We start from the raw sequence: 121,109 nt of genomic DNA, 5'->3' as shown, positions 1-121,109 counted from the left end.
GCGGCAAGGACTGGGAGACTAGTCAGGATCGAGGGAAAGATGAACAGAGGAAAGTACAGAGAGATCCTTGATGAAAACCTGCTCCAGAGCACTCAGGACCTCAGACTTGGGCGAAGGTTAACCATCCAAAGTGTCTGAATACTTATTTATTTGCTTTGACATTATGGGGTATTGTGTGTAGATTGATGAGGGCCAGAAAAATATTTAATCAGTTTTAGTAAATAAGGTTGTAACATAACAAAAAAGAAAAAAGTCAAGGGGTCTGAATTCTTTCCGAATGCACTGTATGTTTTTCCATCAGCAGACTATGAACGATAAGGTCAAAAGCCACACTGAAGTCTAACAAAACAGCTCCCACAATCTTTTAAACGATCAATTTCTCTCAGCCAATCGTCAGTCATTTGTGTAATTGCTGTGCTTGTTGAATGTCTTTCCCTATAAGCGTGCTGTAAGTCTGTTAATTTGTTTACAGTAAAATAGCATTGTATCTGATCAAACAAAAAAAAATCTAAAGTTTACTAAGGGTTGGTAACAGGCTGATTGGTTGGCTATTTGAGCCAGTAAAGGGGGCTTTATAATATTCTTGGGTAGCGTAATTACTTTTGATTCCCTCCAGGCCTGAGGGCACACACTTTCTAGTAGGCTTAGATTGAATATATGGCAAATAGGATTGTCAATTTCATCCGCTATTATCTTCAGTAATTTTTCATCCAAGTTGTCAGACCCCGGTGGCTTGTCATTGTTGATAGACAACAATAATTTTTTCACCTCTTCCACACTCACTTTACAGAATTCAAAATTACAATGCTTGTCTTTCATAATTTGATCAGTTATACTTTGATATGTAGTGTCAGCGTTTGTTGCTGGCATGTCATGCCTAAATTTGCTAATCTGGCCAATGAAAAAATAATTTAACAAATTGGCAATATCAGTGGGTTTTGTGATGAATGAGTCATGTGATTCAACGAAGGATGGAGTTGAGTTGCCTTTTTGCCCAAAATGTAATTTAATGTGCTCCGAAGCTTTTTTACTATCATTCCTTATATAATTTATCTTTGTTTCATAGTATAGTATGCCAATCGGTTGTGCAGCCAGACTTATTTGCCATTCCTTTTGTCTCATCCCTCTCAACCATACCATTTTTCAATTCCTTATGAATCCACTGAGATTTAACAGTTTTTAACAGTCATTTTTTTAATGGGTGCATGCTTATTAGTAACTGGAATAAGCCATTTCATAAATGTGTTAAGTACAGTGTCTGGTTGCCTCTATTTACACACCACAGACCAACAAATATTATTTACATAAACAACATGACCTCTTATACACTATGTTAGGCCCAGCCTTTGGAACTGGTTTTCCTAGATATGCCTACTATATTGTGATCACTACATCCGATGGATTTGGATACTGCTTTAAAGCATATTTCTGCAGCATTAGTAAAGATGTGATCAAGCCTATTCCCCCTCAGGAAACTAAAAAGATTTGGCATGTGTCCTGAGATCCTCAAAAGGTTCTACAGCTGCGACATCGAGAGCATCCTGACTGGTTGCATCACTGCCTGGTACGGCAACTGCTCGGCCTCTGACCGCAAGGCGCTACAGAGGGTAGTGCGTACGGCCCAGTACATCACTGGGACTAAGCTGCCTGCCATCCAGGACCTCTATACCAGGCAGTGTCAGAGGAAGGCCCTAAAAATGGTCAAACACTCCAGTCATAGACTGTTCTCTCTACTACCGCATGGCAAGCGGTACCGGAGTGCCAAGTATAGGACAAAAAGGCTTCTCAACAGTTTTTACCCCCAAGCCATACGACTCCTGAAAAGATAATCAAATGGCTACCCGGACTATTTGCATTGTGTGCCCCCACCCCACCCCTCTTTTTACGCTGCTTTTACTCTCTGTTTATCATATATGCATAGTCACTTTGACTATACGTTCATGTACGTACTACCTCAATTGGGCCGACCAACCAGTGCTCCCGCACATTGGCTAACCGGGCTATCTGCATTGTGTCCCGCCACCCACCACCCACCAACCCCTCTTTTACGCTACTGCTACTCTCTGTTCATCATATATGCATAGTCACTTTAACCATATCTACATGTACATACTACCTCAATCGGCCTGACTAACCGGTGTCTGTATGTAGCCTCGCTACTGTATATAGCCTCGCTACTGTATATAGCCTGTCTTTTTACTGTTGTTTTATTTCTTTACTTACCTATTGTTCACCTAATAGCTTTTTTGCACTATTGGTTAGAGCCTGTAAGTAAGCATTTAACTGTAAGGTCTACACCTGTTGTATTCGGCACACGTGACAAATAAACTTTGATTTGATGATTTCATTCCTGTGATGTTTGTAAATACCCTGGTAGGTTGACAGATAACCTGAACCAGGTTGCAGGCACTAGTTACAGTTTGAAGCTTTTTCTTGAGTGGGCAACTTGATGAAAGCCAATTAATATTTAAATCACCCAGAAAATATACCTTTCTATTGATATCACATACATTATCAAGCATTTCACACACGTTATCCAGATACTGACTGTTAGCAGTTGGTGGTCTATAGCAGCCTCTATAAAACTTGCCGCCATTGGACTCTGGAGCAGTGGAAACGCATTCTCTGGAGTGATGAATCATGCTTCACCATCTGGCAGTCCGACGGATGAATCTGGGTTTGGTGGATGGCAAAGGAACACTACCTGCCTGAATGCATAGTGCCAACTGTAAAGTTAGGTGAATCAGAAATAATGGTCTGGGGCAGTTTTTCATGGTTCGGGCTATGCCCCTTAGCTCCAGTGAAGGGAAATCTTAACGCTACAGCATAAAATGACATTCTAGACGATTCTGTGCTTCCAACTTTGTGGAAACAGTTGGGGGAAGGGCCTTTCCTGTTTCAGCATGACACTGCCCCTGTGCACAAAGCGAGGTCCATACAGAAATGGTTTGTCGAGATCGGTCTGGAAGAACTTGTCTGGTCTGCACATAGCCCTGATCTCAACCCCATCAAACATCTTTGGGATGAATTGGAACGCCGACTGCGAACCAGGGCTAATCACCCAACACCAGTGTCCGACCTCACTAATGCTCTTGTGGCTGAGTAGAAGCAAGTCAAAACAGCAATGTTCCAACATCTAGTGGAAAGCCTTCCCAGAAGAGTGGAGGCTGTTCTAGCAGCAAAGGGCAGACCAACTTAATGCCCATGATTTTGGAATGAGATGTTCGACGAGCAGGTGTTCACGTACTTTTGATCCTGTAGTGCATCTTTATCTACACCAGCACGGTTTCCACTAGATAACACAGTCACAAAGTCAGATTCCACAGCCACATTGTCAAAATAGGTGCTTGTTGTTCTAAATTTAAGGTTTGGGTTAGGCATAAGGTTAGCAGTGTGGTTATAGTTAGGGTTAGGTTTGAAATCAGATTTTAAGAAGAGAAATTATAGAAATGGGCAGGGTTTAGACATAATTATGACTTTATGGCTGTGATAACTAGTGACGACGCTACAGCACACTTTGGCTACAGGCAAACGTGGCTTTACCAAAGACAACACGGAGTGAAGTGCAATGAATTAAACTAAAGTTGACACAATGCTGAATCCAAAATATACGGATTGTTTAATACACAGCAAAGTAATAACAACAATAAACAGTTCAAGAATACATAGAAAAAATATTCTTATTTTTCTCCTTTGCTCATATATGTTTGACGGTTTATTTATTTTTATTGTCAAGCGACAAATCACATGTACAGTAGCTGATGTGTGTACATATCTGATCACATGTACAGTAGCTGACGTGTGTACATATCTGATCACATGTACAGTAGCTGACGTGTGTACATATCTGATCACATGTACAGTAGCTGACGTGTGTACATATCTGATCACATGTACAGTAGCTGACGTGTGTACATATCTGATCACATGTACAGTAGCTGACGTGTGTACATATCTGATCACATGTACAGTAGCTGACGTGTGTACATATCTGATCACATGTACAGTAGCTGACGTGTGTACATATCTGATCACATGTACAATAGCTGACGTGTGTACATATCTGATCACATGTACAGTAGCTGACGTGTGTACATATCTGATCACATGTACAGTAGCTGACGTGTGTACATATCTGATCACATGTACAGTAGCTGACGTGTGTACATATCAGATCACATGTGCAGTAGCTGACGTGTGTACATATCTGATCACATGTGCAGTAGCTGACGTGTGTACATATCTGATCACATGTACAGTAGCTGACGTGTGTACATATCTGATCACATGTACAGTAGCTGACGTGTGTACATATCAGATCACATGTACAGTAGCTGATGTGTGTACATATCTGATCACATGTACAGTAGCTGACATGTGTACATATCTGATCACATGTACAGTAGCTGACGTGTGTACATATCTGATCACATGTACAGTAGCTGACGTGTGTACATATCTGATCACATGTACAATAGCTGACGTGTGTACATATCTGATCACATGTACAGTAGCTGACGTGTGTACATATCTGATCACATATACAGTAGCTGACGTGTGTACATATCAGATCACATGTACAGTAGCTGACGTGTGTACATATCTGATCACATGTACAGTAGCTGACGTGTGTACATATCTGATCACATGTACAATAGCTGACGTGTGTACATATCTGATCACATGTACAGTAGCTGACGTGTGTACATATCTGATCACATGTACAATAGCTGACGTGTGTACATATCTGATATGAAACAATTTAGCTCCATTGTTATGCTCACAGATACTTTTGAACATTATCCTTTGTGTTACAAATACTTTTACAGTTAACATTACAGTACCACAGCAATACACACAGACATTTAGCCAGGAGAATATATAATGAAGAGACCGATTTAAGCACTAATACAAAAATACTGGCTGCCATGTTGGAGGGCTGCACCTCTACTCTGTGAATGGTTCTAACTGATGGGAAGTGCATGATGGCAATGTACAAACAAGATCTCATGTGGTAATCATATTGAGAATATCCCTGCACAAAATAGCTAAATTGAAGGCAAAACAAATACAAAAAAACATCCTGAAGCAATATGCAAAAGAGTGTTTGTTTTTAAAAGGGTACATTCACTAAGTGAACAATTAAATGTATTCAAACGTATTGATTATAATGTTAATTACCTGAACATAGGAAAGTGCTTTTAGAGACTGAGACACAGAAATACTGTGTTGTGCAATTATTGTAGTGTGAGTATATTTTCAGTATGAGTCACCTGGTGATTTCAGGAATAGAAATAATGATTTAGAAGCATGATTTTGAAATACTGACTAATTGTTGGTTTAGCTTTCATACAAATACAAGTGAACATATTGTCAAAATGTTGCACACTGAGTGAAAGGGAAAGGAACAGACACATGGTGGATTACTTGTTTTCTATGAGAGTCTGCACTTTGAGGACCAAGTCTCGAGCCATCGTTAGGACCTGCGGGACGTTGTGATGCTCGGCCATTTCTGAAGAGGGAAATCAAATCAAACACACTGTGTTACAAGAACCTAAATGGTTGTGTTGATTTACATATGAGTGCAGCCTATGGAGTTGTGCTTTTTGATGTTGTTAGCAAGCAGAATAAAAGCAGTTGCTACATTCAAAACATACATTCAGCAAGCAAAAAGAAAGTGGCAATGAAATTAAATAACTGAATTGTCAAGTATTCCATTCCATAACAACATCTAAAGTCATCGTTTAGCCTCACCGTTGAAGAACTTGATGATGTCAGTGAAGTCCATGTTGTTCTCCAGGATGATGTCTCGGTACATCTCCACCAGTGCCAGAGCGATGAAGAGGACAAAATGAGTGGAGGAGGTATACGTGGCCGCCCAGATGGTCTCCCACACGGAGAACACATCATCATACACCATCTCTGGAGGGAAGAATGGCACAGCAGGTTATACACCAAAGAAGACTGTGATATGACCTGCCTGCAGAACAGTCATGTTACAGAAATAAAATGTTAGAAAAAACTAGCTAAAAATCTGTATAGGTCCTTCATATTGTATAACTTGAACAAGATTAATTTAGGTTTAAACATCACCAGCATGGCCCTTTCATAGTGTGTGCGATGTAACACATGCCCATGCAGATGTCAGCACCTCGTTTGAAGTCTAGCAGGAACCAGCGGTAGCAGAAGTAGAAGTGAGTGTAGTCTCCATTCATCTGCATCACTTCAAAGAGCTCTGCATCAAGGATCTAGCAGAAAAGATGACGAGAGTGCCTATCTGGTACTACAAAGTAATATCACTGTACTTATAATAATGTGCATGTGTGACTGTGTATATATGTGCGTGTGTGTGTGAGCATACGTGTTTATGGTACCTGGATGAGGGAGCGCATGTTGGCAAAGTGTGAGTCCATGGCCCCTCCATGGGGGAAGTTGTGATTCATCCTTTTCATCAACTCAGAGAAGCAGCTGAAAGCTATGACCTCTGAGTAACACACAGACACAAATAAACAGCAAATGATTCATGTTATCTTACTCATGTCTGTAAATGATGCAGTAATATTATGCAATATAAGAGAGCTATTGTTAATGCAGACTGACCATCATCCAGAATGACCAGTAAAGGAGCCAGCAGATCACACATGCCCTGGACATAGCCAATCTCCAGATGCTGCCACACATAACTGCACATTATGTTGCGTAGTTTCTCCAGGTTAGCAGGAGTGAAGTACCAGTAGGATCTGTCACAGCGTCTCACGTCTTTATCAATGCGATGCAGGTTGAGCAAGTACAAATCCAGCTGCTCTTGCTGCACAGAGTGACAAAAGTGACTAAGATTAGTTAAATTTGTTCAACTTCAAATGGCTATTGTTTCGTCATTCATACCAGCATTGTGTCAGCTCTGTAGCCAGTTGGTTACTGTATGTTAAACCAACAGTTAGCCAATCAACCTCAAAAGCTGTGACATTCATTACAGTACACATACAGTAGGTAACTCATTTGGAGTACTTACAGAATAGGTAGTCCCTGCTGGGGACACTGCCACTGGTGAGACCTCAGGTTTGAGTTCCTCTGTCTCAACCACAGAGTCAGACTGAGTGTAGAGACTCTCCATCTCAGGCTCCTCCTCAGACAGGGCTGGCTCTGTTCCATCAGGACTGGTGTTGGAGGGTGCATCCAGGACAGGCCCCCCTGAGCCAACTCTCCCCAGGGCCAAGGGGGCAGGTGGGGGAGCCATCAGGCCAGACAGAGGTCTAGCCCAGGCCGTGGGAATATCCTCCATCTCTAAGGCGGAGGGCGAGTCATCAGAATCTAGTGTATCAGGAGATCGCCTAGAGTGGGATGAAACTGTAACACTGGCCCTGGCCTCAGGCAGGGGTGGATTCAGTACTGGCAATGCAGGTGCATGTTTCTCTGAATCTATGGCAACTGTCATTTCTGCAGCTTTGTTATTGTAATTCTCAGGGAAATTGGCCTCCACAGAGTCTAATGGTTTGGTTACAAATACATCTGCAACCTTTTCTTTAGTACTATCCATGTCTTTCTCACAAACACAAGCCTTGCTGGTTTGAGGGGTTTGCATTTTTTGAAATTCAGATTCTGTGATTTCTTCCATTTCAGAGGAGGTTGTGTCCTCTTTTTCAGCAATACCAGCCTCCCTTATCGTTGTTGAATCTTTGTTTCCTTCTGTTACAGATGGCTCTCTGGGACAGAAGCGCTCTATCGCTGGGGCTTTGCTCTCTTGTGTTTTAGTAACTGTGGCCTCGCCTAGTGGCGGAGCTGGAATATATACATTAGAAACCTCAATTTCTAGTTTGAGAATATCAGTATTCTCAGTTGCAAACGCTGCTCTCACAAGGAGCTTTGTGTCTTCTGTGGTGGAAACTTCAGACAACCCATCTCCTATAACGTTGTTTTCTTCCATTTCAACATTTCCTAAGGACTTTGCATATTTTTTGTCAGAACGCTCTTCAACTTTCTCTGAGGTTTTCATGATTTCTACCAATCTAGAGCTTTCAACCACTTCACGCTCTGGGGCCTTGAACTCTCCGGCTGATGCAGCCTTGTCGTCAACTGTTATCGGCAGCTTTAGTTCTTCAGATCCAACTTCAGTTCCCAAGACAGTGAAAGGACTCTCTATTAGGGGTGGCTCAGCCTTGGCCACTGGGCTAGATGCAGCTCCTTGGACTGCTGATGGCTCTGGTGATGGCTGAGTGGCTGCTGGTCTGACTGGTGAGTCAGATACAGGACTGTTGTTGTTGTTTGTGCTTTGAGGCTGTTCTGGAAGACCTGAGTCAATAGACAAGCTGTAGAAGGATCGGTCCCCAGAGTCTGAGGTACCATTTGGGATGGCTACATCTCGGAGGTCTTTCAGTGTGGTTTTGGACCGCTCTTTGCTTTTCTCTCGCTTCGTCTCAGATTCAATCAGTTCCACTTCCTCGACAAACCAAAATGCCTGCAACAGCAGACCATAGGAGAGTGAATACCAAGTATTATCAAGATATTCTATTAAAATCCTTCAGTATAAACATACTGTACCTGTGTGCTACTTCTGGAGTCACTCTGTGAGTGGGCAATCTGTTTGTCTGAACCAATGCTCTGTGAGGACTGGTGTAGGAGGATGAGACAAATGCCAACCAGGAAGAGACCAGAACAGCATGGGGAGAGACATATGTAAGTGGGTTAACCATATGAGTCACAAATTCTGTCATGTGTTGCCCTCATCAAATGGGACTGGTATGGCCCACTTACATCAGTGCTGATGGTGGAGTCTCTCTGCACTGGTCCTGGTCTGTCCACACTGGCCACAGAGTTGCACTTGGCTATGGCTTCAGCATGCTTCTGCCCCTCATTCTGCTTTACGATGTCCTCACAGCCCAGCCACTCTTTCATAGTCTGCTCATAGCAGGCTCGCACCTGCTCATCCACCTATACACAGATTATAAACACACAGGGTCACTAGTGTGTAATGGTATTACATTTGACCCTCCTTCCTACTTTGATTCCTGAGTTCTGTAATTTTACCACATGACAATATAACAATACCCACCTCTATCCTACATTTCTGGGTCATATCGAAGTGGTAGTGTCCCAGCAGGAATGGCCAGACCTCCTTGCGTATTGTAGGAGCCACACCACCATAGTACACCAGACGCAGAAGCTCATGCTCATCATATGCCTGCAGGAGAAAAGATTGTGAATGTGATTACATACAGACTCAATACAGTACTGTCATCAGTTGCTGTGTGATTCTGTACGCCTCTCAGTGGGATGTTGATGAAGCAGGTACATTCACACTGTGAGCAGTTATCTAAGCCTTGAAGAACATACACAATCACTGCATGTTGTAGTTGTGTGTACAGTGTGTTGAGAATGATGAGCAGATGGTACAGTAGATCTTACAGAGCGGTCCTGGAGGAAGCTGCTCCAGACATCCACAGTGAGTCCTTCCTGGGCATCATGAGGCACGTCAGGGTCGACGATGGTGGGGTTGACCAGGGCAGAGAGGTGGATACGAACAGTGGACAGGTGACGGCAGTAGGCAAGCCCTTCAATGAAGAAGTGAAGAAACGTGCATGGTTATCAATCCAACCATAACATGAAGACACTGGCCTACAACACATTCCCGCAAGACGCCCCCGCCTCGAAGCTGCAGTATGTCACTGCATGAAGATTATAGCATTTGAATTGGTCTTTCCTAAATGAATTTATGATGCATGTACTCACAGCCATAGAAAGCACGGGAAATGATCTGGTACTTCATGGTGTCACAGAGGAGTTTCAGGGGAGCCCTATCCTGGTTGCAGCCGTTGGGTAGTGAGCCAACACGGGATCCGTTGAGAGCGCAGGAGAAACAGGAGGACTTCCTGGGGGTGGGGTGCCACATGTTCAACGCCTGGTCCATCAGCTCTGGAGCCACTGGACAGCAAACAACAGGCTCAATGTTATCATCAGCATGAACATCGTCGTTATTGTTATTGTCATTAGCAACAGCTACAAGATCTTCTAGAACTGATGGAGGATTTGGGTGACTTTCTTTCATAATAAACATGGAAACATTGACAAACCAATACAGAAGATGGAGGTGTGACAAAGACAACTTGATGCCCATGTATGGTCTCAAATCCAGGGTAACTAATGGAGGGTGTTCGCAGGTTCACAGGACTACAGATACAGGCAGAGACACATGGTCTGGACAGAGAGGGGCTGAGGGAAGGCACACGGGACAATGGTCAACAAATCAATGAGAGAGAGCGAAAAAAATGAATGAAAAAGTTTATTCTGAACATATTTGAACAGAAAATCGATACAGAATAAGAAGATCACAAGTGACATACCAAAGTCTGATGGAGTACCAGGAAGCAGGATCCGAAAGACATAGTCAGTGGCCTCGTCCTCTTCTTTATCCGACACAGACTCCACAGAGCCCTGCGGACTCCTCTTCCGCAATTTAGGGAAAACCTTTCCCTGTAGGCAAAGGAATGTACTGCACTCAGTATAAGACAAATGGATGTACTGCACTCATTATAAGACAAAGGGATGTTCTGCACTCAGTATAAGACAAAGGAATGTACTGCAATCAGTATAAGACAAATGGATGTACTGCACTCATTATAAGACAAAGGAATGTACTGCACTCAGTATAAGACAAAGGAATGTTCTGCACTCATTATAAGACAAAGGGATGTACTGCACTCATTATAAGACAAAGGGATGTACTGCACTCATTATAAGACAAAGGAATGTACTGCACTCAGTATAAGACAAAGGAATGTACTGCACTCAGTATAAGACAAAGGAATGTACTGCACTCAGTATAAGATGAAAAGGGATGTACTGCACTCAGTATAAGATGAAAAGGGATGTACTGCACTCAGTATAAGACAAAGGAATGTACTGCACTCAGTATAAGACAAAGGAATGTACTGCACTCAGTATAAGATGAAAAGGAATGTACTGCACTCAGTATAAGATGAAAAGGGATGTTCTGCACTCAGTATAAGACAAAGGAATGTACTGCACTCAGTATAAGACAAAGGAATGTACTGCACTCAGTATAAGACAAAGGAATGTACTGCACTCAGTATAAGACAAAGGAATGTACTGCACTCAGTATAAGACAAAGGAATGTACTGCACTCAGTATAAGATGAAAAGGGATGTACTGCACTCAGTATAAGATGAAAAGGGATGTTCTGCACTCAGTATAAGACAAAGGAATGTACTGCACTCAGTATAAGATGAAAAGGAATGTACTGCACTCAGTATAAGATGAAAAGGGATGTTCTGCACTCAGTATAAGACAAAGGAATGTACTGCACTCAGTATAAGACAAAGGCATATACTGCACTCAGTATAAGACAAAGGAATGTACTGCACTCAGTATAAGACAAAGGAATGTACTGCACTCAGTATAAGATGAAAAGGGATGTACTGCACTCAGTATAAGACAAAGGAATATACTGCACTCAGTATAAGACAAAGGAATGTACTGCACTCAGTATAAGACAAAGGAATGTACTGCACTCAGTATAAGACAAAGGAATGTACTGCACTCAGTATAAGACAAAGGGATGTTATGATGATGATTTGCGAGAGTGATTAAAGTTTTATTTTATCTTACTCTCAAACTATCGTTTAATTGTGACGCACGACTAGGCTAGATACAATTAATGATCCAGCCTGAGAAGGCCAGTCTCAGTCCTTGTCCTTGGTCTCGCAAATGTCCTTCATGTGACCTCCCGGGTGGCGCAGTGGTCTAGGGCACTGCATCGCAGTGCTAGCTGCGCCACCAGCGTCTCTGGGTTCGCGCCCAGGCTGGGCTGGGTTCGCGCCCAGGCTCTGTCGCAGCCGGCCGCAACCGGGAGGTCCGTGGGGCGACGCACAATTGGCATAGCGTCGTCCGGGTTAGGGAGGGTTTGGCCGGTAGGGATATCCTTGTCTCAGTATGTAAAATGTAGTAAAATGTATGCACTCTACTGTAAGTCGCTCTGGATAAGAGCGTCTGCTAAATGACTAAAATGTAAATGTAATGTTATCCAGAGGATGTATTAAGACCCCACTCACACTTAAATTCCTAGGTTTTATATTCTTTCACTGCCCCGCTGGTAATATACCACAACCCTTACAAAGCTATCTTCTATTGCAGCCTGTGAATTATATTCCCAGCTCTGCTATCACTACCACTTTCATCACAACCCATATAAAAAACCTTCACATGGTGTTCCCTTTGCTTTGACAGGTCAATGTTATTTTCTACTTGGAGGCTAAATTGGTGGATAAGATCAATATCAGTGTAAAAGTATTCCTCTGGCAGCAGTGTACTAACACAGAGATCAGAGTTATCCTCAGTCAAACAACATAAATTATGCTATAGATGACCCTGTTTTAATGTTACAAGAAACAACTAGCTAAATCATACCATCAGGCTTAATTTAGTGGATGTGGACATAATGGCTACAGTAAACATGAATTGAGATCGGAATAATGCAGACCTTTCCCCTCTGGGACCAGAGCGGGGGATCCAGTTGTCCGTGTGGCAGCAGGCCCGTCTCCAGGCAGGTCAGGAACTGGAGCAGGTGTCCTCCCCGGGGGAACCGCAGTGGAGGCCTCTGGATCCCATCCTGACTCACCAGAACCACTGTCCCACCACTGTCCACTGGGAAAAACATGATCACAAGGTCAATAACACACAAACAAACAAATGTGTACAAAGCTATAGGCCTACATAATTAAGAGAGGTTCCTGTACCTTGCTGATGGCAGTGCAGATAAACAATCTCCGCCAGGCGAATAGTCATGGCAAAGTCCCAGTAAACACTGTAGGAAAATAAATGTTTGAACAAATCATATATAATTTGGCATGCTCAGTGGACAAATATGAATGTCAGAATATGTTTCTATTACTGTGATTTGATATTACATTACCTTTTTTCAGTATCATCTGCCACAGTGCCATTCATGAGCTGGTTGGGGGTCCATTTCAGGGTCATGAGATCTGCAGTCTGGTGGAGAGACAGGTACCCTGGAATAGCCTCCATGTCATCCCTCTGTTGACCGAGACACGATATTTGTTACAAAGCATTCTCTGCTGTTTAAACAGTGATAAAAAGCTATGTCAGATCCTTTAAATCACACACATGCACACACACACACACACCGGCTGCACCAGGACGTTGTTCTTGCCAAACAGCAGTGTAGCCCTGTTGTTCTGATGGAGGGACTCAACATAGTCCCTAGCCCACAGGATGGGCCGGTCCTCCATACTGCCACTGGACTGCCTCTTCTGGATCTAATAGAAAAGACCATTTGACCATTTTTTATACATCATATACTTCACACACATCATTCATTTACAAACACATCATCCACACACTGACCAGGGCAGGTCGCCTAGAGGGGGAATCCTGGCGACAGTGGCCACTGTGGATGCGGTGTCTCTGGACTAGCTCATCAGCAGATGGGTCTGTCCAGAAGTGGTCGGCTGTCTTCACCTTAGTGTACTCCAGAGCACAGGGGCCGACTGCAAGAGTAAAAGCAACAAAACACTGAGATCCACACCAGTTTGGGCGTGGAAAAGTGAAATCACTATTTCTAGCCCCTAAAGAACTGTACTAAAACATCATCATACAGAGTGAAATAATGAGGTACCAGCAATGTCATTGTTACGCTCACAGGAAGAGGTAAATGCACTTGTCTGTTATAAGTGTGAGTGTAAAGTCAATTTGGAGTTAGTAACCAGTATATTTATCTTCTAAACCACAGAGCTATGTCCTTATCTGGAATAAGGTAATATCCACTGTTAAGCACTAGTCTCCAACGGTTGAAGTCGGAAGTTTAAATACACTTATGTTGGAGTCATTAAAACTTGTTTTTCAACCACTCCATAAATTTCTTGTTAAAAAACTATAGTTTTGGCAAGTCGGTTAGGACATCTACTTTGTGCATGACACAAGTAATTTCTCCAACAATTGCTAACAGACATATTATTTCACTTATAATTCACTGTATCACAATTCCAATGGGTCAGAAGTTTACATACACTAAGTTGACTGTGCCTTTAAACAGCTTGGAAAATTCGAGAAAAGGATGTCATGGCTTTAGAAGCTTCTGATAGGCTAATTGACATCATTTGAATCAATTGGAGGTGTACCTATGTATGTATTTCAAGGCCTGCCTTCAAACTCAGTGCCTCATTGCTTGACATCATGGGAAAATCAAAAGAAATAAGCCAAGACCTCAGGAAAAAAATGGTAGACCTCCACAAGTCTGGTTCATCCTTGGGAGCAATTTCCAAATGCCTGAAGGTACCACATTCATCTGTACAAACAATAGTACGCAAGTATAAACACCATGGGACCACGCAGCCATCATACCGCTCAGGAAGGAGACGCGTTCTGTCTCCTAGAGATGAACGTACTTCGGTGCAAAAAGTGCAAATCAATCCCAGAACAGCAGCATAGGACCTTGTGAAGATGCTGGAGGAAACAGGTGCAAAAGTATCTTTATCCACAGTAAAACAAGTCCTATATCGACATAACCTGAAAGGCCGCTCAGCAAGGAAGAAGCCACTGCTCCAAAACCGCCATAAAAAAGGCCAGACTATGGTTTGCAACTGCACATGGGGACAAAGATCGTACTTTTTGGAGAAATGTCCTCTGGTCTGATGAAACAAAAATAGAACTGTTTGGCCATAATGATCATCGTTATGTTTGGAGGAAAAAGGGGGAGGCTTGCAAGCCGAAGAACACCATCCCAACCGTGAAGCATGGGGGTGGCAGCATCATGTTGTGGGGTTGCCTTGCTGCAGGAGGGAGTGGTGCACTTCACAAAATAGATGGCATCATGAGGCAGGAAAATTATGTGGATATATTGAAGCAACATCTCAAGACATCAGTCAGGAAGTTAAAACTTGGTCGCAAATGGGTCTTCCAAATAGACAATGACCCCAAGCATACTTCCAAAGTTGTGGCAAAATGGCTTAAGGACAACAAAGTCAAGATATTGGAGTGTCCATCACAAAGCCCTGACCTCAATCCTATAGAAAATGTGTGGACAGAACTGAAAAGGTGTGTGCGAGCAAGGAGGCCTACAATCCTGACTCAGTTACACCAGCCCTGTCAGGACGAATGGGCCAAAATTCACCCAACTTATTGTGGGAAGCTTGTGGAAGGCTACCCGAAACATTTGACTCAAGTTAAACAATTTAAAGGCAATGCTACCAAATACTAATTTAGTGTATGTAAACTTCTGACCCACTGGGAATGTGATGATAGAAATAAAAGCTGAAATAAATCATTCTCTTGTAACGCACGTCGTTGGGAGAAGGAGAAGAGGACCAAGGTGCAGCGTGGTAAGTGTTCATATTTTTTTATAAAATACGCAACACTTGACAAAACAACAAACACGACAAACGAACAGTCCTGAAAGGTGAAACAAACACTAAACAGGAAACAACCACCCACAAACACAGGTGGGAACAGGCTACCTAAGTATGATTCTCAATCAGAGACAGCTGTCTATCATTGTCTCTGATTGAGAATCATACTTAGGTAGCCTGTTCCCACCTGTGTTTGTGGGTGGTTGTCTGTTTAGTGTATCTCACCTTGCAGAACTGTTTCGTTTATTGTTTTTGTTGTTTAGTTCTAGTATTCGTATTCATTAAAAGGAATTATGAATACTTACCACGCTGCACCTTGGTCTTTTCCTTCTCCTCTATATGACGATCGTTACATCTCTTTAATATAATTCTGACATTTCACATTCTTAAAATAAAGTGGTGATCCTAACTGACCTAAGACAGGGAATTTTTACTAGGATTACATTTCAGGGATTGTGAAACACTGAATTTAAATGTATTTGGCTAAGGTGTATGTAAACTTCCGACTTCAACTGTATGTCATGTTGTATCTATAGGTTATCTTAGAGGGAGTCACAGTCACTGTAATGTGCCATTCAATGTGCTATTTCTTATCTTATCAGATCTGTCTGGCCACATCCTGGCAATAGAAGCTATAAGAAGAGGTCCATTAATACCTAACAGAGAGGCAAGGATTGGTCCATCCACAGCATCCATTAGAATGGCCTCCCTGTCATAGAAAGTACTGGAAGAGAGAATTCTGGCAGGTCAGTGACAAGTGGTAATAGTAATGTGCAGATGTGGGTGGGCGTTTATTTGAATAAATCCATTGAATATACACCATCAAAAATAAATATATTATTCAATTGTTTAGGCAAGTCCTACGAAACATAAGACTAATAAGAGTAATTTTCAAAACAATAAAATTACATATTTTGAGTTTAATTATGTTACGTCCAAATGAATGAAATCTATTTTGTTCATTAAACAGTCAAGACACACCTACTCCGATCACAGTCCACACCCATATATTTTGTAGTAAGAATATAATAGAATATAAACAGAGTAAAATACTAATAATATTGTTCCCACACAACTTGTGTCAAGGGAATGTGTGGAACAGCTGTCATATAAAAAAAGTGATAGTCTATTATCGCTAAATGTTTCTGATCAGCGATACTGTAGATAACCAAACGAACAGATGAGCTATACCACCTCCATTTGCCCAGCCTGAAACCAATTAACCAAATAGTCCATACAGATAGAGATCCAATTAAACAAAATCACATTGATTGAGACAAGTCAGTGAAGTCACAGGGTTTTAGTCGGGAGTAGTCCTAGGCTACTAAGCGTCTGCGAGTGAAGAGCAAAATAATATACTATTTAAACTACATAACATGCTGGCAAAATGTTCTAAATAATGAGGCAACTAGACAAGATGATCATGAGCAGCACTCACCTCAACTTAGCTAACATTTCCCTAGCCAAATTGTAGAACTGGCAGGAGGATGGTTTACTGCCGCTGCCTAGCAACCATCAAGAGTTTACGAGAGTAGTGCGTGCCAATGCCGGCTCAGCATTACGGCTACGTTTCATACTGAGCCGTAGGCAGAACTTTACCGAAATAATTACTAGGTCGTTAGGCGGAAATAAAAGTTTTAGCTTTGATTCCGGCAATAGTTGGTGGTATGGTAGTTAGTAGAAAAATGACTTGGTGTGAAAGGGATATGAGTCGTAGGCTATACATTGAACAGCAACTGTTGGTATTTGTAAGATCAAACACAATATCAGCCAGAAGCTGATCAGTTGATTGATTGCTACCTGCTGTTCTCCACTAGGTACATGACAATCTTGTCCAGAAGCTTCTCCATGAGAGCAGTGCGGATCCACAGGTTCCTCAAGCCCTGGGGGGGGAGGTTGGTCACCCTGGGTTGTTTCGGAACACTGACATTATTTAGTTGAGCCTGTCTGCTGGAGGAGAGGAGAGGAGAGTTTGATACAAATGTTGTATACTTTTGACATCTCTGTGTGTGGAGGGGGGGGGGGGGGGGGGGGTGATGGGAATTACTATCCAAGATCATTGTCTTACTTGGTCTCGATGAGCTGCTCTAGTTCTTGGACCTTTTGACACAGTTCCTCCACCGGGGTGAAGCTCTTCCCCACCTTCATGAAGAGTGCTGCTACCTTATTACTGCACAGGAGGCCCGCTGCTCGCCTCTTCAGCCCATGGAGCACACATGCCTCCACTACAGCTGTAGACACACATAGTACAGAATATACAGACACAAACAGTAAACACAGAGTTTGGTTTTCCCCAAAGCGATATTCACAAAGCTATGATTGCATACACTGTAAACAACAAGTAAACCACATACTGTTTATGGATTTCCCTAGCAGAGTTTGATATTTTTCAGGAGCACCCGGTGAAAATGAAGTGAGAAACCCTTGGACATTGAGTGCTACTGCAGAGAGGCAGGGATGGGTTGGAGGGCAGGTGCAGGTGGCTCTCAGCAGGACCAGAAATAGACTGAAAACCGACAAATGCTGTTTACTGTTGCCACACTCTTAGAAAAAAGGTGCCAATTAGAACCATACAGGGTTCTTTGGTTTGTCCCCATAGGGGAACCCTTTTTGGTGCAGGGTAGAGCCCTTTGCAGAGGGTTTTATCTAGAACCCTCTATGTAGGATTCTTCAAAGAACCCCCTGTATATGGTTCTTCCTAGAACCTCTATGAAGGGTTCTACTAGGCTTATTAGCCTTTAAAATTGTATTATTTATGAAATACATATACATCAAGCCTTTCTTTGAGGGCCTAGCTATACCCTAACACAGTGGTGTTAGGAGTTTCCTGGTGTACAGGCCACATCCGGCCTGCAAGTCACATTATGCTGGCTAAGTGATTTGTAATTCCTATTGGAATCCAGACAGAGTTAGGATATCCAACAAGTAGAATTGTTAATCACCCGCAACCTGCATCCAAAATGACTGCCAGGGTAGGGAAGAATACTGAGACTACCTCAATCATCTAAACTGGAACAAATATCTCAGTAACAGGAGCAATAAATCCAACAGATTGGATTAGTTTAGATGTATGTTATTTATCTTTGTGTAGCATAAAATGTATCAACCAATCAATGTACATGCAAAAACACAGATATTACAGTCAAACTGGGAAATATTATATATGTTTCTACTTATAAACCCTTCTTGCCTTCCAAAGAATCGTTCTTGCCTTACAAAGAGTTATCAAAGAACCCTTTCTTCCAAAAAATGGTTCTTAAAATGTTAACGGTTCTTCTAGGTAGAACCCTTTGTCTTACAAAGAACCCTTGTCTTACAAAAATAGTTATTCTGATCAAAAGGTTGTTGGTAGAACCTTATCCTTCCCCAAAGAACCCTTTTGGAACCCTTTTTTCAAAGAGTGTAGGGTATCCATGGATGTGTGGAGGTGTAGTATCAACACCTTTGAGTAGTGTAACGAATTCCCGCTGTTGGGGTGGCGAAAAAGGGTGGCTTGACCTGCCCTACCTGCTGACTCTTTACAAATAGTGTCTGCTGACAGTTCATTTGAACACAGATAGACCTACATTTGCAGAGCAAAGTGACATCAGGCATCATCCCTGTGGGAGTGGAAATGTCAAGCCCTGTCAAGCCCTGCCACCTCCTACTACCCCAATCTGTGTACGGTCACATTCTCAACCAACACAGCTTGATTTTAGGCGGGCACTGGCCACAGCCATAGTAAAGAATAAGAGACAGCCTAAAATCAAGCTGTGTTGGTTGAGAATGTGACCGTACACAGATTGGGGTAGTAGGAGGTGGCAGGACTTGACATGGCTTGACATTTCAACTCCATAGGATGATGCCTGATGTCACTTTGCTCTGTAAATGTCAATGTAGTCATGAGTAAATGTCTGACCATGCAATCAGTTCAGATTTTTTATGTGAAATGAACTGTATGTCTTTGGCAGGAGTCATCAACTAGATCCAGCCGCGGGACGTTTTTGTCTTGAGCGGATGGTCAGGGGGCCGGAACATAATTACAAGTCATTTATTGACTGACAATAAGCCCAAACAGATATAATATTTGACTTAACATAATAATTTTAAACATTGCTTACATTTGTATACGATCACATATACAGTATCTCTCTATTATGCATGGGAATAGTTTGGAACAGATTTACAAAATTAAAATCACTTGGAGCTGACATGTCCAAAAAAAAAAAATGTTGTTGAAAAGAACATAAATAAATATATAAATACAATTTTTGCTTATAGAATTTGGGGGACCAAATAATAATCCCCATGCTTTGCTCTCCAGAATCTTACTACTGAGCTGTTAATGAAACAATAATCCTATGTGTCATATCACAAGTGTGTGAGGCTGTGTCACCAGAGGGATGGGGGTGGAGGTTACAAAGCACTAGTTCAAACCAACAGTGATTCTTCAGTTTATAGAGAATAGCAGCACTGCATGGGTCTTTGATAAGAGAAAAAAAGGTGCTCTTTGGAGATAAAGTTACTCATCTCACGAAACATGTGAGTTTCTTACTTACCACAACCTCTTGCTTCTATCCACTCCTCTCTTGCTCTCATTACAATCGTAATGGTGTTTGGACCAAGATGATAAACCAAGCACTTGTGCATCTGTTACACATAAGCTAAGCAGTCATTGAATCGACACTTAGATGCACCCAAACCAGCTATGCAGCTAGGCCTGCCCATCAACCACGGCACCCTCCCTCCCATCAAATTACTGGAGCACTGCCATATGGCACTGAAGTCCTTCAGTGGGCTTGTAGATTTTGCTCCCTCCCTAATGATTTTGTGTACAACACCAAAAAAAACATTTAATAAACAGTTACTGTAGATCAGTTTAATGAATCCATCTCTAATCTATCTGCATAAACTTTAACTGGGGGATAGCAAACCAGCAAAAAAGATATAGGCAAGTCAAAACTCCAATGAGCAATACGAACTGTCAGTACTTCTGTTCACAAACAAATTGGCCTTGACAAACGGTAAAATCTGCAACACTGATTAAATAAGTAATACACTACTTCATGAACACACTCACCACAGAAGGATATTATATGGCTGCTGTCTGCATGCACAAACTTCCGAGTCACTGCCTCTTCCATGATCTGTTTCACCTGGGAAGAAAAGAGCCAGATAAATGTGACGTTGGCTTTAATTTAAAAGGCAGATAAAGAGATAGGTTCTGACATGAGGAAACAGAAAGAAAACCAAAGTGTAGAAGGAGGGAAGGTTGGGGAGTGATTACGCAACAATAGATAATCACAGGTAGGCAGAGGGAGGGTGGCGAGGGAATGCAAGCGAGCATGCAGATATGTATCACTTCAGACAAGACAGATCTTGACCAGTGTAAAAAACACGCACTAGTGAAATATATTGTGACCAATTCCCAGATTATGGAATTATACAGTACAGAGAAATTGTGAACATTGCGAGATAGAAATCCAATCAAATCTACTCGAAAAACTGGGAAAAACCTGTCAGAGTTTGAGATACAGTATATTTAGTATCACCAACTAAGACCCTCTTCCTTGCTGCACGACCTGGTGCCAGTCATGTCCCCAGTGTGATGAGGCCTCCACAGGCATGGTGAAGCTGAACGTGGAAGTCTCCAACCCACACACTACTGAATAAAACATCCTGTTTACCCCCCAGCGGGCACCAGAGCCAATGATTGCCTTCACAAGACTCACAATAAGAATTGCTGCCATGAATAACTTGTCAGAATAAGGGTATTTTGTCTTGCATGTGCCTGTGTGCGTGTGTGTGTGTGTGTGTGCGTGCGTGTGTGTGTGCGTGCGTGATGGTGCATGTTGTGTGTGTAGTAAGTTATCTATAGATAACATTCTAAGATGTATCACCAATGAAAGTCATCCATTTATTTATTCAGCTCTGTCAAAGATCAAGCTCTCATAATTACAAACAATGAAAGTGAATAGCCAATCACTTGGTCTGTTGTCCAGACCATTATTTTCCTCTTCTAAAAATGGCACAAAGATGAACAGTGCCAGTGATTTAGTGATAAAAAAACTTGTGTAAACTTTGAAAGCTGGTTGTGGGGAAAAAAGGCAGCTTTCCTATACTTTCCATGCATTTTTCTGCAAAATCGGAGTAAACTGTGTTCACTTGCGTTTACCCTACACTACACCACTGGTCAGTGCTATCCATACAAATGAGTACACTATACAGTCTGCTGCTAATAATGTACTTTTTTTTCTAAAACAACAAAGTGCAACTCTTAAATGGACAGAGGACACACCAGCATGCAGCTACAAAGAAAAGGAGCCAGACAGGGAGGTAGTCTTCTCTCTCCCTTTCAGGTTCCCCAAATCTGCAGCCCAACTATACCATCAGCCAATTTTCCTTTGAATAAGTATGATATAGCTGTAGTTAAGAGATGGGGGTCTCTTGCAGAGGTGGTGGGGTCAGATAACGGTGAGGAGTCGCCAAATAATAAACTGTAACATCATGGAACAACAGCAACATCCTAAGAATTTATGAAAATTACCATATCTAAGTGCTCGTATGTCAAAAATGTTTCAAAAAAGTGTAATATTCTTTCTGGGGGTGTATATGAACAGATTTGAATAAGATTTAATGTTGCTAAAATGCTGTTAGTTACACTTTAACTTTCTAAACACTGGATGAAGCAAGACAATCTTATCAATTTATTGTGTTTTATATAAAAGAGAGAGGGGCACTAGGCTATCTGAGATATTAGCGCCCAGTGAATTGAATTGCCCTCCATTACAGCACGAGCATTAACATGAAAGACATCTCAGTAAAAGCAGTTATCAATAATCCTAGAAATGATTATGCTCATTGGCTCTGCCCTGTGACATACACACGTATTCACATGCAGATAACGGATCCATACCTTAACTAACCGTTACATTGATCTTGGCGTTATTGCCTAGGCTACCTACTGAGACCAAATTATGATTATGATTTCTCTGCATAGGCTATAATCCAAGTATTTCAATCCAAGTCGTCACTGAATGCATGAGCGCACCGTTTATAATTAAATAACGATCCAAAAAAGCATATTAGGCTATATTCTCACAAGTAGGCAACATTTTATTGAAACATATCAATTCGATTAGACCTCCCTATTTTACAATCTCATTTTGGCAATCCCAATAAAACAGAACTGCTGCCAGCGATCCATGACCAAGGTTGGTTCTAATAATTAGTTGTTAAAAACATTGCAAATATATAGGTACCCACCTCTTTCTTCACATTGCGCAGCAATTTATGGCGCGTCTCGGCCTCTGGAATAAGAAAATAACAGTATCATTCGAAAGCTGCCGAGGCATTCAAGCCTATGTCGATTTGTCCCCCTTATTAAAATAGAAAAACGAAATGATTGAAACATCTTACCTCCCATTGCGCCCCACTGTTTCTGTTGGTTCAATTACACAAATACAGCTATTTGCTTCAAATGAGCCTCTCTTCAGTTTACACTCTGGCCGATTGTGAATATGCGGCCGAACGCCCCCTTTAAAGCAACACACGCCACACGGTGCAATACACAGTCAATCTTGATGATATGGCCTGTATTTACAGTCTATGGTTGATAAAGGATGCAAGGAAGCACGCAGGTAGGCTACACACGAAGGCAGGTACAAGCGCGCGCGCCCTCTCTCTCTCGCTCACTCACTGTATATACACACACAGGCGCACACACAATAAGGGGTTAAATGCGTGGGTTGAAAGGTATTCCACTGTCTTATTTAGCTAGGCAATCTGTGATGATCTCCACCTCATATAGACTATATATGATTATTGACAGTAATAATAACTAATTTGCAGTAGTCAGCTAACCAATATTGTCTAGATAACAGCTAATAAATAAGATCGCCATAGCAGTCAATGTGAAAAGCAGGCTATCACGTCCCGTATCAAAATTAATTAGTATTAGGCCTAACACAATTTCATGTAAATATGTATAGAATTTTGAGTATGCGTTTTCAATGGCACAACTCCAGATGCTTCTCGCTTTCCGTCGCTGATGTCAGACATAGCTGGGAGGGAGGGCTCTTTGGGGAGGGTATCTTGATGATAGTGATGTACAGCGGCGATTTTAACATGTACATCTTGGTGAGGCAAACTCAAAAAATATTTTGGGATGCATGCCAGCAAAGCCACTACACAACACAACACTAAACAATACATTAATTGCACTTTAACGGTGACAAACGGTTCCCACAAACTGTTAGGGCCTACATAACGCTGTCCGAGCAGCAGAGCTTTCTTTCCGCACCATGGAGTGAATCCTTACCACTGCTCCACCTGTCTATCAGCGGGGCCTTGTCTGGCAGCAAAACAGTTAATTCAGCCTCATTTACTGCATTTAAAAAAAACATAACTGATATGGTTGACTTGCCTAAACAAATGTGGTTTCTACTGACAATTGAGATGTACAAACTATGGCATAAGGGGAAGACGCGCGGATAAGAGGCAATCTGTAATTTCAACGAGCAGATAAAATGCAATCCATAATTTCGATTAAAACATTAATGAGCAAGCTGGACGAAGTAGTCAAGGTAACAACTATTTGTCAGCACTTTTAAAATGTACAGTGACAGAATTCAGAACATGTGCCGTTCTTATAGTATTCTCCCTGTACACCAAGTCAGAACTGCAGGATAAATAAAGGGGGCATATAAGCAATGAAAGTTCTTACAATATTCAATGATTACATTTCTCCAAAACAGGCTATAGGCTACATGTGCACCACCAAGTCAGAACAGTAGGCTAAGTTAAGAGAAGGAAAGGGACCAAATTATTGAGTGAGGCACATGGGCAACTAACAGCTTACTATACAACATACACTTGGTATCACTTTCTTAGCTAAAGTATACATATCTCCCTGACATATTACATAATTTATGCAGCAGCATACAATACATTTATGCAAATGTTGTTATCAAAGTCTTGTATTCTCTGAATATATGGTGCTTTCAAGACAACTGGGAACTTGGAAAAAACAAGGTTGAATCATGACGTCAGTGATCTTCAGGTCGGAGATCTAGAAAGAGGCCCGAGAAGGATGACTGTTCAAAACGTATTTTCCCAGTTGGAGCTTGTTTTTTTCAGAGTGCCCAGTTGTCTTGAACTCACTGAAGTTAGAGATTTCCCAGTTCCAAGTTTCCAGTTGTTTTGAACATGGCAGATTGATAGCATGGCCAATGTATTCAACCTTTTCTGGCCCATGGTATTGAATGTTTATCCTTTAAAGGTTGGAAAAGAGACCCTTAAACCCAGACTTGGACCACACACCCACTCCACTGAATAGCAGGTTAGTTATTGCTTTGCAACGCTTGCAGTTAGCCACTGATTCCTACCAAACCACCCATTGTTGAATTTGCATTTTCTAACTTGTTGTGTAATGTATATGTCCGATGGCCGAAGAGCACCATATGACATATGACATGGTTTGAAAAGGATTTGCCAGTAGATTGTCGACGTGATTCATGATGATGACTGCTTGTCTAGCTTGCTAGCTAAGATGTCGACATGATCAGTCCAATCAAAGCTATGGTAGATATAATGTGAATTGACGTAATTTTATCTGTGGCCAATGACCTTGAGCCTTATTGGATGGGCACTTCTAATGTAACTCTATGGCAACACCTAAGGGGCTAGAATTTTCAAGCTCTCCCCATAGATTTTGCGGTGATGTAGTGTCCCCATGAGTGACAGAAAACTGAGCCAATCATAGCACAACTAGAGAACATTACCAACCCCTATGTGGCGTATGTTCCAGTGGCTGCCACAGAAAGCACTGAGCTAAGCTGAAACACCCGCATTTTGGAGTTGCCTTACTCAAGAAAGCAAAAAAGAGACCATGTTTGTATGCAGCTTTATTAACTCAATTATATTTATATATTTTTACAATGTTTTCAAACTGATTAATGTCAAAATAACCTGCAAAACAGGCAACAACAACAAAACATATATATATACTCTACATATTATTATTTGTTATTTATTTTTACCTAAACAGGTGGGGCTCAATGCCCTGAATGACGGGTCACCACGTGCCCTGAATGAGGTAGCTAACGTTAGTAACATGCCAGGAGTGGTAGATGCATGTCACTTGAATCGAATGATAAATGGAAAGAAGGAGCTACGCCTATCGATGTTGCTGTCGTTTGATGAAGTGGTTCTCCTAACTTATATAAAACTTTGGTATGTGAGATATGCGGTGAGACCGTATGTACAGAAGCCGTTGCAGTCTTGCAATTGTAAAAAGTTTGGACACGTGGCAAGTGTTTGTCAAAGCAATAAATATGTTGTAGTTGAAGAGTCAGATGAGGCATGATGTTGTAATTGGGATGGGAATCACGTTCCCGAGATCCCGGAGTGCCCTGTACGGATGGAGGTCACAGTAGCTAGGTTAAGGGCAATTCAGCAGGTCTCCTATGTGTAGGCAGTGAAAATAGCTGAAGGAGTCAGTAGAAAGGAGATGGTAGTGGTTGTCCCACAGTCTACAGTGAATGCCATGCAGGAGAAGGTTCCCGACACACTAATAGTGAAGAAGGTGGACTTTGTTGCGTTTATAGCGCAAGTGCCAAATTGCACTAGTCAAACTAATAACAAATCAAAGAAGCTAGACATCATTTTGAAGGCGGCAAATAAATGTCTGGATCCCCAGGACTTTACAGACAAAATGTTACAGGGAGTACTGAATGAAGAGGTTCCCACCTCCCAGGTTCCTGAGCCTGTGTAGGGATCTGAATAGACATTTAAATTGACTGAAGGAATACAGTTTTTTGTTTTTGTTTGAAATTCAGGGTAGTACAGTAGCATGAATTTGGTTAGTGTTTTTATTTTTGGTAATTAGTATGAATTTACTCATCCAAAATATATTTAGTTTTTTGGGGTATTTTTTACTATCCCGTACAGTAGGTGGCGGCAATACACCTTATGAGTGTAGTCTGCCAATAAACCTCAAAGAAGAAGAAGCTAAATAAGCTAACGTTAGACAGTTAGCATTTTCCTCATCAAATTTTCTGACCTCGTCGTTGTACAGTAGTATAAACTGTCTCATGAGTGCCTGTCTAAAACGGAGTGTTTAAAGGACTTTCTGTATACAAACAACTAGTTTGCTACCTAAAGTAAAAAGGGATGTCAAAGCGGCTGCGGAGCAGAGAGGTCTGCGCTGATTGTAGCTCCCAGGGTAAGCTAAACGATTGCTGGCTAGCCTTATGAATTTAGGTAGCATGATAGCTAGTTTATGTTAGCAGTTGTATGTAATGGTAACCCAAGCTATTTTAATATTTGCTTGCTTGATTTTCACTTTCAAAGGGATTCATATTCTGTTTGATTGCTTGTAGTTCCAGCAACGCATAGCTTTGCTTGCAAGCTAAACTAGCTGCTAGTATGACAATGTCCAAGAAGAATGGGGAAGTCAGCTAACCTTAGCTGTCTGTTGCTAGTTAGTAGCTGGTAGCCCTCAACTTTGTTATTGTTGCTAGTTAGTTAGTTTATGGCCAACTAGACTTTACAATAGTCTTTGTTTTATAACTTTAGCTTGCAAACTAGTTGGGGTATATCTCGTTTGTAGCTGTGTGAAAGTAAAATTATGACATTTGTGGTTCGGGAGCTGCCTGAAATCATGAAAAAGAATGCATGCAGAATGATGTGACTCTTTTAGTCTAAATGGTTTGTGTGGACTCGGAGCCTTTGTGGTAATATTGAGTCTAAAGGTTGCGTGTGTGTGTCCCAGGCCCGTGCTGGGCCTCAGTGAACAGGGGTGTGCTGATCTGTGATGAGTGCTGCAGCGTCCACCGGGGTCTGGGCCGACACAGTTCCCAAGTCCGACACCTGACCCATACACCATGGCCACCCTCCCAGCTGCAGGTGAGCACCTCACACAAGCAGCTATACTGACGCTCAAGAACAGTCAACTTCTTCAGTTGTTGTTTTCCCTTACCAATTGGTTGTGTTGTTTGCTTCCTTTGTAGATGGTTCAGAAATTGTACAGCAATGGGGCCAACTCCATCTGGGAGCACAGCCTTCTGGACCCCTCGTCTATCACGAGTGGGAAACGCAAGGCCAACCCTCAGGACAGAGTCCAGTGAGTGGGGCACATTTCAAACTTTTAGTTGAAGGTTAAACAATATAATTTTAAACCAATGTGATGACAAATCTGGGCATCTCATCTCACCATGATCTATCACTCTCACATTGTTGGACTCTGTTGTATTAAAGTGCCATTGGGGTCAGGTTTGCCTGGACAGTCTGAGGTTTGTAAGTGTGATTTTCTGTTCCCTTCAGTCCCCATAAAACTGAATTCATCAAGGCCAAATATCAGATGCTGGCGTATGTCCATCGAATGCCCTGTCGAGAGGATGACAGTGTCACCACAAAGGACCTCAGTAAGGTGAGAGATTGCAGCCAGACCACGCCCTGAATTGCAGGCTTCATTGCCATTGAGCTCATTAATTTACCAATTTATCAACTGTTTTTTATTATCTGTTAGCTAACCAAACCTCCTTTGGCCTACACTCTAGCAACTCCACTCCAGTGTTCGGACTGGGAACCTGGAGACGTGCCTGAGACTGTTGTCTTTGGGAGCCCAGGCCAACTTTTTCCACCCGGTATGTAAAAAATATAAAATTGTCTGTAAATCAAATCAAATTTTATTGGTCACATACACATGGTTAGCAGATGTTAATGCGAGAGTAGCGAAATGCTTGTGCTTCTAGTTCCGACCGTGCAGTAATATCTAACAAGTAATCTAACAATTTCACAACACTACCTTATGCACACAAGTGTAAAGGAATGAATAAGGATATGTGCATACAAACACATATGCATACAAATATGGATGAGCGAAGGCCGTGCAGCATAGGCAAGATGCAGTAGATGGTGTAGAGTACAGTATATACATATGAGATGAGTAATGTAGGGTATGTAAACATTATATAAAGTGGCATTGTTTAAAGTGACTAGTGATACATTTATTACATCCAATTTTTAATTATTAAAGTGGCTAGAGATTTGAGTTAGTATGTTGGCAGCAGCCACTCAATGTTAGTGATGGCTGTTGAACAGTCTGATGGCCTTGAGATCGAAGCTGTCCCAGCTTTGATGCACCTGTACTGACCTCGCCTTCTGGATGATAGCGGGGTGAACAGGCAGTGGCTCGGGTGGTTGTTGTTCTTGATGATCTTTTTGGCCTTCCTGTGACATCGGGTGGTGTAGGTGTCCTGGAGGGCAGGTAGTTTGCCCCCGGTGATGCATTGTGCAGACCTCACTACCCTTTGGAGAGCCTTACGGTTGTGGGCGGAGCAGTTGCCGTACCAGGCGGTGATACAGCCCGACAGGATGCTCTCGATTGTGCATCTGTAAAAGTTTGAGTGTTTTCGGTGACAAGCCAAATTTCTTCAGCCTCCTGAGGTTGAAGAGGCCTTGTTGCGCCTTCTTCACCACACTGTCTGTGTGGGTGAACCATTTCAGTTAGTCCGTGATGTGTACGCCGAGGAACTTAAAACTTTCCACCTTCTCCACTACTGTCCCTTCGATGTGGATAGGGTGGTGCTCTCTCTGCTGTTTCCTGAAGTCTACAATCATCTCCTTTGTTTTGTTGACGTTGAGTGTCAGGTTATTTTCCTGACACCACACTCTGAGGGCCCTGTAGGCCGTCTCGTCGTTGTTGGTAATCACTGTTGTGTCGTCTGCAAACTTGATGATTGAGTTGGAGGCGTGCATGGCCATGCAGTCATGGGTGAACAAGGAGTACAGGAGAGGGCTGAGAACGCACCCTTGTGGGGCCCCAATGTTGAGGTTCAGCGGGGTGGAGATGTTTCCTACCCTCACCACCTGCGGGCGGCCCGTCAAAGTCCAGGACCCAGTTGCACAGGGTGGGGTCGGGACCCAGGTTCTCGAGCTTAATGACGAGTTTGGAGGGTACTATGGTGTTAAATGCTGAGCTGTAATCGATGAACAGCATTCTTACAGAGGTATTCCTCTTATCCAGTTGGGTTAGGGCAGTGTGATTGCGATTGCATCGTCTGTGGACCTATTGGGGCGGTAAGCAAATTGGAGTGGGTCTAGTGTCAGGTAGGGTGGAGGTGATATGATCCTTGACTAGTCTCTCAAAGCACTTCATGATGACGGAAGTGAGTGCTATGGGGCGATAGTCGTTTAGCTCCGTTACCTTAGCTTTCTTGGGAGCAGGTACAATGGTGGCCCTCTTGAAGCATGTGGGAACAGCAGACTGGGATAGGGATTGATTGAATATGTCCGTAAACACACCAGCCAGCTGGTCTGCGCATGCTCTGAGGACGCAGCTAGGGATGCCGGCAGCCTTGTGAGAGTTAACACGTTCAAATGTTTTACTCACTTTGGCTGTGGTGAAGGAGGTGGCACTGTATTGTCCTCAAAGCGAATAAAGAAGTTGTTCAGTTTGTCTGGGAGCAAGACGTCAGTGTCCGCGACGGGGCTGGTTTTCTTTTTGTAATCCGTGATTGACTGTTTACCCTGCCACATACGTCTCGTGTCTGAGCCTTTGAATTGCGACTCTACTTTGTCTCTATACTGACACTTAGCTTGTTTGATTGCCTTGCGGAGGGAATAGCTACACTGTTTGTATTCGGTCATGTTTCCGGTCGCCTTGCCATGATTAAAAGCAGTGGTTCACGCTTTCAGTTTTGCGCGAATGCTGCCGTCAATCCACGGTTTCTGGTTGGGGAAGGTTTTAAGTCACCATGGGTACAACATCACCAATGCACTTGTTAATACTAACTCGCTCACCGAATCAGCGTATACGTCAATGTTGTTGTCTGAGGCTATCCGGAACATATCCCAGTCCACGTGATCAAAGCAATCTTGAAGCGTGGAATCAGATTGGTCGGACCAGCGTTGAACAGACCTGAGCACGGGCGTTTCCTGTTTTAGTTTGTCTATAGGCTGGGAGCAACAACATGGAGTCATATTTGCCGAAAGCACGGCGAGGGAGGGCTTTGTATGCGTCGCGGAAGTTAGAGTAGCAATGATCGAGAATGCTGCCAGCCCCGGTTGCGCATTCGATATGCTGATAAAATTTAGGGAGCCTTGTTTTCAGATTAGCTTTGATAAAATCCCCAGCTACAATAAATGCAGCCTCAGGATATGTGGTTTCCAGTTTACATAGAGTCCAATGAAGTTCTTCAGGGCCGTCGAGGTGTCTGCTTAGGGGGGATATACACGGCTGTGATTTATAATCAAAGAAAATTATCTTGGTAGATAATGCGGTCGGCATTTGGTTGTTAAGGAATTCTAGTTCAGGTGAACAAAAGGACTTGAGTTCCTGTATGTTGTTATGATCACACCACGACTCGTTAATCATAAGGCATACACCCCCGCCCTTCTTCTTACCAGAGAGATGTTTGTTTCTGACGGCGCGATGCCTGAAGAAATCAGGTGGCTTTACCGACTGATAACGTATCCCGAGTGAGCCATGTTTCCGTGAAACAGAGAATGTTACGATCTCTGATGTCTCTCTGGAAGGCAACCCTTGCTCGAATTTCATCTACCTTGTTGTCAAGAGACTGGACATTGGCGAGTAGTATACTCGGGAGCGGTGAGTGATGTGCCCGTCTACGGAGTCTGACCAGATGACCACTCCGTCTGCCCCATCTGCGCCGCTGTTGTTTTGGGTCGCCTACTGGGATCCGATCCATTGTCCTGGGTGGTGGACCAAACAGAGGATCCGCTTTGGGAAAGTCGTATTACTGGTCGTAATGTTGGTAAGTTGACGTTGCTCTTATATCCAATAGTTCTTCCCGACTGTATGTAATAAGACTTAAGATTTCCTGGGGTAACAATGTAAGAAATAATACATTAAAAAAAAAAAAAATACTGCAGTTTCCTAAGAACACGAAGCGAGGCGACCATCTCTGTCGGCGCCATCAGGTGTGGCCTGTCCAGTGTCTCATTGTATTGAGGTGGTGTGGCCTGTTCAGTGTCTCATTGTATTGGGGATGGTGTGGCCTGTCCAGTGTCTCATTGGATTGAGGTGGTGTGGCCTGTCCAGTGTCTCATTGTATTGAGGTGGTGTGGCCTGTCCAGTGTCTCATTGTATTGGGGGTGGTGTGGCCTGTCCAGTGTCTCATTGTATTGGGGGTGGTGTGGCCTGTCCAGTGTCTCATTGTATTGAGGTGGTGTGGCCTGTCCAGTGTCTCATTGTATTGGGGGTGGTGTGGCCTGTCCAGTGTCTCATTGTATTGGGGGTGGTGTGGCCTGTCCAGTGTCTCATTGTATTGGGCTGGTGTGTCCTGTCTGTCCTTCAGGAAAAAGGAAACAGTCCACTGCATGTAGCAGCTAAGGCATGCCAGGTGTCACAGGCAGAGCTGCTGGCTGTGTATGGGGCGGATCCTGGTGCCCTAGACACAGGGGGTAAGACCCCTGTTGACTACGCAAGGTAAAGCAGTCTTCATACTATTTTGTACTGCACTAGAGCAATCCATTACCGCTGATGGTGTGACAACTCTTTCCCAGAAAACGGTTTATGAGACTGCCTAGTACTTACATTTATTAGAAGAATGATGTAAATGATTACAGATACTGAATAAACTGCAACTTTACCACCTTTGGGTTTTATTGTAAAGAGGTCTAAAAATACAGTGCTATGGTTGGCATTTACAGTAAACATAAAGAGACCTCACCGTCACTTATATTGTTGTGGAAAAGACTCATGACCTTTTATTCATGTTCCAATCAGACAAGCGGGCCACCAGGAGCTGGCAGACAGACTGGTAGAGATCCAGTATGAACTCACAGACCGCCTGGCATTTTACCTCTGTGGGAGAAGGCCAGGTAAGAGTGGAGAAGACGCATTGACAGGGACATAGTGAATAATTGAACCCTGATATGGGCTGCAGGTAGCCTAGCGGTTAAGAGCGTTGGGCCAGTAACTGAAAGGGCGCTGGTTTGAATCCCTGAGCCAACTAGGTGAAAAAAATCTGATGTTTTCCCCATGAGCAAGGCACTTAACTGTAATTCCTCCAGTAAGTCACTCTGGATAAGAGTGTCTGCTAAATCAGGGTTTCCCAAACTCGGTCCTGGGGCCCCCCCCCTGGGTGCACGTTTTGGTTTTTGCCCTAACACTACACAGCTGATTCAAATAATCAAAGCCTGTTGATGAGTTGGTTATTTGAATAAGCTGTGTAGTGCTAGGCCAAAAAAAACTAAATGTGCACCGGGGGGGGGGCTCTGCTAAATTATTAAAATTAAAATGTCCTTTGTTTTAATCTGACTGTTTGTCTACTAGATCATAGGAATGGACAACACTTCATAATCCCACAAATGGCTGACAGGTAAGAACTGAGCCCAACATGATGGCATGCTTATGGGGAATGGGAATGGAATGCTGTTCAGACATGTTGGTGTTTCAGTGGCATTTTACAAAAACCTCTTCTCAAAGACCTGATAAGGCAGCTGTGTGTATCTATCCTATGGTTTAGTAACTGACGTTAAAACGTAATGCATTTATCAAACCATCCTTGTTTATCTCTTTCCTACCATATCTTGATGGAAAAGAAATTTGTAAGTATGTCAACTGTTGTCTATAGTTATTTGTCTTGAATGTACTATATAAACTGACATCCAACTGGCCTCACAACCGCAGAATGCATGTAACCACGCCAGCCCAGGACCTTCTTCACCTGCGGGATTGTCTGAGAGGGGAGGGGTGCTGAGGAGTATCTCTTTCTGTAATAAAAGCCCTTTGGTGGGGAAAAACACATTCTGATTGGCTGGGCCTGACTCCCTAGTGTGCGTGTGTGTGTGTCAAAAGTACCAGTCAAAAGTTTGGACACACCTAATCATTCCAGGGTTTTTCTTTTCTTTTTACTATTTTCTACATTTGTAGAATAATAGTGAAAACATAACTATGAAATAACACATGTAGTAACCAAAAGGTGTTAAACAAATCAAAATATATTTGAGATTCTTCAAAGTAATCACCCTTTGCCTTAACAGCTTTGCACACTTGTCGTTCTCTCAACCAGCTTCATGAGGTACTACCTGGAATTAATTTCAATGAACATATGTACCTTGTTAATTTGTGGAATGTCTTTCCTCAATGTATTTGAGCTAATCAGTTGTGTTGTGACAAGGTAGGGGTGGTATACAGCAGATAGACCTATTTGGTTAAAGAAAAAAAAAGTCCATATTATGGCAAGAACAGTTCATATAAGCAGAGAAACTAGAGTCCATCATTACTTTAAGACATGAAGGTCAAGTCAATCCGGAAAATTTGAAGAACTTTGAAAGTTCCTTCAAGTGCAGTCACAAAAACCATCAAGCGCTATGATGAAACTGGTTCTCACGAGGACCGCCACAGGAAAGGAAGACCCAGAGTTACCTCTGCTGCAGAGGATATGTTTATTAGAGTTACCAGCCTCAGAAATTGGCAATTAACTGCACCTCAGATTGCAGCCCAAATAAAATCTTTATTTCAAGAGTTCAAGTAACAGACTCATCTCAACATCAACTGTTCAGAGGAGACTGCATGAATCAGGCCTTCATGGTCAAATTGCTGCAAAGAAACCACTACTAAATGACACCAATAAGAAGAGACTTGCTTGGGCCAAGAAACACGAGCAATGGACATTAGACCGGTGGAAATCTGTCCTTTGGTCTGATGAGTCCAAATTTGAGATTTTTGGTTCCAACCGCCGTGTCTTTGTGAGACGCAGAGTAGGTGAACAAATGATCTCCGCATGTGTGGTTCCCACCGTGAAGCATGGAGGTGGTGGTGTGGGGGTGCTTTGCTGGTGACCCTGTCTGTGATTTATTTAGAATTCATGGCACACTTAACCAGCATGGCTACCACAGGATTCTGCAGTGATACGCCATCCCATCAGGTTTGCGCTTAGTGGGACTATCATTTGTTTTTCAACAGGGCAATGACCCAAAACACACCTCCAGGCTGTGTAAGGGCTATTTGACCAAGAATTAGAGTGATGGAAAAGTGCTCAGCATATGTGGTAACTCCTTCAAGCATTCCAGGTGACTACCTCATGAAGTTGGTTGAGAGAATGCCAAGAGTATGCAAAGCTGTCATCAAGGCAAAGTGTGGCTACTTTGAAGAATGTAAAATATGAAAGATATTTTATTTTAGTAAAAAGAAAGAAAAAACGTTGAATGAGTAGGTGTGTCCAAACCTTTGACTAGGGGTGTATGTAATTGTGATTTCTTATTTTTTTTTATATATATAAATTAGCAATTTCTAAAAACCTGTTTTTGCTTTGTCATTATGGGATATTGTGTGTAGATTGATGAGGGGAAAAACACATTTTAGGATAAGGCTGTAACCTAACAGAATGTAGTTAAAGTCAAGGGGTCTGAATACTTTCTGCAGGCACTGTATATATTTGTATTTTATTTTTATGTCTACAGCAGTCTGGATTTGTCAGAATTTGCAAAAGCTGCAAAGAAAAAACTCCAGTCTGTGAGTGACCGTATATATTTTTTCCAAACATGGTTTTATTATGGTTCTTTTAGACATACCAGTGATGTGATTTTACTGTGGCTTGTGATTTCAGCTCACTAACCATCAGTTTGAAGAGCTTGCCATGGACGTTTATGATGAAGTGGACAGAAGAGAAACTGATGCAGGTTGATCTGACATTTGATGTGTTTGTAGTGTTTGATAAAGGTATCATTAGGTGTTTTAATAGATTATTAGTGTGATTTTAACAAAACAATTTTTTTTTCTTTTTTCTGTTCTGTCTTTGCTGTATCAGTGTGGCTCGTGACTCAGAACCACAGCACTCTGGTAACAGATACAACTTTGGTGCCTTTCCTCCCTGTCAACCCTGAATACTCATCCACCAGGAACCAGGCAAGTCACCTAAAAATGTCTTTCAACGTTATATTAAATTTGGTTGGTCTCTTTCCCAAGCCTTTAGTTAAATGTTATGCATTTGATTGAAGACCCTACACTTTCAGCACTGCTGCTTCATAATGTTGTGTCTTGTGATCGTTTGTTTTGCAGGGCAGACAAAAGCTAGCAAGGTTCAATGCACATGAATTTGCAACACTCGTCATTGATATTTTAACTGATGCCAAACGTCGGCAACGGGGGAACTCCTGTGAAAGTCCCAGAGGTATAGTACAGTAATCTGAAGCTACATTTATTCAAATGGGGGTATTTATGATTTGATCCAGCACCTGATTAGAACAAAGCTCATTACTGTACCCACTAGGGCATGGTTGTTGCGTCGTCCACTCACCTGACTATTGCTCTCTCTCCTCAGAGGACATAGAGCTCATCCTGAAGGGAATCGGCAGCCGTCATGGGAGTGATAACCAGGATAATGAAGACCAACCAGATTATGACAGTGTGGCGTCAGATGAAGATCCAGAGCGGGAACCCGCCTCTGGGAAGAATGGGAAAGATGACAGGACCAAGGTAACACCGTATTTGTAGTTTCTTAATATAGTTTTTCATTACCTTTTAACATTGGATCGGCATAGCCATTCAACTCTCCGTTCCATCCTGCTTTCCCATGCTTCAGAGCTCAGAGTCGTCTGACCTGTCTGATGGACCCATCACAGTACAGGAGTTCATGGAGGTGAAGAGCGCCCTCACAGCCTCTGAGGCCAAGATACAGCAGCTGCTCAAGGTCAACTGTCACCTGAGTGAGGAGATCCGGATGATGCAGAGCAAGGTATGTTTATGACTTGAGCATTATAACAACTAACTGTTCCCACAGTAAGTCTAGTGGCTTCACTATTATTCTACAATATAGAAAATAGTCAAAATAAAGAAAAACCCTGGAATGAGTAGGTGTCCAAACTTTTGGCTGGTACTTATATATATATATATAATATGCGATTGCTCGACTAAAAAAAATCTTGGTCGACGAACAGCCTATCAACCAACCAATCGACCAGTCTACTAAATGGAGTCGGTACTAACTTCCACTGTGTTTTCACCTTTCTGTTAATAGCCCTGATCTGGTCATGAAGGACACCCCCAGACTATTGTTCTCAACTTCTCATGAGAAATCAACAAACCAGCTGCTTCCTTGAATGAGCTAAATGTTCACGTCATGTATGGATTACAATCTGAATTTGTCCCCACCCAAGCAAATCCAGTTCCAAAATCCTGTAAAACAGGCTATTCGTTGAGCAATCGTGCATGTATACAGTTGAAGTCGGAAGTTTACATACACCTTAGCCAAATACATTGAAACTCTGTTTTTCACAATTCCTGACATTTAATCCAAGTACAAATTCCCTGTCTTAGGTCAGTTAGGACCACCACTTTATTTTAAGAATGTGAAATGTCAGAATAATAGTAGAGAGAATTATTTATTTCAGCTTTTATTTCTTTCATCACATTCCCAGTGGGTCAGAAGTTTACATACACTCAATTAGTATTTGGTAGCATTGCCTTTCAGTTGTTTAACTTGGGTCAAATGTTTCGGGTAGCTTCCCACAATAAGTTGGGTGAATTTTGGCCCATTCCTCCTGACAGACCTGGTGTAACTGAGTCAAGTTTGTAGGCCTCCTTGCTCGCACATGTTTTTTCAGATCTGCCCACACATTTTCTATGGGATTGAGGTCAGGGCTTTGTGATGGCCACTCCAATACCTTGACCTTGTTGTCCTTAAGCCATTTTGCCACAATTTTGGAAGTATGCTTGGGGTCATTGTCCATTTGGAAGACCCATTTGCAACCAAGCTTTAACTTCCTGACTGATGTCTTGAGATGTTGCTTCAATAATTTTCCCTCCTGCAGCAAAGCACCCCCAGAACATGATGCTGCCACCCCCGTGCTTCACGGTTGGGATGGTGTTCTTCGGCTTGCAAGCGTCCCCCTTTTTCCTCCAAACATAACGATGGTCATTATGGCCAAACAGTTCTATTTTTGTTTCATCAGACCAGAGGACATTTCTCCAAAAAGTATGATCTTTGTCCCCATGTGCAGTTGCAAACCGTAGTCTGGCTTTTTTATGGCGGTTTTTGAGCAGTGGCTTCTTCCTCGCTGAGCGGCCTTTCAGGTTATGTCGATATAGGACTCGTTTTACTGTGGATAAAGATACTTTTGCACCTGTTTCCTCCAGCATCTTCACAAGGTCCTATGCTGCTGTTCAGGGATTGATTTGCACTTTTTGAACCAAAGTACGTTCATCTCTAGAAGACAGAACGCGTCTCCTTCCTGAGCGGTATGACGGCTGCGTGGTCCCATGGTGTTTATACTTGCGTACTATTGTTTGTACAGATGAACGTGGTACCTTCAGGCATTTGGAAATTGCTCCCAAGGATGAACCAAACTTGTGGAGGTCTACCATTTTTTTTTCTGAGGTCTTGGCTGATTTCTTTTGATTTTCCCATGATGTCAAGCAAAGAGGCACTGAGTTTGAAGGCAGGCCTTGAGAAATACATCCACATGTACACCTCCAATTGACTCAAATGATGTCAATTAGCCTATCAGAAGCTTCTAAAGCCATTACATAATTTTCTGGAATTTTCCAAGCTGTTTAAAGGCACAGTCAACTAGTGTATGTAAATTTCTGACCCACTGGAATTGTGATACAGTGAAATAATCTGTCTGTAAACAATTGTTGGAGAAATTACTTGTGTCATGCACAAAGTAATGTCCTAACCGACTTGCCAAAACTATAGTTTATTAACAAGAAAGTTGTGGAGAGGTTGAAAAACAAGTTTTAATGACTACAACCTAAGTGTATGTAAACTTCCGACTTCAACTGTATATATATACACACTACCGTTCAAAAGTTTGGGGTCACTTAGAAATGTCCTTGTTTTTGAAAGAAAAGCAAATTTTTTGGTCCATTAAAACTTCTTATGGCTGCGGATCGATATGACAACAGCCAGTGAAAGTGCAGGGCGCCAAATTCAAACAACAGAAATCTCAGAATTAATATTCCTCAAACATACAAGTATCTAATACCATTTTAAAGGTAATCTTGTTGTTAATCCCACCACAGTGTCCGATTTCAAAAAGGCTTTACAGCGAAAGCACCACAAACGATTATGTTAGGTCACTGCCAAATCACAGAAAACACAGCCATTTTTCCAGCCAAAGACAGGAGTCACAAAAAGCGGAAATAGAGATAAAATTAATCACTAACCTTTGATGATCTTCATCAGATGACACTCATAGGACTTCATGTTACACAATACATGTATGTTTTGTTCGGTAAAGTTCATATTTATATCAGAAAATCTCAGTATACATTGGCGCGTTATGTTCAGTAGTTCCAAAAACATCCGGTGATTTTGCAGAGAGCCACATCAATTTCCAGAAATACTCATAATAAACGTTGATCAAAGACATAAGTGTTATACATGGAATTTTAGATCCACTTCTCCTTAATGCAACTGCTATGTCAGATTTCAAAAAAGCTTTCAGAGTGTTTTCTATCCAAATATACTAATAATATGCATATATTAGCAACTGGGACTGAGGAGCAGGCAGTTTACTCTGGGCACCTCTGGGCACCTTATTCATCCAAGCTACTCAATACTGCCCCCAGCCATAAGAAGTAAAAATAACATCAAATTGATCAGAAATACAGTGTAGGCATTGTTAATGTTGTAAATTACTATTGTAGCTGGGAATGTCTGTTTTTTAATGGAATATCTACATAGGCCCATTATCAGCAACCACAATGGTACGTTGTGTTAGCTAATCCAAGTTTATCATTTTAAAAGGCTAATTGATCATTAGAAAACCCTTTTGCAATTATGTTAGCACAGCTGAAAACTGTTGTGCTGATTTAAAGGAGCAATAAAACTGGCCGCCTTTAGACTAGTTGAGTATCTGGAGCATCCGCATTTGTGGGTTTGATTACAGGCTCAAAATGGCCAGAAGCAAAGAACTTTCTTCTGAAACTTGTCAGTCTATTCTTGTTCTGAGAAATGAAGGCTATTCCATGCGAGAAATTGCCAAGAAACTGAAGATATCGTACAACGCTGTGTACTGCTTCCTTCACAGAACAGCGCAAACTGGCTCTAACCAGAATAGCCCTTACACAGCCTGGTGGTGTGTGTTGGGTCATTGTCCTGTTGAAAAGGAGAGTGGTGGATTGCTGCATCAGATGACCTGGCCTCCACAATCACCCGACCTCAACCCAATTGAGATGATTTGGGATGAGTTGGACCGCAGAGTGAAGGAAAAGCAGCCAACAAGAATGCCAAGCTTGTGTAAAGCTGTCATCAAGGCAAAGGGTGGCAACTTTGAAGAATGTAAAATATATTTTGATTTGTTTAAAACCTTTTTGGTTACTACATGATTCCATATGAGTTATTTAATAGTTGTGATGTCTTCACTATTATTCTACAATGTAGAAAATAGTAAAAATAAAGGAAAACCCTTGAATGAGTAGGGTGTGTCAACTTTTAATATTTTTATTGAAGCTTTATTTAACTAGGCAAGTCAGTTAGGAACATTCTTATTTACAATGACGGCCAAACCTTAACCCGGACGACGCTGGGCCAATTGTGTGCCGCCCTATGTGCCTCCCAATCACGGCCGGTTGTGATACAGCCTGGAATCTGTAGTGACGCCTCTAGCACTGAGATGCAGTGCCTTAGACGGTGCGCCACTCGGGAGCCCCCTGACTTTTGACTGGCACTGTATATATATTATGGCACAAGAGACACCTGTCAGATTCACGCCTGTCTCAGTGGACTAATCCATTGTGGAGGCCGCGGGGATGGCTCACCAGTAGTACATTTACCATTTAATTCCCATAATTTCTCATCTACAATGTTTGTTTGGTTACAGTATTTTTTTTTAATGCATTCAATATTATTATTATAACAGTCTTTTACCGTTCTCATTGTCGGAGTGGACACGTTGTTTGCGGACCGCTCAAGCTAGGCTACACTTGTGTGGAACAAGTTTTGGTTAATTTCATTCCATTTACGTGTTGTCAAGTTATTAATTGTCTTTTGTTTGTAGCGCTCTTGTCAATGTTGAGTAACACGGAACCCAAACCGGCTGCGTGCGTGCGCCATCGTGCATAAATGTATTTTGCCCCCCCACACCAAACGCGATCACGACACGCAGGTTAAAATATCAAAACAAACTCTGAACCAATGACATTAATTTGGGGATAGGTCTAAAGCATTAAACATGTATGGCAATTTAGCTAGTTAGCTTGCACTTGCTAGCTAATGTTAATTTGTCCTATTTAGCTAGCTTGCTGTTGCTAGCTAATTTGTCCTTGGATATAAACATTGAGTTGTTATTTTACCTGAAATGCACAAGAACCTCTACTCCGACAATTAATCCACACATAAAACGGCCAACCGAATCGTTTCTAGTCATCTCTCCTCCTTCCAGGCTTTTTCATAGTTTAATTTATATGGTGATCGCATCTAAACTTTCATTGTATTACCACGACAACCGGCAAGGTTACCTGCTTCTATAAACCAATAAGGAGATGGGAGAGGCAGGACTTTCAGCGCGAGCTGTGTCAGAAATAGGAATGACTTCTATTTTAGCCCTTGGCGTCGCAGACGCTCGTTGGTGCGCGCAATAATTGAAAAACATGGATTTCTAAATGTATTTTGCGACGATTCCGCTCTGGTCAGCATGTAAGGACGCGCACCTGATTATGCATAGGAGTAGCATAGGCTACCTAACCTGCGCGCAAATGTAGGCCTATAAATGTGCCCATTTGCAGATCTGATTGTCTTAACTCACCACCACTGTGGAGCTTCTCTAAGTAATTTTTTTCCCCCCTCAAACAGCAAGTAAATTAAGTCTATTTTGTACATCCATTGAGAATGACAATAGTTACTCAACATAGCCTATTTGAACAACGTTTCCAACTCTCTTTCGATAACCACTCGGCGTGAAAGGGGAAAAACATGTCATGCTCTGATCCCGTGGAAACGTCATAAAATAGGCCTAACTGATTACTTGTTATCCCTTGCGCAAATAGCCTTCAGCTATGTCTGACCGGCACTCACTGGTGTGGGAAACTCTAAGGACAATGTTGCTCGTGCTAGCTTCAGGCCAGACCCAAGTTAATAGTTGATACACTGTTTTTATTTGTTTGCTTCATGGAGGGTATTTTTACATAGTTGGCAATGGCAATACAAGTTCAAAATCAAATTGTATTAGTCACATGCGCTGAATACAACAGGTGTAGGTAGACCTTACAGTGAAACACTTACTTACGAGCCCCTAACCAACAATGCAGTTAAAAAAAAATAAGGATAAGAATAAGAAATAAAAGTAACAAGTAATTAAAGAGCAGCAGTTTTTAATTTTTTAAATTTTTATTTCACCTTTATTTAACCAGGTAGGCTAGTTGAGAACAAGTTCTCATTTACAACTGCGACCTGGCCAAGATAAAGCAAAGCAGTGTGACACAGACAACAACACAGAGTTATACATGGAGTAAACAATAAACAAGCCAATAACACAATGAACAAGTCAATGACACAGTAGAGGGAAAAAAAGAAAGTCTACATACAGTGTGTGCAAAAGGCATGAGGAGGTAGGCAATAAATAGGCCATAGGAGCGAATAATTACAATTTAGCGGATTAACACTGGAGTGATAAATGAGCAGATGATGATGTGCAAGTAGAGATACTGGTGTGCAAAAGAGCAGAAAGTAAATAAAATAAAAACAGTATGGGGATGAGGTAGGTAGATTGGGTGGGCTATTTACAGATGGACTATGTACAGCTGCAGCGATCGGTTAGCTGCTCAGATAGCTGATGTTTAAAGTTTGTGAGGGAAATAAAAGTCTCCAACTTCAGCGATTTTTGCAATTCGTTCCAGTCACTGGCAGCAGAGAACTGGAAGGAAAGGCGGCCAAATTAGGTGTTGGCTTTGGGGATGATCAGTGAGATATACCTGCTGGAACGTGTGCTACGGGTGGGTGTTGTTATCGTGACCAGTGAACTGAGATAAGGCGGAGCTTTACCTAGCATAGACTTATAGATGACCTGGAGCCAGTGGGTCTGGCGACGAATATGTAGCGAGGGCCAGCCGACTAGGGCATACAGATCGCAGTGGTGGGTGGTATAAGGCGATTTGGTAACAAAACGGATGGCACTGTGATAGACTATATCCAGTTTGCTGAGTAGAATATTGGAAGCTATTTTGTAGATGACATCGCCGAAGTCGAGGATCCGTAGGATAGTCAGTTTTACTAGGGTAAGTTTGGCGGCGTGAGTGAAGGAGGCTTTGTTGCAAAATAGAAAGCCGATTCTAGATTTGATTTTAGATTGGAGATGTTTAAAACGAGTCTGGAAGGAGAGTTTACAGTCTAACCAGACACCTAGGTATTTATAGTTGTCCACATATTCTAGGTCGGAACCGTCCAGGGTGGTGATGCTAGTCGGGCGGGCGGGTGCGGGCAGCGAACGGTTGAAAAGCATGCATTTGGTTTTACTAGCGTTTAAGAGCAGTTGGAGGCCATGGAAGGAGTGTTGTATGGCATTGAAGCTCGTTTGGAGGTTAGATAGCACAGTGTCCAAGGAAGGGCCAGAAGTATACAGAATGGTGTCGTCTGCGTAGAGGTGGATCTGGGAATCGCCCTCAGCAAGAGCGACATCATTGATACAGTGGGGCAAAAAAGTATTTAGTCAGCCACCAATTGTGCAAGTTCTCCCACTTAAAAAGATGAGAGAAGCCTAAAATTTTCATCATAGGTACACTTCAACTATGACAGACAAAATGAGAAAAAAAAATCCAGAAAATCACATTGTAGGATTTTTAATGAATTTATTTGCAAATTATGGTGGAAAATAAGTATTTGGTCAATAACAAAAGTTTATCTCAATACTTTGTTATATACCCAGACCTATACCCAGGATGGATGGGGTTGGAGTAGCCAGGAGGAAGGCATGGCCAGCCGTTGAGAAATGCTTATTGAAATTTTTGATTATCATGGATTTATCGGTGGTGACTGTGTTATCTAGCCTCAGTGCAGTGGGCAGCTGGGAGGAGGTGCTCTTGTTCTCCATGGACTTTAGTGTCCCAAAACCTTTTGAAGTAAGAGCTACAGGATGCAAATTTCTGCTTGAAAAAGCTAGCCGTTGCTTTCCTGACTGACTGCGTGTATTGGTTCCTGACTTCCCTGAACAGTTGTATATCGCGGGGACTATTCGATGCTATTGCAGTCCGCCACAGGATGTTTTTTTGCTGGTCAAGGGCAGTCAGGTCTGGAGTGAACCAAGGGCTGTATCTGTTCTTAGTTCTGCATTTTTTTGAATGGGGCATTCTTATCCAAGATGGTGAGGAACTTACTTTTAAAGATTGACCAGGCATCCTCGACTGACTAGATGAGGTCAATATCCTTCCAGCATACCCGGGCCAGTAAAATAACAATAGCGAGACTATATACAGGGGGGTACCGTGACTTTTAGAATTTTGATTAACCACATAATGATTTTGAGATATGAAGACTTTATTAAAAATTAAAATAAACTGTTCCACGAAAATGTGCATATGAAAATCATTACTGGCATGCAGATTGGTAGAAACGGGAAGATAAATTGGCACTCCAAATGGACAACCTCTGGTGTGTAGCCTATTATCTACTGGCAACTTCAGGAGCTTAATGGCAGAATCTGCGAAGGCCAGCAGCAGCTGGAGGATGGTCTGGCTCTCTTTAGTCATTTGTGTCTTAATTATTTAATCACAGTGTGGTTAAAGCATTAGAAAAGCTCAGTAGCCTACATATAGTTGATTTTATTAAAACACGTGGTGGGTGTGTCTTTATAAGGAAAAGGTTCATCCAATCGATTGGTTGAAAGAACAGACAAATCTAGGTCGACCAAGATTTTTTTCTAGTTGGGGGCAGCACTAGTGGAAGTGCAGCTGTGCTTTCTGGCCATGGGATCCGTTTTTCTACAGAGATGGGTTCCCTTTTTCTACAGAGATGGGTTCTGTTTTTTACAGTCTGGATGGAGAGATTTGTCTCTATCTAAACCTGCACTGATACTATCACATCCTCCATGTTATGGTCACCCTAGGTTTCACCCATAGGCCCTTATTTAAGTTATTACACAGAAATAAAGCTGATGTTCTGAACTGTTGTCCCCTCCAGCTGAACTCCCTGCAGACTGAGAACTCATCCCTGCAATGGCAGGCCCCCAGGGGCTCGCAGCACCCTCCGGACCCCTCTGGCCACCCCCCTGTCCACGGAGGCCGCCCCATGTCCATGTACGAGACAGGCTCGGGCATGAGGCAGTACCCCCACAGGGATGACCCTCCTCGCCGTGATGACGGCCTCACCATACAGCCCCTCCCTACAAACGTAAGTACAGAGACCACTGTCACCACTCCCTCCTGGACTGTTCTATGACAGTCACAGTGGACCGGTGCTGTCAGCAGTTTTGGTCTGCGGTAATTCAGTTTTTGTTTGTGAATTTATCTCCTCCCCCGTCCTCCTCTAGAATATAGTCAACTCCCTTTATGTGTAAACTTGATTTGACCCCTTTCTAGATTGGGAGGGGTCCTTTGGGGACCGCCTCATCCTCCCTCCCTACCTTCCCCTCCTCCCTGTCCTGGTCGCGGGATGAAAGAGCTCGAAGGGTTAAGTACTGCATCTCCCCTCAAGAGAGGGTGGGGGCAGCAGCCCCAGGGGAAGGGGTGGACTATCCCCTCTGCTTGTCCACTACTGTTCCTGTCCTCCTTTACCTCCTCCTTACCTCTGTCCTTTAACTGCTCCTGTACCTCACTGCATCTCCTCTCAGCATCGCCTGGCTGTCTGGCTGCATACACCACCGTGTTGCTGCTACTGTTCTTTATTGACCCTTGTTCCCCCAGCCAGCACTGCTGTGTAGAGTACCTGAAAAACGTAATTTTTTTATATGCCAGCACTAAACATGGGTGTTTGCCATCAGTGTGTTTTCAAAGGCCCCAAAGCACTACATGTACGGTATGATGTTTCCGAAACATGCATCCTGTCAGAAGGCTACAGTGGTGTTGAAACAGACAAGGAATACAAATTGATATATAGTTCATGGTAGTGTGAACAGTTATTTACCAGCCATACTGGTAGAGAACCATCTGTACTGAAGCCTTTACCCATACAGCAGAATGTCTTGATCTTAAGCTTGCACTAACAGCACCCACTGCTGTACCTACTGCTTAATGCCACACGGAGCTGGTCCCTGGTTTCAAACTTCCTACCTCTTTTTACTTTCTGCTTTGAAACCAATTGAGGTCTGTTTAATATGAAATGGCTTTTTAGGTTCAGAGAGCATGATTCTGACACGTATGCTTCATCAAGCACGTTCAGACCTCCGTACTGCTGTTCAGATGCTCTCTCCAGATTCAACGGTTGTCTGGAAGCTTACTGTATCATTCCTCCCATTGTAGGGTTGCAGCCTAGAGGGACAGAGCATGATGGAGAGTGACTATGACAACACACCAAACCACTCTGGACTGGAGGAGTCTGAGTAGGACTTTTGATTAAAATCTCTATAGTAGAAAAATATTGTATATTTGAGAAATATACTGTATGTGAAATGTAGGAACTTAATCATGTGGCAGTCAATCCTATACAAAGCGATCCACAAGTGAGGGAGATCCTAACCCTGTAACCTCTCCTCTCCCCATGCAGTCTGGGCAGGAACAGCAGTTGGCTGGGGGACGGCAGTACATCAGATCAAGGGGAGGATGAGACTGAGGCTGACTCTACCCTACCCTTCACCGAGAACGTCATCTGTAAGACAGAGCAGATCACCAAGAACATCCAGGAGCTGCTGAGGGCCGCACAGGAGAACAAACATGAGAGGTAAGGTCAGGGGTCATAAGAACACAGAAAACACCAATCAGCAGTTAGAGAAAAGGTTAGTTTATTTTATTTTTATTTATTTTTTATTTTTTTTTATCCCATTTTCTCCCCAATTTTTGTGGTATCCAATCGCTAGTAATTACTACCTTGTCTCATCGCTACAACTCCCGTACGGGCTCGGGAGAGACGAAGGTCGAAAGCCATGCGTCCTCCGAAGCACAACCCAACCAGCCGTACTGCTTCTTAACACAGCGCGCCTCCAACCCGGAAGCCAGCCGCACCAATGTGTCGGAGGAAACACCGTGTACCTGGCCCCCTTGGTTGGCGCGCACTGCGCCCGGCCCGCCACAGGAGTCGCTGGAGCGCGATGAGACAAGGATATCCCTACCGGCCAAACCCTCCCTAACCCGGACGACGCTATGCCAATTGTGCGTCGCCCCACGGACCTCCCGGTCGCGGCCGGCTGCGACAGAGCCTGGGCGCGAACCCAGAGACTCTGGTGGCGCAGTTAGCACTGCGATGCAGTGCCCTAGACCACTGCGCCACCCGGGAGGCCCCGAGAAAAGGTTAGTTGACTAAAAGGTTGTGTGTTCATGTGGAACTTGCCCTTAGTTCAAAATATAGGAAATGATGCTGTCTATATATTGATCCTTCCAGCACCTGTCCTTCAACCTACTACAGTCATTGTTTTTTAGAGGATGTATCTTGTTTTTCTATCTTTCTGTTCTCCTCCTGAGTTTTGTTTTCACTATCCTGTATTCCCACTCTGTCCTCCCCTCCCTGTGTTTTCCTGTCTGTCTGACTCCCTTCCTCACGGTGTGGGCTAGCTCCAGGCCAGGCAGTCTAGGTTGCTTCTCTGGCCTGCTGCCCTGCTGTGAGGGGGGTGGCCGCGGACGTGCCTGTCTCTACAGGCTGATGCCCTGCTCTGACAGGGCTGTCTCTCTACCCTGCTGCCCTGCTCTGAGAATGCTGAAGAGACCCCCCCTGGCTCCTGGTACTCTGGCCTCTGTCCCTGTCTCCCAGGCACTGTCACTGTTTCCTCTGTCTGTGTGCTGAGGGGCAGGGCTTGTGTCAAACGCAGCTGGCAGAAAACAAAGATTCCACTATGGAATGCCAAATATAGCCCTACAGGGCTTTTCATGTCAACACACAGGCTATCCTTATCTATATTTGTCTGTGTTTGGTTAATATTTGTGCTCTCAATCTTGGATTTATTTTCTATGTTTAAAAAATAAATAAATACAGAGACATTTTCACACTGGTATTCATTCAGTGTTTATACAGTCCACTTGATTTTGTTGTCTTTAACACAAACTCTCACTATTGGCCCCCCTTTTGACTAAAGCTGTGTGGTATTTACTTAGCTTTTGTGCTTGTGTACCAAACCTCACTCCAGCTGGTGACCAAAGAACACCTGCCAATTTGTATACGTCCTCTGTCACTTAGCTACTGGGTTATAACGGAGGCATTGTTATTGATTTGAAACGGTGGAAAGTTATGATGTATTTCATGATCTGATTTTTAAGCCATGTGTTTTGTCATTCATTGTTGATATTGTCATGGCTTAACAGCATCCACTACATTATGTTGTCAATGGAATAATACAGGACGTGTTCAATTTACTCAAATGGAGCACATGGTTGCTATTAATGAACACACTTAGTATTCAGTATATTCTCTATTTTGTCTGCCATTAGCCAGGGCTTCTCATTCTCTCACTTGTCCACAAATAAACCTCCACCAGGATATCACTGGCTGACTTTGCTATTTTGAGAGGTGTTTCATATAGTAAGGGGGTCAAGGGCTTAGCAAGCTTCTGTAAACATTCCTAAGTATTCTACATATTTGTTTAACAATGTTATTGAAAAAAAACTGGGCCCGAGTTTTCTACTAACATCTATGTTGTAAAAAGGATCACTCCCTTACTTGACGTTTTCTTTCTCCTCCCCCCTCAGCTTTGTACCATGCTCAGAAAGGATCCATGTGGCTGTGAGGGAGATGGCCACTCTGTTTCCTAAGGTAAGCTGGGATGACCTCAACAGAGACTCCTCCTTTGTATGCAAGAGCCAGTGAGGGTTGTTTGTTTGGTAAACATGGATGGGAAATAAATGTCTTGCAGCTGTTGTTCTCTTAGATGTTGCACTCTTTTCTTCAGGGTGGAGATAATTTAACACACACACACACAACGGCAGTAAATCCGCCCATTACTCTAGTGTTGAGGGCCGTTTATTGCCTGTTTTGCCAACAGTATGTGACCCCTCCCTGCCTCCTCCTCAGAGGCCGTACTCTGACACAGTGAGAGGGTCCCTGCGGCTGCTCACCTGCAGTGCCAGCCGGCTCCAGGGGGAGTGCCAGAAGGCCACGCCCCATGACCCTTGCCCCTCCGACATGCAGCTGGTCACGCAGCAGGTCATCCAGTGCGCCTATGACATTGCCAAGGCTGCCAAACAACTCGTCACTGTGACAACCAAAGAAAACAGCAACTGATTTTTAACCCAAAGACTAACATCCCTCTTGGATATAAAAATGGATATTTGAAAATGTTATTATGGCCAATTTCAAGTTCAGTGTTATGTTATTATTTGTATGCCTCCATTTTTATTTAAAATGCTTAATTGGTCATAGTAGATTTCTAGTGAAGAACGTTTACAGAAAATGTACCTTCTGAAACATGGGTCAACCCAGGGATTTGTCCATGGGTTTGTCTGTTAAATATACTAATACTGCTAGAGTGTGATGACCTGCCTCTCTGAGCTTACCTCATAGGAGACATGCTAGTTACATTGAAGTTACTAAACAGTTTTACAACGTTACACATTTAAACATTTCTCTGGTTGCTGGGGTGCTTGTCCTTGATGCTCTTCCCTATGCACCAATGACACGTGACTGTCCAAAGGTTTCAAACAGCATTTTAAGCAGTTAGCTTTTAACTTCTTATTCAATGCCAAACACATTGGGATTTTGAACATAGGTTAGTGGAATACTGCCTCATGAGTCATGATACGTCCATTACAAGGTTTTCGTCAAGGTATTTTCCATGAATGCCATTTCTATGTTTTATACTAAAGCCATAAAGGTGAGGACAACTGCCAAGCCAGTTTTCCAATGTTTCGTTTTTCTTTTTGTAGTTTGAGCAGAAGATGAAGCCATACCTCTAATATACATGTACCTCACACACATGCTCAATATACATTTTGTTTTAGTGTTAGAATGAAAATGTACAAACATCTATTCTTAATTCATACAACCCTAATCTATATTTTTGAATACAATATCTCACACCTATCTAACAAAACATTTATTTTCATAAAATGTACTTTTTAACAGTTAAAGTTTCCTCATATATTCCATGCTGTTTGAAGACATGCAAGAAGTTTTCATCTTGGTGGTATGTGTTTCCATATATCCACCGGCAATCAGTTGTGCTCGTGAGCTCTCTCCCTCTGTGTGTGTGGGCTGGGTGCTAAACCCAGCCTATGCCTTTGTGTGTCCCATGCCTTGTATTGTCTTGATTATGCTGCTAGTGGTCAAACGTGCAACTAATAGGGTGTTAAGATGTGTTAAAAGCATTGGTTCTGTATATGTAATATGGACTATTTTATATTAGTCATGTGTTGTCCAGGGATGTGGGAGTGATGATCAATTATGTGTGCCGTTGAGTGTTATTATGAGCCCGACACAAGTCATAGTTATTGCCTTTGTGGTTTAAATACCTGCCTTTTTAAAGTAATAAACTTTAATGTATAACTCAACTGTTACAGTTTGTGTTAAATGTATGAATACCTTGACTATTATGCTACAGTTTGTGTGCTGTGGTGTGGCCAAGGTACCAGTCTGTTTACCTTCACACATTCCACTTGTACTCTGTGTCATATGCCAAAGATACGATAAGATGTTTAGCATGACAAGGAGTGGAATGATAGCTAAACAGACTGGTACCCTGACTAGCTGTGTTCGCCTACATCAGGGGACCCCAATTACATTCAGCCGAGGGACAATTTTTCTTTTTTTTATATATATATAAATCAAATCAAATTTTATTTGTCACATACACATGGTTAGCAGATGTTAATGCGAGTGTAGCGAAATGCTTGTGCTTCTAGTTCCGACAATGCAGTAATAACCAACAAGTAATCTAACCTAACAATTCCACAACTACTACCTTATACACACAAGTGTAAAGGGATAAAGAATATGTACATAAAGATATATGAATGAGTGATGGTACAGAACGGCATAGGCAAGATGCAGTAGATGGTATAGAGTACAGTATATACATATGAGATGAGTAATGTAGGGTATGTAAACATAAAGTGGCATAGTTTAAAGTGGCTAGTGATACATGTATTACATAAAGATGGCAAGATGCAGTAGATGATATAGAGTACAGTATATACATATGAGATGAGTAATGTAGGGTATGTAAACATTATATTAAGTGGCATTGTTTAAAGTGGCTAGTGGTACATTTTTACATAATTTCCATCAATTCCCATTATTAAAGTGGCTGGAGTTGAGTCAGTATGTTGGCAGCGGCCACTAAATGTTAGTGGTGGCTGTTTAACAGTCTGATGGCCTTGAGATAGAAGCTGTTTTTCAGTCTCTCGGTCCCTGCTTTGATGCACCTGTACTGACCTCGCCTTCTGGATGATAGCGGGGTGAACAGGCAGTGGCTTGGGTGGTTGTTGTCCTTGATGATCTTTATGGCCTTCCTGTGACATCGGGTGGTGTAGGTGTCCTGGAGGGCGGGTAGTTTTCCCCCGGTGATGCGTTGTGCAGACCTCACTACCCTCTGGAGAGCCTTACGGTTGTGGGCGGAGCAGTTGCCGTACCAGGCGGTGATACAGCCCGACAGGATGCTCTCGATTGTGCATCTGTAGAAGTTTGTGAGTGCTTTTGGTGACAAGCCGAATTTCTTCAGCCTCCTGAGGTTGAAGAGGCGCTGCTGCGCCTTCTTCACAACGCTGTCTGTGTGGGTGGACCAATTCAGTTTGTCCGTGATGTGTACACCGAGGAACTTAAAACTTTCCACCTTCTCCACTACTGTCCCGTCGATGTGGATAGGGGGGTGCTCCCTCTGCTGTTTCCTGAAGTCCACAATCATCTCCTTTGTTTTGTTGACGTTGAGTGTGAGGTTATTTTCCTGACACCACACTCCGAGGGCCCTCACCTCCTCCCTGTAGGCCGCCTCGTCGTTGTTGGTAATCAAGCCTACCACTGTAGTGTCGTCCGCAAACTTGATGATTGAGTTGGAGGCGTGCATGGCCACGCAGTCGTGGGTGAACAGGGAGTACAGGAGAGGGCTCAGAACGCACCCTTGTGGGGCCCCGGTGTTGAGGATCAGCGGGGTGGAGATGTTGTTACCTACCCTCACCACCTGGGGGCGGCCCGTCAGGAAGTCCAGGACCCAGTTGCACAGGGCGGGGTCGAGACCCAGGGTCTCGAGCTTGATGACGAGTTTGGAGGGTACTATGGTGTTAAATGCTGAGCTGTAGTCGATGAACAGCATTCTCACATAGGTATTCCTCTTGTCCAGATGGGTTTGTGCAGTGTGGTTGCGATTGCGTCGTCTGTGGGCCTATTGGGTTGGTAAGCAAATTGGAGTGGGTCTAGGGTGTCAGGTAGGGTGGAGGTGATATGGTCCTTGACTAGTCTCTCAAAGCACTTCATGATGACGGAAGTGAGTGCTACGGGGCGGTAGTCGTTTAGCTCAGTTACCTTAGCTTTCTTGGGAACAGGAACAATGGTGGCCCTCTTGAAGCATGTGGGAACAGCAGACTGGGATAAGGATTGATTGAATATGTCCTTAAACACACCAGCCAGCTGGTCTGCGCATGCTCTGAAGACGCTGCTGGGAATGCCGTCTGGGCCTGCAGCCTTGCGAGGGTTAACACGTTTAAATGTTTTACTCACCTCGGCTGCAGTGAAGGAGATATATATATTTATTTATTTATTTCCTTGAGCGGATGGTCGGGGGGCAGGAACATAGTCAGAAATAATTTTTACATTGCAAATTGACCACAAGAATCCCAAACAGATATAGTATTTGACAAAAATTATCTTGAAAACTTGATTGCTAACATGCACAACTTTAGGGATTTGTATTAACAGTGTAATTAACAAAACACTATAAGGTGTTTTTTCCATTCAGGAAAGCTGTGTCGAGTACATTTTGCTCCATCGCCTCCACATCCTGGACAGTATTCATAGGGAAATCACCCCCCTTGGGTAGTACTGCTGTCGCTGTTACTACTGTCAGGTCGACTCTTCTTCATCCATGTCTGAGTCCGTCTGCAGATCAGAAATCTCTACCATTTTTAAGTTTGATCCGAGCCTGTTCATAGGTAGCTGTGACAAGAAAAACATTACGTATTTAGGCTGCTGATCTAGTGCAACATGTTGGTCTTTATGGTCATTTTAGCTGGTACCTAGTTGGGTTAACCTTTTGGGCCAGACATGGACAAACCCATGTGTGCTACAAAATGGGTCCCTATGGCTGCATTTACACAGGCAGCCCAATTCTGATAATATTTTCCACTAATTGGTCTGACCAATCAGATCAGCTCTTTTGCCAATAATTGGGTAAAAGATCAGAATTGGTTGCCTGTGTAAATGTAGCCAAATGGACCCTTTACCATTTTAATGGGCTCTAGTTGACATACAGTAACCTCAATCGCTTTTTTTTCATTTGAAAATATTTATATTTTTTAACCATTCAGATTTCAGAATAAATTCAAGATCATGTCATTTAAATGTATCTGGTCAGTCTGTTCTAACAAGCTGAGTTTAGCCAGCTCAATAATTGAACATGGTATTTATTTTATTTGTTTCAAAAAAAAGTTTAAAATTTCTGTTTCATTTGGGTTAGTTTAAGTTTTTTTATTTTACGAAACTACAACAACCTTTATAAAATAAAAAAATCTATAAATTCCTCCAAAAATAATTGAATCCTTAAATCGGTTCTACTCAAGTTTGTTCGATTCCACTCAAAAAAATCCCCAACATATTACAGCATGTGAATCTCGAATCATTTCCCAAGCGATTCCTGAACAATTCATCAGCTTTCTGCAACCAAAATGGCAGCCATCATATTAACCGTTCATGTGGAATACACATCGTCAGTCACAGGCTCCATTAGGAAATGTGTTGATGATGATGTACCCACAATAACAATCCGGACATACCCCAACCAAAAACCCTGGATTAATGGAGATATCCGTACAATGCTGAGAGCCAGTACTGCAGCATTCATGTCAGCAGAACGAACCTTGATGACTCTGGCACGCGACGCGTACAAGGCAAGCAGGTAGGAACTCTGCAAAAAAAAAAAAAAATCCATTAGGGGCGCAAAAAGACAATACAGACTCAAACTTGAATTTATGTTCCACAACTCAGACTTGCATTGCATTTGGCAAGGACTACAGACTATCACAGAATACAAAGGCAAATCCAGCTGTGCGGTGCCCACCTAAGCCTCCCTCCCAGACGAGTTTAACCCATTCTATGCTCGCTTCGAGGCAGACAACCGAGCCAAACAGGAAGAGTCTTGCTGCTCCGGACGACCGGGTGCTTTCATTTTCCGAGGCTGACGTTAGGAAAACTCTGAGTGAACACTCACCAAGCCGCCGGCCCAGATAGCATCCCTGGCCGCGTCCTCAGAGTGTGTGTTAACCAGCTTGCGGGCGTCTTCTTGCACATCTTCAATCTGTCCCTGTCCCAGGCTGCAGTCCCCACCTGCTTTAAGGAGACAACATCATCCCAGTGCCCAAGAAAAACAAGGTGACATGCCCAAATGACTATTGCCCCATGGCGCTCACCTCAGTCATCATGAAGGCTTCGGGAGGCTGTTCATGGCCCACATCAAGGCCAGCATACCAGGCACACTGTACCCACTCTTGAGTCAATATGTATTTAACCCCTTTGTTATGGCAAGCCTAAATAAGTTCACGAGTAAAAATGTTCTTAACAAGTAACGAAAGTTGCATGGACTCACTCTGTGTGCAATAATGGTGTTTAACATGATTTTTGAATGACTACCTTATCTCTGTATCCCACACATACAATTATCTGTACAGTCCCTCAGTCGAGCGGTGAATATCAAACACAGATTCAACCACAAAGACCAGGGAGGTTTTCCAATGCCTCACAAAGAAGCGCACCTATTGGTAGATGGGTAAAAAAAAATAAGCAGACATTGAATATTCCTTTGAGCATGGTGAAGTTATTAATTACACTTTGGATGGTGTATCAATACACCCAGTCACTACAAAGATACAGGTGTCCTTCCTAACAGTTACATTTTAATTGTATTTAACCCTTATTTTACCAAGTAAGTTGACTGAGAACACATTCTCATTTACAGCAACGATCTGGGGAATAGTTATAGGGGAGAGGAGGGAGATGAATGAGCCAGTTGCCAGAGAGGAAGGAAACCGCTCAGGGATTTCACTATGAGGTCAATGGTAACTTTAAAACAGTTACAGAGTTTAATGGCTGTGATAGGATAAAATTGAGAATGGATCAACAACCTTGTAGTTACTCCACAATACTAACCTACTGTAAATGACAGTGTGAAAAGAAGGAAGCCTGTACAGAATAAAAAATATTCCAAAACATGCATCCTGTTTTCAATAAGGCACTAAAGTAAAACTGCAAAAAATGTGGCAAAGATATTGACTTTATGTCCTGAATACAAAGTGTTATGTTTGGGGCAAATCCAACACAACACATCACTGAGTACCACTCTTCATATTTTCAAGCATGATGGGGGCTGCATCATGTTGTGGGTATGCCAGTCATCAGCAAGAAATAGGGCATTTTTTATGATAAAAAGAAGCGGAATAGAGATAAGCACAGGCAAAATCCTAGAGGAAAGCCTGCTTCAGTCTGCTTTCCAACAGACACAGGGAGACAAATTCTAATTTCAGCAGGACAATAACCTAAAACCAAATATACACTGGACTTGCTTACTAAGATAACATTGAATGTTCCTGGGAGGCGTAGTTACAGTTTTGACGTAAATCGGCTTGAAATTCTATGGCAAGGCTTGAAAATGGCTGTATAACAATGATCAACAACGATCTTGACTGAGCTTTAAGAATTATAAAATGAATAATGTGCAAATATTGCACAATCCAGTTGTGCAAAAGAAAGACTCACAGCTGTATTGCTGCCAAAGGTGATTCTAACATGTATTGACTCAGGGGTGTGAATACTTATGTAAATTAGATGTTTCTGTATTTAATTTTCAATAGATTTGCAAAAATTTCTAAAAACATGTTTTCACTTTGTCATTATAGGGTATTGTGCGTTTAAAAAAATATTCAGGCTGTAACACAACAAAATGTGTAATAAGTCAAGGGGTGTGAATACTTTCTGAAGGCACTGTATGTGAGAATGCTGTTCATTGAGTACAGTTCAGCATTCAACACTATTGCTCTCTCCAAACTCGACACCAAGCTCAGAGCCCTGGGTGTGGACACCTCCCTCTGCAACTGGATCCTTGACTTCCTGATGGGCAGACCACAGGCTGTGAGGATTGGCAACAACACCTTCTCAACACTGACTCTCTGCTGTACTCCCTGTTCACCCACGACGTGGCTTTGTACGAAACCAACTCCATCAAGTTTGCTGACGACACCACAGTTGTAGGGCTGATAACCAACCACGATGAGTCAGCCTATAGGGAGGAGGTAAGTGAACTGGTATCGTGGTGTCATGACAACAACCTCTCCATCAACATTAGCAAAACAAAGGAGTTGATTGTTGACTTCAGGAAGCAGAGGGAACATGCCCCGATCCACATAAACAGGACTTCGGTAGAGAAAGTTTTAAGTTTTAAGTTCTTAGGCGTCCACATCAACAAGGACTTGTCAGGGACTAACAAAACCACACTCTTGTCAAGAGGGCGCAACAGCGTCTCTACTTTCTAAGATGCCTGAAGAAATGTGGCATGCCGCACCCCCCAGGTCCTCTCCAAATACTACTGCTGAACCATCGAGAGTGCCCTGACCAGTTGCATCACGGCCTGGTACGGGAATTTCTCCATCCATGACCGCAAGGCCCTCCAGTGGTTGATGAAGATGGCCCAGTACATCATTGGGACAGTACACCCACCCATCCAGCACATCTACATGAAACGGTGTCTGAGGAAGGCACGCAGCATCATCAAGGACCCCACACACGCCAGTCAGGCAGATGGTATCGGAGCATTAGGTCTGATACCAACAAGCCATCAGACTGTTGAACACTTGAAATGGACTGACCACCTGCTCTGATTCTCTGCCCTTTAGCACACATGTACTCGCTCATGCACACACCCGCAACAAATGTCCTTGTTTTTGAAAGAAAAGCAAATTTACAGGCTCAAAATGGCCAGAAGCAAAGACCTTTCTTCTGAATCTCGCCAGTCTATTATTGTTCTGAGAAATGAAGGCTATTCCATGTGAGAAATTGCCAAGAAACTGAAGATCTCATACGACGCTGTACTACTCCCTTCACAGAACAGCGCAAACTGGCTCTAACCAGAATAGAAAGAGGAGTGGGAGGCCCCGGTGTACAACTGAGCAAGAGGACAAGTACATTAGAGTATCTAGTTTGAGAAACAGACGCTTCACAAGTCCTCAACTGGCAGCTTCATTAAATAGTACCTGCAAAACACCAGTCTCAACGTCAACAGTGAAGAGGTGACTACGGGATGCTGGCCTTCTAGACAGAGTTGCAAAGAAAAAGCCATATCTCAGACTGGCCAATAAAAGATTAAGATGGGCAAAAGAACACAGACACTGGACAGAGGAACTCTGCCTAGAAGGCCTGCATCCTGAAGTCGCCTCTTCACTGTTGACGTTGAGACTGGTGTTTTGCGGGTACTATTTAATGAAACTGCCAGTTGAGGTTGAAAAATCTGATTTTAAACCTAACCCTAACCTTAAATTAATCATAATTTTTTTAGATATAGCCAATTTTTACATTGTGGCTGTGGTAACTTGTGGACACCCAGAGACAATCCGTGACCATATTCACACCAGATAGCCCACTTACAACCCATTTTGAAAGTACCATGCTCAATTCCTAATGACTTCTCAGATGTAATTATTTGCAAACAGGGACAATTCCGTTGCAAACTGGACACGCTGATTTGGCATTGGAGAAATGTGATAAAATTAACACATAGGCCTTTCTCTCTGTCCATTATCCCGTAATATGTAAAATGATGTAAAATGCACAACATTTTTATAAAAAGCTATTTTTTCTCTGACCTGCAAATATGATGATAGATTCATGCAATGCTTTTACTATAAATTAGATCTTTCCACCACTATTAGTAGAACGAAGAACCGTTTTTAAAACTGCATATCTACGGAACCCAAACCGGCTGCGCGCGTGCGCCATCGTGCGTTATCGTGCATAAATGTATTTTGCCCCCCCACACCAAATGCGATCACGACACGCAGGTTAAAATATCAAAACAAACTCTGAACCAATGACATTAATTTGGGGACAGGTCGAAAAGCATTAAACATGTATGGCAATTTAGCTAGTTAGCTTGCACTTGCTAGCTAACGTTCATTTGTCCTATTTAGCTAGCTTGCTGTTGCTAGCTAATTTGTCCTGGGATATAAACATTGAGTTGTTATTTTACCTGAAATGCACAAGGACCTCTACTCCGACAATTAATTCACACATAAAACAGCCAACCGAATCGTTTCTAGTCATCTCTCCTCCTTCCAGGCTTTTTCATCGTTTAATTTATATGGTGATCGGATCTAAACTTTCATTGTATTACCACGACTACCGGCAAAACAGTTCATCTTTCAATCACCCACGTGGGTATAACCAATGAGGAGATGGCACGTGGGTACCTGCTTCTATAAACCAATGAGGAGATGGGAGAGGCCGGACTTGCAGCGCGATCTGCGTCAGATATAGGAATGAGTTCTATTTTAGCCCTTTGCGTCGCAGACGCTCGTTGGCTCGTGCGAGCAGTGTGGGTGCAATAATTGAATAACATGGATTTCTAAATTTATTTTGCGACGCTCGCGCACACGACGTGTCCGGTCTGGTCAGCATGTTAAGGCTTGCTCAGTGCAAGAAGTGAATATGTGAACTGTAGAATGTTCTCTGCTATCCACTTTGTTTCAATTATTATTTGGGGTATTGGGGAGGGTCACTTGTTTTTTTTTAAAGGGTTCAGGGAGGTAAAATATTTTTTTGCTCAGAGAGGTCATACTCTGCTCAGAGAGGTCATATTTTCTCCATGTAACCCTTATTATAAATAACGTTCATACCCGAACATTAATGACATTCAGCTTCAATTGCAGGTGTAAAATGCAGTTTATTTCTGTAGCCTATCTAGCGTTTTGAAAATGCATCACTGTTTATGGCAGCGGTTCTGCATGCATGTTCGAGTGTGCACACGTGCATGAGCTTGCCCGGGGTTTCAAAAAGTTTGAAAACCACTGGGATGCATGATAGTGGCAACAAATGGAGTTCAGTTGGGTTCAATATAGTAATGATAGTCTACAGTATTTCTTACAATCAATTTGTACTGGAATTGTTTTGGTCATTGTTAATACGTGCAGCAATTATTCCATTTCAAAATAGTTTGGCAAAATACTTTACTCATCAGATTGTGCTGCTTTCCACTCTTTTTGTAATACTTGCTCAAGAGTCTATGACCGCGGTTGCAGTAAAAACATTTTAGGGGTGCCCTTTTTTCACTCAGCACATGCCCCCCAAAAGGCACTGGCGTGTCTCACTCAAACATATTTTCTTTCACTTTCTAACACCTGTTGATGACGTGAAATGATCAGGGCGCGCCCCCTGCCAAGTCAGTGTGCATTGCCAGAGTATACAGTTGCCTTGCCGTAGGCGTAGAAGACAGTGAACACGGAAGACAGTTCCGGGTTTATTATTCACAGACAGCAGTCGTTATCATTCTGTAGTTAGTCACATATAATTTCAGAAAACGATGTCACTTTTAATGGATAACCAATTTGGAGAACTTCCAGTCGACAAATCAGTGGATACAAAGTTCTTTCTGGAGTCAGTGGCATATCTTCCGCCTTTTTTTGGTGAGTACAGAAGTACACCTGAACGGTCGGTAGACGACCTGTAGCCTATCACATTCATTGGTCTTCATGAAACTGGAGAGGTGCTCAAGTTGTCTCATCGTCACCGATACCTTAGAAAATGTCGTCACTTCAATTTCTTTTTGTTTCACTTTTCATTATTGTCTTCCCCTATAACAACATTTAGAAATAGACTGAACTAAATTAAAAACAATCAACTTAAATGTGTATTTTGTCTAAGAAACCAACACAGGTTTGACAAAGTTGGCTAGACAGTGCCATTGACCTTGTTGAATAAACAACATATGACGTTGAGTGAGTACAGCGCCGTTATAATCGCTTTGTTAACGACAGAGTTGCATAAAGATGACCATCACCCAAACGAATATAGTAGGCCTACCATAATAACCGATTATTACATTTTGAATGATCCGCAAATAAACTCTTTGTGGATGGCTCAATCATAGGCTCATTTTGGGATTTAAATGCGCTAGTGTCTGTGTGGTAACAACCTTGCACGATGTTGTTTTTACATCTTGGAAATGTTAAGAAATAGTCTTAACATAAAGTGTAATAATCTGATTTTAAAACCAAGGAAGTATTGAGGTGGTGAAACCAAAGGGCAAGAGGGGCCATGTGAATTAGTATGCAGCTGCTGTAGCTCTTCTCTCTCTCCTCCCACACTGCCTGCTGCATTGGCCTCCTTGTGACTTTAGACTTGAATGGACCCTTTTCTCTATTGATTGCCCAACAAGAAACTTTCATATAATTCACATAAGCATTGTGGGAGAATAAGGGTCATTTCTATTCTATTCTTTCCTCCCCCAAGGATGTTCCTCCGGCTACATCCAAGATGCTGTGTCTGCATTTACTCATAACTGCTTGGTTGCATTTCAATCCAATGTTTTGTCCCTCTCTTTCTTCTTTCCAGACTGCCTGGGGTCAAAAGTATTTGTTCCTATCAAATCAGACATCAGTGGCAATATAACAGTAAGTATGTTTTCCACACCCTCTAATTGTGCCTTAAAATAAGAGTAACCCTACAGCAACAAATGCCTACGTCTATACATTTTGTTGGTAATATTTTCCTTCCAGAAAATCAGAAGTGTGTATGACAAGGACCCTGCCAAGTATGCAACACTACAGCAGATGGTGGAGTCAGAGAAGGAGGCATACGGCACAGAGTGGCCCAAAGTGGGAGCTACCTTGGCCCTGATGTGGCTGAAGAGGTGAGCTCAGAATCATCTCACCTGAATGTGTTTAAGGCTGTGTTTACAGTGGTAGCCCAATTCTGATATTTTCTTTCACTAATTGGTCTTTTGACCAATCAGATCAGTTCTGAAAAATATCTGATGTGGTTGGTCAAAAGATCAGAATTGGGCTGACTAGAGGCTGTGAAATTGTGTTCTTATTTCTAGATAGAGATCTGCACGTCATAAATAATGTTGTGACTGAAATCAAATGAGTTAAGCTGATTGTCCTCTTTCCCGCAGAGGCCTCCGTTTCATCCAGGTCCTGCTGCAGAGCTTGGCAGACGGAGAGAAAGACGAGAACAACCCTAACCTCATCCGTGTCAACATCACCAAAGCCTACGACCAGGCCCTAAAGAAATACCACGGCTGGCTAGTGCAGAAGATATTTAAGGTGAGACCATGTGACTAGAGTCATGTGGTAGCATAGTCTTGACCTCCTAGCCTTTTACTTGTGACTTGGTGTTCTACTTAACCCTGGTTCTCAAGCACCTCTGAATGTATTGATTTCATATTGAACTTCATTTCTACATGTAATAACTGAAAACGACGGATTGAATTTGAATGTAGATGAACTGCCCAGCCAAGGTGTTGTAACTATGTAACAACTGGATTTCTCCTTGTCCCCTCCAGGCGGCGTTGCTTGCAGCACCCTATAAGTCAGACTTTATAAAGGCCCTGTCAAAAGGTCAAGAGGTCAGAGAGGAGGACTGCATGGCTAGTGTACGCCAGTTCCTCATCAACTACACGGCCACAGTGGATGCAATCTATGAGATGTATACAACGCTGAATGCAGAGCTGGACTATAGTGTTTGATGTCCGCCATACTGGACCACAGCAGCATCCTGCATGTTATTTTCTTTCAGTCTTCTATTTTTCATCCTTTCTCTCAGGTTATGGAACATTCCAGCTTATGAGAATTGAGGACTTTATTTCAAAGACGCTGTTTTTATTCGTATCACCATTTGTATTATTAATTTCATGTCCCTCCTTTTAAGTCCCTACCTACTGAATGTTGACAGTTTGGCCCCAGGTGAGTTGCTATTGGATGGAAAGTGGCATATTCCGTGTTGAGTCTTTTATAAATTCAAGAAATGTAAAAATTGCAGGAATGGTACAGGTCTAGCACAACTCTTGTTGCGTAAGCCTATTAAGCGGTCTGCTGCAGTTACACATGATCCACCATCAGGTAAGAGACATTTAGAAGTGATACCCAGAGAGCTGGTCAGTGTTATTCTAGTACTGTATCTCTCTGTGGGAGGGAAGAGTGTTTCTGCTGATGATACAAGACTCATGAAATCCCTACTGTAACTCTGCCCTGAAACGTGAGATAGTACCCTCACTGCCCTGTAGCTAGGGGAAGTTAACTACCCCGTGCCTTTAGAGATTATAACCAGCATTAGTGGTTTTAATGCTTAGTGCTGTCTATTGTGTGATGTTTTGTTTGTGGCTTCTGCATGTTTGTTTGAACAACTGAATCTTTAGTTGAGTAGAGTTGCACTTCCTTCATGTCTTTTTGAAATACATATTTTCAATCCATTCAATTTTTTTGACACATTTTGCATTTCACATTTTAGCCATTTAGCAGATGCTCTTATCCAGAGGGACTAACAGTTAGTGTATTAATCTTAAGGTAGCTAAGAGCGACAACTGCATCTCACAGTCATAGTAAGCAAAAAATAAATAGTAGCTATCCTCAAATGCAGTGCTAGACAATGTCAAACAGTATTTGGCACATACATGTACATGTCAGTTTCATTCACTATTGGGGTGTTGTACTTCATGTGATTTTGAAAGCTTGCTGTAATAGCAACATTTTATTTTACTTCAGAAAGTGTATTGTTTCTGAAATAGTACTGTATTTCCTAATTGTTGGTTGTTCTATAGTGCTGGTGAATCAAAAGAACAACATTTATTGGCTCAAATCAGTTCAAAGAGCATGGTCAATGCAATCTAATTATTTATTTGTGAGATACACGCTTGTGTTTGTCCTGTATGTATACCTGGAATATGATTATGTGCATTGATAACATTGAAGTGATTTTTCAGGTCAATCACGACCAAAACATCCCACCACCTGAACAGCTTCTTCCCCCATGCCGTGGCCCTTACCAACCGTTCACAATGATCTCCTCATTCATGGACTAGGCACTGTTTACTATTCATCCAAGGACGATGCACCCTGCACTTTCATAGAACTGCACATTACTCCCAGTGTGGTCATCTGCTGCAATAGCCCATCCGTGACAAGGATCGATGAGTTGTGACTTCCGAGATGCCATTCTGCACACCACTGTTGTACTGTACCATTATTTGTCTGTTTGTGGCCCGCCGGTTAGTTTGCACAATTCTTGCCATTCTCCTTCGACCTCACTCATCAACGAGCTGTTATCGTGCGCATGTTGATTTTGTCCCCCCACACCATATGCGATCAGGACACACTTTGAACCAACTATATTAATTTGGGGACAGGTCAAAAAGCATTAAACATTTATGGCAATTTAGCTAGCTAGCATGCTGTTGCTAGCTAATTTGTCCTGGGATATAAGCATTGGGTTGTTATTTTACCTGAAATGCACAAGGTCCTCTACTCTGACAATTAACGGTAAAAGTTTGTTGTCTAGTAATCTCTCCTCCTTCAGACTTCTTCTTTGGACTTTATACTGTATGGCGGTTGGCAACCAACTTTAAGGTGCATTACCACAACCAACTGGACTGGAGTGTAGACCTCAGTTCACCTGTCAATCACCCACGTGGGTATATGATCTTAAAAACAAACAAGGAGATGGCATGTGGGTATATGCTCCTTAAAACCAATGAGGAGATGGGAGAGGCAGGACTTGCAGCACATCAAGCGTCACAAATAGAACCAAGTTCTATTTTAACACTTGGCTACACAGACGCTCGTTGACACCCGTGAGCAGTGTGGGTGCAATGATTGAATGACATTTACTTTGCAGCACTCGCGCACGCACTGCGTGCGTTCTGATCAGCATGTAAGTCGCTTAGGTCACTTGTTTAGCCCATTGTAACGTTCAATCGAACAGTAACTGAATGCCTCGATGCCTGTCTGCTTGCTTTATATACTAGCAAGCCACTGCCATGTGACTCACTCTGTAGAAGCGATCCATTTTTGGGAACAGGCCAGTGAGTGTATATTTCCCCTATAGCATATCATCCTGTAAATTGCTTTATTTATACATCTATACATGTACAATTTATAATGTAGCTTATTGTGTTTATAGCGTAGTCTGTAGTTTTTAGCGTGGTGTTCATTGTCTACATACTGTATGTGGATTGTGTAAATTCTGTGTCTATATAGCTTGTCAGTATATTCTGTTTGTCTGTATATTCTGTTTATTGTGGCAGCACCATTTCACAGAGTCAAACTCCTGTACATGCTAATGTATTTGGCTAATAAAGGTGATTCTGATTTCACTGAATAACCTGTAGATTTCTATATACATATTGCATTTTTAAGATTAAAAGGGGTTCTGTGTATTGAGTCACGTTAGTGTCTTTCATCACTTTATACTTAAACCAGCTACTGCCTCTACCCGTCATAAGAAGCAATTCACTTGTCAACCTCATGGAGGAGACATTTACTAAATGTTAATTCATTGATTGTGCCCTTCTCGTGGGATGCAGTTGCAACTTTTATCCAGAGGTCACCTGTTTGTTTACACGCAACAAAACTACTATGTAGTTAGAAGAAATAAAATAGTTAGATACTTAGACAAATGTCACACAATGGTACAATAATCGACAATAAACCACATTGCAGACCACTAAAATAGAGTTGAGACATAAAACATTCATAGTCAAACATGGTACATAGTTATTATACATTACATCATCTAAACAACGCAGGCATTTACAATTTTGTTACCTGATAAAATATATTTTCTTTCATTATTTTCATCTAGACCGTTAAAATGATCATTTTGGCTGGACAGTTGACGGAAAAAGATAATCCCTAATGTCATTGTATAACCCACAGTAAAGTATGTATGCGCTGTAGATAAAGGGGCATAAAATACTGGAACACTCATACTCCACATTTACTCTGCATCTTTATTTCCAATAGCATAATGCAGTCAAGATACTCAGATGACTGCTCTAATGAGATCCTTCCCTTTTTCATCAATCCCATTTTACCAATACTTTCCCCCTATTCCACTGACTCTCATCCCCGTTTTCTTCCCTTTCCCCTTCTTCCTCCATTATCTCCCTTCTCTCGCTGTCCCTGAGGGACTCTGGTGGTGCTAGAGGATAGAGTGGCTCCTGTCCCTCTGATCTTGTGTGAGTGTGTGCTGTTCAGGACGAACAGGCCCTGTAATCCTGCAGGTTTATCAGCACAGCTGCCTCAGGTTCAGCCAGGAACCAGGACAGACGGGGAGGAACAGGACGGGAAGCCCCCAAGCAAGGCAGACAAAACACAAGAGACTAGGGCCTCACTAACAGCTCCACCTTTTCAACAGGCCTACTCAACACCTAAACGCTTTGAAGAAACAGCTTAATCAACAGCCCCTATTTCCAGCAGGGGTGTCAAACATGCAGCCTCCAATCTGATTTATTGCGACCCCCATTTGTGCGCCTAACATGTATGAATCAAGTCAAATAAAAATCCAATCAGATTTTATTTGTCACATGCTTCGTAAACATGCTTCGACTAACAGTGAAATTATTACTTACGGATCCTTTTCGAACAATGCAGAGTTAAAGATAAAAAACAGAAATAGTGACACGAGTAAAAAATACACAGTGAATAACAAGTAAAAATAACATTGCTATAAACAGGGAGTACTAGTGCAGAGTTGATGTGCAGGAGAACGAGGTAAATTAAGGTACCTACAGTTGAAGTCGGAAGTTTAGAATTTAAACTCAGTTTTTCACAATTCCTGACATTTAATCCTAGTAAAAAGTCCCTGTCTTAGGTCAGTTAGGATCACCACTTTATTTTAAGAATGTGACATTTCAGAATAATAGTAGAGAGAATTATTTATTTAAGATTTTCTTTCATCACATTCCCAGTGGGTCAGAAGTTTACATATACTCAATTAGTATTTGGTAGCATTGCCTTTCAGTTGTTTAACTTGGGTCAAATGTTTCAGGAAGCCTTCCACATGCTTCCCACAATAAGTTGGGTGCACTTTGGCCCATTCCTCCTGACATAGCTGGTGTAACTGAGTCAGGTTTGTCGACCTCCTTGCTCGCACACGCTTTTTCAGTTCTGTCCACACATTTTCTATAGGATTGAGGTCAGGGCTTTGCAATGGCCACTCCAATACCTTGACTTTTGTCCTTAAGCTATTTTGCCACAACTTTGGAAGTATGCTTGGGGTCATTGTCCATTTGGAAGACCCAATTGCGACCAAGCTTTAACTTCCTGACTGATGTCTTGAGATGTTGCTTCCATTTATCCACATAATTTCCATTTATCCACATAATTTCCCTTCCTCATGATGCCATCTATTTTGTGAAGTGCACCAGTCCCTCCTGCAGCAAAGCACCCCCATGCGTCACAGTTGGGATGGTGTTCTTCGGCTTGCAAGCCTCCCCCTTTTTCCTCCAAACATAACGATGGTCATTATGGCCAAACAGTTCTATTTTTGTTTCATCAGACCAGAGGACATTTCTCCAAAAAGTACAATCTTTGTCCCCATGTGCAGTTGAAAACCGTAGTCTGGCTTTTTTATGGCAGTTTTGGAGCAGTGGCTTCTTCCTTGCTGAGCAGCCTTTCAGGTTATGTCGATATAGGACTCGTTTTACTGTGGATATAGATACTTTTGTACCTGTTTCCTCCAGCATTTTCACAAGGTCCTTTGCTGTCGTTCTTGGATTGATTTGCACTTTTCGCACCAAAGTACGTTCATCTCTAGGAGACAGAACACATCTTCTTCCTGAGCGGTATAACAGCTACGTGGTCCCATGGTGTTTATACTTGCGTACTATTGTTTGTACAGATGAACACTGTACCTTCAGGCATTTGGAAATTGCTCCCAAGGATGAACCAGACTTGTGGAGGTCTACAATTTTTTTTGCTGAGGTCTTGGCTGATTTCTTTTTATTTTCCCATGATGTCAAGCAAAGAGGCATTAAGTTTGAAGGTAGGCCGTGAAATACATCCACAGGTACACCTCCAATTGACTCAAATTATGTCAATTAGCCTATCAAAAGCTTCTAAAGCCATGACATAATTTTCTGGAATTTTCCAAGCTGTTTAAAGGCACAGTTAACTTAGTGTATGTAAACTTCTGACCCACTGGAATTGTGATACAGTGAATTATAAGTGAAATAATCTGTCTGTAAACAATTGTTGGAAAAATTACTTGTGTCATGCACAAAGTAGATGTCCTAACCGACTTGCTAAAACTATAGTTTGTTAACAAGAAATTTGTGGAGTGGTTGAAAAACGAGTTTTAATGACTCCAACCTAAGTGTATGTAAACTTCCGACTTCAACTGTATGTACATATAGGTAGGGTTAAAGTGACTAGGCAATAGGATAGACAGTAGCAGCAGCATATGTGGTGAGTGTGAATGTGTGTGAGGCGTCAGTATGCATGTGTGCGTGTGCTATGTGTGTGTATTGGTGTCAGTGAAACTATGTGTGAGCATAGTCACCAACCTCTAATGACTTGTGGTCAGGTGCCTTGCAGTTGCCGTGCCAAGCGGTGATGCAGCCAGTCAAGATGTGTTCAATGATGCAGCAGTATAACGTTTTGAGGATCTGAAGGCCCACGCCAAATCTTTTCAGCCTCCTGAGAGGGAAGAGGCGTGGACCATGTTAATTCCTTAGTGATGTGGACACCGGGGAACTTGAAGCTCTCGACCCACTCTCCTACAACCCCATCGATGTGGATGTGAGCTTTTTACGTATGTAAGCAGAGGTGTTTTTTACATTTTATTTCCTATTTTTTTAAACACTTGTCTGACTCTCCTGTTTGCGTTAATAAAAATGGCCTTTCAGCAAAACTGACTGACATGCCTGACTAACAGTAGCGTCACATCTTCTGTGAGCTGACATTTTGGAAAATATAGGCCAGTTTAGACGACAGGGGCATGGAAATGATGCAGAACCAGGACTGAAGGCACAGAACCACCAGGCTAAATAATAAACAAAGTTGGCTAACCTATCTCCAAATAATCATTATGAAAAGTAATATATTATTTCGCATTAATCCTGAGGAGAGCGTGCATTTTTCACACACAAATGCAACACCGCAGGGAGAGGAGTGAGGGAAGGCCTATGGACTCCCATATCCAGTTGAAATCGGGAAGTTTACATACACTTAGGTTGGAGTCATTAAAACTCGTTTTTCAACCACTACATACATTTCTTGTTAACAAACTATAGTTTTGGCAAGTCGGTTAGGACATCTACTTTGTGCATGACAAGTAATTTTTCCAACAATTGTTTACAGACAGATTATTTCACTGTATCACAATTCCAGTGGGTCAGAAGTTAACTGTGCCTTTAAACAGCTTGGAAATTTCCAGAAAATGTCATGGCTTTAGAAACTTCTGATTGACTGAAATGATGTCAATTAGCCTATTGGAGGTGTACCTGTGGATGTATTTCAAGGCCTGCCTTCAAACTCAATGCCTATTTGCTTGACATCCTGGGAAAATAAAAAGAAATCAGCCAAGAACTCAGCAAAAAAAATTGTAGACCTCCACAAGTCTGGTTCATCTTTGGGAGCAATTTCCAAACGCCTGAAGGTACCATGTTCATCTGTACAAACAATAGTACGCAAGTATAAACACCATGGGACCACGCAGCCGTCATACCGCTCAGGTAGGAGACGTGTTCTGTCTCCTAGAGATGAACGTACTTGTGCGAAAAGTGCAAATCAATCCCAGAACAGCAAAGGACCTTGTGAAGATGCTGGAGGAAACAAGTACAAAAGTATCTATATCGACAGTAAAGCGAGTCCTATATCGACATAACCTGAAAGGCTGCTCCGCAAGGAAGAAGCCACTGCTCCAAAACCGCCATAAAAAAGCCAGACTACGGTTTGCAACTGCACATGGGGACAAAGATCATACATTTTGGAGAAATGTCCTCTGGTCTGATGAAAAAACAAAAATTGAACTGTTTGGCCATAATGACCATAGTTATGTTTGGAGGAAAAAGGGGGAGCATTGCAAGCCGAAGAACACCATCCCAACCGTGAAGCACGGGGGTGGCAGTATCATGTTGTGGGGGTGCTTTGCTGCAGGAGGGACTGGTGCACTTCACAAAATAGATGGCATCATGAGGAAGAAAAATTATGTGGATATATTGAAGCAACATCTCAAGACATCAGTCAGGAAGTTAAAGCTTGGTCGCAATTGGGTCTTCGAAATGGACAATGACCCAAAGCATATGGCCAAAGTTGTGGCAAAATGGCATAAAGACAACAAAGTCAAGGTATTGGAGTGGCCATCACAAAGCCCTGACCTCAATCCCATAGAAAATTTGTGGGCAGAACTGAAAAACGTGTGCGAGCAAGGAGGCCTACAAACCTGACTCAGTTACACCAGCTCTGTCAGGAGGAATGGGCCAAAATTCACCAAATTTATTGTGGAAAGCTTGTGGAAGGCTACCCGAAAAGTTTGACCCAAGTTAAACAATTTAAAGGCAATGCTACCAAATACAAATTGATGCAAACTTCTAACCCACTGGGAATGTGAAATAAATAAAAGCTGAAATAAATAATTATTTCTACTATTATTCTGACATTTCACATTCTTAAAAATAAAGTGGTGATCCTAACTGACCTAAGAGGGAATTAATTTTTACAAGGATTAAGTCAGGAATTGTGAAAAACTGAGTTTAAATGTATTTGGCTAAGGTGTATGTAAACTTCCGACTTCAACTGTACACACACACACACACACACACACACACACACACACACACACACACACACACACACACACACACACACACACACACCTCTTTCAAGGATGCACTAGCTCCAAGCTACCCCACACCGTTGGAGCCATTCTGTAATAAAAGCTACTAAAGAGAATAGAATCCCCCCTTTCCAATAATAACAAAAGAGCATCCAGTTTCACCAGCCAACAGTAAATCCTTAGGCAGCGATGCTATAATCATGTAATATACATGCCGTTTCAATGATTAAATAAAAAACGATATATATCACACACACAGTGCCAGTCAAGAGTTAGGACACCTACTCATTCAAGGGTTAGTGTTCATTTGTACTATTTTCTACATTGTAGAATAATCGTGAAGACAACAAAACTATGAAATAACACATATGGAGTCATGTAGTAACCAAAACAGTGCTAAACAAATCAAAATATATTTAATATTTGAGATTCTTCCAAAGTAGCCACCCTTTGCCTTGACAGTTTTGTACACTTTTGGTATTCTCTCAACCAGTTTCATGAGGTAGTCACCTGGAATGCATTTCAATTAACAGGTGTGCCTTGTTAAAAGTTAATTTGTGGAATTTCTTTCCTTCTTAATGCGTTTGAGACAATCAGTTGTGTTGTAACAAGGTTGGGGTGGTATACAGAAGATGGCCCTATTCGGTAAAAGACCAAGTCCATATTATGGAAAGAACAGCTCAAATAAGAGAAATGACAGTCCATTACTTTAAGAAATTGTCAGTCAATCTGGAGAATGAAGGACTTTGAAAGTTTCTTCCAAGTGTAGTTGCAAAAACCATCAAACTCTATGATGAAACTGGCTCTCATGAGGACCGCCACAGGAAGGGAAGAACCAGAGTTACCTCTGCAGCAGAGGATAAGTTCATTAGAGTTACCAGCCTCAGAAAATGGGCAATTAACTGCACCTCAGACTGCAGCCCAAATAAATTCTTCACAGAGTTCAAGTAACAGACACATCTCAACATCAACTGTTCAGAGGAGACTGCGTGAAATCAGGCCTTCATGGTCAAATTGCTGCAAAGAAACCACTACTAATAGGACACCAATAAAGAAGAAGAGACTTGCTTGGTGCAAGAAACATAAGAAATGGACATTAGACTGGTGGAACTCTGTCCTTTGGTCTGATGAGTCCAAATTTGAGATTTTTGGTTTTTGGTTCCGTGTCTTTGTGAGACGCAGAGTAGGTGAATGGATGATCTCTGCATGTGTGGTTCCCACCGTGAAGCATGGAGGTGGTGGTGTGATGGTGCTTTGCTGGTGACACCGTCTGATTTATGTAGAATTCAAGGCACTTAACCAGCATGGCTAGTGCAGCATTCTGCAGCGATACGCCATCCCATCTGGTTTGCGCTTAGTGGGACTATCATTTGTTTTTCAACAGGTCAATGACCCAACACACTTCCAGGCTGTGTAAGGGCTATTTGACCAAGAAGGAGAGTGATGAAGTGCTGCATCAGATGACCTGGCCTCCACAATCACCCAACCTCAACCCAATTGAGATGGTTTGGGATGAGTTGGTTTGCAGAGCGAAGGAAAAGCAGCCAACAAGTGCTCAGCATATGTGGGAACTCCTTCAAGACTGTTGGAAAAGCATTCCAGGTGAAGCTGGTTGAGAGAAATTCCAAGTGTGCAACGCTGTCATCAAGGCAAAGGGTGGCTACTTTCAAGAATCTAAAAAAATATATTTTGATTTGTTAAACACTTTTTTGGTTACTACATGATTCCATGTGTTATTTCATAGTTTATGTCTTCACTATTATTCTACGATGTATAAAATAGTAAAATAAAGAAAAACCCTTGAATGAGTAGGTGGGTCAAAACTTTTGACTGGTACAGTAAGGTAGTAAGTAAGGCAGTAAGTAAGGTAGTAAGTAAGGTAGTAGTCGTAGTCATAGTAGTATCTGTCAGCGATGGAACCTTAGTGGCCAGCTTCAGTCCAACAACCTCTCTATATGCAGTGGACTCCTCCTTTCTCCAAAGCATAGTGCTGCCTAGCGATCTTCTTTCTTACTCTCGTCCATTCTGGAATACAGATGAAAGTGGTAAGGGTGTTGTGTGGATAAAGACATGTACTAGATCTCAATGTTCTGTACGTGTTCAGAGATGTGAGCTGGGTTGATTGGGTTGTTAGCAGATAGGTCACAAAGCTGATTAGCCTCTGACCCTTGGGTCACTGTACTAAGCCTAGAGTATATTTAGAGGACCCAAAGAGGCTCAGAGAAACAGAATGTTTGTGTTGGGTCTTTCTACAATCTCTCCCCCATGTTCTTTCTCTCGCAATAGATATAAAACGCACCCTAGCATAATTAAATAAAAAGTTTAAACTTCGGACCACTTGGAATTAACATTTTTGCTTATTTTTATTTTCTGAATGCAGTTGAGTCTTACTGCTTTTTTTGCCTGTAGTGTTTCAATATGTGCACCTAAAAACAAAAATAAAGTGCTGGGATTAGAAGAAAAAAAATATTTATTTGACAATCTTAATTAAGAATAGGAGACTGGGTATGGGAGTCTCGGGTTATGCATGTACTCATGTAAATGTAGTCATTTCAACATGTTTGTAGAGTTAAATACCTGTTAAATATTGTAATTGCACTTCATAATCATTGAGTCAGTTATGTACATTGTCATCCAACAGAATCCTGACTGACTGGTTGAAAAAAAAAGTCATATTTGACAGTGCTGACATATAAAGAGCTTCTTTATATAGCCATACTTCTCAGGCATTAGATAGACCACTACAATGAAACGACATCTTATTTTCAGAAAGAAAACATTGACAGAAAAGCAGTGAATTATACTGTAAAAAATGCCTGTTCTCCAGTGATCAGTAAGGGACACCTCTCCAGTGAACTCGACTCATTTGTAAACCAATGCTCTACCATGGAATACTTCAATTTGATAGTCATGCCTTCAGTTTGAAAACACATTTCTCCTGTCTCTGGAAAACCATCGGAGGGACTCCTGTTGATTAAGGTAGTATTTTTGTTATTGATGACCTAAATGATGAATGTCAACCAAAGCTAAGAGCAAAATGTGAACAAATCAGAGAATCAAATGACACATCCCATCCCCAATGTCTCAGTGCTGTTTTGGGTAAAACATGATAACTCTGTCATTCCATCAAACATTAACATGATGACTAGCAGATCTCTTGCCTGTGACATGGGGCCTAGCAACAGCATGGTAACAGACAGTCATCATTGTAGAGAAGACAACAAAAACATAAAGGTCAATCATTATATAAAGATATTATCCTCCATTAGCAGCCAACATAGGTTGTGCCTAACAAAAATACAAAAATATTCAAGATGAAGTTTCTTTTGAAAATAAAAACGGTTCCCTGATACATTTCCCCATGTCTTACAGCAGTGCATTATAATCAGTGACTTTTATTGGTCAATTAAGGGTAAGGGTTAAATAAGAACAAGCTGACAGTCTGGAGGCCTGGAGTTGGGCCATTGTATGCCCTAAGTATATACCATTTTCCAGTTGTATTTTTTTTGCACTTTGTAAAGGGCATTAGGAGGATTGCCTGCGCATCACCTTTTCACCTTACTTCAAATGATAACATTCTTAAATGATTTAAAAATTAAACAGTGGACAGATGGAGACAAAAAACAAGCTTCAAAACACATTATTCTGAGGAACAAATGTGGCAGATGTGAACTGATTCTCTGATTGATCGACAAATCCTCCGCCATGAAAACATTAAGACGTCAAATAAGATGACCCTGCAGGTCAGTCATGATTATCATTACCCTTTTAAGGTTTACAACACTTGGTCAATTCCAAACCACATAGCCCTGTACCAATACAACACACACGCTAAATAAAAAGGTACAGTACGTTTCTCATTCTGAGGTGGTCTCTTCAAAATTACACACCTGCATCCATGGAGTTCCTGTTTTACAGAATATTTCAGTCTGAGTGCCCTGTGTGGACACATCCTGTCTTATCTGAACACAGGCAGCTGGACGTGGGTGTGCTGTAGGTTGTGGTCTAGTAGCCTTGGCATCCCCACCGCCTCGTAGCCCCGTCCCAGCATGCTTTCCTTGATGCAGGGCGGGTGGAGATCACTGATCAGGCACTCCAGAGACTGCAGGCTGCTGCTCAGCACAGAAGCGTGGCACAGGCTGGTGCTGGGCAGCCCACAACAGATGCCCAAGCTTTGGTCTGTGGCGTAGACCTGGGGGTGAGGATGGTGGTGGGGGTGGAGCTGGTGGTTGGGGTGATGGTTTGGGTGAGGGTGGGGTTGGGAGAGCCCCATGTCTCTGGCCCGGCCCATAGAGGAACCAGGCACCAGCTCCTGAGGGTTGTAACAGTCACTGTCTGGGGTGACCAGAACACTGTTCCAGGGAGGGGCGAAGTACTGGCCCACAGAGAACTCCCCATGCATAGCAGCACAGTTCAGAGGGGAGGAGCTAACCCGGTCCTGCCCAATCCCTGCTCCGTTAGTGCCTGCACTGAGGGGATGGTGCCTATAGGAGAGCTGTGCTGAGCAGGCCAAAGGGAGACAGGTCTCTGGAGAGCGGCTGACCACGGCCCCTCCCCCGCTGCCCATTCGAGCATTGTTGTACATCCTTAGCGCCCCCTGTTGGTAGTGCTGCTGTTGTTGTTGGTGCTGCCACATGCTATAGTCCACTCTCTCCAGGTAGCCAGCCTGGGCCATGTCTGCGCTCTGGGTAGGCAGCACAGCCCCGGAGTACGCTAGGCTGCTCTGGGGCACCACTCCCCAGGTAAAGCCAGAGTCTGAGCAGGCCACAGCAGCCACAGCCTGGCGTGAGGGGCTTGGCTGGGCCTCTCCCCCGTGCTGCAGGGCCTGGCTGTGGGAGTGTCTGTTCATCTGCCTCAGCAGGCTCTGGACGTCCAGGTCCGACTGAGAGGCCAGAGTCTGTCCTACTGGGGTGGGGATGACAGAGGCAGCAACAATGATATTAGAGGGAACAGCCATTTTGGGCCCGTCAGGAGGCTTGCAGGAGCCCATGTGGTAGCTCTTCTGCTGCCCGTGTCTGTTGTTACTGAGAGGGTTGTATGGTGCCGCTGCAGTTTGGGCGGGGGAATGTTTCGTCCTCTTGCCCTCAGAGTTTTTCAGCACGCCTTTGACCACGGAGACGGTGGCCTTTACAACACCCAGTAGGCCCCGGTAGCCTCCTGAGTAGGGACTGTAGTGCTGGGTGCATGTGGTGTCCAGGCCGTTGACAGTCCTGTTCAGCTGTTTGTGCTGCGGCACTCTGATGTTGGATGGGAAGATCTTGATGGACAGGGGGCTGCTGGCCGTCTTCTGGGCAAAGGCATCCAGCTCTGCAGGGGATGGATACCGAGGGCCATTCATGGAGGACAGCTCACCTGCAACACAAACAAAGAAAAAAAATGGTTAGTCTATACTTCCTTAAGATCTAGCTTACACAAAGTGCCTGGTTATAAAGTACAAGAGTAGGCTTGATGATAATTGCCAGCTGGGACTAAAATAAAGAAAATCAGTATATCAATTGACCAATCCATATAGGCCAAAACACTCCTTGTGATAAATATTCCAACAGATAAAGCATGTCAGAACAGAGAACACAATGTCCAAGGACCAGAGACAAGAGGAATAGCCCAATAAAAACACACTTATTGTAACGTCTCCTCCATTTCCTTTTCACACTCTCCAGTTTCACCTCCCTCCCTTTAGGAAGATGAACCGTTGACATCTGCATCTCTTTTAAACTCATTATTGGGAGGGAGACACCTCCGGCACGGTTTGATCAGTGCTTTATGAAATATATTCTGACTTATTTCAACCCAGAATTGGATTACCCTGGGAAATCAGGGAGAAGAGCAGGAGGCAGCCGGGTACAGAAGAAATTTTGTCGCAGCGGCTCAAGTGGGATTCATTTGGTGACATTTGGCCATGAAACTAGCGTCAGATGTGCCGAGTTAAAAGCTGGAGTGGATGGGGCTGGATGTTAAGAAATTACAGCTGTACTGTGTTCCCCGTTTCTACTGTAGGCCAATCTAAACCCAATCCTGATGTTGTGGTTTCTCAAAGCCTGAAAGACAATATAAAATCTGATGAGAAAAATATATATTTGTATTCCTTTTCATCTCACGATTACATCTTTAAAAATGTAATTGGTGAACAAGTTACACCATGAAGCTCACATCCAACAATGTCTAATGAGACTTGAATATGAAGATAGTCGTCGTGGCCAAAAATATTGGCACCCTTGCACTTTTTTCAAGTAACTCACAATTTTCCCTAACAATAAGTTTAAATTGACCAAAGTATTTGGTCTCCACAATTCTTTATTTCACTGTTAATATTGATTCAGAACTTAATGTATCCATTTAAAATCAGAAAATAAACAGAAATGGACACCCTAGACTTAATATTTGGTAGCACAGCCTTCAGTCAAAATAACTGCAATCAAGCACTTCCTATAGCCATCGATGAGCTTCCTGCACCTCTGTACTGGCAGTTTGGCCCACTCCTCTTGTGCAAACTGCTCCAGTTCTCACAGATTTGAAGGGTGCCTACTCCCAACTGCTGTTTTCAGATCTCTCCACAAGTTTTGAATGGAATTCAGATATGGACTCATTGCTGGCCACTTCAGAACAGTTCAGCGTTTTGTCTTGAACCATTCCTGGGTGCTTTTTGAAGTGTGTTTGGGGTCATTGTCCTGCTGATAAAACCTTCGACAGAGACCTAGTGCCAGAGGAAGCAAAGTAAACCCAAAATATCACTGAACCTCCATGTTTGACTGTAGGGAAGGTGTTCTTTTCATTGAAGGCTTCATTTTGTTGTTTTCTGTAAACAGAAATCGTGCATTTTACAAATAATTTTTTTTTAACTCTAATTTGGTCTCATCTGTCTACAGGACATTCATCCAGAAGGATTTTGCCATGTTCATGTGTGTTGTGGCAAATTTCAGTTAGGCTTTCTTATTTCTCGCTCTCAGCAGTGGGGTCCTCTTGGGTCTCCTACCCTTTCATTGAGCTGGCGACGGATGGTGCGGGTTGAAACAGTCGCACCTTGTGTCTGAAAGTCAGCTTGAATCTGTGTGGCAGTTGATCAAGGTGCTTTCTCCACCATTCCAACAATCGTTCGCTGCAATCTTCCATCAAGTGCTCTCTTGCGGCCACGTCCAGGGAAGTTGGCTACACTGGCATGGGCCTTAAACTTCTTGATAACATTATGTATGGTGGAAAAGGGAACATCAAGGTCTCTGGAGATGGACTTGTAGCCTTGAGATTGTAGCCAAGCATGGACAATCTTGTGTCTGACCTCATTTTCTCCATGCTCATTGCGGTACACACAGCGACACAAAAACAGGAGAATGAGTCCTTTTCTCTATTCAAACTGGTTGAATGCGATTTTTACATGCATTCAATTCAAATCAAACTTTGTCACATGCGCCGAATACAACAAGTGTAGACCTTACTATGAAATGTTTACTTACAAGCCCTTAACCAACAGTGTACCTCAAAAATATTTACCAAATAAACTAAAGTAAAACATAATAAAAAGTAACAATAACGAGGCTGTACACAGTGGGTACCGGTACTGAGTCAGTGTACAGGTTAGGTAATTTGTACATGTAGGTAGGGGTGAAGTGACTATGCATAGATAATAAACAGCGAGTAGCAGCAGTGCACAAAAAAAAATGGGGGGGGGGGGGGGGGGGGTAATAGTCCAGTGGCCATTTGATTAATTGTTCAGCAGTCTTACGGCTTGGGGGTAGAAGCTGTCAACCTCACTAGGGTAGGGGGCAGAATTTGAAATTTTGGATGAAAAGCGTGCCCAAAGTAAACTGCCTGCTACTCAGGCCCAGAAGCTAGGATATGCATATAATTGGTAGATTTGGATAGAAAAAACCTCTAAAGTTTCCAAAACTGTTAAAAAATTGTCTGTGACTATAACAGAACTGATATGGCAGGCGAAAACCTGGGGAAAATCCATCCAGGAAGTGCTATTATTTTGAAATGCCTGTTTTTCCAACGAAAGCCTATCCACCATACAAAGACTTATGACCTAGTTCACGATGTCTATGGCTTCCACTACATGTGGCCAGTCTTTAGGCATTGTTTCAGGCTTATACTCTGAAAAATTAGGGAGAAAAAGCACTTTCAATGAGAGGCCAGTGGAAATTTCCAGACATGAGTCCAGCGCGTGACCGGGAGTCCGCTTTTCTTGTTTCTCCTTTTCTACTGACGAAGCTATTGTCCGGTTGAAATATGATCGATTATTTATGACAATAACAACCTGAGGATTGATTATAAACATCGTTTGACATGTTTCGACGAACTTTTATGGTACTTTTTTGATTTTTCGTCTGTCTGTTGTGACCGCGCTTTGTTCCAATGGATTACTGAACAAACGCACCAACAAAACTGAGGTTTTTGGACATAGAGGGACATTATCAAACAAAACAAACATTTATTGTGTAACATGGAGTCTTCGGAGTGCAACCATATGAAGATCATCAAAGGAAAGTGATAAATTGTATCGCTATTTCTGACTTTTGTTACTCGTCTACTTGGCTGGTTACTGTTTGTAATGATTTGTCTGCTGGGCGCTGTTCTCAGATAATCGCATGGTTTGCTTTCGCCGTAAAGTCTTTTTGAAATCTGACACCGTGATTGGATTAACAAGAAGTAATCGTTTCATGAATTTTTATAATGAGTATTTTTGTTTTTGAATTTGGTGCTCTGCAATTTCACTGGATGTTGGCCAGGTGGGACGGTAGCGTCCCACACCCCCTAGAGAGGTTAAGGAGCCTTTTGGCCCTAGACTTGGCGCTCTGGTACCGCTTGCCGTGCGGTAGAAGAGAAAACAGGTCTATAACTTGGGTGACTGGAGTCTGACAATTTTATGGGCTTTCCTCTGACTCGATTGCAGGAAGCTTGGAAGTTTGTTGGTGATGTGGACACCAAGGAACTTGAAACTCTCGACCCGCTGCACTACAGCCCCGTCGATGTTAATGGGGGCCTGTTCGGCCCGCTTTTTCCTGTATTCCACGATCAGCTTCTTTGTCTTGCTCACATTGAGGGATAGGTTGTTGTCCTGGCACCACACTGCCAGTTCTCTGACCACCTCCCTATAGGCTGTCTCATCGTTGTCGGTTATCAGGCCTACCACTGTTGTGTCATCAGCAAACTTAATGGTGTTGGAGTCGTGTTTGGCCACACAGTCATGGGTGAACAGGGAGTACATGAGGGGACTAAGTACACACCCCTGAGGGGCCCCAGTGTTGAGGATCAGCGTGGCAGACGTGTTGTTGCCTACCCTTACCAACTGGGGCAGCCCGTCAGGAAGTCCAGGATCCAGTTGCAGAGAGAGGTGTTTAGTCCCAGGGTCCTTGGCTTAGTAAAGAGCTTCGTGGGCACTATGGTGTTGAACGCTGAGCTGTAGTCAATGAACAGCATGCTCTCAATCTTAATTCTGTATTGACCCTCTGCTTGTTTGATGGTTCGTCTGAGGGCATAGCGGGATTTCTTATAGGCATCCGGATTAGTGTCCCGCTCCTTGAAAGCGGCAGCTCTAGCTTTTAGATCGATGCGGATGTTGCCTGGAATCCTTGGCTTCTGGTTGGGACATGCATGTACGGTCACTGTGGGGACGACATCGTCGTCGATGCACTTATTGATGAAGCCAATGACTGAGGCGGTATACTCCTCAATGCCATTGGATGAATCCCGGAACATATTCCAGTCTGTGCTAGCAAAACAGTCCTGTAGCATAGCATCCGCGTCATCTGACCACTTCCACATTGAGCGAGTCACTGGTACTTCCTGCTTTAGTTTTTGCTTGTAAGCAGGAATCAGGAGGATATAATTATGGTCAGATTTGCCAAATAGAGGGCGGGGGAGAGCTTTGAATGCATCTGTGTGGAGAATAGGTGGTCTAGAGTTTTTTTTTCTCTGGTTACACATGTGACATGCTGGTAAAAATGTGGTAAAACTGATTTAAGTTTGCCTGCATTAAAGTCCCCGGCCACTAGGAGCGCCGCTTCTGGGTGAGCATTTGCCTGTTTGCTTATGGCCTTATAGAGTTGGTTGAGTGCGGTCTTAGTGCCAGCATCGGTCTGTGGTGGTAAATAGACGGCTACGAATAATGTAGATGAGATCTCTTGGTAGAGCAATACCTCAAGACTTCTTTAAAATTAGACATCGCGCACCAGCTGTTATTGACAAAAAGATACATACCCCCACCCCTTGTCTTACCAGACATAGCTTCTCTGTTCTGCCGGTGCATTTAAAATCCCTCCAGCTCTATATTATCTGTGTCGTCGTTCAGCCACAACTCGGTGAAACATAAGATATTACAGTTCTTAATGTCCCGTTGGTAGGATACTCGTACGTCATCACTTTCATTTTCCAATGATTGCATGTTAGCAAGTAGAATTGATGGCAGTGGGAGTTTACTCGCTCGCCTACGGATTCTCAAAAGGCAGCCTGATCTGGATCCTCTTTTCCTCCGTCTTTCCTTCACGCAAATGATGGGGATGTGGGCCTGTTCCCGGGAGAACAGTATATCTTTCTCGTCGGACTCGTTAAAGGAAAAAGCTTCTTCCAGTTCGTGGTGAGTAATCCAGTTCTGATGTCCAGAAGCTATTTTTCAGTCATAAGAGACATCAGTAAAGGAGAATCAGCTGCTTCAAATCATATAAATATATTAATTATAGATTAAATAATATTGTCCGGGCCATTTTAGGATTTCTTTGTGGAATAAACTAACATTTAGTAAATAATTCAGATTATTTATTTTTTTGGTCAACTGCAAACCAAAGACATGCATATGTAGACACCAAAATACTTTAATTTCAACAGTTTTCTGGACGAAATGGTGCATTATTTGAAAAAAGTAGAAGGGTGCCAATATTTTTGGCCACTAGTGTAGCTTTCAAATCATCCAAGGCTACCTACCTGTAAAGTAAGAAATTCAGCTGCTCTAAATCCTCTTACGGACCTGTATTGACTGTAATATGTAGCTTAAACTGTGAGGAGAAGTCAGGGCACACTCCACAGGGTGCGCTATTGAATGGTGTACGGGAAAGCTGAGGGGACAAACCAAGATTGGATTTAAACACGATTATTCATGCAATTTCATGGCTGCTTAGCTCACAGCAACAAAGGAGAGGCGGAAAAGGCGCTCCATTTAAAAGCAATAAATCATCTGGCAGAAATTACCACCACCCCTCAGAACGACACTTTTATGGAATTCCTGACATGAAAAGCAAAAGTGCTGAAATTAACCTAGATTACTCTGTAGTCAGTGACAATCACTTCCACAGCACACATAAGGAGGCGAGTGGCGACAAAGGGAGTAGAGGAAAAAAAATATATATACAAAAATCGAAACAAAAAACACTTCAAAACCCATTTGAAGAGACACTTCAGCCGTACAAGCAACACACCATCACAGTTAATATTGTGAAATATGGGGAGCGCTCAATTGTTGTTCCCGTTCGGAATTGATTTGGTAGTTCATTTCATTTCAGGCCCACAACGAGCCTCCAACTGTCAAAATGATTCAATCTACAAAATCTCATAAAGAAAATAAATTGGGTGTTTAAAATGGAGGGAGGGGGAGAGGTGGAGTGTTTTATCCATCCAAGCATCTTCCAGTGGAGCCAAGGGAACAGAACTGCACCGTAGCAGTGCCAGCAGCAGCCAGAGTGAATTCCACAGAGAACTACAATACAGCAAAACACTAGTTATTTATGTATCACTATACACCAGTGGTATAGAAAACAAGGACATCTGGGAGTGTTAAACCGATGTCTACGCAACCTCTAGACAACCCTGTGATCCTGCATGACTATCAAGTATCTCAGTATGGAGAAAACATTTTGAAATGAGAAGTTACTGCCTGAACTTGTCCAATATTAAATACAGATTATTTTGCAGCTCAGGACCCTGCCTGGAATGAGTCAAGATTGAGCTGCCTTTAACTATCTTATGCTCAAAACAAGGCAAAAGAATGACCATTCGACAGTTATAAACTCTGTTTCAACTGAAAACACTAAAGTGCTCTACATTAAAGATGCATTCAAGGTTTTGTATAATTTCAGCCAGTAGTTTTGAAAGTAGTGCTCATGAGCCAAATCTGGTCCCCAAAAATTCCGCACAATTGTGTACAACTTCATACATTTTTTATGATGTGTTACATCCTGCAACAAAACAAATTCTGCAATTCGTATGATACGTTACGAATTCCAATATGTACCACGTTATGAATCTCGTTCAATTTCTAATTATAAACTGGGTGGTTTGAACCCTGAATGCTGATTGGTTGACAGCCGTGGTATATCAGTATACCACGGGTATGACAAAACATTTATTTTTACTGCTCTAATTACATTGGTAACCAGTTTATAATAGCAATAAGGCACCTCGTGGGTTTGTGGTATATGGCCAATATACCATGGCTAAGGGCTGTGTCCAGGCACTCCGCTTTGCGTTGTGCATAACAGCAGCCCTTAGCCGTGGGATATATTGGCCATATACCACACCCCCTCGGGCCTTCTTGCTTAATTATAGAAATCTCTTCAAGGCATCATCAGCATCTTTCATTAACGCACCAGCATCAAATCAGAAGTACAGTACCACACAGAGTAATTTATTCTGCCCCAAATCATCTCTCGTCCAATTACCAGAGAGATAAATATTGTAAAACCAATCACGGAGTGCCATTGGTCCCATCCCTTGTTTGGTACAGCGTCAATGTTTTGCCCTGAGCCCTCAAGAATGGCTAGGCGTTCCATAAACACTACAAACACAGAATGCTAACTCATCTTCAAAGAACGTCTCACTCCTTAAATCCACAGATTACAGCCCTGTCAGCAACACAAAGACATGCCACCCACAGTGACAGGCTCACATGTCAACACACAGGCCTCTGCTGGTTTCAAACCCACCACGCTCAAATATTCCCTCATCTATCATTTCAATACCATTGGCAGTGGCACGAATGGCATAGTTATGGTGGTTCAAATGAACCAATGAGCAGAGGGCTGCTAGGTCAAACTTGGACTGAAGTGGTTAGCTATGCAGCAGAACTGCCTCAGTATCCACTCAGTGTTTAGAGAGGACAGCCCTAAGTCAGTCTATCCCTCTCCATCCAAAAGGTGGGCACTAACCTGCAACTATAACCAAGGCAACAGTAAAGGAAAAAAATGTAATTTAAAGCACAAGGACAATTTAGACAAAACAAATGTATATGTCTCTTTAAATGACTCGCTCTTTGAGAGGGCCTGGTTTACAAAGTGAGTGCACAGCAGTCTGACCTTTCCTTACAGCATTAACATTTATGGAAATCTGGGGGAATGAAAGCTGTGAATAACAAAATATTGGGCCTCTTAAGTCTGCAAATAAAATGCCAGCTCACACCCCCCCAGAATAGAAAAGCGACACACACCTTTGTGCCGTTCGGTATGGAGTGACAGAATGAGGTATTTAGCAGTCTGACCTTAAGCACTTAATCACCCAGAACACGCAAACTGCACATAGTCTCCCAGCCCACTCTTTCTCAGCCGAGGGAGAGAATATGAGCGAGAGAGAAAGAAAGAGAAAATGAAAGAGAGGAGCAGAGGCAGAAGTTAAAGCCCTCACTAAATAGAACATCACTTCCTTAGCTGGTGACTCCATTAAGCTAATTTCCCCTCTCACCTTTACCGGGATGATTGGGATTCAAATGTCCGTGATGCTCCACCATGGTTAGCCTTGAATGCACTAGCTGTGTGGTGGGTGTTGGGGCTAGGAACAGAAACCCTGCCTGTCGCATGCTTCCCAGTCGAAACAGTTAGCGGGGCGGGATTCGTCAAGTGTTTTCTGTCATTCAACGAGAGAGACGAGAGGGCCAGCAGCAGCTAGGCCCTACTGTCTGCAGTGCACTACTAGTTTTCACGGACATTTTGTTCACTTGAGAAGTACTGCACCAGACATCTTAGCTAGATGTAAAATTTCACGACTAGACCGCCTCGCTAAAAAAGTACATTTATTTCAGATTTATTGATTGATCTATTTTGAGGAAGTGTTCAATAGGGACAAACAGTAACCTTGCCGCTTTTTTCTCGTTTTTCAAGCGAAGGTCTTTAGGGAGTATGAGAGAACAGACGTCCTCGTCGCCTAGCCGAGTTCTGCTTGGAGCCAACCGAACCCATGTATGCGGACGCCTTGACTTTCACGGCTACATGCTGGGTAACACTGGCACGCTTTCACAGGAAGTGCCTAATCCTGACTTCCTTTCTTCCACATGGGGCGGGGGCCGTCCTTGGTGAGATGGGTGGGTGGAGGCTGAGGGTCAATCCTAAAATCTCAATTAACAGTGTGGCTAATTAACCACAGGCACATTCTTGAAATCTAATGAACTATTTTCAGCAGCCTGATAATGAGTATCTGACACACACGGGGAGAAAGAGCGAGTGTGTGTATGTGTAGGCCTAATATTTTTGAAGTTTAAAATATGTCTCAACCATAAAAACTGTCAAATGAGAAACAGATAGGTGAGGTGATGTACAGCGTTGAGTATTCTTCACCATGCCACAGTCTTTCGGGAACCCTGCACCGAATCCACCCCCATACAAGCCCACAAGATGCTTTCAGTCGTGGTAAACTAGCTAATCCCCCCATGGTCACGCTTAAAGCAATACCCCGCAGATCAGAGTGGAGACCTCATTGTTTCAGAACTGTTTGAGTTAATCACTGATTAACTGGCGAAACAAGCCCCTGAGCCAGGGCTAAAAACAGAGTCCCTCTGCTGCTCTTCTGGTTCTCACACAAAACACCCAACAGAAGGAACCAAACAGAATTACCATTACCCCTCCTGCTATTACAATAACCACTAATATAGGCCTGTGCTTGGTGGTGGTTAATCCTTGTGCAACGATCACAAAAATATTCTTAAATTAACCATCGACAAAATGAGAAAAACAGGGCAAGAAGCCCAAAGTCTAGGTTGTAAGAAAAGTCTTTGGTGTTAAATCGTTTTCTGATGAAAATGTTTGGTGGATAAACATGCTGACTAGCTACTCCTCACTGGGGACACGCCACACCAAGGCATTCAGTCACGGACATTCATTAGTGCTGTTCTCAGGACCACAAGCAAACACAAACATGCACTGCTAAACATCACATTACACACCCATGTTTCACTATGGCGATCCAAACATTTATATCAACACCACTATACAGTAACCGTATCAACCTGCCCCCTACACAACCAGACTGTCCTTGACAACTAGGCTAATTAACAACATTAAAAACCTAGGCCCCGGCATCACCATGACAACCTCTTGTATGAGCACAGTTGGCCCTAATAGACCCACTTGTTAGAACCAATGTAATTAATTGACCACGCCTCCATTCAGCTGCTAGTGGCAAGTCTCTGTAATTGACTGCCCCCGTTGCTCAGGCAGAGCAAGACACCTCGCCTTGTATCGACTATCTGGACCTGCCTCACGTCCACCACAACACAGCTCCACATGGAGCCTTTACTTCCCCTTGGATGTGACCAAGGCATACAGTAACTGCTGTGAATGAAAATTAAGTCAGAACCCTCCTGCATGTATTCAACATCCATGAGTAGAGATCTAGGGCTCAGTTTGAATATTGTGGTAAAGCATTTGCATGGTGTCTCTAGCTGTGCACAGGTCGGTGCCCTTATAAAGCAGAGCCATTGAGATGCAGAGCCTGCAGCTGTCTTCATCTCTGTATCCATATGAACACGCATTAATATTAATGGAGTCTGAGGAGGTCAGCTGGGTCTCTGGACTGAGGCCTCCTCACACAGATCTGGAGTGAAGAGAGCAAGCGAGCTACACACAAGGGGGGAGGGAGAAGTTAGAGAGTGGACAGAGCCGGTGTTCCAGCCCTCTGTGTTCCAGCCCTCTGTGTTCCAGCCCTCTGTGTTCCAGCCCTCTGTGTTCCAGCCCTCTGTGTTCCAGCCCTCTGTGTTCCAGCCCTCTGTGTTCCAGCCCTCTGTGTTCCAGCCCTCTGAGGATACTATTCCTGAACTTAGAATGAGTGAAATACACGGAATGAGATATAAATAAAGACCAAGCTGAAGCACTGATGTGCGCGCACACACACCTCTACCTCTCCATCACACATAACAAACAGAAACACATTGTACCCATTTACGTCCTCCCTTGCTTCCCCTTTCTCTAATCTCTTCATGAGGGGTGTTCGTTTGTGGAACAGAAGAACCTTGGGGGTGAATACTTAGTTATTTGTGCTTGAAGAGACTCAGGCGGATACCTCTTTACGAGAGAGTGTCACTCCCCATTTGTCTCTGCTCGGCAGCACCGGAGAAAGCAGCGCAGCGCTCTAAAAGAACCCTCCGGAAGCACAGGCCGGCAGCATGGGATAAAGCATTCCCGGCTCCGGTCTGCTGTTCAGGCCAAGTGCAGAGTACTCATTAGCTCTCATCACATAAACCCTCGCACTTAGTTCCACACACACACTTTCTCATATTTAAAAGATGGGTTGGCATAGTCAGGGATTCCTCTGTGAAGCCGAACCACAGACATCCATTGGAACAGTCTATCTGTAAACTCTGAATCCTCTGAAAGCTATTCAACAAAAATCTGTATGAGAACCACAAATCTTTCAACTGAGAATCCCAATGGGAAAAAACACAAAAACATTCTAGAGAAGTCTTCTGGGTCTTGTCTAACCAGCATGCGCCAATCAGTAGAGCAGTTTGTTTCATGTGGTTGTGTTTGAAATGTCAGGCTAGTGCTGGAGGGAATGCTGCGCCACACACACACAAAGCTCCGGGAGGGTGTAATGGGTCCTGCAGGTAAACAGGATGAGGAAGGCGCTTGTGGTTCTGCCTGAGGCAAACTAGACCCTTCTGTTCGAGCATTTAGCAGACAAGTGCTCTACTGATTAGCAATTAATAATGGAGAGACAAAGGGGTGTTTCACCCCAGGAGAGAGATGGTGAGATGAGAGATGAGGGACATGGGGGTAGGGAACAGAGGATCCTAGTCTCCCAGAGAGCATTAGTGAAAGGTTTCAATGTGAAGGAAAGCTGGGGATACACAGGATTTGTTTTCATGGCCAGTGAAGCTAGAGAAATACATTACAAATCCATCAGCTTGCATTTAGTCAGAATGTCTCCACACAATTACTCATCGGCCTTGGGGTTAATCACTCAGGCAATTTCTGCATTTTCTATACCTGACTTACTGTATATCACAAAAGAAAATGCTAATATCATGTTATTATGCTATCTATGTGGGGATAGGCTTGGCTGATATGCGGTTTCCCATAAATTCATGTCATAAACTTCCACAGAAATCTGACAGAGCAATAAACATAAAACAGAGATGAAACATTCTCTGGATTTAATCATGGAAATATGATAACTAAACTCAGAAAGCCCCACGCTGGTTTCATCAGCCGACAACTGCCACAACATAACCTCTCATTAAATGTGATAATAAATGTGCACTGGCAATGAGGATAATAAACACGTATTTTAAAATCTCTGTTTATGACATGGATAACATGGCTTGTAATCACTTATCTTCTGATTAACACAGCACATGCTTGAGCGAGCCTTTTCTGTGATCCAAGTTCAAAAGGAAGGTCCTCTCTAGCGTATGAAGTTACATAGAGTTCTCCGACAGTGGCCATGACAACATGGTTTTATTTGACCATGTACGCATCGTCCCACCCATATCAAAAAGCAGCAGAAACAGAGAAAACCTGAATAATAAGCACCGTGTGTTTCGGGTATTTATGTGGGCAAATGGCTGAGCGAGCAACAATGTGTGAAAGGAGGCAGCATATAATAAAAGGTACAGATTGTAAAATAGTTTTATAGAGAAAAGTTCTGGGCTCACTAGGAGAAGTTGTGGGGGGGTTGCATGGTAGTATGCCCTTTGCAGGACAATCATCATCATTATCAGCACAGACCGGCCCAGCCCACGTAACAGCATTCCATCGTTGATCAATGCCCTCATGAATTAAATTAGAGTGCAAGATGACTACCTGTGATAAGACCCGCAGGATCCACACAGATCTGAGGGGGAGATACCAACCCTGTATGGTTCTCTTCAGCAGGCCAGTCATCCAGCCAGTCATCCAGCCAGTCATCCAGCCAGCTAGCCAGTCACCCAGCCAGCCAGTCAGCCAGCCAGTCATCCAGTCAGCCAGAGGTAGATAAATAGGCCAAGGTGAACTCACCCTCCCTCACCACAGCTCTAGTCTCTCCTGCTCCATAACCCTGCAGGCAGAGGTCCAAACCTCTACTGAGACAGCACAGAGATGAGGGGCATAATTAAAGATAATCAACTTCATCAGATGGATGCTCGGTGGAACTAACGGTTGCGACAGGAGAGGCTGGTTTAACATTGTACATCTCGGAACTTTGTAACAAGGGCATTCTATACCCTAACTACAGTTGTGTGTGTATAAGTGAAAAGTGCTTTCCCCCTAAAAATTGAATATATTTCTTTCTCTTTTGAATTCCACCAGTCACTCACCACACCGAGATACAAACACAGCACCACGAGTGAAACAAAGTTGGGGCTCTGTTGTGAAATGTAGAGTTAGTGGCTGTTCTCCTGTGCTGCTGAGAGCAGAAACATGTGGACTCACTTTTTCTCGTGCTGGGCTGCGGCTGCTGTGGGGGAGCATCCAGGATCTTGGGGGTGCAGACCAGGTGCTGAGATGAGAGGTTCTGCTGCCGTCTCTGTAGGCAGGCTAACATGGCTGCAGCTTTCTGGGGGTTCTACAGCCGCTTGGACCTCGGGGGAACCTGAGAGGGACAGGGAGAGAAAAACACATCCGTTAGCTTTTGATCATGTATTAAATTACAAGCTGCTGGCTGTTGAACTGAATGCAAAACCCAAAACTGAAGTCAAAGCCCTGTAAGCAAACTCTTACCACGCTGATGGAGGTCTCCCCCTCAGGAGTTTCCCTGTGCTCTCCCTCCAATGCATGCATGCTCTCTACTTTCCTTTTTAAAGCCAAAATAAAAAAATGTTTAAAAACTGTTCCCACCTCAGGCCCGTATTACCATAGTCAAACTCAGCAACCTCTTTGAACTGCGGACACTACATATCTAAGAATGTAAAATCACTTAACATCAAACCAACTTCCCCACTCCGCTTTAGACGCTAGGATGGCTCTTCGCTGTTCTCCATATTGCCCTGTCTGTTGCAATAACACAGTCCATTTACACGGTCTGCTGTTGCTGCCAGCTGCATCCTGTACCCAGTCAATAGCCCGGTCCTCAGAGACTCTAGAATTGCTCTATGAATTGATGGTGGTATTGATCATGAGCGAAAATCCAAAAGTAGCTAGTTCTCCCAAATGGCTTTGGCACACACACATAAAGGTGTGTTTGTGTATGAAGTGTTTCCCCCAGTATCTTTGATCGTAGTTATCATTCTGAACACTAGGCCTAAGTGGGGTACTATATTCTAGCCCCTATAGATACTATAGGTGCATAGGCCTACCTGCAACATCCGATAGTACGGAACGATCATCTTTGTGTCAGCAAATCAAAATACTACGTTATATTCCCGGCCAAAATAAACTGCGCCGCTGAAATTTCAATTGAAGTGAATGCCTTGCACACAGCTGTCTCAGAGAGGCTTCATTTCTTTATCCTCCCTCTCTTCCACTTTTCTTCTACAGTTCTTTGGCTTATTGTTTTCAGTTCTGCCTCAAGGGCCACAGGCCAGCTTAAGTGAGTCAGATGCAGGAGACAGAGCGCAGTGACTGGCTGCAGAAACAGAATTACCTCCAGCTCAAAAGGGAGGAACAACGTGGCTTTCATTCTAGTCAGGTGTTTGAAGAGATCCACCCCACCTCTCACCCCTCTCCTCCCCGGTCTGCCTCTCCTCTCATACTTTGACAGCCCCACTTCAAAACCACCCAGCACAGCCTCTCATGTGATCACACACAGCTGAAAAGCTGAAAAGCTAAAAGCCTCTCTCGATGGTCGGACTTCATTTTGAAAAGAATACCAATTTCACAACAACCCTTCATTACCACGCATGTCAAAGGAGGGCAGGGGAGAAAAGGCACAGCGAACGAAAAGGAATCTCGGGGGAAATGCCGTCACTGTTTTACCGGCGGAAACTAAGAGACGAGTATCAGAATACCTTCCATTAGGCTACTCCCCAAATTTTCTCCTGGATAAAAATGCATCAAGAAAGGCATTATCATTCAGAGACCACTGCTTTATTTAAGCAGAAAAATATACTTAGAGGGGAAAAAAGGAAGCGAGAAAAGGATATGGTCATGCATAACTGACAACGTTTCTTTCATCCCATCAAAATCTAAAAGTAAAATAAAGTGGTTGTGAGCCCTTCGAGTAAAAGTGCTTTTGCATTCTCCATTAGACTGCCTCTAAAAGGACAGAGTGCACAGATCAAAGTGAGTTCAGGGAGCACCAGTTCTGTTGACAGCATCTGAGCTAAAGGGCTCATTCTATTGCCTGTCAGACATTTTCTCTGTCTCTTACTCGCTCAGTGATAAAGCTTCTCCTAACTTTAGCTGACAAAGTTAATGCATGACAAAGTAAATGTTTCATTACAAACACATGCAACACATTTTACAATTCAAGGCATCGTTTAAACCCAATATATCTTGTGTTCATCATCCAGTCAAGCACCTGTCAGCAAGATAACAACAACACATCTCTACTCCAGCCTTATTACAGCTGTGACCCAATAGGGATTTAAAGCAGAAACATCATGGTCATGTATCCAATTCCCCACCTGCTAAGCCATAGTGCTTACTTATTATAAACGGAGTGGTTTGAGCCCTGAATGCTGATTGGCTGACAGCCGTGGTATATTAGACCGTATACCACGGGTATGACAAAACATTTATTTTTACTGCTCTAATTACGTTGGTAACCAGTTTATAATAGCAATAAGGCACCTCGGGGGTTTGTGGCATATGGCCAATATACCACAGCTAAAAAGGTCTGTATCCAGGCACTGTGTTGCGCATAAAAACAGCCCTTAGCAGTAGTATATTGGCCATATACCACACCTCCTCAGCCCCTAATGCTTAATTCAAAAGGCCTCCAACAAACTACTGCTGAACAGTTTTCCCTCAAATGAACACCAGCTAATATGTACCCCAGCTCCTGACTCGACTTAAACCTCACTTAGATCTACTCAGCTCCTCCTCTTCTTCTCCCAACCAATTGCCTGTGAGCTTGGTGCTCTAGTCTACAAGGTCTCCACGGCGATGGATAATGAGAGAAGGAGAGTGGCAAGGACGGTAAATCCTTGCCACTTTGGGGTGACATCAGTGGCTCTGATAAGAGGCGTTATCAGGCGTGATGCGGTCCGCTGAGGGTCTGCCACAGAGATAAGGACCTCTGGCTCTGCACTCCATCTTTTGTCTCCCAAGGTTTCCCTGATAAGGATGTTTTGGCAGACAAAATGTCCGCTCCAACAATGATGGACTGAGGGCAATATTTGTAGGGGGCCTGAGGGAATGGCATTGGAAAATAAAATGTCTAATTGTACAAACTATTGTCTTTTCCCTGGGCTCTTGAGGAACGGGATTGTGTGTGGGAAGATAACGAGGTCATTTGGAAGGGAGAAGGGCAGTGATGGCGGAGCTAGATGATGATGGCTGTTATAGTTTAAATGGACAGAGGTATGACATGATCCTCTTAAATTCTTACTGGATCCAAATGGCAACCCCAGGGACATGCAGTCTATCCTTCAAAAAGAGTAGGATACCCTTGAGAGAGCAATTGATACGACATCAACCTGCTATCTCATCTAGAAAGTGTGCCTTCCATTTACTGAATCGTTTTGTTCAGGCTGAAAGTGAGAAAGGCCATCCTTCTGGCAGATAGTAGCTTTACAGCACATAGATGAGGCTGTGCTCTGCCTGACCTTCCAGTCTCTCCGCTCCTCTCTGAGCAGCCTCCAGGGCCTTGACTGGAGCAGAGTAACACTGCCCTGAGACCCTTCCTTTCAATAAACACAAAAACACACAGACAAAAAGACACTCGCTTCGCATACACCCCCCCAACCCTCTCAGCTCATCTTTGCAGTTCTCAGAATCCGCAGTTAATAATTAGATAATGAAAAAAGGTTTAGGCTGAGCGGTGTGAGCACCCTTTTCACTCTCTAGTTGGATTAGTATGCTAATGTCCTTCCCTACCCACTGTCAAATCCCTGGCAGGCCAAAAAGAAAACACTGACACAGGAGGAACAGAACAAACTTCATACAGTAAGGTTGATTTACAGAAAAACAATTAGGCTAAGGGTACTTGAACTTTGTTTAACATTTTTTAGGTCTATAGACTGTGTGTGGCCTCCTTACAGAGTCATCACTCTGAATAACAGAGCTATAACCTTTCAAAGAGCAGCCAGCCACCCCCAGGCTCTTCACAGCCTGAAATACACCCTGTGTCTACAGAACAGTAACATTGGATAAGACTCAACATTAGTGATGCGGTCACAAAGAGATGCAAAACCACAGGTTCTGTATGGGGAGGAGAGTAAAATGGGTATGAAATTACTATTTTGGTCTCGCTTTTAAAGCAATTTCCATCAATGACCTTCAATGCCTTACTGACAGCTTGCAGTCAAACCTAGACTATTCACTGCTCAAACAGTAGGAAGACTTGAATGTAGGCATTCACCATAGAACAGGGCTATGGGTATTGGGGCATGGCTGACCGGTCGCCATCTCTCATCTTGCCATAACACACACACACATACAGAATCTCAAAGGGCTCCTCTAAATGAACGCTGGGTCCTGTCTGAATGATGGAGCCAAGGAGACAGGGCAAGCAGTCTAGTCAGTCTGAAACAGACAGACAGCTACAGAAACTGACGGTTCATCTATGCACCTCATACATTTATGGGATTTATTACTCCCGGATCAGCCAATAAGAGCCATCCTGTTTCAAGTTAGCATAATTGGAATCAGAGCACGATATGAGACCCAGATTGTCTATTTTTCCCCTTTTCCACAAAAAAAATACAAGAGTTTGAACTGCAGAACATTCAAACAACCCAGGCTCACTGTGGAGAGCAGATCAGGACATTCAAACAACCCAGGCTCACTGTGGAGAGCAGATCAGGACATTCAAACAACCCAGGCTCACTGTGGAGAGCAGATCAGGACATTCAAACAACCCAGGCTCACTGTGGAGAGCAGATCAGGACATTCAAACAACCCAGGCTCACTGTGGAGAGCAGATCAGGACATTCAAACAACCCAGGCTCACTGTGGAGAGCAGATCAGGACATTCAAACAACCCAGGCTCACTGTGGAGAGCAGATCAGGACATTCAAACAACCCAGGCTCACTGTGGAGAGCAGATCAGGACATTCAAACAACCCAGGCTCACTGTGGAGAGCAGATCAGGACATTCAAACAACCCAGGCTCACTGTGGAGAGCAGATCAGGACATTCAAACAACCCAGGCTCACTGTGGAGAGCAGACAACAATGAGCCTCCTTTCCATTGAGATCAGCTCCTGTACAAAAGGTATTACAACAGTGTTAAGCAGGGTTTGGCAGATTGTTATTTCTATACAATGGATGCACTTGCTCAGAAATGTATGGAAAATAAATACAATGGGTGGATATAGGAACATCCCTGGAGAGACTGCTGGCTGATGCTTTTTGAGAGAACCATAACACATTTGTGAGCAGGAGAGAATGAGCAGCCTGGACTCAGTGAACTATTCATATTCTTTTAAACACTTCTTTACACCTAGGCCTATATGCAAAACCAAAAATACAATTCTCTACTAGTTTGGGGGGATTTTGTTTTTGACTTATAGACACATTGACAGCTTGGGGGAAGTAGGTAACCTGAACACACAGTCCATGAAGGCCAATGGTAAAGCCCATGAACACATCCAGTGCTGTCAGGGCATCATTAATAGTTATCTGGTACAGAGCCTTGGGTTCACTCAACCCTGTCCTTGCGCAGCTCACAGGTGCAAAGGTAAAAATCACAGCTTTTGCTTTGGGCATGGAGCCTGGCAATAGCAGAGGGAGCATAACCAGTAAACAGCCCCTTCTCCATCCTCATCCCACACTGGCTGTGGATAACCCATGGGCATGCTGGCTTACCTTTGGAAAACATTGACTTGTAGTATATAGGCCTAATGCAGTTAGTGAGGTACAGTGCACAGACAAATCTCTGCGTTGTCATACAGACCTATTAAAATGCCCCATCCTGGGCTTTCCATCCCACATCACTGAAGCTTTGTATTGGCTGCCTCAGAGAAGATCATTTAGCCAACAATACTCTTTATGACAATACGCCCGCTGTGTGCTCTGCTCTTATGTCATCATAATATTTTTAAAATAATAATAATTATTCATTGTGGACTACCGCCTATGCTGGGTTTGAATTGGATGGACTACCGCCTATGCTGGGTTTGAATTGGATGGACTACCGCCTATGCTGGGTTTGAATTGGATGGTTTTAAGTTTCTGGGTTTCTCTTTCCTCCACCCATATCGTTCGTCTTGACATTGTTGGGAAACAAAACGGATTTCCATTTACATCTACTTATTTTATATTTTCCTCTTACCATTAATATCTTAGATGTGTTGCTGTTAATTTACCTCTAGGGACAAAATACAGTTCCTCTGTATTAAAGCTGAGGATTTGTGCTTCCCATAAAGCCTGCTCTTTCACCCTGGACAATTTCTGATAGGTTTTAATGGGTGTGGATGGGCTGAAGAATGGGAAGACAGAGAGAGGACTGCAAACTTAGATGCCTGGATCTAATAAAAGAATAAAAAACCCTTAGGCTATCAGACCATAGCCCAACAACTAGAGCCGCAACAGATGGGTTTACAATATGAATCAACTTGAGAAACGGTCCATGCCTTACAAATACATTCATATTATGCAGCGGGTGCTTAAGCTTTCTGACAGAAGAAGCTTTGACAAATAAAGTAAATCCCCAGTCACTGTAGCCTAAAAGAAAATCTAGCTAGGGTGAACACACAAACTAAGAGCAACAACTATCTGATTTGATCTACAGATGCTTTGCGTCTATGATCCGCCCACTGACTGCCAGTCTCACCTGCTGGGAGTGGAAACCCAGACAGATCAACGCAGGCAATAATCAAAAGGCCCATCTGTTTCTTGTCAAAACACAGTGACAGATGTTCTTCTGTCTCACTTTATAGATTAGCATGGTGGGTGAAGAATCTACAGAACCAGACTATACGACAGAAAGGGCAGACTTGTCAAAAGTAAAGAGTTAGACCCATCTCAACCAATCATTTGTTACGGTGCTCTACAAGTACGTTGGAGTTTATGCTTTCAATCTGGTCAAAAACAAATCCTTTAAACAAGCCTTTGTATCTCCTTAGGGTTTAATAATCCCTTTTCAATCATAATTGTAACTGTTTGTTTTGCTTGCATACCCTCCAGAGACAAAGTGGCTGTTATGCCTGCCTGGTAAGATTTTGTCCACAAAGGAAAAATGTTCCTACAGTATAGCTTTGGCTACAGTGTCTTTCACTGTCAAACTCCTCCCTACCCACCCACCAAGCCCTCCCCTCCTTTCCCGTCAGAGTAGGCAAGGCTGTTCATTATGCGGTTAAGGGTCACCGAATCCTTCAAGTCATTAAAAATATGTTAATAAAACAGAGAAGTCATGAGAAAAGACTGGCAAAATGCTCCCCGCAGGGTACTCATACGGGAGAGAACTCCTTTTCCATGCTTAATGATAAGCTCCAGTCCTCACAGAGCGGCATGGAAAAACCAAACTGTTCTGGGAGAAACAGGACTTTGGTCCCTGGACTAATCCAAAATGACCTCTGCCTGCTGCCTTCCCGGTAAAGGGCAGATAACATTACTCCGAGTGCAATCAGGCAGCATGTGTATTCTGCACCTTATTGTACACAAAATAACAGGCTGTTTGAAATTGCAAACAGAGCAACGACCCCCATAATTCCCCCTCCCCAATGGCTAGATCCTCTAAGCTAGGGCCAGGACAATAACAGTATCACGATACTCGTTAGTATCGTTGGCAAAGAAACAAAAATGGAAGCGGATTAAACTTCTTTAAGAAAACAGCACTAATGTTAGGAACAAAAATGTGTCATCCCGATTCACATGTATTTTCCAAGCAACAGCACACAATATTTTACATGCAGACGGTTATTAAAAGGACCAAAGAGTTAGATATGCTTTGTGTTATTATTTTTGCCATTGATAAAACATTGCGATACTGCTATCGTCCCGGCCCTAATCTAAATACCCAGTCTCTCTGCCCAGTCACCATATAAAAATAAAAAAGACCAATTAAGCAGATTTAAAAAGATGGCAGCTAGCCCATATTTAAACACTATATCCTTAGGAGATAAAAGGTGATTAATATGGATGCACGGGAGAAATTGCTTAGCAACCAAGCCATTTACAATATCCCTATAAGCGGAGCAGCCGTCCAGGCACTCTCCGAGGTCACTTTACCACCTCCATTGACTCTGTCTCACAAAAAAAGGAAACAGGGCTGAAATCCAGTACAGATTGTTCAGTAAAAATTAAATTCCCATTAAGCTAAAACAAACTATCTTGGTAATAATAGTTATACTTTTGTTTAGCACCATGACTAGGCCTAATAGCTTAGATGTGTATTGAATAGGAAGCAAAAACGACTGCATTAAAGGGAAAGACTAGTTGAACATTTCATTTTTATCTTACATTTCACCGGCACATGAGTGAGTGGGCCTGCAGAACACGGTAGGCAATATAGCCTCCTGCAGAGTAACAACGGGATATATATAGATATATACAGTGCCTTCAGAAAGTATTTAGACCCCTTGACTTTTTCCACATTTTGTTAAGTTACAGCCTTATTCTAAAATTGATTAAATTCCCCCCCCCCCCCACACTATCTATCTACACACCATAATGACAAAGCAAAAAGGTTTGTCGAAATCGCTAATTTATAAAAAATAAACAGAAATATCACATTTACAAAAGTATTCAGATCCTTTACTCAGTACTTTGTTGAAGCACCTTTGGCGGTGATTACAGCCAAGAGTCTTCTTGGGTATGACTCTACAAGCTTGGCACACCTGTGTTTGGGGAGTTTCTCCCATTCTTCTCTGAGGATCCTCTCAAGCTCTGTCAGGTTGGATGGGGAGCATTGCTGCACAGCAATTTTCAGGTCTCTCCAGAGATGTTTGATCAGGTTCAAGTCCGGGCTCTGACTGGGCCACTCAAGGACATTCAGAGACTTGTCCCGAAGCCACTCCTGCATTGTCTTGGCTGTGTGCTTAGGGTCATTGTCCTGTTGGAAGGTGAACCTTCACCCCAGTAGGAGGTCCTGCGTGCTCTGGAGCAGGTTTTCATCAAGGATCTCTCTGTACTTTGCTCCATTCATCTTTCCCTTGATCCTGACTAGTCTCCCAGTCGCTGAAAACCACCCCCACAGCATGATGCTGCCACCACCATGCTTCACCATAGAGATGGTGCCAAGTTTCCTCCCAGACATAATGCTTGGCATACAGACCAAAGAGCTGAATCTTGGTTCATCAGACCAGAGAATCTTGTTTCTCATGGTCAGTCTTTTTGTGTCTTTTGGCAAACTCCAAGCGGGCTGTCATATGCCTTTTACTGAAGAGTGACTTCTGTCTGGCCACTCTACCATAAAGACCTGATTGGTGGAGTGCTGCAGAGATGGTTGTCCTTCTGGAAGATTCTCCCATCTCCACAGAGGAACTCTGGAGTGCTGTCAGAGTGACCATTGGGTTCTTGGTCACCTCCCTGACCAAGGCCCTTCTCCCCTGATTGCTCAGTTTGTCCGGGTGGCCAGCTCTAGGAAGAGTCTTGGTTGTTCAAAACTTCAGCAGCGATGGAAACATTTGGGGTGTGAATATCACCTTCACAATCCAAAATAATTTCCAAATCTCCTGGTGAAATAATAGTAGCTAGATAAGATACTCCAGGCTAAATCTACAAACACTTCATTGGCTTGAAACCTAGTAGAGCTCAACAGACACCAAACATTAGGAAAACCCCTATAAAAAGGCCACTAAAACATGCATGTGTCACAACACAATGCCACAGAGGTCTCAAGTTGAGGGAGCGTGCAATTAGCATGCTGACTGCAGTCATGTCCACCGGAGCTGTTGCCAGAAAATGTCATGTTAATTTCGCTACCATAAGCCACCTCCAATGTCGTTTCAGAAAATATTCCATTATGTCCAACTGGCCTCACAACCGTAGGCCACGTGTATGGCGTCTTGCGTGGTGAGTGGTTTGCTGACGTTAACATTTTGAACAGAGTGCCCCACGGTGGCGGTGGGGTTATGGTATGGCCAGGCATAAGCTACAGACAATGAATACAATTGCAATATATCGATGACGAGCTACTGGAGGCCCATTGTCGTGCCATTCATCCAACGCCATCATCTCATGTTTGAGCATGATAATGCATGGACCCATGTCACAAGGATCTGTACAAAATTCCTGGAAGCTGAAAATGTCCCAGTTCTTCCATGGCTTGCATACCCATTGAGCATGTTTGGGATGCTCTGGACCGACAGCGTGTTCCAGTTCCCGCCAATATCCAGTAACTTTGCACAGGCAATGAAGAGGAGCGGGACAACATTCCACAGGCCACAATCAACAGCCTGATCAACTCTATGCGAAGGAGATGTGTCATGCTGCATGGGGGAAATGGTGTTCACACCAGATACTGACTGGTTTTCTGATCTTTTTAAGGTATATGTGACCAACAGATGCATATCTGTATTCCCAGTCATGTGAAATCCATAGATTACGGCCTAATGAATTTATTTAAATTGAATGATTTCCTTATATGAACTGTAACTCAGTAAAATCTTTGAAATTGTTACATTTATATTGTTGTTCAGTATATATTTTTTATAAAAATGTTCTAAAGCTTACTAACAACAAAATATTAAATCACATTTTGGCCAAGGGAGCCATGGAATAAGTTGAGTATGTAATTGTATTAATTTAATTAATGAATTAGTTCTGGGAGGCTCACACGGGATATTGATATCCACAGTACTGCACCAATTCTTTGTTTTTAACATAAATGCACTATAATTTAAGCTTAAAACTGCAAAGTTCTCTTTCTGCCTCATGGATTTAAAAAAATATATATATATTATTAGACGCCAAGAGGCGGGCCTTTAAAATGTTCCTTTCCAGGGCATGGGACCTGGTTCATCCAGCCATGCACTGCCAAAGTCATAGTAAAACTCCTTGTATGCTACTTTTCTCTCACTGTAGTTGTGTTCTGATTATGAGGGGTTCCCTGATGGAGACCTGCATGGAGAGCAGAGGGGAACAGGCCAGAAGATGACAAATCCCCTCTCATCATGGATCAAGAGTCTGGATGGATGTGCTGATGGGGTGTGAGAAGATCTGTGTAAAACCCCAGGGGGATGACTGTTTGTAATTCGACCCGATCGGTTAGCCTCTGATACACTAACTACAGACTGGCCAAGCCATAAAAAGCTAAGTGAACCGTTTCTCGGGTGAAGACAAAGCACAAGCCAAGCCAAGCCAATATCTAGAATGTCAATTAGAGCAGAGTATGTCGATATATCAGTTTGGCTACAAGGCTACTCAGTCAATGTCTGGCATTCCCACTAGGCCTGGGTTATATCATTCCAGTATAATAAACACATCTAAGCATATTTTCCATCCTCCAACCCAAATGTTCCCCAAAATGAATGATTTTGTCTGTCAAAACCAACACAGACATTACAGGCAAAGCCAAAACAATTTCGGAGTATTTGGATTGACTTTAAGCTCCGTCATATATTAAACATGGAGCATTACACACTGAGTGACATCTGAAATTAAGAAGCACAATATATACACAAAAGTATGTGGACACCCCTTCAAATTTGTGGATTTGGCTATTTCAGCCACACCCGTTTCTGACAGGTGTATAACACTGAGCACACAGCCATGCAATCTCCATAGACAAACATTGGCAGTAGAATGGTTTTACTGAAGAGCTCAGTGACTTCCAATGTGGAACCGTCAAAGGATGCCACCTCTCCAACAAGTCAGTTTGTCAAATTCCTGCCCTGCTAGAGCTGCCCCGGTCAACTATAAGTGCTGTTATTTGGAAGTGGAAACTTCTAGGAGCAACAAAGGCTCAGCCGCAAAGTGGTAGGCCACACAAGCTCACAGAACAATGCATAGTGCCAACTGTAAAGTTTGGTGGAGGAGGAATAATGGTCTGGGGCTGTTTTTCATGGTTCAGGCTATGCCCCTTAGCTCCAGTGAAGGGAAATCTTAACACTACAGCATATAGACCAGTGTTTCCCAACCCTGGTCCTCGACTACCCCCAACAGTACACAGTTTCAGCACTTGACAAACACCTCAACCAACTCATTGAGGGCTTGATGATTATTTTATTTAACCAGGCAAGTCAGTTAAGAACAAATTCTTATTTTACAATGATGGCCTACCCCGGCCAAACCCTCCCTAACCTGGACACTGGGCCAATTGTGCGCCGCCCTATGGGACTCCCGATCACGGCCGGTTGTGATACAGTCCAGGATCGAACCACTGTCTGCAGTGACGCCTTAAGCACTGAGATGCAATGCCTTAGCCACTGCGCCACTCAGGTTCCCAAGTTGACTCAGGTGTGGTTGTCCATGGTTACAATAAAAATGTGTACTGTTGGGGGTACTCGAGGGCCAGGGTTGGGAAACACTATTCTAGACGTTTCTGTGCTTACAACTTTGTGGCAACAGTTTGGGGAAGGCCCTTTCCTGTTTCAGCATGACAATACCTCTGTGCACAAAGCTAAGTCCATACAGCGGTTTAAGGCACTGCATCTTAGCGCAAGAGGCGTCACTACAGTCCCTGGTTCAAATCCAAGCTGTATCACATCTGGGCGTGATTGGGAGTCCCATAGGGCAGCGCACAATTGGCCCAGCGTCGTCTGGGTTTGGCCGTCATTGTAAATAAGAATTTATTCTTAACCGACTTGCCTAGTTAAATAAAGTTGTATTTTTTTTTATAATGTTTGTCAAGATCGGCCTGCACAGTGCTCTGACCTCAACTCCATCGAACACCTTTGGGATGAATTGGAACACCGACTGCGAACCAGGCCTAATCACTAATGCTCGTGGCTGAACAGAAGCAAGTCCCAGCAGCAATGTTCCAACATCTAGTGGAAAGCCTTCCCAGAAGAATGGAGGCTGTTATAGCAGCAAAGGGAGGGATATTAACTCCATATTAATGCACATGATTTTGGAATGAGATGTTCAACGAGCAGGTGTCCACATACTTTTGGTCATGTACTGTATTTAGCCACTGCTATTCAAAATGCAGATTTTACAGAATTATTCAAGTAGAGCCCAGTCAAACGGATTGAATGTCAACTGAAGATGTATGAATAAAGCAATTTTCGTAGTGGGCATGTGGGGGAGGGTTAGTCAGAGCATTTTTCATTTAGTTTAATTACATTCTCTCAAAGGCCATAATGTTTATTTCAGGATTTTAATATATTCCGAGGCAATCCCATTATGATGCCAAATTATGTGAGTGGGCAGGAGTGAGAGCAGGTCCTCCCTGATGTTGTGTCAGATGCTTCATGTTATAATATTCATCCAGACAGAGGCATGGAGTTGAATGGAATGAGTCCTCAGGACTATCATCATGTATATGGCCTGATGGGCTTCAAAAGACTATCAAATCAAAATTGTATTTACAAACCCTGTTTACATCAGTAGATGTCACAAATTGCTTATACAGAAACCCAGCACAAAACCACAAAGTGCAAGCAGAAGACTACACTGAGAACACAGCGACTTCAATAAAATATTCATTAAGTTTTGTCATGGATATAAAAGTTAGATAGTAAGTTGTTATTTCCATGATGTTTTATAGGCCTCTTTTATAGGCCATGCTTAAACCACAGATGGGAAGAAGCTGTGACTTCCCGTCTCTCTAGCCAATAAATGATCTGACACAGCCAGGAAAGCGTGCAGGGTAGAATTTCAGTCCATGCTATCCGGTATCCTTGGGACGTTCCTACTCCTGCACTGAAGTTGACATTAAAAATTGTTGGGGGTTAGGGACGTCCCAAGGATTCCAGATAGCAAGGCGCATAATATACATGGGCAAACTCTGCCTCTAGGTGCAACCTCCAAACTCTGCCTCTAGGTGCAATGATCCCTCCTCCGGCTTTGACAATAGACGTGGAAACTAAGCCTTTGGAGTCAGCTTTGAAGGGCCAATAACATACTTCAAAGCATTTCCTGTAACCACTGGGATTCTGACACATAAGTCCTCCTTTATTGCAGGCTGTACATCCGCCACAAAACCATTCTGCTCGCCTCAGACAGACAGAGGGGTACTTCTGAATGGAACTTCATGCCATAATAAACCCTTTTGGAGCTTCCACGCAGTGTTTTGACTAGTTCCGAGTGCGCGCAAAGAGGGAATTGAAAACAGTTAGCCTAATACTCAACATATATATTTTTTTAAATAACTGAATATGCTTTAAAATGTTTCGGTCCTGAGTCCCAATCCAATATATTGTATATTCTAGTATTATAGCGCACATCTGTCCCACAGTCTCTCGAACTAGGTCCAAACCTATATTAGTGTGGTCTACTGGTCTCATTGCGCACAAGGCATTGATGTAAGTATTACATTAATCCATCCTTATTTGATTCAACTGGAACAATCTAGGCTATATGAATGTACCACGTTTCATAAAAGGAGACCGATTGCCCTCCATTCCCATAATTCAGAGCCACTTGGCGGCATTTACGTAAATCTACAAATCTCTACCATAGCCTAGGCTACTAAAATTAATGCACCTGCTGATGACCGCAAACAATGCATTTGGCCTACTAAACGGATTGTATAGCATGGCGAGATAGCCTATTAATGATGGCAAATGAGGCAAAGCAATGTATTGACGACCAGAATAGTACATAAAAACAATTTCTTACATACAGCGTTCAGTGTTATCATAAGGCTTGTTTATATTTGGCTCGCCACGGCTCGATGCTCGCTCCCCTGCTCAGAAGGCGTATTTCCTTTGCCAAAGAGACGTCGCTGAAGTCCGATGAGACTGAGTATTATCGGTATGAAAATATCCATGAAGAGAACCACTTCTAAAAAGTATTATTCGAAATGGCAAATGTCTTGATATTGAAAATTAAATCGTTTGTAGGTGTATTCATTCTAATTTTCCTCTCATGTATTCTTCTCCCCACAGCCGACTGAACTGAAATATGTCGAAATGCATGAGATGAATTCTCACGACTGAACAAAACGGGCATCCGACCAATCAATTAAGAGTATATTTGAATATTCCCACGGCTCGGCCAATCGTTTGAAACAGAAGGCGGTAACCACGGTGACGCCGCAAGCGTCTAGGTGAGCACGTTATTATTTCGCGGAAAAACTTAAAGGGGTAGTGCATGGCTCCTGTCGGTCTACAACAAAGGAGATTAAAAAATTGTCCATTCACTCATGGTTGTTCGATAAGTACTTGATCAAACACAAATTCAGTCTACATACATGGTTTCTGAAATGAACCGTGTTGAGTGGGTCACCAATGTGTTAGGCTACAACAAAAAATGAAACATCCTCTAAATAAATGCTGCTGGCCTTGCTCAGTACACTTCAAAATGGCTTTAAAATAAATCTGAGATTAACTACAAATTGGATATCACGAAATTGGTGAGAAAAAAGGGGTAAAAGTACAAAAAATGCATAAATCTGAGATAAAAATATGTAATTTAATGTAGGCACATAGTATTGTAATATATTGTAGCGACCCGCACAGACAGCTGTGTGTTATGTGTTAGGCTAGTAGGTGGTTGTGTTGTACTGACCAGTACCCAGTGTTCGCGGGGTCCGACATGTCAATCAACCTGCTATCTGCCAATCACGGGAATGCCTGGAATGTTCTGATGCCGGGCATCCTGGCGGTTGGCGGAGTGGCGTGGAGGGGGGTTGGGCAGGGGGATGGAGCATTGGAAGTTAAGACCAGGTTTCGCCTTTGTTCTCTCTCTTACGTCTGGGCTTCACAACGGCCCAAACGGCCCAAACAGTAGCCTGTATAAAGTTGGTTTAATAAACCGTCAATTCGCAAACTCAAGCCTCTGTCTGGACAATTGTTCATTTATGATCTAGTCAGGTCATTACAATATGTTGAATGGGATTCCTTAATGCACAGTAAGAGCTTCATCTAAACAGTTAGCTTCAAGTTTCCACACCTGAATGGGAGTTGAAGTCAGGTGCAATCTGACAACCTTTCCATCATAAATTATAATTTCATCAGCAATATGCCCTTACAGTAGAGACTACTTTAATTCAAAACACAGTCTCCATGGTAACTCTTGATAGCTGCTTGTTATGGCTTGTTGCTAGAAAATGATTACTTTCTGATGGTGCCAGGGACATGACCCCCCCCCCCCTTTGTGTGTGTGTGTGTGTGTGTGTGTGTGTGTGTGTGTGTGTGTGTGTGTGTGTGTGTGTGTGTGTGTGTGTGTGTGTGTGTGTGTGAATGCTTGCAGGCGTGCATGTGTGTGTGCATGTGTTTGAACTTGACTGAAGTGAGCATCAGCTGAAAATGCACCATATAATAGGCCAATCATAAACAGATTGGATTGGATTGTTCACAAGGTCATTGTGTTCAGCCCGAAGTGCCTCAATCTTTTATACATTTCTTTTATCATACTCGCCAAAAGTTTGAGCTCTGTATTCTTTGTCTGGTAGCCTATGTTGTGTATGTGGGTAGAGGGGTGGAAGGCTGCAAGGTTGTGTGATAACTATTATAATTGACTGGAACTGTCATGGCGATTCCCTTTGAAATGCCACTGGCACTAACCAAATTGCTTCTACAGTAACTGTAGTATGAACATTTTAGATTCTGCACGCTATATAGGGCTATACAGTATATATTGCAAACAGTACTGTTTTTCCAGAAATGCATTTGCAGGCTTTGCATGGATGCCCTTGGCTTTCTTTATCGTTTTTTAAATTTTTTATCGCTTTGGTACTATTTTCACAAGTATGTGGTAAAATTTCACAACTCTTAGTACAAAGCTCAAAACAGATAATCAAATAGGCTGCTTTTTCAAAACTTTAATAACATTTTCAATTGACTAAGTACAACACATAACATCACAAAGTAACTTTTTCACCAAACCTAATCAGTGTTTCATCTAGAAATACCTTTCATATAAAGTAATTGCCTTTCACAATGCAATGCTGATTCTCTTCTCATTTGTTTAAATACATTTGACCATCACTTAATCGAACTTAATGGTTAATCACATAACCGTTTGGTAAACCTATAGATTTCAAACTGGTTTGTCTACTATAAATGGATTTTGAGAACTACAGAAATAAAATGTGTTTGTAAAGTATAAACATCTAAATGACATGTATGATACATGATAACCATACATAATGACTACTCGTTATTGCTAATTGATTTCACATAGTGAGTGGTAACCACAACTGGTCACCATATAAAAGTGTGTGTGTGAACACTTACAATTTCTTTCAATCTCCCCAGCAGGATAAGAGAGAAAGAAATCAGAGTTAGTGGACAAGGGGCCTGTCAGAGAGGTGGGCATGGGCCCCATCAAAGAGGTCAGAGGTGGGCATGGGCCCCATGAAAGAGGTCAGAGGTGGGCATGGGCCCCATCAAAGAGGTCAGAGGTGGGCATGGGCCCCATCAAAGAGGTCAGAGGTGGGCATGGGCCCCATCAAAGAGGTGGACATCAGAGAGGGAGGCAGACGATCAACGTGGGGGAAACATCTCCATGTGCGCAGCTATTTCTGAAGATGGTGTGGTAGGACGTATGAAATTACTTGGATCCTACAACTCTGCACATCTCATTGTGTTGAGCAGGCATGTCAAGGTGAAGTGGTTACCTATGTCATTGTGTGGGACAATGTCAGGTTCCACCATGCAGAGGTGGTTCAGGCATGGTTTTGGGCCGATCCCCAATTCGTGACCTTATACTTGCCCCCATACATTCCTTTCCTGAACCAGATTGAGGAATTTTTTGGGGCATGGAGGTGGAAGGTTGAGCGAATAACAAGACTGTGCAAAACTGTCATCAAGGCAAAGGGTGGCTACTTTGAAGAATCTAAAATCTAAAATATATTTTGATTTGTTTAACACTTTCTTTGGTTACTACATGATTCCATGTGTGTTATTTCATAGTTTTGATGTCTTCACTATTCTACAATGTAAAAAATAGTCAAACAAATTAAGAAAAACCCTTGAATGAGTAGGTGTGTCCAAACTTTTGACTGGTACTGTATGGGAATGTGTGTGTGTGTGTCCAGGCTAATGCTCCTGCGGGTGCAGCTGATAGTGTGCTCTGCTCTGAGGGGATGGCCACTTCCACTGGCTTGCAGGGTAAAACACATCACCCATCTCTGCCCTTAAGCTTTCTACCCCCTACAGCGGTCTAAGGCACTGCATCTCAGTGCTAGAGGCGTCACTACAGGCCCTGGTTCGATTCCAGGCTGTATCACAACCGGCCGTGATTGGGAGTCCCATAGGGCGGCGCACAATTGGCCCAGTGTTGTTAGGGTTTGGCCGGGGTAGGCTGTCGTTGTAAATAAGAATTTGTTCGTAACTGACTTGCCTAGTTAAATCAATTAAATAAAAAAATACCCCGCCATCCTGCATCTGTGACCTCATTTCCTATTTACTCAGACATGCAGAAACACCCCGTGACCACAGCATCGTTTCATTTGCAGTTGTTCAATTAGCCTTAAAACAGCCCTGTCATTTTATCCATGTATTCAACATCACAGTTCACTTTGTAGCACACAGAGTCCTACTGTTCACCTCAGTGAATATTTCTAACAGTGTGAACCAATAAACGTATTAGCCTATGAATAAAAAATACAAACTTAAAATCTGAACTTTAATTGTGCTCTAAAGTAAATTAGACATCTGTATTCTTTAAAACAAAATTGGACACTCACCATGCATAGTGTCATATAATAACCATTTGAATGTACAGCAGCTTTTATGAAGAATATTGAATTATGTCTTGACAATACCCCTGAGTGCCATTCTTCAATATGAATAAGGGCTTTGAATGGTAAATGAGGTTACCATGCCAACCCCTTGTCTTATATGATATAAAATACATGGAGAAATGTTCTCCCAGTAACTGTTGTTGCTGCCAGCCTTAAACAATGCAAAACACACTAATTAATTCATAAATTAGCTAATCGATCAAAGGGAAATTACTTTCATCCCCTTGAGCTTGTGACAGCAGAATAATTTGGAAAGGGCTCCCCCGAATTTAGTCTATCAGGACTCCTTATGCATATGAATGTTTTACAGTAATACAGAACATTTTCTTCAGCTAAAAGATAATGTACTCATTCTCTTAGGCTTACTTAATTTGTGTTAAACCATATTTTGCAGTTCTTACTGATAGTACTGCAAGTTTCATTCGTCAATCATAGACAGGGAATAATACACCCTCATTGTAATATATTCTCAAAGTCTGAAATGGTTCTATAGATAGACACAGAAAAAGACCCCCACATCAGCATGATGATAATGATAGAATTAGTGTATGACCAGCCTAATTAGAAATAGAAAATGTACACTTAAGATAAGTTTTAAAATCACTTCGTGGAATCAATCCACAATGTGGTTATATTCCTCTAATTTCCTTTTTTAAATGTATCTCCTCTATTTGATGTTTCATTAGAAAATGACTTTCCAAAGCAGAATGTCTTTGATGAAGCAATTAACCACAACCAGGAAGAGAGAGCATTAAGTGAATTTCAACAGCAAAACTCAAAGGGCAGTCACTCATCTGAACGTGTTTAGTTATGTTTAAATTTAGATTCGATTATCATTCTCAAACAGTAATTTTGCAGGATGTTAATTCTCCCCTTTCACTCGAAAATATTCTGCAGCAGTACTGTATGTCAACATGTTTACAATATAGTATGTAAAATATATCCATGCTATATTGGCAAACTACAGTTATTCTTCCTAATGTACAGTAAATCATATGATTTTCTAGTCTCCCACGAAAAATGAAATTCTAGCGTGAAATGAAATTCTGTATAAAGAGATTGAGAAATTCAAATTGAGCTATAATTCTGTCAGACAAAAGGGGTTAAATGTTCCTCTAGCTAGCAAGATTTAACACACACACACACACACACACACACACACACACACACACACACACACACACACACACACACACACACACACACACACACACACACACACACACACACACAGCTTAAATGCTTTATATAAACAGAACAATTTTATTTTCAATTAATTCTTGATGAAGCAGTGAAAAATCATCATCTTGATTATAATGTTGTTTAATCCCCCTAAAAGAGAAACAACAAGAAGAGAGATGGAGATTATTTTAAATCCAGGGAGCCGCTTAGCAAAAAGAATAGCATGAACAAGGGGACACACCGAGGGATGCAAATATGGATACATTTTGTCTGCCAAATATAACAAAGAGAAACAACATGCGGAAGCTGTCTGTGCAATCTGTGAAAGGCTTTTAGGGAATGGAGGAAAAATGAAATATAGATTGAAAACCATCTACGTGATTACATTTACCCTGAAAGGCTGAGACAGATGTCTTCGAGCTTATATTAATCAATACAAAACTATAAAGCATGATGATAATCTAATCACTGCATTACCATGTTAGCTCTCCACATTGGAAAACTGGTGTTACAAAAGCCAGTATGAATATAGGCCAAACCAGGATCCAAATATGTCATTTTAGTAATTCTGGTTAATGTTCATGCTCAAATTATATTTGTTAGGCATTGTTTTCATATTTATTTAATACAGCAAACAACATCTGCTTAGTTTTAATGATCAACACTATATATTTTTAAATTTTTTATTTAACCTTTATTTAACTAGGCAAGTCAGTTACAATGACGGCTTACCCCGGGCCAAACCCGGACGACGCTGAGCCAATTGTGTGCCGCCCTATGGGACTCCCAAACATGGCCAGATGTGATGCAACCTGGATATAACACTATAACATATGTTCACAGACTGTTTAGACTCAGGTCTATTCACTAAAAGATACTCTCAACTTCTTAACCAAGACCCCCTGTGCTTTCCCAACTCCCATATAGCTACATCCTATCTCAGTCATGCCATTTCGCTGCTGGTTGACTGTCTCTCACTGCTGAGGATGTCAGGCAGGCCCCCTCCCTCTACAGTGTCCTCATCAGAGCGGAATGAACCTGGCGCTGACACTAATAAAGAATACCATCTGTGCCTGGCAGGCGGAAGGAAAGAGGCGAGTGAACCAATGAACTTCTCTGTAGCATCTCCTCTCTCACCCCATGCCACTGGCTCCCCTGAGCTCTGTCATGATGAAAGGGGAAGAGTGGTGCAGGGGTAATTAAATTCCAGCAGGGGTCAGAGGCGACCCCGGTAGCACTATCTGTAACAGGGTCAGCAGAGACATTATGACTGAGGTTCAGAAATGTCAAAGAGACTAATTGTGGAAAAAGCATTATCTTCAAATTGCTCCATCTCTCAGATGATCACATACAGTTCAACAATATGAGTACTGTACTCAACAGTACCTATGGGGGGGGAATAGCCCCCTGGTCTCATGTAGTGGAGAGGTGAAGTTGTATTATTATACACTTTATCTCTGAGAGAAGACTTATACAAATTACCTGTACAGGGTTAAAGGCCTGAGTGGGTGGGGCTGGAGTGGCGGAGGAGTGTGTCTGGTTCTGGCTCATCTGGGATTGCTGTGGTGGTTTTGGCAACACCTTAATAGAAAACACACCCATCGTATCGTTTCCAGCTATGTCCTGTCCTAGGGTGTAGAGACCTGCATCAGAGAGCTTAATGGATTTGATGGTTAGTAGGATTTCATCACCTTTACAGAAATAGTCCCTTCCTGAGGAATTCCAAATCATTGAGAATCTCTCAGTTTTAGACGGATCCCCAATTTTATATGGGTAGCCTCTCCTCCATTCCCAAAACTGTCCCACATTAGTTATCATATAGTCCCAATAGGGACACCACCTCCCATTACACAGATAAGTTGTTCGTTTCCTAGCATAAGACGTCAATACATTGCAACCCCCTTGAATGTGTATCGGACAGATATCCCCTATCCTCCTAGCCCCATTTCTCCATGTCCATATTTTACAGGGTTCTAAAGTTAGCACCTGAGATTCCCCTTCCTCTAAACTGATTATTATGCTCCCTGCCGCATGGGTTACTAGCCCTGACAGTATGGAGATCAACAGGAAGCTTGAGCATCCCATATTCTATGGTTGTATTTTGGCTAGGTCTTCACCTACTTGATCTAATGTTCTTCCTGGGGCTGAATCCCTGGCACAGTGAGTTCGGTGGTACCACGTGTCTTTATGCTCAGTGCTTACCCTCAGGGAATGACTCGCTACCTCTTTCACCTGGAACGGGCCTTTCCACCTGGGCTCTGTCCACTTCCTTGAATGCACCTTCACTCTCACCCAGTCTCCCACCAGGATGTCTCTGTTCTCTTCTGTGGTTTCAACTGCAGTAGTTCGGACCTCCACCACCTGTTTGGACAGTCTTTTGACAAGAGAGGTTAGAGCCTGCATATAGTCTGAGTATCTGATTTTAGCTATGTCTAGTCTCGGCAAACTCATGTTATCAGCAGTTGGACCTGGCATTCTTCTCCCTGTCAACAGTTCATGTGGTGTAAGGTGTGTGTCTGACCCTGGTGAATTTCTCATGGACATTAAAGCCAGAGGTAGCGCGTCTACCCATTTTAGCTTTGTTCCTGCCATTATTTTGGCCATTTTTTGTTTCAGCATCTGGTTGGCTCTCTCTACGAGGCCCTGAGGTTGGGGCCGATATACCGACCCAAACTTATGGGTAATCCCCAATGTCTGTTCGACCTCCTTCAGGTGTTCGTTCTTGAAGTGGGACCCATTGTCGGATCGGATCATTCGAGGGACCCCAAATCTTGGAATAAGATCCCTCCTTAGCCACTTGATGACTGCCTTAGCACCCTCTCTTGCAGTTGGAATGGCTTCCACCCATCTGGTGAACCTATCCACCATCACTAACAGGTATCTTTTCCCTTCAACTCGGTTGTCTTGTCCCATGTCCGTGAAGTCAATGCATACGTCTTGAAAGGGTGCATCTGGTATGGGAAAACTCACTGCTGCCAGTGCAACCTTGTTGTTATAACCTTTGCAGATTTCACAACTTTCTGATACTTCTCTTGTCATGTCTTGCATGTGTGGATGCCACCACACAATTTCCAGGGCCTTTGCCACGCTCTTCCAACCCCCATGTGCTTTGTTGTGTTCCTCCCGTATCATTGACCTGAGCAGCTTAATGGGGGCCACCGTTTTCCCATTGTGTGATCTCCAGATTCCTTGGTGATCTCTTCTGGCTCCATGTCTTTTCCACACAGTTTGTTCATACACATCTGCTGCCTCCTGTAACTGTCTCACAGTATCTATGGTTAATTAATCTTGGGTTTCTTCAGTCCGTTGTATCATCTGTTGGGTAGTATAACCGCCTGCCTCTTTTGCCACTTGATCTGCCATGTCATTTCCTTCCCTTATCTTTGTGTTTTCCTTGCTGTGTCCTTTACATTTCATGATGGCCACACTTGTCGGTAGTTGGATTGATTCAATTAATCTCTGTACCTCTTGTTTGTGCTTTATGGGTTCATTCGAGCTAGTCAAATAGCCCCTCCTCATCCATTGTGGGCCATCAATGTGTGCAATGCCGTGGGCATATGCAGAGTCTGTGTAGATGTTCACTCTTTTTTCTTTGCTCAGTTCCAATGCTCTCCTTAGTGCTCTGAGTTCGGCCAACTGGGCTGAGGCCTCAGATGGGTCCAATTTCTTTGCTTCTACCACTTCGTATGTTCCTGTCATTCCTCCTTGCTTCACCACTGCATAGGATGCTATGTTACCTTCTCCTGGTGTCTGTGACCTGTAACAACAGCCCTGTCCTCACAAATGTGTGGTTCCCCGTTCCCCATTCCATCTGTCATGTTGGTCACCTCTGTCACATAGGTGATGTGTCTGGCTGTTATCATTTTTGTGATATTTGATTTCCTTTTGCTTGATAGGGTGAACAGTTTAGAGCCAATAAAGGCGGTCACTCCATGATCTGTGTTGATTTCCAGAGGGTGTCTCATAACGATATGAGCCGTTTTTCCAATTGCCTTTGACAGGGCAGCAATGTGTCTTGCACAATCAGTTTGGCCACATTCAATGTTGTCCAACTGTGCACTGTAGTAATGTAACACTCTTCTCTCCCCCTTTTATTTCTGATAAAGGATGGAATGAACATACCCATCCTGTTCGGAAACATCCAACCTAAACGGGATGGTGTAATCAGGCAGGGACAGAGCCTCAGCTTGGGCAAGGGTTTGTTTCAGTGCAATGAAAGCCGCTTCTGCTTCTATGGTCCAAGTGAGCTTGGCTGTTAGGTTCCTGTTACCTGCCTCCCGGAGTATGGCCCTGAGTGGTTCAACTTTCAAGCAGTATTCTGGTACATGAGTTCTGCTATACCCAGTGAGTCCAAGAAATGACAAGAGATGTTGTACAGTTGTGGGCTTTGGGTGCTCCAGGATAGAAGTCCTCTGGGCTGATGACACAGCCTGACCTCTTCCAGAGAGTACTCTTCCCAGAAACTGAACGGTTCTTCTACAGCATTGAACTTTTTCTCGTTTCACTTTGTATCCCTTATCGGCCACATGTTTGAGAAGGAGTTCAGTTGCCTGTAGACAGGTCTCCGCAGTTGATGCGGCCAACAACAGATCATCAACGTATTGGAGAAGGGTGACCCCTTCTGGCAAGGTGAGTTCTTCCAGGTGCTCTTTTAGGATAGAATTGAATATTCCGGGGGAGTCCCGATATCCCATTGGCATTCTGGAGTAAGTAAGACATTGATTTTGATAGGTTAAAGCAAACAGAGGCTGTGAGTCTTCATGGAGTGGGATACAGAAGAAGGCATTGGCCAGATCAATAACAGAGAACCAGTCCTGGGTTGGAGAGATGTTCTGCAGTGCCAGGTAAGGATCGGGGACAGGTCTCACGTCTGGAATTGTAACATCATTTATGGGCCTGAAATCTTGAACCATCCTCCACTTACCCGTACTTCCTTTTTTAACCGGTAAAATGGGTGTATTCCAAGGTGACGTAGTGTGGAACAGCACACTACTATTCTGTAACTCAGCAATAGTAGGTTCAATTCCTCTCACCTTCTCTTCACTCAAAGGGTATTGAGGCCTGTAGACAGGAAGGTGGGCAGTAGTATCTGTCCTAACCTGGATCTTAATAGGCTCCACATCCACCAGACCCACATCTTCTGGACTGGTGGTCCACAGCTTTTCAGAAATCCTTGAGAGCATGTTATCAGTGTCTGGATGATCGGTCATTTCTCTCCCATGGAAACGAGCCCGTCGTACCACTTCAGGGATCGAGGTGTCCTCTACGTTGATCTTTATTCTCCATACCTGGGTTTCCCCCATATGGGCCGTGGACACGTTAGAGATGTTAGTTTTAGTCCATGTCAGGGTCTCAGCCAGTTTGATTGCAGGACCCAGAGAACGAGCTTCATATCCAAACCCAACCATCAGTGTAACATGTGGGACTGAGTCTGAATCCATTGTAAACCAGTTGTCACGGAGATCCACGTCACCATCCATCATTACACAGTTGGTGGCCACTCCCTCCTTGAGAACGTATAAGTGATTGCTGTGCACCGTAGGGCGTCTGTCAACCATGTCTTCAAACCATGCCTCATCGTATATTTCATCCTTGTCCATAGAGTAGTTCATTGTAACATGTGGGGGGTCATCCGGTGGGTAATAGGCATTCAGTGTTTGTATCCATGGTTTCCACAGTTGGAACGTACGACACACCCTTGGGGTGTCGGGATCACTATCCAACAGTTTTAACCAGTAGATGTAGGTTTCGTTATCCAAATCTTCTTGTGCGTCTCCTAGGTATAGCATCCTGGGTGGGTCTGAAAACTTTTCCGTCATAAGGATTGGCATGAGTTCACAAGGGGAGATGGTGGTGACATGGAAACCCCTTGTATTGCAATAAATGCTGCAACCCAACTTAGAGAGAAGGTCTCTTCCCATTAAGCCAATTGAACACTCTGGGTTGTATAAAAATTGGTGAGTGACATTCTGTCCTTCCCAACAGACATCCAGTGGTACTGTAAAAGGCTTTCTCATAATAGTTCCCGAGACCCCTGAGAAAGCTTGTATTTTGTTGGTAAGTGGGTGTTGTGCCTGAACGGATGACCAGGTACATCCTGTGTCAATTAGCATGTGTTGTGGTTTTCCTCCAATTAAGCAATTAACTATCGGTTCTTCACTTGGTGGGAACGTGAAGATGGTGGCACTGGAGGGCATTTGGGTCTCTGGGCGGCTTCATTGGTATGGTTCAGAATGTTGCCCTAGCCAAGCCATGCTAGGGACAAGGTTAGGGTTCGGGACTTCTGGACCGGACCCCACTCCTGGGTTGTGTTGCTGCTGGTGGTATTGCTGTGGCTGAGAACTCCCTTGTTGTCCATACCAGTTACCTCTGCCTCTCGGTGTCCACTGACCTCTAGGTGCTCCCCATTGGCCACGTCCCCGCTGAGGCCCATAGCCTCTACCCCTTGAAGGGCCAGTCATCATTGGCTTGCTTCTACAATGCCTAGCCCAGTGCCCCTGTCTACCACAGTTGTAACAGGAGGAGTCTGTTGTCCACTGATTCCAGGGCTCCTGACCTTCGGGCCCTGCATATGCATTTCTTTGTAGAGCCATCAGCCCCGCCATATTCTGCACCACAGCTGTAACTGTCTCAGTAGCTGCAGCGTCAGTTGTGGGTGGCTGGGGTGTGCTTACAAGAGGCATCTGTCGGGAGGTTTTTTCTGAAGTTGTTTTTTCAGAACTTTCTTCTGAAGTTGTTTAAGCTCCTCCTCTTCCTTCCTCCTGCCTTCACGGTACCGTTCCACATGGTGTTGAGCAATTTCAGTGAATTCCATCACACTCTTTGCTGTTATCCCCACCACCTTCTCACATTCAGCGCGGACATGTTCTGGAAGAGTCTTCAGGCACTGATCCAGGAACATGTGTCTCGTGTTGGTTTTATCCGGCTCGTCATTCCAAGCCTGTCTCCATAGTGTCCTTGACTTTTTCATATATAATGGTATGCTCTCGTTTTCTTCTAGAGTCAAAGTTCTCATAATCTGGGGCCTGGACTGTGTTGGGTATTTTCTCCTGATTGCTGCCCATACTTCATTTCGTTATGGGTCGAATCGGGTTTGAATAGGGTATTTACCATTCAGGCCTCCATCTGCCATCAAGTCTTTACATTCCTGGTCTCCCATGCACCTGTTAATGACAGCCACCATGTCTCCCATGGTGAGTTCATCAGAGGCGGTTAGACTCTCAAAGGTCTTCACCCACCTACATCCAGACTCTTCAGGTAAAGGTAGGGCCTCCACCAGGGTCAATAGATCTCTGTGGGCCCATGGTTTATAAATGGGATGTCCACCAGGTTGTTGTCGCAGGGGCATCATGTGTCCTTTCAGCCCCCTTTCCGCTTTACTACGTGTGTTATGTGCAGGTCCAGCTAGTGAATCATAAAGATCACCCTCAAATTTTCCATCCAAGTACCATACTCCATCACTTTGGCAGCTGGGCTCCTCCTGTTCCTCTGCTTCATTGCTGTTGTGGCCCAGCTGTATGCAATGTCCACCCTGTCTCGTTGCTTCCTCTTGTTGCTTCCTCTTTTCTTCCCTTAGTCTTTGTTCCTCTTTCTTTTGTTCCTTGTCCATTTTATCCAGAGTGTGTTGCATCATTCTCAGTTCCTCCTGGTCTTGTCGTGCCTTCGACTGCACTTCTTCCCATAGAATCTTCTGCTGCCTTTCTCTCTCGCGTGCTTGTGTCATGCTGTCTTCTGTCCACATCTGACCCTGGCTTTGTATGCTGTCTTTATCCATTTCCATGCTACATGCACTGGTCACACTTCCTACTCTTTCATCACTCCCATGCATCCTACTTAGTTCTGCCATTCCTTCCTTTAGTGCACGGGCTGTTACCAGTAGGGCCTCAATCTCGTTTTTCCGGTCCTGCGATATTGGGACCCACTCCGTGTCTCGGCTACCTTCTGGCCTCTTATTATAATTAACTGTGGCACTCACATCCAAAACGGGTGCCATCATCTTCAGGCCATCGTATGGTGGGGGTGCACTAGGTTTGGGCAGTTCGGGATAGAGTCTCATTGATTTCTGGGTTTGGGGTGTCTCTTCACTACACATTTTGCGCAGTTTTTCCAGCATAGCCAGACCGATCCTTTCTTTCAATTTAGCCTTTTCCATCTTCTCTTTGGTCTTGCCCTTACTCGGTTCCCCCCCTTCTTTCCATTCAGTGAGCGCCTTGAGTGTTTTGCGTTTTAATGCATCTAGTATTCTTCCGGGCTCCCCCTCGACCGGGAGACCCGTGGGTGAAATGATACACCCCTCCTCAATCCATTGTTTGTATAGTTTTTCGCCCCGTTTTTTCCAGTCCTTTCCCTCTTTTCCACCGTTCACTTCTAAGGTAGACTTCACAGTCTTTAGCACTTTTTCCACCTCTGATGACATTCTATGTTGTAAACTTAAATGTGTATGTGTTTGTAAATTATTTTAATTGATCCACCTATCGTTGTAAATTATTTTAATCGATCCACCTAACGTTATGAATTATTTTAACCGATCCACTTGACGTTATGAATTATTTTAACCGATCTACCTATCGTTGTAAATTATTTTAACCTATCAAACTAAATCTACCTTTTTAATACACTCAATTCTGCAATGTGGATCCCCTAGGAATATACAGTCTCCATCTGAAATATTCAACGTACTTTCATGCGCTAGGCAAATTGTCCCATATGAACTGTGTCCCTGACACTTCCTTTTAAAACATTCAATCTTGGTATTAGTACGCCGACTAAATACCCAATGCACCACAATTACACGGCAAACTTATTTTTCTTATTAGACACAACTTTCGCCGTTATATCCACGTTCACCTCACACCTCACATACCGATAGATTCGTCGACCTATCCTCACACAAACTGGTAGATTTATTCTACCCAGTGCATTGCATTCGTTATCATATGGTAATTTAACTTTATTAGTCCCCGACTATTCTCATTTTCACTCCACACTCAATCTTCTCATCCACTCAGTACATTTTGTTTACACATTGCATTTTTGAATGGTTTTGATCAAATAAAATTGCATTTACCACTCTCGGTATGAAATTGTTTATATACTAGATAGAGCGTTAAATTTGGTAACTTACATCAGACTTGTATCTCACAAATAAATTTGGATAATGCCAATATGCAGAACTTTAGTATTTTATACAATAGGTATCTGCTTACCTTTTTTTAGTAGACCGGTCTTTCTTTGTGAGAAACGTCGTCCGACGTCAGTAAATTTCAATTGGCTGGTACTCTGTCCAGCGATATCCTTTGCCAGATCACGTCGAGGTCACCATGAAAGAGATTTTCGTCAGTTCAAATCTGGCATCAGGACAAAATGTGATTCAGAGTCACCGAATATATTTTAAGTATTTTAATTAAACTCAAACGATAAATGGTAAATGCAATTTTCGTATATACGGGTTCACTGTATCTCCGCGCAGGGTAGATCAGAGAACTGTGGAATGTACTCAAATAGTAGTTTTTATACTATGACAATTTTATTCCTAACTTTTCCAGTTGGCCTATCACAGTAGAGGCTTAGCATGGTTAATACTCTTGCTCCGCCTTTGGGGGCACCCGAACTTGTCCAAGCCCCTTGGCGCTTTTCTTTGTCCACATCTGGTTGCTGGGTAGAGTAGCTCCGTCTTGTGTCTCCCCTTAATTCTTCACTCAAACAATTCCTAATATGGTACTGAACAGTCTCTCAACCACCCTGGTTGGCCCAGAGTGTTGCACCCCTCCCCTCTCCAAACTGTCCACAGCTTTTATGGCCTGTGGTGGTCAGTCCTTACACACCTACACACACACACCCCTCTGTATTGCTTGTGTGTGTGTAACAAAACAATATTCATCTTCAAACAATATGCTAACAGGCTATAGTGCATAAACATAAATCCTAACAATACCTAGCAGCACTAACGTTAAGTTTATCAAAACCAATCGATTATGGGGCACAGGGGCAGCTATTGTGAGAACTGGGTCGGCCTAAGTATGTGTCGTAGCGTAAATAATTAATATTATACTATTTATTGATTATGTGAATGAAAATGCCATCGAGCTGCAAAGCACATTGAATTGAATGACGCCACACACACAGGGCGCATTCGATTATGTTGAGCCGCGAGGCACGGGTCTATGCCCCGTACATGAAAGGGAACAAGCAGTGAGGGGGTAGTGACCTTTTCAATTCGAACAAAAATCTGCGCCACTTGGTCATGTTGTCAACAAGTCAGCATGGTGCATTGTCCAGAAACAAACATCTATTTTCTATAAAATATATGTTTGAATTTTCAAACTAGTTTTCATTTATTAAAAGCAATCACTTTTACATGTGAAAACATAGACACTTTTTAATTTATTTTTTATTTCACCTTTATTTAACCAGGTAGGCCAGTTGAGAACAAGTTCTCATTTACAACTGCGACCTGGCCAAGATAAAGCAAAGCAGTTCGACAAAAACAACAACACAGTTACACATAAACAAACGTACAGTCAATAACACAAAAGAAAAGAAAAATGGAAAAAGCTATGTACAGTGTGTGCAAATGTAGAAGATTAGGGAGGTAGGCAATAAATAGGCTCTAGAGGTGAAAAGAATAACAATTTAGCATTAATACTGGAGTGATAGATGTGCAGATGATGATGTGTAAGTAGAGATACTGGGGTGCAAAAGAGCAAGAGGGTAAGTAATAATATTGGGATGAGGTAGTCAGGTGTGATATTTACAGATTGGCTGTGTACAGGTACAGTGATTGGTAAGCTGCTCTGACAGCTGATGCTTAAAGTTAGAGCGGGAGATAGAAGACTCCAGCTTCAGAGATTTTTGCAATTCGTTCCAGTCATTGGCAGCAGAGAACTGGATGGAAAGGCGGCCAAAGTAAGTGTTTGGGGATGACTTGGCTTTGGGTGGCTTTGGGGATGACCAGTGCAATATACCTGCTGGAGGGCGTGCTACGGGTGGGTGTTACTATGATGACCTGTGAGCTCAGATAAGGCGGGGCTTTACCTAGCAAAGACTTATAGATGACCTGGAACCAGTGGGTTTGGCGACGGATATGTAGTGAGGGCCAGCCAACGAGAGCATACATGTCGCAGTGGTGGATAGTATATGGTGCTTTGGTGACAAAACGGATGGCACTGTGATAGACTGCATCCAGTTTGCTGAGTTGAGTGTTGGGGGCTATTTTGTAAATGACAACGCCGAAGTCGAGGATCGGTAGGATGGTCAGTTTTACGAGGGTATGTTTGGCGGCATGAGTGAAGGAGGCTTTGTTGCGAAATAGGAAGCCGATTCTAGATTTAATTTTGGATTGGAGATGCTTAATGTGAGTCTGGAAGGAGAGTTTACAGTCTAACCAGACACCTAGGTATTTGTAGTTGTCCACATATTCTAGGTCAGAACCGCCCAGAGAAGTAATGCTAGTTGGGCGGGAGGGTGCGGGCAGCAATGGGTTTTAGAGCATGCATTTAGTTTTACTAGCATTTAAAAGCAGTTGGAGGCCACGGAAGGAGTGTTGTATGGTGTTGAAGCTCGTTTGGACGTTTGTTAACACAGTGTTCAAAGAAGGGCCAGATGTATACAGAATGGTGTCGTCTGCGTAGAGGTGGATCAGAGAATCACCAGCAGCAAGAGCGACATCATTGATATATACAGAGAAAAGAGTCGGCCCGAGAATTGAACCCTGTGGCACCCCCATAGAGACTGCCAGAGGTCCGGACAACAGGCCCTTCGATTCGAAACACTGAACTCTATCTGAGAAGTAGTTGGTGAACCAGGTGAGACAGTCATTAGAAAAACCAAGGCTATTGAGTCTGCAGATAAGAATCCAGTGATTGACAAAGTTGAAAGCCTTGGCCAGGTCGATGAAGACGGCTGCACAGTACTGTCTTTTATCGATGGCGGTTATGATATCGTTTAGGACCTTGAGAGTGGCTGAGGTGCACCCATGACCAGCTCGGAAACCAGATTGCATAGTGGAGAAGGTACGGTGAGATTCTAAATGGTCAGTGATCTGTTTGTTAACTTGGCTTTCGAAGATTTTAGAAACGCAGGGCAGGATGGATATGGGTTTATAACAGTCTATAACTTCCTCGATCTTGTGCGTCCTTTCATACTGTATATACACTGAGGATACAAAACATTAAGAACACCTGCTCTTTCCATGACATAGACTAACCAGGTGAAAGCAATGATCCCTTATTGATGTCACTTTTTAAATCCACAATCAGTGTAGATGAAGGGGAGGAGACAGGTTAAAGAAGGATTTTTAAGACAATTAAGACATGGATTGTGTGTGCCATTCAGAGGTGTCAAGAACTGCAATGCTGCTGGATTTTTCACACTACAGTTTCCCAAGTGTATCAAGAATGGTCCACCACCCAAAGGACATCCTGACAACTTTACACAACTGTGGGAAGCATTGGAGTCAACATGGCCCAGCATCTGTGCCGGGACCCCCCTTGCACATTGACGGCCCCTGCGTCTTCGCCGCTGGCTGGCCAGGTCCCTCTAGCACCAACTAATCTGGTACGGGTATACCAATATATTGGAGTGATCCAATATAGTGAAACATAACGAAGGTTACGTATGTAACCAAGGTTATGTGAACTATATGGATCACTCCAATCCTCTACGGTGCTAGAGGCGCCTCAAAAATGATGTAGAGAACGTGTGTCGCGGCCATGGAGTCTATATATAGGGGCGGATCCCAGCCATGACACAGGTGTACACCGGAGTAAATCTGTAAATCATCACCTCGGATGTATCCCTCCACCGCGGAGTGATACCAATATATTGGAGTGATCCATATAGCTCACATAACCGTGGTTGCATACGTAACCTTTGTTTCTAATGTTTGGTATACTCAGTGTATACAGTCATACTCCACATCTGTATTCCTGTGATAACAAGGAAGTCCCCTTGACCAAGCCTACAAATTGGGGAAAAGAGCCTACATCGTTGTTGATTTTTTATTTTTTTATACAACAATAACAAAACATGCCGAAAAGCTACCCGGTGTCCAAGTAGGGAAAACATTTAATCACAGGTAAGACATTTAAAGCACCCATTTTCATTTGAATGAAACCTTCCATCATACTCTTGTAGAGGTGGACAGAAAGTGACTTTTTGGACCTGAATGACAAAATATTCAAGAGATAAAGGTGCTCAAAGTTGACCCAATTTGCATACCCCACTATACCATGAGACATGTCTTCATCACTGGAAAAGACTAACGGTTGATATTGATATTATTTGACAAACAGCATTGTCAAACTATTTTATATTTTCAGGAGAGAAAAAAAAGTAAAATGTGTTACTTTTTTAACCTATAGTGTCAATTATCTAAAAACAGAAAAACAAAATTTAAAAAATCATGTTCGCATGTGTTGGAGCTTAGACCCTATTTTACATCAGCAAAGTTTTTTGTTGTTGTTCCCACTATCGGTTGAGACTTGAGACACAACATTCTCTCGAATACAGGGTGGGTGTTATGTCCCATGCTGAATAGCCATAATTTCTGAACAGGTTAC

At 42.9% G+C, this 121,109-nt stretch overlaps 4 protein-coding genes across 8 annotated transcripts; 2 read left to right on the top strand and 2 right to left on the bottom strand.

Annotated features, from left to right (window-relative positions):
• Positions 1-5,423: 5,423 nt before the first annotated feature.
• Positions 5,424-22,782, bottom strand: LOC120044825 (small G protein signaling modulator 1-like). The gene is made up of 24 exons (XM_038989495.1): positions 22,776-22,782; positions 22,623-22,675; positions 20,437-20,512; positions 17,446-17,608; positions 17,178-17,324; positions 16,034-16,101; positions 13,378-13,520; positions 13,158-13,289; positions 12,926-13,047; positions 12,750-12,817; positions 12,494-12,657; positions 10,338-10,467; positions 9,727-9,918; positions 9,403-9,548; positions 9,050-9,178; positions 8,752-8,928; positions 8,539-8,607; positions 8,029-8,455; positions 7,013-7,311; positions 6,601-6,808; positions 6,375-6,484; positions 6,152-6,248; positions 5,755-5,922; positions 5,424-5,512 (listed from the first exon to the last, which is right to left on the bottom strand). Exons 1-24 carry the CDS (start codon positions 22,780-22,782, stop codon positions 5,424-5,426), a joined length of 3,384 nt encoding a protein of 1,127 aa, XP_038845423.1.
• A 3,569-nt stretch (positions 22,783-26,351) lies between these two features.
• Positions 26,352-49,890, top strand: LOC120045011 (ARF GTPase-activating protein GIT2-like). 4 transcript variants are annotated; one of them, XM_038989819.1, is made up of 20 exons: positions 26,352-26,580; positions 27,130-27,263; positions 27,368-27,480; positions 27,681-27,786; positions 27,917-28,003; positions 31,679-31,809; positions 32,110-32,204; positions 32,659-32,704; positions 34,791-34,842; positions 34,937-35,009; positions 35,138-35,235; positions 35,389-35,500; positions 35,651-35,805; positions 35,912-36,064; positions 44,444-44,653; positions 44,842-44,931; positions 45,721-45,800; positions 45,965-46,138; positions 48,094-48,157; positions 48,416-49,890. In XM_038989819.1, exons 1-20 carry the CDS (start codon positions 26,529-26,531, stop codon positions 48,623-48,625), a joined length of 2,235 nt encoding a protein of 744 aa, XP_038845747.1. In that variant the 5' UTR covers positions 26,352-26,528; the 3' UTR covers positions 48,626-49,890. The 4 variants fall into 4 exon arrangements, with proteins under 4 accessions (XP_038845747.1, XP_038845749.1, XP_038845748.1 ...); XM_038989821.1 differs by having other exon boundaries at positions 48,387-48,548; XM_038989820.1 differs by lacking the exon at positions 44,842-44,931.
• A 9,096-nt stretch (positions 49,891-58,986) lies between these two features.
• Positions 58,987-62,002, top strand: LOC120045010 (glycolipid transfer protein-like). The gene is made up of 5 exons (XM_038989817.1): positions 58,987-59,211; positions 60,140-60,198; positions 60,304-60,437; positions 60,702-60,852; positions 61,092-62,002. The coding sequence occupies exons 1-5, from the start codon at positions 59,109-59,111 to the stop codon at positions 61,272-61,274; spliced, it is 630 nt and encodes a 209-aa protein (XP_038845745.1). The 5' UTR covers positions 58,987-59,108; the 3' UTR covers positions 61,275-62,002.
• A 9,811-nt stretch (positions 62,003-71,813) lies between these two features.
• Positions 71,814-102,610, bottom strand: LOC120045009 (protein FAM222A-like). 2 transcript variants are annotated; one of them, XM_038989816.1, is made up of 3 exons: positions 102,297-102,610; positions 87,961-88,120; positions 71,814-74,713 (listed from the first exon to the last, which is right to left on the bottom strand). In XM_038989816.1, exons 2-3 carry the CDS (start codon positions 88,070-88,072, stop codon positions 73,320-73,322), a joined length of 1,506 nt encoding a protein of 501 aa, XP_038845744.1. In that variant the 5' UTR covers positions 88,073-88,120; positions 102,297-102,610; the 3' UTR covers positions 71,814-73,319. The 2 variants fall into 2 exon arrangements, with proteins under 2 accessions (XP_038845744.1, XP_038845743.1); XM_038989815.1 differs by having other exon boundaries at positions 102,301-102,610.
• Positions 102,611-121,109: the final 18,499 nt, after the last annotated feature.

Source organism: Salvelinus namaycush, chromosome 3 (assembly GCF_016432855.1).
Source record: "Salvelinus namaycush isolate Seneca chromosome 3, SaNama_1.0, whole genome shotgun sequence".
Taxonomy (NCBI): domain Eukaryota; kingdom Metazoa; phylum Chordata; class Actinopteri; order Salmoniformes; family Salmonidae; genus Salvelinus; species Salvelinus namaycush.
Note: the sequence above shows the minus strand (reverse complement) of the source record. Positions and strands in the feature narration are given on the sequence as shown.

What these genes read in the sequence shown, in the direction of transcription:
- LOC120045010 (XM_038989817.1), top strand. Translation starts at nt 59,109, where the DNA reads ATGTCACTTTTAATGGATAACCAATTTGGAGAACTTCCAGTCGACAAA. An exon ending in ATATCTTCCGCCTTTTTTTG is followed by an intron (nt 59,212 to 60,139) that starts GTGAGTACAGAA and finishes TCTTCTTTCCAG; the next exon opens with ACTGCCTGGGGTCAAAAGTA. An exon ending in GCCCTGATGTGGCTGAAGAG is followed by an intron (nt 60,438 to 60,701) that starts GTGAGCTCAGAA and finishes TCTTTCCCGCAG; the next exon opens with AGGCCTCCGTTTCATCCAGG.
- LOC120044825 (XM_038989495.1), bottom strand. An exon ending in GCAGATGATACTGAAAAAAG is followed by an intron (nt 12,818 to 12,925) that starts GTAATGTAATAT and finishes ATTTTCCTACAG; the next exon opens with TGTTTACTGGGACTTTGCCA. An exon ending in TCTGCACTGCCATCAGCAAG is followed by an intron (nt 12,658 to 12,749) that starts GTACAGGAACCT and finishes TGTTTTTCCCAG; the next exon opens with TGGACAGTGGTGGGACAGTG.
- LOC120045009 (XM_038989816.1), bottom strand. Translation starts at nt 88,072, where the DNA reads ATGTTAGCCTGCCTACAGAGACGGCAGCAGAACCTCTCATCTCAGCAC. An exon ending in GCAGCCCAGCACGAGAAAAA is followed by an intron (nt 74,714 to 87,960) that starts GTGAGTCCACAT and finishes TTTGTGTTGCAG; the next exon opens with GTGAGCTGTCCTCCATGAAT.
- LOC120045011 (XM_038989819.1), top strand. Translation starts at nt 26,529, where the DNA reads ATGTCAAAGCGGCTGCGGAGCAGAGAGGTCTGCGCTGATTGTAGCTCC. An exon ending in CGCTGATTGTAGCTCCCAGG is followed by an intron (nt 26,581 to 27,129) that starts GTAAGCTAAACG and finishes TGTGTGTCCCAG; the next exon opens with GCCCGTGCTGGGCCTCAGTG. An exon ending in TCTGGACTGGAGGAGTCTGA is followed by an intron (nt 45,801 to 45,964) that starts GTAGGACTTTTG and finishes CTCCCCATGCAG; the next exon opens with TCTGGGCAGGAACAGCAGTT.